The sequence below is a fragment of the Phlebotomus papatasi genome, chromosome 1, assembly GCF_024763615.1.
Source record: "Phlebotomus papatasi isolate M1 chromosome 1, Ppap_2.1, whole genome shotgun sequence".
NCBI lineage: Eukaryota > Metazoa > Arthropoda > Insecta > Diptera > Psychodidae > Phlebotomus > Phlebotomus papatasi.
Genome location: NC_077222.1, coordinates 101,419,046 through 101,563,224, shown reverse-complemented (window position 1 = coordinate 101,563,224; position 144,179 = coordinate 101,419,046). Strand labels below are relative to the sequence as shown.

Here is a 144,179-nt window from a genome sequence, read left to right as displayed (position 1 = left end):
TTATTAGTTTTAAAATCACTTTTATGTAATTTTTCTAAGCCATGTTTTTATGACATTAGGGCGCTAGCGAAAACCATTTTTTCACTTTGAGTCTATGAAAATGTCATTCTGCAACCTTAAAATTCAGGCAACAGGGTTGAAGATTATGTCAATTGTCGATAAAATTGGCGGATTGCAATATGTGTAATTATGAAATAATCACATCTAATGATATAGTTGCCACATTAAAATTATCATTCATGGACCCTTCTTAAAATACAGGATGGATACAGGTAGAATTTATGAATTTGTTACCACCCACAAAAACAGTGTCCACCAAGTAAAAATATTTTTACATAAATATTAGTTTTGATGACCCCTCTATGTGCCTATGATAGTAGTTTTCGTGAACAGCGACATTAATTAAGAAATACTTATGAAATATTTTGTATTCAAATTACAGTTTTGGACCTATTTTTGATTTTTGCTTCCTGAAACTAGGAAAAAAGAGCTAGGATTCTAATTTTTTTAGGAAATGTGAGGCTTAGCACCAGCTATTGAAATATATTGCGATGAGTCATAACTATTGATTAACATAGGAAAAAAATAGTTATTATCAAGCTTGGATCGTATCAAGCATGGTCACTTTCCCCTAATTATTTTCTTTTTCTTCATATGCGATAAAAATAATCAGTGTTACATTTTGTTCATTTGCCTACTCAGAGTTAAGAATGTAATTCAAATCTTCGTCTTTACACTCTGGGTAGAAATTGATGGTGTGAGTTTTTTGCCACAATCAACACTTTTCCCATTGTGAAATATTTTCTTGCATCAATGAAGAAAAGACGCAATGCCCTTCTCTCTGAATATGACGTCAGCGATCATATGGAGCATTCAAAACATATGAAGGGATTGAGTTGTAATCACATACACGTACATGTGATCAATTGTAGCTCTGCTCGATATGACATTGTGTGAGTAAGTAAAGAACATATACTAGTAAATTCATAAACCAGATCAATTGTAGTTTTGTTCGATATAACACTGTGTAGGTAATTGTTGAATCTATGCTAACAAATTGATAGAATGTACTGATTGTAGGTCTGCTCGATATGATAATGTGTGAGTAATTGTTGAATCTATACTAACAAATTGATAGAATGCAGTGATTGTAGCTCTACTCAATATGGCAATGTGTAAGTAATTGTTGAATGCATATTAGTAAATTGATAGAATATACTTATTGTAGGTCTGCTCGATATGATAATGTGTGAGTAGTTGATCTTGCTATTATTTGTACCTCTATTCACTAACATCATATTTCATCTGTGTGTGTGTATGTGTGTGTGTGTGTGTGAGTAACTCACGCATACTATGACACACACTTATTGTATAGATGCTAGATCTACACTACTCCTACCATTGGGAGTCAATTTGCGAAATCATTTTTGAAATACGCCTGAATGTACATAGGGGAAAGTCGTCTGCCTTCAAACGAAAAATGGAGTTCCAAATTTAAGATTTTTTCTGAAGAATCCACAAAATGGATTTTATTTTCTACTACACCAAAAAATTCTCTTGTTCATTCGGCGTATATGATTACCTCATTTAGCACTCGCAAGTCCTCAGTTTTTCCTTCTGAGGAAATTAAAAAAGTGATGTCGATTTGTATGAAGGCAGCTGGCATAGTCTGCCTTCAAACGCGAGGCAGCTGCCTTTAAATGTTTTTTTTTCACTGAGAATATTGAATCAATAAAACTAAATGGGCTATAAATGATTAGGTTGAAGCCTAACGCACTCACTAAAATCATCACTGCAGTCAAAAGACATTAAACAATAACTTTTCTTCACATTTTTCTGAAGCACTGTTTTGCACATGAAAATTTGGAAGAAAAAGCCATTGAAGTTGAAAATTGTCAACTTGAAACATCCCGGCCGGAGCAAGATAGCAGGTTATAAGTATTTGTATGACGTTCGTCAGAGAAAAGTAGGAGTTCGATTTCACATGTTTTGATATATGGAAAGATAGGATTTAAAGGCACACGACATTAGCATTTAAAGGCTGCTGCAGGGTGATATTTGCAAATTTTTGCCACCCACAAAAATTGTGTCATCTGAACCAAAATGTATTAACAGAAATATTAAGCCTGATTAACCTTCTAAGTGTCACAATGGAAGATTTATTTGTAAAATGATTTTTACTATGAAAAGTCGCATGATTTGTGGAACATCAAAATTACAGTTTAGAGCTCATTTTCATTTTTTTTATCTACCATCTAGGAAATAGGAGCTAGGCTCTCCATTTTTTGATGATTTGTGAGGATGATGGATAGCTACCCAATAGTTAATAGAATATAATTTATGCTTTTGAGAACAACGAAAAAATCGCAACATTTGAAGGCTACTGCATTTAAAGGCAGACGACTTTCCCCTATTCTATTTTTACCGCGGGAAATTTGAAGACACTGCTTATTTTTCAGAATAAAACTTTAAATTCTTTTATTAAAGTATTTTTTGAAAATAGTCGAGACAGCAATCTACTCAAAGTCGATAATGCAGGAGCACTTAGGAACAGTAAAGTGCTAAAAAAACATATCCAATAGAGTGCTATTCCAATGAAAACTCAGAGAACGTAAGTTTTCTCCTGAACATTTTTTTTAGTTACTTTACTGTTTTCAAATGCTTCTGCATTATCAACTTTTTTTTGTATTGGTTCCTGTCTCGACTGTTTGGTGATTTTTGAACAGGATGAGGACTGGCAAAACAGTCGAAACAGGAACTTATACAAAGAAAAGTCGATAATGCATAAGCACTTGAGAATAGTCTTTTCCTAAATATAATATTTCTTTTTTTTTTTTTTTGGTTATTTAAGTAGCACCATAAATCCTATTTTTATTATATTTTAATGATTTTAAGTAGTTCAGATAGCTGATAAACTTTTAACTGAGATTATCTACAATCTTTCATTATTTTTTTAAAGATTAAATTAATTGAGTTTTTGCTTAGGGAACAAAAGTGTCTTCAATTTTTCTTTCAAATTTCTTTTGGAAGTGTTTGAAGATTTCTATTTTAATTTTACCATAAATCAATTTTTATTATAGATGTTTATTGTCTTAATTTTTTTTTTTGTAAACACTTTGTCACACATTTTTGTCCACAAAAATTCTATAATAATAAATATTTCCAAAAGGCCTTTTAGGTTAAAATTCTTGTAAAGAAATATGTTCTTTTATGTGTTTCATTCATTTTTTTTCATTTTCAACCGCTTATCCCTATTGGGGTCGCGGTTTATGTGTTTAAATATCTAATTTAAACCCAGTATTGATAAACCAAGTGGATTTCGTAAGCTATACGTTTGCTCAATCAAATTTTTTTTTCCTGTCTGCTCAAAGCTCGATCAAAGCTAGACCGATTTTAATTATTTTGGATTAGATTTCTTTGAGAAAAGTTGATCAAAAGTTTCCCCAAAGTCCTTCCAAAAATTCATTTTGATTTTTTTTAATATTTGATTGTGTGCAATATAAAAAAATCATTATAAATATGTTTTTATGCAATTTATCATTTCGTTTCTTTTTTTTTGGGAAGTTCATAAGATAAGTAATTTTGGAACTTTTTCGGCGCTCTTTGAAAGGTATTCTTTTTAGTGGACAGAGAACGTTTTTTTAATTTTTAATTTTTTTTTTGAACAATCCATAGCCTCTCCTAGGATAAGGCTTTGAGGTTTCACATATGTTTTTGTCACAATAGGTCACATTCATTAAAAAGGAATATGGATAAAATAAAGTTTGAATCCAGAGTGTGTTCGAAACCTGAAAACCTTCCCCTACTCAATAAAAAAATCTTTCGAATGAATGGGATTGTTAATGGATTTAAACTTGTCAGGAATTTTGAGATTTTTCAACCAATTCAAACTTGTCTAATTTGCTTGAGGAGTATGATCTCTTCTAGAGAGTTTTTCTAATTATTCTACTTGAAAATCCGTAGAGAGGGACCTTAGAAAGAAAAAATCGCCGGTGAATCCGGATAAAACTAAAAAAAAATGTTTCTCTTTTGGAAGAAAAAAATCTTTGAGAAGGGGCATTAATTTTTCCCAAAAATCGCTGGAAATGTTATTGAAGTATCCTTAGCTTAGTCTTATCTTTGGCGAGAGATAATTGAAATTCTTTTAATTAGACCAATTTTAAATCAATTTAAGAAAGTTCATTAAAAAATGTTCAAAAAGTTCAAATAAAACATTTTCACATTGAAAATTTCAGAAGCCCCTGCTTCAACATTTATTTGTAATTTTCGCGAGGGCAGACATTTTATTTAATAAGTCTTTTCTTCGCGTTTTTTGAAGTAGAATGTCTTATCAGACTCAAAGAAAGATCTACGGACGATTCGAGAAGATAAACGAAAAAATGAAGAATGTTGGAAAATTGGAATCTTTCAATTCATGCAGTAATTTGAGTTCCTGGAGCTCCAAAGATTGGGAGAGATCTTGCTACTTGAGGGACATTCTGCAGACTCCTGGCGATGGCAGAAATACAGGAATAATCCAGTCTCTAACTGCGAGATTTGCTGAATCGATCAGAGAAATTGAATTGGATGTTTCGGCTTCAATTGAAGAAGAGACTCCGCCCGAAGGATGTGAGTTTTCTTTTTTTTTAAATACTTTTTTTATGTTTCGCATGCTATATTGATAACTTGAATTGGTGAACAGTTGATCAAATAACTTGCCGGAGTGGAAGAATGAGTTACAATTCATCTCTCAGTAGTGAAATCCGAGAACAACGACAATTCACAGAAATCGGATTGAATACCGATGATTATTTCGAGACATATAACGAGGAATTTGCCCTGGAGATCTTTGTAAGTCCACTAATTAAAAATTCTGACAAGGAAAAGATTGAACATAAAATTAATATATTTTTCATTTTAGAAATTGCAAAAAGAAAATCAAGATTTGAAAGAGAAATTAGACTTTGCAGAGTCGGCTATTCATGATTACTCAAACAGTCTTATCGAATATGAGGTAAAACCGGTAAAACCATCCAAATCTTGTAGAATATTTGATGAATTTAAGTTAATTCAAGAGTTCTTAGTCTGAAAATTTATAAGTTCCCAGTAATCAAACTTGTTCTTATTGATTGGATTTAATATGGTAGGATTTAATAGGGTAAGATGAGGTGTTTTAAGATTTTCTCTCTGTTTGAGATGGTCAAAGACAAAAAGAAAACCACGAAGATGAACAAGGACTTTACATTTGAGAATATTTTCTTCGTTGTTTTTTTCTTTTGTCATCTAAAACTGTTAAGATATCTCAAAGTTCCCAATTAGCATTCCAAATTAGCCTATATTACCCTAGTGGCTTTCGTGTTGGTTCGCGAATTGCTTCTGTTCTGAAAAATTGTTTACTTTTTAAAATCTTTTCCATTTTCTTTTTGAGGAATAACAATAGACTTGACAATAGATCAGTAGAATCGGAATTATGATCACTTAAATACCTAAAAATTATCAAAATCGTTTCGCATAGATTACAAACGCAAACCAAATCCCTATAGCAAAGTGATAATCATTTTCGCTCCTTGGAAATTACAAGGGGTCAACTCACTTTTTTGCGATTTTCAGATTCTAATGCACTTAGAAAGACAATTTAATAAATTTTCAGATGATATAAGTCATTAAATTTCATTATTAGAAAAGTTTTTCTAAATTTTAATCTTTTTGATTACTTGCATAATTTTGTTTGAAGTAAAGGGGCACAAAATATATTCATCATTAAAATTTTTGTGAAACAAGGGACTAACGGCGTTATCACACTTGCACATTAAAATTTTAATGTGATTCACATTAATTGTCGCTTGTGAGCGTTCAAATATGTTATTTGTGTCTTTGAGTCACTTAATATTTAGGGTTTTTCTATTTATTGATAAAGAAGTGGACTTGGCCTGCAAAAATAAGTTTAAATTTACCTAAAGCATAAATATTTTTCACATTAAAAAATTAAAGAGAAAATCGCATTAATTTTTCGCATTAATGCTATAAATCAATTTATATCACACTTTGCGGGCCAAGTCTACCTTTTTATCAACAAATAGATCAAATTTTGAATATAAAATGATTCAAACACACAAATGACACATTTGGACTCTCACCAGCGACAATTAATGTGAATCATATTAAAATTTTAATGTGCAAGTGTGATAACACAGTAACTCAAGCAAGTTGATCCCTTGTCATTCTAATTTCAGCAAAATTTGCACATCATTTAGAATGACAAGGACCTAACTCATTAAAAAACATATTTTGAAAGGTAAAAATATAAAAGTTTCGATGTTTATATTAGTGCTCATACAAATACAAAAGAAATAAGTTGTTTTTGTTCAGTCATTAAATTGAGATACTTATTTACACAAAGTTGAATCTTTCATGCTGTCTCCTGAAAAATGGCCCAAAATTAGTTGGCCCCTTGTAACTTCCAAGGAGCGATTTTAATAAATAGAATGTAATCTAAAATATTAATTTCTGTAAAAGAAATGATTTCAATTCCGTTCTCTGATTGGATAAAATGCGAAGTGACTAAAATGTTTTAAGAATAAGAATTTTTAGACAGTAAATAAAGTAAAGTTGATCAGAAATCACTCTTTGTCTTTACTAAGAACATTTTATTATTTTTCTGTGTTATTAAAATATTACTTACAGTTTTAAATTTGATACTTTTCATTAATGATCTTTACTTTACTCGCTCTGATTTCAGAGAAATGTTTAATATTATTAGGAATTTTGAGATTAATGTTTTATTGTGCTTTCCATTGAAGAATTAACATATTTTTTAGCACTTTACTGTTCTCAACTGTTTCTACATTATCGACTTCTCTTTGTGTTGATTTCTGTCTCGACTATTTTCCACAGTCCTCGTCGTGTTCAAAAATCACCAAACAATGCAGACAGGAACCAACATAAAGGAAATTTGATGGGGGAAAGTGCCCATGCTTTGAACGGTCCTAGGCGTTCCAAGCTTTACAATGACTAAATTTTTCCTATGTTTCTGAATAAATGCGGCTCCGTGATATAATTTTAAACATAAGACACTTTCCCATAGTTTTTAACCCATTCCTTACCATGGTATTATACATCATACGCAAATTGAGTTATTTTAGATGATTTATTTCTGGGCAATTGATATTAAAATTGCTGTCGGGAATGGATTTTTAATTACTTTAGTCCTTCAATTACTTAGGAAAAATAGTCCGACAGAGATGGGAATACATTTTGTTGTTCTTTTCTCGCTTCGCGGAAAGTCATGGAAAATTTTTGCTCAAAATGGCGGATGGATAATACGACATCCCGTCGAATTTGTTAAAATTGGCCTTCATCCTCTTCCCTGATTTGAATTCTGATTACCAATTTGTTTTATTGGATAGTTACTCTACCTAAATCAATAGACTTTTTAATGAATTAATGCACAGAATTTAAATTCAGTGACCGTTAAGACGTGTGTTTGACAGAGGCTCCCCGCGCCCCCATAATAGGTAAAAATTTAATCTTTTCAAAAAATTCATCTATTAATCTGTAAGAAACTAATCCCAAAATTTGAACATTCTATTTGAAGTATTTCTGGTACATTGACTTAATGGGTTAAAAAATGGATGAGATGAGTCGCAACATCAAAAACATATCAAAAATTTAGTCATTGTACAAGCTAATACACAAGCTGTTCTCAAGTGCTAAAAAAAATTTTCAGGAAAAAGATTTCCCATCTTCATTTTTCATTAGAATAATATTGCACCATTATGGTGAATGAAAAGCGAAGATTTTCTTTAGCCCTTTACTGTTCTCAAGATCTTCTACATAATCGACCTTTGTTTGTGTTCCTCGCCGTGTTCTAAAACAACCAAACAGTCGTGACAGGAACCAATATTATGTAGAAGCACTTGAGAACAGTAAAGTGCTGAAGAAAATCTGCATTTTTGAAAGAAATTGTCTGCAGTGCTCTTGGTATAGTCAAAATTCTGTCAAAAATGCAATTTTTAATTTATTTCTAATTCATTTTTAATTGGAATAGCACCCCATTAACCAGTAGATTAAAAATAAGAACCTTTTACAAAATAAATTCAAAATCTCGTAGTTAATTTCAAAATTTTGAAAAATCCTTAGACCCAAAACTACGAACTTCGAAGATGTTTAACTGAAAAAGACAATGAACTGGATGAATTTAGGGAAATGCAGAAGAAATTGAAGTTCTTAGAGAAACTCATTGAAGATACGCGAAAAAGTGAGAGAGAACTTGAAAAGAAGTTCGATAAGAACTGCCAGCAAATGCATCTCGATAAGATTGTCAATTCAACTTGCTCGGCAATCGATGAGATTAAGAAGATCATGTGTCCATGCGAGGATCAGGACTATGAGGGAGACATTGAAGATTCCGACGAGGAAGTCGCTAAAGTAAATGATGCTCCTTCTGTTGAGTACCTCAATAAATTGCTGTGTGAACTTCAAGAGATTTCCCTCCTGGCCAGAGAATCTAAATACTATTGCGATCAACTGAAGAATAATCTTGAAGAACGAGTAAATGAAATTTTGAGCATAAAACTTAGTACAGGATGTATTGAGCCTGAAAGAGTTGACCAAGGGATGCAAACTGATAAGTTTTTCAATGAGGATTTCAAATCAAGATCAGTAAAGAAGGAAAAGTCCTCATCATTAGAAGGCAAATTTGCCCAAGAAGATCATTTCAGCTTGATGAGCAGTGTTCAAGAAGATCTCACGAGCTTCCAAGACAGAGATTCCTGGGTCCTTGAGAAAAAGAAGTTTGAAGATAAATCTATTTCAGTGAAGATTCCGGATACTCCCAAAGAAACTTCTGATAAATCTACAGAAACTGTTCTTCTGGAACATCAATCCGTGGAATGTCAAGCTGATCTTGATGAATCCCAAGCGGAAATGCTCTCTCAAGTTGTTCAACAAACTTTGGATGAGACTCTGACAAATATCGCTTCACAGAGCATAACATCAATTTCCCAAGAAGAATCAAAGAATATGGAAATGATCAAGAAACAAGAAAATCTGATTGATGAGCTTAATAGAGAATTAATAATAAAAGATAGTGAATTGTATGAATTGCAGATACAATTTGCAGATATTAAGAAGATCAATAATCAAAGCAAAGAAACATTGTCCAAGGTGGAGAAGGAAAATGTAGCACTGAAGAGTAAGATTAAAGAACTGAATGAGAAAATTAAAAATGACAATTTAAGGACTGAGGAGGAAAATGAAGTGTTAAAGATGAACATCAAGGAACTAAATGAGAAGATTCATAATGATAGCCTCAAGTTTGAAGAAGAAACCGAAGCTTTAAAGCTCCAAATCAAGGAATTAAGTGAAAAAATTAAGAAAGAGGAACTGAAAAAGATAAAGAAATCCCCTCTAAAACAGTTTAAATCACAAGGCATTGATGTTCAGTCTTTGCCGTATCCGGAACTCAAAATAAAGAGCGCAGAACACCCTGAAGATCCACAAAGCTCCCTCTCGAAAGCTACCAAAATAAAGTATCACAGCACTGAAGACTCCCTGAGCCTTTCAATTTCTCAAAACTTCTCTGCCAACTCCATCAATTCAGCGAATGTCCAAGAAGATGGACAGAGCTCACAGAAAACTCTTCCTGCAAAAAAGAAGTCCAATTCGATCATCAGTCGCAGATCTTCAGAGAACAGTGCTAAAAATTCACTGGCATCGAGGGAGAGTAGCATGGGAGTCAGGCCCAAGGTCCAGAAAAACAAAGGGAAGAACTCCGTATCTACAAAGAAACTTGCAGAATCAAGAAAAGTTGCTTCTTCTGATAAAATTGTGTCAAACCCAGGAATTGATCAAGGAAATGATCGGGAAATAGGGAAGGATCATGCAAGTCTTCTGGCTGAAATTGATTCAATGGCTGATGATGTTGAGAATCCCAATTTGAAGATGATTGCATGGAAAATCATCAATACTGGATTTAAGGTAAGACGAGTGGTGCTAGGTAAAGCGGTACTGTCTGATGAAGACCTATCAAGATTGAAGCCGCCCTGTTTAATGGAGTTTATCCGAAAAACGGGCTGGCTTGAATCATCTTGCCCTTAACAGGGATTAATTAACAGGGATAACAGGGATGCATAATGGGCCCAAAACGAGGCCTGAGTGCAGCGGTTCCGCGAGGAACCGCCCCCATTGTAATCTAATCTAATCTAAAAAGCTAAGATTTATTTGACCGTTTTTTTTTTAACTCTTTCATCTCCTTTGGGACTCTGGGTACCCATGGAAAAAATAACTTTTTAGACTATTTAGAATCGATAAAATTCCGATTCTTGTGGATGATTACAAACTATAAGGATGTTCAAATCTAGGATAATTTTTGCAGGATCCCAATTAACTCCTGAGCTTAGATATTTTTGGTCAAAAATCGTGAATTTTCGATTTTCTGCTTCCTTGCAGATATTGTGACTTTTTTGATATTTTTAGACCAGAATAAGGAAAAATCTCTTGGGGCCAATAAGTGTGTTAACTAACAATTACAGATTGCATAAATAAGAAAAACTATTTTTTCTTAAATTTTCAAAAAACTTGTTCAAACTAAAGAGATCCCAAAGCGTTCAAGCTTTATCGAGTGCTCGAACTGACGAGATGGAGCTTTCCGAAAATTGTATTTTTCGTATAATTTTGTGTTCATGGCGAATGAAGATCGATTTAAACTGGTTCATAAATTAACAGAAAACCATCTCAGAATTTACAAGTTTTAAAAAATTGCAAACTTTTAAGAATTTAATCTTTAAAGTTTAATCCACAATTCTTCTGAAATAAATGTTTGAGTACTGAAACATTTAATCATTTCGGAGATTCGATTTTGTAAATTTTTTCGGTTATAGATAAGTATGGACGAAATATTCACCTGGTCTGTCTCAGCTACTCCCAAAACATCCGAAAACAAAAAAAATGTAGGAGCTGTTTTCGAAATAAACCAATAAACATGGTTTTGGAGGATCAGGAGGGTTATAGGCTCTAGTCTAGGGTCAAGGGGAAAAACGTCTTAAAAGTCTCAAGATAATATCGACTTGTGAAGGGTCACCGAAGACCAGAAATTGATCACTTATCGTTTGACCTCTATCCCGGTAACAAACTTTTGGACGAATAAAAATAAAATAACAGAAAGATAAATCTATTACGAGTATTTTACCGATAAATTACCGATTAGGACTATAATTTATCCAGATTGGAAATTTCAAGACCTTTCAAAAGAATCCTAATTTAAGCAAATCGGTTGAAAAATGGTGTCTCCAGAACAGTTAAACTTTGACCTTCGGAAATTGATGCCAAAATTTTTTTCGATCATAGGTATAGATGAATTTTTCACTTTTGGGCTACTCCTAAAATATCCGAAATGAAAATAACCTTATGCTTCCGACCCTTCCGACACATCTTTTTGATCAGAAAAACTTCGTGAATATAAAAATTCGCGTCCCTTTCTGTCTTAAAAGATTTTCATAATGTTTATCCTACTCTTTCAAACTCTTAATATATTCTTCTTTTGAAATCACACCAAATTAAATTTAGTTCAGTTCAATTTTAAGTCCGAAAGAGTTAGATAGACTTATGCAAATCTTTTGAAAAAGAAAGGGAGATGGAGATAATGTCCAAAAATTTCTGCAAGAAATTAAATTAGAATTATTTCATCGAAAATAACACATTATGAATGATGTAAAATTGCTTTTATGGCCTCTACATACTGGGAGCGATTTCGTCAAAAATTGCTTTCTTGAAGGAAAACGTCTGCACTACTGTAGGTGCAAACGTCAAAATTCTGTCAAAAATGCAATTTTTGAAGAAAATGTTCCCAATGTGTAGAGGCATTTAATCATACCTAAATCTAAGCTGTTGCAAACATTTTTCATACATTATAATACATTATCTTTTTATCAATCAATTTTTGCTCATATTATTGTAAGAAGGTAATCCGCACTTTTTCATTGTTGCAGCAGAATGGGCAGAATTTTGATAAGATTGTGTAGCAATAAATTCTAATTTGTTCAGTAAAATATTGATATTTGATCAGTTGTGGCTTTAGCACACATTTTAAGATCAGGAAAATTTCATGAAATCGAAATTCACATCGTTCTTTTCTCAAACATTTTGCATATGTTTCTCTTACTCTTATAAACTTAAAATTAAGTTCAACTAAATTAAATTTCTTGTTGTGTTGAAAAGAATAAGAAGAGTGCGAAAGAGTGAGATAGATATATACAAAACGTCGAAGAAAGAAGTGGATGTGAATTTCGATTTCATGAAATATTCCTGATCTAAAAGGTGTTTTTATGAAATGTGATCAATAAGAAATCCAAATTTGATTTCATGAAATGTTAATAATCGTATCGGTGGTGGTATTAACCTCGATATTTACTGACCAATAAATAAAAAAAAATTACTGACTATTGAATTTTCACTGAATTAGTGTTTTCAACAATTTTTCCTGCCCAAAATTGACCTTTCTACTGCCAAAATCGACTTTTGCATTGAGTAAACTTCCCATTTAACGGCTCTAGCTACATCTTTTAGATCGGGGAAATTTCATGAAATGAAAATTCACATCCTTTTCTTTTTCAAACATTTTGCATGCATTTTGCATTTTGCAACATTTTCCAATCTCATTCTTTTGCATTCTAAATTCATTTGAGCTAAATTGAATTTGTTGTGATATTCAGAATAAGAAGAAAAGTGCGAAAGAGTGAGATGAACATATCTTTGAGATAGAAAGTGATGCGAATTTCGACTTCATGAAATTTTTTTTTGATCTAAAAACTAGGCCGGAGCCGTTCGAAAGAAGAAGAATGCGGAAGAGTGGGATAGACATGTTTAAAAGTTTTGAAAATGAAAAGGGTAAGAATTTTGACTTCGTGAAGCTTTCCTGATTTAAAAGCTCTATGCCAGAAGCGATCAAATCAAATTTTTACTGACTAAATAGGATTTTTTCTTATTGCTCAGGCTCAGGCACGCCTCTTAGATCAGGAAAATTTCATAAAGTCAAAATTCACATCCCTTTCTTTCTCGAAAGGTTTTGCATATGTCTATCCTACTCATTCGCACTCTCCTTCTTTTTTTAACCAATTTTGAGTCCAAAGGAGTACAGTAGACTCTTCGATATCCAGAACTTCGATATCCGGGTGACAGCTGCCAAACACTGGCGGTTGATATATTCAAAATTATTTTCACTAAACATGAAGTTTGTCCAGAGTGAATTAAAGTATTATTAACATTGTATCGAAGTTTTTAATACATAATTGTGATAAAAAATGAAACATAAGTACACCATGAAGAAAATTCTCTTTTTCTTTGTCAGACAGAAAATAAATTCACACTGCACAAAATAGAAAAACCGTTGATCATTCAAAAAACCTAAATGTCATTTTGTCCCCCAGTCAGCCGGATATCGAAGACGTCTACTGTAATATAGATTTAGGCGAACTTTTTGAGAAATACAGGGACGTTAATTTTGATTTCATAAAATTTTGCCGATCTAAAAGGTGTGCCTGAAGTATTACCGACATTTTTATGACCAAAAGTTTTTTTTTATTTTATTTTTACCCATTCTTCCGCCTTATTATGTTAATAATAATAATTTTAATCCAAAATTTCTAAATTTTGCTTGGAATTTTGTTACAAGATTGGTGTCAAAAAGCAAATGACGGGCATTGGCGGGATAACCTTACATTTGACCTCTAGATTTTTGGGGACGAGAGTACCCATAAAGTTTGAACAAGTTTTTTTGAAAATTCAAGAAATAATTGTTTTTCGAATTTATGCAATCTGTAATTGTTAGTTATCATACTTATTGGCCCCGAGAGGTTTTTCCTTATTCGGGTCTAGAAATATCAAAAAAAGTCACAATATCTGCAAGGAAACAGAAAATCGAAAATTCACGATTTTTGAACAAGAATATCTAAGCTCAGGAGTTAATTGGGATCCTGCAAAAAATATCCTAGATTTGAACATCCTTATAGTTTGTAATCATCCACAAGAATCGGATTTTTATCGATTCTAGTTAATCTAAAAAATAGTTGTTTCCATGGGTATACCCAAAGTCGCAAAGGAGACGAAAAGTTAACCCTTTAAGGACGATTGGGTCACCCGTGACTCATAGAGAAAATAATTTTTCCTGACTACCTGAAATTATTTCTTTCGTATAATACCATGGTAAGGAATGGGATTTTATTCTGCAAAAGAAGCACATTGTGTTTTCAAATTTCCCGCGTCACAAAATAGTATACATATTCAGGCGTATTTCAAAAATGATTTCATAAATTGACTCCCAAAAGTAGGCAAATTTTCATAATTGTATATGCATAATTCCGACAGGTGTATATGTGTATAATCCCGAAGGACTTAATACCGGGACTGAGTGTACCAAACAAAATAATCAAATTTTAGGTTTCATTTTTTATTTGCTGTATGGACATGCTTTCCTGCTTTTTCCTAATCTTCGCAGTGAAATATTTTCTGTCAGATGGCGCAAATGGCAAAAGTCTCTGAGAAGAGGGGAAGGAGGAAGGATAGTCGCTATGCCGATGTATGATTTGGGATTTCCCCTTTTTCGCGCTCTCTTCGCGATCTATTTCACAATCTTATTCTGTTCTTGAATCTTAAAGTGTTCGGACGTGTTTTTTCCTAGTTGGAATATTACTTTGATCCAATTCGAACGTGCGCATAAAAAAATCAGGATGTCTATGGTAAGATTTTCAGCCATAATTGCGCTTCAATAAAATCATTAAAATTGTGCAATTTCGTTTTTCCAGGGAAATGATGGATACGTGAATTGCTGGACGGATGGCTGCTGCCTCGGCAATGGGCTTTTCGCAGGAAGGGGAGTCTTCTTCGGTGACAACCATCAATGGAATGTCTGGGAGAAGGCTTCTGGGGCCCCCACAAATAACATCGCAGAGATCCAGGCGGCTCGTCGTGCCATTGAGATCGCAAAGAGGAACGGAGTGAGGAAGCTGAGGATCCATTGTGACTCCCTTCAGGTCATTCAGGCTGTTCAGGAGTGGATTCCCAATTGGAAGAGGAATGGTTGGAGGACTACAGATGGTCGTGAGGTTACTAACAAGAGGGATTATATGGATCTGGACCAAGCGCTGGATCGCACCATTCATGTGGAATGGGTAAGATATTCTCTATTCTACTTTGTCTTTATTCCAATCATCATAGAAAATTTTCCTCTCAGAAACATGTGGCAGCCCACAGTGGAGATTATGGGAATAACCAGGCGGATCGCTTGGCTAGGAAAGGAGCCGAATTGCGCTAAAATTCTGCTTAAATGCCCACGTCGACTGCATGCTTTTTAGCTTCCTTTCAGTGAATTTAATTTTCCTTTGGCTAAATCCGTGGGCTGTTTTTTAATAATTTCACTTGCAGTGTATTGAATTACAAAATAAAGTTCTTCAAAATTTAATTTACAATTGTATTTTTTCTTTATTTTTCCAGGAAATTGATTAAAAAAAAAAGATTGCATCATGTCTGCATTTAATGATTCATTTTTTTAATCAATTTCTTGGTAAAAAAAAAGTGCGAAAAGGAAGTGGTTTCTAGTGCTCGTTGTTCATGTTCACATTCACAGCTATTGAAATTGAAATATAGTAAGAGAGTAAGGACGGACAGGTGATTTACTTTTAAACGATATTAGGTTCAGTCACATTAAGTGCAATAAAATAAATAAAAAAAAAAAATTGAGCCTCAAAATTTCCAAGATATCTCTTTCGTCTCCTTTGGGACTCTGGGTACCCATGGAAAAAATATTTTTTTTAGACTAATTAGAATAGATAAAAAACCAATTCTTGTGGATGATTACAAACTATAAGGATGTCCAAATCTAGGATATTTTTTGCAGGATCCCAATTAACTCCTGAGCTAAGATATTTTTGGTCAAAAATCATGAATTTTCGATTTTCTGCTTCCTTGCAGATATTGTGACTTTTTTGATATTTCTAGACCAGAATAAGGAAAAACCTCTCGGGGCCAATAAGTATGATAACTAACAATTACAGATTGCATAAATTCGAAAAATATTTCTTTCTTAAATTTTCAAAAAACTTGTTCAAACTTTGTGGGAACTCTCATACGCATAAATCTAGACTAGAGGAAGGCTATACTCTGGTTTCGAACACTTCATATTTTCCATATTCCTTTAATTTAATGAATCTGACCTATTTTTTTTTTTCAGGAAATGTGCGACTTAAGACTGGTCATTATATTGCCAGTAGGTCAGATTCATTAAAGGAATATGGAAAAAATATAGTGTTCGAAACCGGAAAGTATACAAACCTGACGGCTTTCCCCTACATTTCCATCAATTTTCTCTAAGGCGTCTGTCAGCTAGGGGAGGGTGGGGCAGTTTAACGACGGCGCAGTTTCAATTTTTGCATATTCTTCTTATACTTTTGAAAGGAATGGGATTAAAATCTTTATGTTATTGAAGAGATAACTGAGACCCATGTTCATAAAAATAATTAATTTCTTGACGCTTCTCGTTTGAATTCTGTAATTGGTTTTATAAAACTGCATCAAAATGAAACATTTTGTAATGTTTTATTTTGAACAATTTCTGAACTATTGCACTTATCTATCGAAGTAACATAATTGTATTAAATTACTAGTGGTTTTATGTTTATTATAAGGCATTTAGCGTTGAATGAAATCTAAGACGTCTAAGACGGTTCTGACAATTTTGATTTGAGTTTCGAAACTTCACGAGGGGCAGTTTCATGCTAGCACACGGAGAAGTTTCCAGTATCTAACAATTTACTTTTTTAATCAAAATTAACTTAAAATGATCATTGAAAACGTTTTGTAGCTGTTTTTGTCGATAAAGTTCGGAATTATGGATAATAGTATTTCCTAAAAGTTCATTAAAAAAATGTAAGAAATACTCTTTCAGTGTTTTTTAAGTGCTTGAAAATGATAAATTTAATTGTTATAATATCTTTTCAGAATGTTTTCAGCAAGATATTGTAAATTTTTTTTAGTATTATAAAAATTCAAGACTTTAAAATACTATTATAAAACTGTTATACTAAAAAAGGACATGTTCTAAGGCGATATAATGATCCAACAATGTACGTACGGAATTGGCTTAGCACTACAAAAGACATTTCTTTCGTATAAAAATTCAAAGAAAATTGCTCAATTAATGAGAAATAGGCTTGAAAATCTTTGGCGATATTTTATTTTCTCTGTATGATTAATTAGTGTTCAAATTCTGTTATAAAGTTCTTGTTCGATTATATTTTTAGGTTTTAAAGCCTTAGAAGACTTCAAAATAGTAATTTTAATCAATTCTGGTATCGCAAGTTTGCTATAAACACGTTTTATATTTCTCAAAAATTGCCTCATTATTTATCTTGAAATTGCCCCACAACGGGGGACTTTCACGGCTTTCACGTATTCTGCCATTCAAGTAAAATCATCTTCTCCACAATAGACCAATGAAATAAAAAGATTATTATTATTATTTTTATTAACCCCAAACCCAAATGTAATTCACAGAATATACAAAGTTTTACTTCTGTTTATCATCTTTTTGCAAAATGGTCTCAAAATCCATTTTGCAATTTAGGGGTGAACTGCCCCACCCTCCCCTAATATTTTAGCCAGTGTCTGTAATCGCTAGCTACCTTTCTATTTCATTCCTGAGTTTAATTTGGTGAAAACCCTTTCAGTCCCTCGGAAGCGAAGACCTCAATTTGCTGCACTGCCAGATTGTCATGGCTGAATTCCGGAAGAAACCCAAGACGAAAGTCACAACAATTCACTTCAAATCCACAGAAGTCTCCTGCAATTCCGTGACACGGAACAGCCTTTCACGAAGTAAACCCATTCCCTCAATAAACCCATCAACAAAAAATACAAGTTCGATTCTTTTCAGTTGGTCCCCTCCTTGAACGACTCCACGTCTGCAAGCTCAGAGCGAAGGACTTTCAGGAGAAATTGCTGTACAGAACTCTGGAAAAAATTCTCACGTGCGAATAATAAAACTCTTTTTGTTCTTGGAGATTTTTTATTTATTTTCAACCTTTCTCTCCAAAATGTTGAGGGGCCGCGGCTTAATAAAAAGAATGGGAATAATTACTTCTTGGCAGCCGCCTGTTTGGCAGCCTTCTTAGCAGCCACCTTGGCCTTCTTGGCTGCCCATGTCTTCTGCAACTGTTGCTTGCGGAGTTCATCGCGACGGAGAGTCCTCACGATGTAATTCTTCTTGCTCAGTGGCTTCTTCCTCAACTTAGACGCCTCCAGTTTCTTCTGCAGCCTCAGCTTTTCAGCTCCCAGGATCGCACGACGCTTCACTACCTCGGCATACGGGTTCAATTTAACCAGAGCACGAGCATTCTTGAGAGGATTAAGTCGGCGAACGTGACGCTTAACTTGCTTCCTGAAAACCACACAAATCCCATTGAAAGCCAATTCGAGAGAACTTTTCCTGGAAAGGTGAAAAAAAAGAAAAAGAAAAGAACTTACTTGGGACGACGCAGCACCCGGCGGATCTCCTCGGACTTGAGCAGACGCGACAGATCGGTGTTGGCCATCTTGGGCTGGGGCAGATTGTATCCCTTCTTCTGCGTCGATGGCTTCTCCCAGGATCCGAAGATGTTGTTGAGGCGCTTGAAGGCCGATTCGGTCCAGATGACAAAGCGACCAACGTGACCGCCCGGAGCCAGCTTCAGCAAGTTCATCTTGGCCACATTCATGGTATCGATGCCAGGGATGTTGCGGAAGGCCTTCTTGATGCCGTCGTTCTTGGCGTAGACAATCAACGGACCACGGCGGTGGATGCGACGGCGATTGCGCATCTTACCGCGACCAGCACGGAAACGCTGGCTCCTGTACACCTGATAAGGACAAACGAAGGGATTTCTTCATGATTTCCTATTCATCTTTAAATCGGCTTTTCAACCTGATTCGCATTTTACAATAAACCGCGTGACTTCTGAGATAATGTTTAAATATTTAAATAGAATATTTACTGTCAAAATGAAAAAAAATGAAATTGTAAAGCCAGTGACGCTTCATAACATTACCGACATTACCAGTCCAGTAGATTTACGTAAACCGTTCGAAGACGAGAGATGTAAATTTCGATTTCATGAAACTTTCTTAAATTTAAGGAATGTACCGGGAACATTTACACATTTTTTAACGTCAAACTTTAAGCGAAACTTTATCAATTAATTGAATTTTGATATAGTAAGATGAGGTTAGCGGATCGTTTTCCGAAGAGTGCTACTTAAACGCTTGTTTTTTGACTGATGAAATTATTTTTTAATTCTTGTAAATCCATAGAATTATTCACTGTTTCATTCAGAAACATAATATTAAAAAAAATTATCAAAAATATTAAAGAAAAATTATAAAATAATGATAATACTGAAATAAGTCAGCATGCACTAACTGGGTCGCCTTTTCGCCAATTCACTTTTAATTAAACTTTTGGATTTAAAATACTTTTTTCACATGGAAAAAATCACAAGCGAAAACATCACTGCTAGAAAATTTTTAGTGAAGAATCCAGCCGGCACAAGATTGAAATAAGTCGATTACACTCACTTATTTAATGGATAAAAATATTATTTTTGCTTTTTCTCAAACTTGAATAGTTATTTTATGTTACTTTAGTGACTGTATTACGGAAATAAAAATAAAAATATTATTTTAAGTGGATTAGTCATAAACGATCCAGATAGCGAAGCGCCCTGATTAGCACACTTGACTATATACGGTAAAATTGATAATTTAGAACAATTTCGAATTTGGAAAATTTAAGATTTCCTCACTGTCTTAAAATGGCAAAGAGAAAAAGAAACCCACAAAGAAGTTCAAGTTCGGTCTCAAATTTTAGTATATTTTAAGTGGGCCTAAGAGCATTCTATTAAGGGACCCCCGACCTTCCTGAGCCAAGCTTATAGTAAATTTGTTGTTCTAGAGCCTGGGAAAACCTGATTTTCCACATCCTAGTCCCAGAACATGGAGCTTGATGCTCTTCTCTTCCACGGCTTTCTTAGAAATAGTGTGCAGGCGGGAGATTCAAAACTCCGACTAAATAATAACGCTTTCCGTTTGGCGAATATCACCGACTACTACAAACACTACAAATTTCATTATATAATAACCATATCGTCAGTTGGATTAGCAATTGTCGTAACTTCCTTATCACCTCATTGGCAGTTCTTGTATAGTATGTCTATTTCCATATTATTAGAAGAAGTGCTGATGAGGTGATGAGGAAGTTATGACAATTGTTGATTCAATTGACGATATCTCCAGTTCTAATTCTCAAAATTTGATTACCTTGGATGAATTAGAATGCTACATCTACTTCTGATCGCAAGTCCGATTATTCCAAAAATTAGTTTTCAAAAATTCGATGCTAAATATCACGGAAGTTCCATTTTCAATTTTGACGAAATTTTAGTATTGAGTAGCTGAAGTCGAGACCTTTCTGACGTTAGGTCGTATTCGACTTTTAGTCCACCCCTATCTACCCCGACCTCTGCTTTATTGAAACTGACCGGATCCTATATCCAATATTTAATAAATCGCTTTGAATGAAACTTTTAACTGTTCGAACTCAAATCCGTTACATAATCTGCGTTTTTCAATTGGTCACCGGACTGGAGCACAACCGGTAAGAGATACCGTCATTCGGTCATCGGTGCCCATCCTCCATAAATGAATAGTGAACATTATCTTAAGTTGTTTTCTTCCTTTCCCCTCATTCCCTCCGTCTACATCATTTTTTTTTATTTCGAAAACGGATCCTAAAATTTTTTTCAGTTTTGAATATAATTAGGAGGCAGTCAAAGTGAATATTTCGCCCATATTCATCTGTAACCGAAAGACATTTCAATATCGAATTTTCGAAGATCAAAGTCAAACCTCACCTCATTATAGGGTTGCGTCAATTCCTACGACCTGCCTATACTTAGAGCCTACTAGCTCAATCCCTAATTTTTTGTTGAAAAATTATTGTGATGAACCACAAAATTAAGAATATTTTTGATGTATTTATAATGATATCTCGTCAAAACCTTGTGGTTTTTCGAAAACATTTTTAGACAAAAAGGTATTGGAATTTCCAACAAAACTCAACTGGTTCCATCCTGTTCATAACCGATAACTAATTTTTATTCGAAATTAAATTGTGTTAATCTTAAATGATTTTAGGCAATGTTTTGAGTTATTTATAAATCCGTTCAAATCGGTTGTGAACCGGTAATAAACTGATTATGAACTGATAAGTCATTTTTGTCCGAAAATCAATTTTATTACTTTTAAAATTACTTTGTGGGATTTTTTCGAGTGATTTACAAATCGGTTTAAATCAGTTGAGAACGGGTAAACGGTAAATATGACGCGTAAGTACTTTTGAGGGATAGCATCTAAGACACGAGTTCGAACACTTCGCAAAGCCTGGGATGCTTTGCCAACCCCTTTTTGAAAGGTTTTGAAATTTCCAGACGAGTGGCATATTTGTTTCAATCGGAAACGAATCGATATGTAAACTTAAATGATGCATCTTACTCAAATTTATTCTAGCTTAGATTCTTTAAAATCTCCAGATAAAATTGGCTCGACACTCGACACGATTCTTTACCCCCAAAATTCAACTCAAAATTTTGGAAGTCCTCTGTAAAGAATACCAGCCTTTCTGGGCTTAAAACTGTTTTTTTTTTTGTCTTTTGCCCATCTAAAGCAGTGAGAAAATCCCAAAATTCCAAATTAGAAATCATTTTTACCCTATTTATTTGTTTAGGTAAAAAGAGAACGTATTTGAATGTTTAGAAAAGAAAATATTAACCTCTTAACTTACAATATTAAAAGATATTTTTTTACATGTTTTTATAATAAAATTGCGAGTAAAATTGAATATTCCAAATTTATAAGTGAAAAAAAAAGTTAAATAGTAATCAAATTGAGAAATTTGGTCAATGGCTTACAATGCTTAAAAGCAAATTCCAATTTCTTTTTTTGTTATTTTTTTTAAAATTATTTTTAGTTGTAGAAAATCAGTTGATTTTTTTTTTTAAATTTTATTTATGAGAATTTATAAAAAAAAAAAATATGAAAAACCTGTCTCAAATGGTCTCAAACTTTACAACGAAGTATAAAAAAAATCAAAGAAAAAAATAAATCATTTTGGAATCACCAAGAAGTGTAAAAATTTAATAAAAAGAAACATTTTCTAAGCTTTACTATTTTTTTTAGAAATCTTGTTTGCAAATTTTTGAATTTGGCTGATTCAAAGCTTATTATCATTAAAAAAAATTAATAACCGTATTACTTTTAAGAAATTCAGAAATATTTTGTTGTTTTTATTGTTTGGAAGGCTAAATTTTGGCCAGGAAAAATAAAATTTTGTAAAATATAAATTTTAGTTCTAGAAAAATAGATAAATATTCTTAAAATTGCAATTTACTGAATGAATTTGAGGAATAATTTAGTGTAAAAATTAAGATTTTAGTATGATGCATATGCATGATGCATAAGTTGAACGTGCAAGAAATCGACTTTTCCGGAAAAACTTGAATAATAAAGAAGACTTACCTTCTGAATGTCTCCCCAAATCTTCATGCGACGCAAGAAGATCACCGCCTGCTTGGTCTTGGTGACCTCCTGGAGTTTGTCCGACACCACGAGCGGAAACTCAGAAACGCCATCGATGACATGGCCCTTGGACTGAACCAGAGCCGGGACTCCGGAAGCCGCAATGGCCGACACAATAGCGTAGCGACGCTGATTGACATTGATCTTGCGGTGCCAGCGGCGCCAGGTCTTCGTGGGGGCGAACATGCGTCCACCACGGCACATGTTGCCGAAGGCTCCCTGGCCAGAACGGTGGGTGCCACCACCGCGGACACGCGGAATACGAGCGACAGCACGACCAGTGCCCCAGGATTCAGCTGAGGTCTGGTGGCCGGCCTCCTCGCTCACGGCGTACGGCTGCCGACGATTGCGGCGCATCAATTGGTGGATCTCATTGACGATGTCCGGCCGGATGGGTGCCTTAAAGATGGCCGGCAGGGGCACTGCATGATCCTTCACCGGTTCATTTTTGTCAGTATAGACACTGACCACAGGACGAGCTGCGGATAAACTCTGGGAAATTCCCAGGAGAAAAGTGAGGTTAGGTGTGCAAATTTCACAAAATCTTGCAATTTTCTAGCCAAATCTCCAGTAAACAAGACTGTTGAGCAACTATCAAGCTGCCTTTGGTACTATCCTGGCCAAATAACTCGGAAAAACCGGGATTTTCCACGAATTTGACAACAAACTTCGACGTAAACACGTGGAATAGAAAATGCAGAAAAACAGAGAAAATAGCACGTATCCGGCCAGGATTTCAGTATTTTCTTGTTGACTGGAGGTCAGACTATCATATTTCAATGAGAAATTACCATTCTTCACTCTCGTAGGAGCACTAAATTGTTATTTTTCCTCCACAAACGAAAACTACTCCGCCATGAGAAACGGAACAGCGAAAAGAAAGACTCATCGAATGCTTCCGGAAGTCTTGGTGACATTCATCGAAAATTGAACGAATGTCACTGAAATCGATGAAGTGAGGAATGAAAATTTCATGAAACTTTGAAAATCTGGGATGATTCACTGAAACCAGCGTCCAGGAAGCTCTTCAATGAGCTGGAAATAATGATTAACCTAAAAAAGTTTTAATTCCTTCCGTATTTCGTGGAAAAATATATACTTTTTTTTACAATGTTTTACATTTTCAATTTTGATGAAATGTTTCATGAAATTTTCACACCCGAGACAGCAACCAAAATTCATCGATTGTTTATAGTGAAACATCGTGAGAATCTTCTGGCTCCGATTTTCATCAATTTTCTCAAATATTTTCCACTTTTAAACCCAAAAAATGGGAGAAGTCGACGCACTGCCCTACATTGATCAGGGTTATGACAGTACCGGAGTCCGGGAAGCGGTAAGAACCCTTTAAAATCACCCAACCAAGTTTCTGTTTACATTCAGGGAAACTTTCCAGGCTGTCGCGATGGTTGAGGAAGAATGCCGGCGGTACCGACCGACAAAGAACTACCTAGAAGCCCTTCCTCCCCTGGACAACTCTTCTTTTGAGACTCCTGCCATGGCACATGAATTCGAGCGCCTGCAAAATCGTCTCCCGATGGAAACGCTCAGCATGAAGAGGTACGAACTGCCTCCTCCGCCTCCTGGGAAACTCTCTGAACTCAATGCCTGGAATGACAGCATTTCCAATTCCATGGCTCAGTTGGAGCATCAATCAGTGCGGACAATCAACCTGGAGCTGATGCTGGAGTATGGCTGTGAATCCTGGAAGGCCTACTTGGACATTCTCACGTACATGCAGGCGAGATCCCAGGCTCGGCTGCAGGAACTGCAGAAGGAGATTCAGGAGGTGAACTGGAACAGGAAGTCGAAGCAAATGCAGGCTGGAGAGAAGCTGAGGGCTCTTGAGGCTCAGTGGGTGATGCTAGTGTCAAAGAATTACGAGATTGAGCAAGTTTGTGCGAAGCTGGAGGAGAAGATCATGGCTCAGAAGGAACTTATGGACAAGGCAGATGATTAAACAAATTATTTTTATTATTTTAATATAATTTCAAATAAATTAAGGTTTTTGAAGGATTATTTGGTTCTTTTATTTTAAAAGACTTTTAATTTAAAAAAAAAATGCTGAAAAAATGAAATTTGAAATTTCGAAATATCGGACACTGTTGGATATTGTGAAAATTCGGACAAATCCAAGGGGGAGTTACAGTAGACTCTCGCTTATCCGTGGAACGGGACCGAAATGTCACACGGATTTTGAGAGTGATACACATCAAATTGTTTGAAATCTAACGATTTTTTTGTTTACATTGCAAATTTATGGAGTGAATTCTGATCTGACTGAATCGACATTCTCTCTAAACATGCGTACTGTCCAAAAAAGTTACAATGAGAAAGAATTAATAGTAGATAGAGCACATTTGCTTTAACAAAAAAAACCAAAACGGGGAAAATATATGTCAACAAAATTTTTAAAATTCAACTGTCTCACGGATTTTTTTATGTCACCCGGAAAAAGAGTCCACGGATAAGCGAGAGTCTACTGTATTAGGGTTGGAAGTGGTGTACAGGTGAAAATGAAGTGCTTGGAAGTCTTTGGAAGTGGGAGTGCTCAAATATAAATTTTTTTTTGTCCAAATACGTATTTTTCAGACTACGTTACTTTAAAAGTTAAGATTTTTAATTCGGGCAGCAAAGTGAAAAGGTTTGTTGAAAATTTTTAACTCTTTCCGGACCACAACATATCCAGCGAACGAATTTCAGTAAAACTCACTTTATTGTAAGTCTTACTGGTCAAATATGATACTTTTGTAGAGAAAGAATTTTTTCCTCCTCTGGGAAATTGGAAAACTCAAGGGTACTCTGGTCCCCAAAAGAACGAAAAGGAGACAAACTTCAATTTTCCAAAAGCCAATAATATCAATTTTGGAAATTATTTTTGCGTGTCAAATGACTCCTTTACAAGGTTGATCGTTAAAACAAAAAGAATTATTACCAGTATCTTCTGGGATGTCCAGGAAGTGGTCAAAGGAGACACCAAAATCCTGCTTGCCAACAGATTCTTCAAAATATTTCACACAAAAACACTTTAAAACACATTTCTTTCAACAGGATGTTATTGCAGACACTCAAGAGCCAAAAAAATACTTCCGACAATCACAATTCATTAAAATCAGGGAAAACTTCCCTAAAAACAATCTCCCTCGCTGCCAAATGTGAAAATTATCGGCCATATTGGCAAAAATTTCGCTCCCGCTTGGAATTTTCTTACAAGGTTGGTGTCAAAAAGCAAATGGCGGGCATTGGCGGGATAACCTTACATTTGACCTCTAGATTTTTGCGGACGAGAATTCCCATGATTCCCATAAAGTTTGAACAAGTTTTTTGAAAATGTATGAAAAAATTGTTTTTCGAATTTGCAATCTCTAATTGTTAGTTATCATACTTATTGGGCCCGAAAGGTTTTTCCTTATTCGGGTCTAGAAATAGATAGAAATAGGGTCTAGAAAAAGTCACAATATCTGCAAGGAAGCAGAAAATCGAAAATTCACGATTTTTGACCAAGAATATCTTAGCTCAGAAGTTAATTGGGATCCTGCAAAAAATATCCTAGATTTGGACATCCTTATAATTTGTAATTATCCAGAAGAATCGGATTTTTATCGATTCTAGATAGTCTAAAAAAATTGTTGTTTCCATGGGTACCCAGAGTCCCAAAGGAGACGAAAGAGATAAAATAATTGTTATTTAGGATTTTGAGACCTTCGAGAATTGGGCTAAATCTCTACTCTACACACAGAAAAATTTCGACTCTAAATTTAAGAATACAGTGCTCGCTTTATAATCCGGATGATTGGGAGACAATATGACAGATGTCCGCTTCGTAATCCGGATGGATTTTTTGAATTTGTTCAACGTCTCAAAATATAATATAAGATTTTTTTGTAGAATTAAAATGAAAGTTTTAAAGATTAAAAATACATAATTAGAGAATTCTATGCTATTATACTTCATTTATTAAACAAAAACTTCACAGAATAATTCATTTTCATTGCTGAACAGACATGCATACATGACCTCAAAATTATTTTCAATGTAACCGTCGATAACTCGTTCGGATTACGCCGATCCGGATTAAAGAGCGGGCACTGTGTATAAAAAACTCCGGGAACTTAAATTGGACGTCAATCACCGAGGCGTTTAAATTCAGAAGCTCTTTGCCAATGAAATGGGCTAGAATCCCGATCACTTTGACTTTAAGAGATCGGGAGTTGAAGTCCAGTATTAGCTGAAAAATGAAAAATGTCTTGAGATGTGCAAATTACAATTAAAACTAAATGATCAAGGATTTAGGATTAGGGCAATGCTACTCATTGGATGAGATTTTAAATTAAATTCCTGGGTGTTTCTGTTTAAGAATTTTCCATTTTTCTGTGTGTAGTTTGAAGACCGTTTTAAACAGTTCTTCATGAGTCGGGCAAGATATATCATCTTCACAGTGGACGCTATCATAGTCACTACACTTGGCTGCTTCAAAAGAACAATTTTTTTTTATGGGACCCACTGCACTTCACACAGCGGGACGGCATGCGACAGTTTCCATATCAGAAAAGTAGACAGTTTTCACAAATTGAAAGAAATGGTGTATTGTATGAGATAAATTGGTACTGACCTTTAGTGCTTTGACGTTTAGTGCTGTAAGGGTGAAGAAGTTCTGAATGCCTGTTTCGCGGCGATAAATTCTTTTTGTTTTTTTTTTTTGCAATTTTAAGGATTTTTTAATCTAACTTCTTTTTTTATAAATCAAGGAAAAATGTTTGAAACATTCATCTCGATCTCCAAGAAATTAAAAAAAAAAACGCCGTACACCCAATCATTCACAATAATATTTTTGATTTAGCTTGAGAATTAGGCTGAAGCACATGAGATGCAGAAAAATGTTTGTCCGAAATTCCAATTTTTTTACTTAAAAAAAATGTGCTTAACCAGAGGAACCACCACTAAAGGAAAAAGTCATTTTCTCATTCGAATCTGGCAGCACTAAAAAAAAGTGGCTGATGTTGCATTTAATTTTTAATGTTTTTAAGAATTTTAATTATTATTGAGGAATTTTTCTTGCCTAATTTTGTTGCAAGAGGTCTAATAAATATAAAAAATGCGATAATTGTGATAAATTTGTAAAACTTGCGTGTTTTTTTGAGACCAAAAGAAAATGGGTTAACGAACACTAATACAAAATTGGAAAATTTTAATGTTTCTTATAATATTTTTATTCTTTTTTTCCTTTACATAGAAAGAGAAACTATTCTAGAATCCTTACAATGTAAGGGATGTGAGATTTATCCATTTTCTAGAAGGATAAAAAGGATTTTTTCGAGTCAATGACACTTATGGTGGTCTAATGGAATGAATTTCGGTGTCCGGAGGGCTTCAAAACAGCACACGGATTGTCTGGGAGGCTACCTAGTACTTCTAGGGCCCCCTCCAGAGAAGTTAGAATGCCAGGATGATTAAGAAAACCCCCCAAGAGCTCCAACACAAATGAAAAATGAAGCTTGCATGCTCTTTTTGCAGGGCAATTTTCACACTAAAAATACACAAGAAAAAACAGGAAAAATCAGAGAATTTTCTCACAAATCTCTTCACTGGCCAATTCTTTAATAATTTGCAATGAACTTACTGCGGAAATTCACTTATTTCCGTACAAAATTACTTGAAAAACATCAAGAGAAATGTCCTAAAGGGAGGTCCGCCATCTTCTGTTTGACAATTGAACCGTCTTGGTGCATTTCTTCGAGCAAAGCAAGCACTTTTTCAAGACATTTTCCTGAGGATTTTCCATGAACAATATAAAAAATAAATAGTCACAAATGCTTCCAAAACTCTCCAATTTTCTTTTCTAATTCATAAATCACCGATTTTCCACGTCATTTTCATAATTTTCCACGAATTATGAAATGTTGCAAAAGTCGCTGGGTGACCCATATTTAGCCAATTTTTACTATCAAACCACGCCTTTTAACCATTTCTATGTCACTAAACTAATCCTAAAAAGTATTTTCTTTATGTTAACACCAATTTTCATTGAAACTTCATTAATTCAACTTCACAAACTGGCTTTAAAAAGCAATATCTTGGCGACGTTTTTTTCAAATGCTGGCGACTACCACTACAAAAGCAGAAAAACGACTTTTTCCTTTAATGTTGGTTCCTCTGGCTTAACGTTCGTAATTATTTTCGCAATCTGAGATACAAACCAATTTTCGTCAACATTCAGAGATAGCTTCGGGAAGGTTCATGAATTGAATATGTCAATTAGTTTGATCTCAGCTAGGGCAACGAGAGGATTACGACACCCTTATCAATTCGAAAATAAAATAAATTTTCTTTATAAATTTTATTTTTTTCTGAAGGTAATTAAGAACAATAGAGAATAAAGCAATAGGGTCACTGCTTGAACCAGACGAACTAAACCATATCTTATTCGAAGAACCCAGGCGGACATTTCGTCGTTAGATGAAAATACCATTAAATGATTCCTAATAACGGTTTTTCAAGGTCAAAGATTAAAAATACACTAGAGAGCGCATTTATCAAGCGAATGAGGTCATATTTGGGTTCGTTGGAAAGGTCTTGGAATTTCCGACAAAACTGAACCGGTTCCAATCGGTTTTGAATCGGTTCATAACCGATAAATAATTTTTATACAAAATTCAATTAAATTACTCTTGAGGTGTATTTTGGGAAATATTTTGAGTGATTTATAAGTCGGTTCAAATCGGTTGTGAACCTATAATAAACCGGTTATTTACCGATAAGTAATTTTTGTTCGAATATAATTTTTATTACTCTTTAAATTATTTTGTGGAATCTAATTGATTTATGAATCGATTCAAATCGGTTGAGTACCGGTAAACGGTAAATGATGCGAAAGTACTTTTGAGGTATAGCATCTAATTCACGAGTTTGAGCATTTTGCAAAGCCTGGGACGGTTTGCCACCCTTTTTTAAATAGATAATGCATTTTCTTATCCTTTTCGATCGAAAACATTTTATAAAATCAGAATTGGCGTCTCTTTCCTTCTCAAGATATTTGCCTAAGTGTGTCACATTCTTTCGGACTCAAAATTGGGGTGAACTTAATTTGGTGTGATGTTTAAGAGAAGAAGAGTGCAAAAAAGCAGGATGGACATATGCAAAGATTTTATGAAAGAAAGAGATGTGAATTTTGACTTTATGAAATTTGTCTGATCTAAAAGGTGTGCGCCGGCTGGAACCATTAAGGAAATTTTGTTCTACGTATTTTAGCCAAGACACTTTCAGGGTTTTTTCGGTAACCAAAATACGGCTACCAAAAAACGTCAACGAGGTAAAATAAAACTCCACAAAATAATGCAATAAATTTATATATTGTTCAAATTGTGTCAGTAAAACTATATTAATTTAACTCTTAGCATTTATTGTAGGTCTCAAATAATTTATATGGCAATTTATTGACTTGCATCACAAAAGCTATTTTTTTTTACTAAATAACATTTTATCAGTTGCTTGTGAGTTTTTTTTTTACTTTTGTCATTGATAGATTTTCATCTTAATCTCGCACAGTGCAAGCTTTAAATGCAAAAATTAGTTTTTATATTTTTTATTTTTCTTTATCTGAAAGCCTATGCATGCGAAAAGGTTCTACAAATGCATTTTTTATTTTAATTTCTTTTTTTTTCGACATGATAGGAACTAGCCGTTATTCTGATACAATTTCTTCTTCCTTTTTCTCATCTTTTTTTTGTGAGGGATATAATACTGGGTTTTGTCTGTGGAACCATTTTTTTTTCTCCTTAAATATCAAGTCTTACAATTGCAACAGAAATGCACTTTCTATGATATTTTTTCTTTTTTTTTGTAATATACAGATATAGTTTTTTTTTCTTAGATTTCCTTTCATTTCCAATTGTGTGAGATGCTGCAGAATCGAGGGAAGTTATTTTGATGATTTCTTGCCCTCGGACTTCATTGCTGTGGTCACACTTTCCACCAGTCTCTGCAGTCTCATCTTGAGCCGCGATTCTCGCGCAAAGGCCTGCACCAATTCCCTCTCCATGTTCTCCACGTATTCAGAATCCGAGCACGCCAGCTTTTCGCTGTTTGACTTGGACACGAGGGCTTCGTTGTGAGTGAATTGGGCCTGAAGCTGCGTCAGTGCCTTCTGCACTGTCATCAGACTCTCCTCGGCACATCGTTTCTCCCTTTCGCACATCTCAGCGCGGAACTTGAACTCTGTCATGTCCTCACGCATATTCATGAGTTCCTGCATCAGCACCGCCACTTCCATGTTCATCCTCTTGTCCTCGTGGCTGGCCTTTGGCGTACCTTTTGATGCACTTGGCGTCAGCATCGCAGCCGAATACTCTCCCGTCTCTTCGCAGTAGTACGGAGACTGGAGGACTACCGTGGTATTCTGGACACGGGCGCGGTTGCCCTTGAGCTTGGAAATGTGCTCACGCAGTCGAAAGTCATCCTCTTTGGACCAAGGGGTCAAGTTGTCGTTGCTGCAAGAACCAGACATGCCATTCACATTCGCAATCAATTGCCAATTGAATTTGTAGATTCATTGAATTCAAGGGCAAGACAATTCATTGCGAAAATGTACAAACAGCCACATTGCAAAATTTTCATTTTACAAATTTTTGAAATCCCTATTTTCGATTTTGACCTCAAATCGAAAAATCGGTATTCGAAATTTCGAAGTCGAATATCCGAAAATCACTTTTTCGATTTCGATTAAATTTCAAAATGTTTCAGATGTGAAGTACAGATCTTTCAAATGAGAGATCTGATCCTGCTTCTGACCTTATTTGATATGAAGTATCTCAGATTAAGAAAATATTGTAAAAAACGGTTATTAATGGCCTAAATGGCGTAAAGCAGAGGTGAGCAAGAACCGTTTTAAACCGAACAAACGTCAAATGAAAATTGTACGTGTAGACTCCATTACACTCGGATTAACTTTTAACAAAACGCCATCGAATTCGAATATCTCGAAGTCCCAATTTTTGATTTCAATGAGAATTCAGTATAAGTCTAACTAGCTTTCCAACCGTAACTCACACATTAGCCTTAAACCTGTTTCGGTCCTCATGGTGTCTACACACTAGAAGTAATTTTCGTCAAAAATTGCCTTTTTTAACACATTAAAACCCGAAGTGGCATTTTACTCCAATTTTAAGTTTGGAGCTTCATAGAAGAAATTCTATTCAATATTATGCTAAAGTGTTAACACAAATGTATAGAGAATTTAATTGGCTTTCATTTTGTAGAAAAAAATAGTTGATAACTTTTTTATTATTTAAAAAATTGGGAAAAAACCAAAAAATGGGCGTAGAAAATCAAATTGGCGTAAAATGCCACCTTTTTTAATATGGACTTGGCATCCGAAATGGACATTTGAATGGCTTATACTACATAACCTAAAAAATGTTAATATTTTTTGAGTCTTGCCACGATTCGAAAAAATCGTAAAAAATACGTGAAAATGTTAAAATAATTATATTAAAAATTAAGTAATATAAAACCTAGAATTGTGGTAGAATGGTAGTGTAAAAAAAATAAGGTGAAAATTCGCTTTACGCCTTGTTTTTCTTTTTCGAATTTCTGTTGGAATTTCACATAAATTTTTTTTAAACAAAAGCTCAAACTATATAAAGAGAATTTGAAAATTTTACAGGAAAATATATAGATATGAGTTCTAAGATTCTTGCCAAATTGCTAGGAAAAAGGAAATTTAATAGAAATTGCCTTTTTGCTACGAAAATCTGTAAAAATTCACTTTTGCATTTGTTGTCAATTTTCACAAAATTTATATAAAAATGACAAGAAAAATCGGAAAATATTTATTGAAAAAATAATTTATGAGTTCTAAAACTGCTGTAGAAGTCTTACGGAACGAAAAACTATTGAAAAATTGCTTTATTGTGGAGAATATCTGCACTGGCATTTTATGCCAGTTTGGTATTTTACGTGATTTTTTGGCTCAGGTTTTAAAGTGTTAAAAAATTCTGACGTTTCTGCCTACAAGGATAGGCGAAATTTTCTATAAAAAGGCATTTTTTTTAAAGAAATTTCTCCTAGTGTATAGAGGTCGTAAGATATTAATGCTTGATAGGACAAAATCTTCGGCAATTTCAGTGTTCGTTAAGATCAATAAATATTTTTCACACTTTTCAATACTTAAACTATGGAAAATAAACAAATAAATCTATGATATATTTCCAGATTAGCCTATTGCACCCCTTTCAACCAATATGAATTTCATATACCCTTAAGACTGTGGTTCTGTAACTAAGATCTTAGTAAGAGGGGCCAAATTGAAGGATTATGGGCTCAAAGAAACGTTTTTCAGAAACAAAGAACAGAAGTTTTCCCGAAAAATCACAAAAAAATCCATTTTAATCCAATCTTTATGAGTTTGTATTAATTGAAAAACAATAAAATCCTTTACTAGGGCCTTTACGAAGAAATTAACTTAGAAAGTGTTCTTCAAGGAAATTGTGCATTTTTATACCATTTCAGCACGGGTTTTAACGATTTTGATGGATTTAGATAAAATGTTCCAAAATGTTCTTAGACTAAAAAGTCCAAATCCTGAAAAGTCAAAATTCCGACAGTCAAAATTCTGAGAGGATCGAAATTCTACAGAGGATAATCTGTAGAATAATTTCATAAAATACAGAAAAGTTCTCTTTGCATCCAGTAAGCGCGGGGCAATCGTGGAAGTAGCCGTGACTCTTTTACGAATTCGGAATTTTAGCTTTCGAGATTTTGTAATTCTGGACTTTGGTTTTCGGAATTTTGGATTTCGAAATTTTAAGTTCAGGATTTTGGTTTAACCCTCTAACGGGTAAGACCGCCTCCAGGCAGTCTTCTCAAAAATTACATTTACAGCGACAATAAAGGTTTTATTTATTTAAAAGTGCTATAGTGTCCTCGGTAATAGTCTTATAAACATCTCTTGAAAGTTTGAACTCATTTTGACTCTTCGTTTTGTTGCTATTCCCAGTTTTGTGTGACAGGTCAGAGAAAAAGCAACAAAAAATATTTGGGCAAAAAAACTCATTTTCAATTTCCCTAAAAATACCGATTTAAAGTTACCTGACTAAAATAAATTTATTCTTTACTGAAGGATATGTCATTCTACTTTGTATATTTTATTTAAAAAAATTGAAAAAACTAAAAATGTGAATTTTAGAAGCAAAAAGAGTTTCAAAAAATTTTTATATTTTCTCACCTAGCGCCTAAACTAAAAGAGATAATGAAGAATGGATGGTTTTTTTGACTTTATTGGATCATAATTATCCTAGAAAACATTGTTCCAGAACTTTTTTTCGCATATTAAAGAAAACACCGTTAGAGGGTTAAGGAATTTTGAAGTTCTGGTCTTTGGATTTAGGAATTTTGGCTTTCGGCTTTTCGGTATTTTTACTTTCGGGATTTTGGTTTCTCGGTATTTTGGATATTCAGGATTTCGGTTTTTGGGATTTTAGTTTTCGGGATTTCGACTTTTCCAGATTTTGGCTTTTCGGGATTTTGGTTTTTTTTAGAGATTTCGGATTTTTCGGATTTTGGCTTTCGGGATTTTGGTTTTCGAGATTTTGGTTTTTCGAGATTTTGGCTTTCGGGATTTTGGTTTCTCGGTATCTTGGATATTCGAGATTTTGGTTTTTGGGATTTTAGTTTTCGAGATTTCAACTTTTCCAGATTTTGGCTTTTCGGGATTTTAACTTCCAGGATTTTGGCTATTATGGTGCCTACACATTAGAAGCAGTTTTCGGCTTTCCGGGATTTTGGCTTCTCGGGATTGTGGCATTCGGGATATCGGCCCATTTGGGATTTTGTTTTTTTTTTTTGGGATTTTGGCTTTTCGGGATTTTGGCTTTCGGGATTTTAATTTTCGGAATTTTAGTGTTTAGGATTTTGGCTTTCAGGATTTTGACTTTCATGATTTTGACCGAAGCCCATCAAAAGGAAGCTTGGATTTTCCTTTGAAACTTGATTGGGAAGATATTTCTACAATTTTTTTTTAATTTAAAATTTATCATAAATCAGTTTTTATGATCTCAAATTTTTTCTAAAAATGAGAATAATTTCATCCAAAATTCCCGTTAAACATTTTCAAATGGACTTTCTTTTGATGGAAATTACAGTAGACTCTCTCAAATTCGGGCATATGGGACCGAAATGTCAGCTGATTTGGACAGAAATTCTGGCGATAAAGTTTTTGAAATGCAACGATTTTTTATTCATGTGCATATAGATATTGAGTTTACACACTCATATAGGGGAGACTGGGGCACATGTAACCATTTTCGATACATGCGAATTTGAGGTGATTTTCCAAGGACACCGTGATTTTTTGGAAAATATTTCTTAGCTCATGTTTTACCCTTGGGTATAGGCAATTCGTCGAGGGTAATGCGGATGCTGGAAAACAATTGAGTTTTCCATAAAAACAAAATTTGTGTCCCTGTGCATTTTTCTCTTTTGACAAAATACCTGGGGTAGAAGTAACCACTTTCTGGGGAGGATGTAAACACCTTTTTTCCCAGCCTTGAAATTAACTTTGCACCACCTTCAATTATTTTAATTACTTAAGAGATATATAAAGACTGTATATTTTTCAAAAAATCACGACACTTTTTACAAAGAATAATTAAAATAGCAAAAAAACTAAAAGCATGCATATCAAAGACATTTTTCAATAGATTTTCCCCATATTTTGACATCATGTGACTTTTTATTGAACACAGCGCCACCAATTTTTTCGTAATCTATGAATTATAGATATTTCGCATGAAGGTCAATTTCCCGCTCTTTTACCTACTCATTTTGTGAAATTAAAATTGCCTGTTTACATCTACCCCAAATGCTGTTTTCTGACCAATTATTAATTATTTTAAAGTAATGAGTATCTCAATTTCTCTAGTAAATCCATAAATATAATCCTAAAAGATGTAGGAAAGAACTGGTATTGCTACATTTCGATTATTTTACACAATTTTTAATTTCCAGGTGGAAATCCAAATGATCAAAATAATCGAAATATCAACATTTTCAGGAAAATGATTTTTATTTTTAATGTATATTAGGATTTTATTGACCAATTTATCTGTGGATATACATCCCCATGGTATCTATGAATGCTTATGGGTTTTATCCTCTGGAGTCTTAAAATTAATGAAAAAAATCACAGTGTTTACAACTACCCCAGATTACTACTGCCCCAGTTCCCCCTATAACATAAATTGCATGAAAATCCCTCAATAATGCAAAATCACATCAAAACTAAGACAAACCATGCTAAATTTGAGCATATTTGATTCATTTGATAATCATAATCAAACTTGAAAAATGACAACAAACTTTTTTCAAATGTAACCGCTGCCCGAATTAAAAAGTAGCCCGATCTTAAAAGAGCCGAATTTGCGAGAGTCTACTGTAATTGGTTTTTTTAAATTTATTTTAAACCCAATCTTGATGAACCTTGTCAATTTTATGAGTTAGAAGCTTGCTAAAAAAAAGTAGACCTTTTCCCGGAATTTTTTTCCGAGTGCATTCCCTTCTGAAACCCAAGAATAATTTCTTTTGAAAAATTTTCATGTACAGTAGAGTCTCTCAAATCTGAATCTCTCAAATTCGAACGACGTTTGGATTCAAAATGTCAATTGTAGGGTTATGTTAAAAAAAATCGTGTTTTGAATGAATGAAAAACATATTTATGAGCTTCTTCCTGAATGTTTACATACATTGTAGTCGTATACAATGAAAAGAAAGTATATTACCACTAAGTCTTGTGAGAAAATACAGGAATTTGATTCAAAGTACAATTTAATCTCACATAAATTTCGTTAGTTTTGAAAAAATCGTTCGAATTTGGGAGGTGAGAAATTTCAAAAATACCCCCCGAGCGTTCGAATTTAGAAGACTCTACTGTACACCATTTTGCTGAATTATTCATGCCTTGATTTTTCTTTTCCCCGTGCTCAAACACAAAGTAAAAGCATTAAAGAAAAGTGTGGGATGATTTGTAGGGCATTAGATGACTCAATAATTAACTGCAGTCTCTGATGGTTCTGAAAGTCGTTATTGAATATTCAAGTATGGAAAATTGACAGAAAAATACTCTGACTTTTTGTGTTTGACTCTGATCTAAAAATACTTCCCTCCGGAGGAGCCCCAGTTTGAGAAAGTTGATTTACCTGGATGAATAGATGAGAGAAGCATCTTGCCAGGGTCCTAGACTGTGATCTGGCAGATTTTTCTCGCTCTCCAGGTGACTCAGCAAATGCCTGGCGACATTTTCTGCATCCTGACGATTTTTCTCTCCAGTCGGCTTGCATTCGAGCACATCGAGGCGACTCTCGAACAGGGCCAGCATCACGTCGTACGCCTCGATGGTGCGATCACTGAAATTGAGCGCCTGCTGCAGCGCTATGGCATTGGACTCGTATTTGCCGCAGAGGAGATACAGCTGATCACAGTGAGACTTGCTCTCGTTCAGCGTAAGTGATAGCAGGGAATTCTGAGCTTTGAGATGTTCTATACAATTGTGGAGGCGTTCAATCTCCAGGATATTGGAGATGTCTAGCTCTCCGGGTTCGCCCTTGGGCAGAAGATCTGCCATAAGGTGCTCTGCCATGACAGCCGGAAAGTCCTCACTGAGGACTTCTGGGGTATTGGCTCCGCTCTGCTCAGCAGTTTTGCGGAGCTTCACCCTTTCAGCCACTTTGGCAATTGGAGGGCCATTGCTGAATTCCAGCAGCTTCTGGCTCTTCATTGAATTGTACGTCCCGAAATTGGGCGATTTTTTGGCCATGTCATGTGGAAACTTCATTTGCCTTTGGTTTGTGGCGGATTCATCGGGTTCGATGGTCTCACCATGTCCAGCTTCATTGGACAACTCCCGTGTGAGACTCCGGAGATTACTGGTGGATGCCAGATGAGATTGCAAGAGGGCTACTTGAGCCCTGAGATGCAGAATCTCCTCCTGGAGCATCTCCAGTTGCGAACTGGGCCCCTGTGAAGGGATCTGTCCCAAATCATCTAAATTTGTCAGCCTCTCCTGCTGCTCTGACTTCACATCGAGCTGATCTGTCGGCTCATAATCCCCCCCAAGCTGCCCATCCAATTCCGAATTGTACACTGAACCTTCCTGAAAACTCAATTCTGACACTGAAACCAAAAAAAAATTCCCCCTAAATAAGTTTTCTTCCCTGTTTCCCTGTGACCAGGAAATTCCTCACCACTCTCTTCGGGTTCCTGTTCCTCAATTATCGACCTCTCCTCGTATCGCTTCAGCTTCTTGCTGAGCTCAACAATAACACAGTGCATCTCAGTCAAGCGACTCTCATGAGCTGCACTTATCACTTCCAAACGCCTCCGGGAACGATCTTTCTCCTCCAAGGCTTCCGCGAGCTCCTTCTCGAGAGTCTCGCGATCTTTAACTGCCCCCTTGAGTTTCTCTGTGAGGTCCACAACCTCCGTTTTAAGGGCTGACATAGCCGATGCGTGAAACTACAAAATAAACCCGGATCTCATCGATATTCCTCAATTATTCCCACTCCCCCGGACATCCTCACCTTATTGGCCAGGTCCACAATTGAGCAGTTGGCCACTTCGTTCTCTGTTATTTGACTCCCAGCTTCGCTGGATGTTGGTGCTCTCAAGACTTCCGGGGAGAGATCTCTAGCACCAGAATCTCTACCCCAAGATTCCTGACCGTTGGACACACTTTTTCCTACACCTCCCCCAAGAACAAACACCATGAAAACATCCCCCTACATCCTCGTCATCCTCGGCATCACCCAATCCCCTCAATCCCCATCCAATCTTCCCCAAATCCCCCCGAGACTTACCTTTGACACTGTGTTTGGCATGCTTCAGGGTGCTCTCGGGCTCAGCTCTCGCCTTTAAATCCCACTGTGGCGTATGGTACTTTACCAGATTTGCCCTCTGGCACAGATTCACGAGATCATCATCGGAGAATTTAGTGTGATACTGTTTCTGGGGCGAAAAGTCCTCCTCGTCCATGTTAGGCGCACTTTTTTCCGGAATAAACAAGGAGACGGTGGACGATTTGCACCGCACCCACGAAAACAAAATAAAAAAATTGAGAGACGGGAGAACTTTTGGCAAAGAGATTCACATCACCATGAGGCACATTTGGGATAATTGGGAGACAGAGAAAATTACCAGATAGGGATTGTTTTTCATAAATAAAAATAACATTTAATAGACGAAGAAAAAACACAGAGCAAAAATTTATGTCCCTGCTGTCAGTGAAAATTTACACACAACTAGCGCCTCTGGGGGCGTTGAGGTGCATTCAAATAATTTGTACTAAATTTTTGTACTAAAATTCAAATTCAATTCAAATTGGGTTCTTATTAACGGCTAATTGCTCTTATTATTTGAGAAATTTGCAGAAAGAAAATCGTCAGTTAAATCAGCATTTGTCGTAACTTCATCTTTGCGATTTTGAGATATATAGGGGAGACCGGGGAGATTTGGGACAGGAAGAGTGTGGGACGAGGCGAATTTTTCATAATATTTTTTTATAGATGGGATTTAACCACTACTCAATCGTAGACAATATTGAGATGTATCTTGACTAAAAGAATGGTTGTCCTCAGTTTTATTGTTTAAATTCTATGAACACTCTTTTAAAAATTGATAAAAATTGTATATTTTGATGTCTCAGTTTTCCTCTGTGTATTATATATCAGCGATATAATCAAAACTTTTTTATCTCATTAGGTAGCAGTGTAATCTTGGAACATATTTTTATAAAAGTTTTAGAGATTATACGCTCTTGTATTTCACATAAAGGTTTTAAATACCAAAACTACCCGCGGGGATGTTTGGAACATTTGAAAGGGGATGAATGGGACGTTGATTTTCGACAAGATTGTAGGTGGCATGCAATTGTTTATTGTCAAAATGAAGAGTAATGCCCGGTTTCTACGGGAAATCTCCCTCTTGTGCAAAGTTTATCAATGGAGCAGATTTCTCTAACTAACAGGGACAATTAAACCATCATTGTCTTGGGAATCAATAATTTATTCTCAGAGGATATTTGATCTTTGCCCAATCTTGTTAAAAACTATTTTTTTTCGAAAATTTCTCGAACAAGTTCTCCAGAAAAGGCAAGGCGAGAGCTAATTTAGAGAAATAATGAGAAAACAGGTACAATGCAGTTGTCGTAAAATCAAACAGGAATCAGATAATGAGTTCAAAACTAAGAGTTGCAAAAAAATCTACTCGCCTGAGGAATTTGATAATCATGATTTCAATATTTAGAATAAAAAAAGAAAAGAAAGGTAGATGGAAAATTAGAAGAAAATACTTTAAATAATTGATTGACAATAAATGACTTTACTGTACAAATAAAATTGATATTAATTTCTAAGTGTAAATAAAAGATGAAACATTTTTATTTCTATCAGAAATATTTTTAATCTGGTACTTAAAATTAAATAACATGTTCCAGTAATGCAAATTATGGGAGAAAAAATGCGTCCCAAACATCCCCTATTGCGTCCCATACTGCCCCATATCGGGGAGGTTTGGGACAAAGCGTCAAGTTAAATGTTTTATCTTCTTCAAGAAAACTCGTTTGTTTTCCAAGTTATATCGAGCACTTTTTATAAAGTCAATACCCATAGGTATCTTATAGACCGCATAAAATTGTGATACACTATCGTGATTTTTTTGGAATACTGTCTCAAAGTCAAAACATGAAAAAGTGTCCCAAACCTCCCAGGTCTCCCCTACATATTTAGAATTGGTGTAATTTTGTTTATTAAATGCACGTGAGAAAAAGAAACTTTTACAAATCCAATAAAAATTATTTTAAACAAAAATTATCGTAAGTAGCCTTAATTAATAAAAAAATTATCAGAATTTGTCGTAACTTTCATTTTTTGGGAAGATACGACAAATTTCCATATAAAATTTTCTCTGATAAGCATGTGGCGTAAATTTTTTTGTTCGTTTGCGTGGCTTGTAATTTGCAGCAAAAATGTAATATTTCTCATTAAACTGTTCACAAACTCTTCTAAATATCCAAAGACAGTGCGAATAATGCAATATTAAATAATTTTAATTCAATATTTGTAAGAAAAAAAAGTGAGAAAAAATCCCAGCTCATCTGTCATTAATTCAAATCAAAATTAGTGACATGGAGCACAAAATTTATTCAATAAAATTTATGAAATAAAAGCTTTTAGGGAAAGGGATAAGGGTTTAATTGACTAATTTAGACAAATAAAGGCGCTTATTATGACTAGAGTAAATTGAATTTAATATAATGAATTTTTGAAAATTGTCGTAACTTCCGAGATTTCCATACATTGGAATTTACGGCTTTATAAACAATGGAAGTTACAACAAAATATTATTGTGTTTCTTCTAACATGTATCTCAATATCTCAGCTTTTAAAACATTTTATAAAAATGTTCTCGAGTTAACTTACAGTTTATTAGTGCCTCTTTTATTATATTCAGTCAAAAGTATCGCATTCGGGGCTTATTTTTAAGAAAAATAAAGCTGAACTGAAAATATCGTCTCCTGAAAAGTTGTTAAAAGAAAGTTACGACAAATGCTGATTTAATTAACAAATTATAAAAAAGAAAAAATCGTTTTACCACGATTTGTTCAATAATCATAATTAAAACTATATTATTCTTTTAAAAAAATTGTTTTAAAATTATAATACAGTTAGTCTGAACTGAAACATTAAAATATTTTTTTTTAAGATCGTGAGAAAATATAAATTCTAACCATTACAAGCACGATATTCTCTGAAATGCGTACAAATTCGATTATTTCTTTAATCGCATCAAGCCAATTTTATTCAATTTGTTCATAATTAAACCATGCAATTAAACCATTTTTATTTCTTGAAATTAGATTTGCTGCTAAATCATTTTTGATTTCCAATTCCTCTGGTATGGCATTCAAATTAGAAAACTTTAATGAAATATGAAATCAAAATTTACATTCTTTACATTTTAAACATTCTGCCTATGTTTATTTCATTAAATTCTTTTGCCGTCTTCTTCTCCTTTTGAACATCACGCCAAATTCGATTTAGTTCAATTCATTTTTGAGTGTCAAACAGTGGGATGAGTGGGATAGATCTGCAAAATATTTGAGAAGGGGATGGAAATTTTGATTTAATGAAATTTTTCTGATCTAAATGTAGTGCTGGAGGCGTAACTAATTAATATGGTTTAGATTTTATATTAAAATCGAAATATGTTTTATCTGCTTTATCAAATGCGAAATTAGCATTTTTTATTAAAACATTATTTTCAGATTTTGTCCATTTTTCTTCTATTGCCTTCGTCCTAATTTTATGCATCATTTCAATTCTGAATGAATTTCGATTTAGATTAAAATTGAAATAAACGTACATATGCAGTCAGCAAAGAAAAAAATAATACCTAAAATTTATATCAAGCTTAATTATACCGATCGAAATGGTCTTCTCTTTTACTTCTTAATTGTACTGTAAAATTTTTCACACTCTATTTGAGATCTTAATTAACGTTTATCATCAGACAAATTCAATTTAGATTTGATTGCTAAAGAATGGGATAGAAATTTCAATTTCAGTAAATTTACCCGATCTAATAGGATGTGATCATGGCATAACGATCGGAGATCAAAATCACTATAGCGTAATTGAACAAGATTTTGGCTAGTTTTTGTTTATTTTGAAATACATAATTTAATCAAAAGAATAAGAGCATTTTTTGAGGAAATAGTAAAATCAAGGAATACAAACGAAATCGAGTGTTCTGAAATCATAGATTATTCCATTTGTTCAATGTGTATTCTGTGTATTCTAAAGTGCTAGGAAAAATTGTAAATGGCAGAGTACTTTAGCTCAGGAGCTGCAGGAATAGTGTTCTTTGATGAAGTGCAAATGGCTGTTCGAGTAATTCCCACCTTGGTCAAGAAAGGATTAAATCAGAGAGCTTGCACAGGTGAGTACCTCTTGAACATTCTTTTGTGATATCCCTTTGCTGCAGGGTTATCAATGAAAAATGGTTCTCACATGAAAGGAAGACAATATAATCATCTATCATTGTGGTATTTTTAATATTGAATTTACAATAAGAAAAGGTATGAAGTGATTAGTCATCAGTTCGGTGCACACTCATTGTATATGTCTATTAGAAAAAAAATTACACTTAATTGTAGTATTTTAATGAAAAATGAAATGAAATGTTCTCCTGAACATTTTTTTAGTACATTACTGTTCTCAAGTGCTTCTGCATAATCGACTTTTCTTTGTGTGAGGCTCGTTGGAAATGTTTTGGAATTTCCGATAAAATTGAACCAGTTCCAATCTGTTCTGAACCGGTAATGAACCGGTCCATAACCGATTGGGTCGTGTTTGGGCTCGCTGGAAAGGACTTGGAATTTTTGATAAGTCTAATCAGGTCCTAATTAATTAAATATTTATAGGTTATTAACAGATTATGAACCGATAACTACTTTTTATCCGAAAATTAATTTTATTGCCCCTAAGCCATTTTGGACGATCTTTTGAGTGAATTGTTTGAAATCGGTTGTGAATCGGTAAACAGTAAATGATTCGAACGATTCGAAAGTAATTTTGAGGTATATCGTATCACGAGTTCGAGCATTTCACAAAATTTTCACTAAGTCTGGGACGCTTTGTCATCTCTTTCATACATAAATCTCAATTCACATACGATTTTGAAAAATGTTTGAAGCATTTAATTAACAATTAAATTTATTATATGTTTTGAAATTTATGGTTGAACCGAAATAGGATATATAAATTTTTTAATTGATGAAATTTCAGCAATTCAAAATAAATAAATTATATAAGTATTAATGTTATTTAGGGTTAAGCCTCGTCTCTGAAACATGCATTGCAATTATTTTAATTATTAATTATTTTGGGCAAACAACAAGAAGAAAATTACATAAAGTAATGGAGAGGAAATGGATCACATTAAACTGGTTTATTATATTAGGCTTTACAAATTTCAGCAAATTAAATTTTAGTGATAAATTTTCAATTAAAAATTGAAACTTTCGAGATATTTTCCATATTTCACGGAATTTAGAAGACGAAAAGATAAACAGTCCCATTAAGATCAGAAAGCTGTGTTTTTTAGTCAAAAAGTAATACATGAGGGTCCGCTTTGAAGGACATTGACAGGACCGATTTTTTTGGCGCCAATTTTTCAATCTAGGGAGAAGTGGAGCACTTTTGATTTGAGGTATTTTTGAAATTACACTAACGGCCAAAACATTAAATACACCCTTCGTAAGCTTAAATACACGTGATTTGGACCGGGAAAACTCTGTAATATCCAGTTCTATTGACTGAAATAGTTTCATATATAAACCTAAAAAAAGTTTTAAACAAGATTTGTGAATATACATGAACTACAAAATTTATAATTTGAGGATCAGTCAAAAATTAGCTTTTTGGAAAAAAATGCAAAAGTAGCCCCACATTCTAAAACTGATATAATCTTTTAATAATCATTTAATATAAGCTAAATACTATTAGTAAATATTATTAAGAGTCAGAAAAACTGAAAATAATACCAAGGGAATATTTTTGGTACGGATTGTGGTCGGTTTCCGGTGTGATGTGTTCTGAAAGGGGTTTCTTCTTTGAATATTGAAATTTTCAGCCCAAATTCTACTTTTTCATATATTTTTTATTATTTTTCAAATTTCTTCTTATTATTGTTGCAATTTCATTTCTTTCACTTCATTATTTTATTTAAAAAAACATGAATAAAATCATCAAATTTAGTTTTCCTCGAAGAATCCTCCTTCAACTTTGATAAGCGCCTCACATATTCCAGGAATCCTGTTCATCAATTTCTACAAAATGTATGAAGGAACTTTGCCCACACATCCTGAAGTGTTTCCACCAAGATTGGAACTGATGTCGCGCCTAATCTCGAACCTTGTGGTCGAGAAAATCCAAAAGAATTGCAATGAGGCTACAAACGGGTGACTGGCGTGTCTAATGCATTCAGTTTATTGGGCGTGGGTTTTTTTTCAAGAGGATAACGATCCCAAGCATTCCTCAAAGCTTTGTAGAGGTTTCCTTCTTGAGAAAGAGAAACGCAGGGTCCTAAACTACAGGCATTAGCCACCCCAATCACCCAATTGTAACCACATCGAAATTTTCTGGAATTCTCTAGACCAGATGATTCGAGAGAAGGCGCCGACATCAGTTCCAATCTTGGTGGAAACACTTCAGGATGTGTGGGAAAAATTCCTTCAGACATTTTGTAGAAATTGATGAACAGGATGCCTCGAATATGTGAGGCGCTTATCAAAGTTAAAGGAGGATTCTTCGAGGAAAACTAAATTTGATGATTTTATTCATGCTTATTTAAATAAAATAATGAAGTAAAAGTAATGAAATTGCAACAATAATAAGAAGAAATTTGAAAAATAATAAAAAATATATGTAAAAGTAGAATTTGGGCTGAAAATTTCAATATTCAAAGAAGAAACCCCTTTCAGAACACATCACACCGGAAACCGACCACAATCCGTACCAAAAATATTCCCTCGGTATTATTTTCAGTTTTTCTGACTCTTAATAATCTTTACTAATAGTATTTAGCTTATATTAAATGATTATTAAAAGATTAGATCAGTTTTAGAATGTGGGGCTACTTTTGCATTTTTTTCCAAAAAGCTAATTTTTGACTGATCCTCAAATTATAAATTTTGTAGTTCATGTATTTTCTCAAATCTTGTTTAAAACTATTCTTAGGTTTATATATGAAACTATTTCAGTCAATAGAACTGGATATTACAGCGTTTTCCCGGTCCAAATCACGTGTATTTAAGCTTACGAAGGATGTATTTAATGTTTTGGCCGTTAGTGTATGTATTATTACCTATTTTTATATGGAACTGGACTTTAACATAATGTAATTTAGATACACAGAAAAAAAGTATTTTGTAAAATTGTTCGTAAATGTTTGTGAATTCCTACTGGGGACTGGGGACTTGCGAAATGCTCGTAAATCGTGTAATCCACAAGCAAGTTTGTAAAAGTTTGTACTTTTTTCACAAACATTGTGCGTTACATGATAACTTGACGAGCAGTCTTTGTACTTTTGAAAACATTTATTTGTAAATATTCCTAAACACACAGAAAATGTTCGTAAAATTATGTAATTTCTTGGTAAATTTTTGCCAAACGAAGAAATGACAAAACTTTACGAAATTTTTTTGTGTCTTCAAAAAATGCTTGTTAAGTGGTTACGAACAATATTTGTGAAAAGTACAAACTTTTACGAATTTGTTTGTGGGTTGTACCATTTACGAGCATTTTGTAAGTTCCCAGTAGGAATTCACAAACATTTACAAACAGTTTTACAAAATATTTTTTGCTTTGTAGACAAAGCAACTGTAAGGCCAAATTGCACTATGATAAGCCTCAATCCCTTTTGAAAATAGGAGAAAAAAGCACAATTTCAAAGGTACCCCAATTCAAATGTGTCCAACTTCCCTTTAATTTCAACTCTGACTGTTTCAATCCACTGTCACTCAAAGCGAACCCCCTTGTAGAAGCCTACGTCTTTGATATGTAAGGTTTATTTATTTGAAAATTTTATCATGTACAAGATGAACATTCTTAATCCTGAAAAGTATAGCAAGAAGGATATTTCCGATTGGTTTTGTGGTAATTATTATCCACTATGAACCGATTATTGATTATTTTGAGGTATTTGCTTGATAATTTGCACTTTACACTTTTCGTTTTTTCGTAACTGGTTCATCAGATGCTGAATCACTATTTTGATTATTTTGATCGATGAATTGTTTGAGCTTTTCCAATTTTGGGGAATACGCCCAAGAAATTAGCGTTAGATGCTCTTTCGTGGGCGATCCATCGCTGTTGAACAGAGATAATTTTTTCTCTTGAATGGTCTTCTGTAACTTCTGGAGATTCTTGTTCCTAACAATATCCCATGACTCTGAGTCATCTTCTTCCGGGAAGAGTGTCCTCAGTTTCTTGTAGTTCCCTCCAGCTGTCTTTGTGTAAGTGGTCAGGAATTCCGAGACCAGTTTTTCAGTTGGTTTTGAGAAGTTTTGGATGATGTCTACTGAGAGATACTTCATGTTGGGCTGATTGAGAGTATCGAGACTATCGAGGTATTCTGTAAGCATCTCTACGGCTTCTTTAATGTCTGAGATCTTCTGCTTATCTTTTGTGCGGGAAACTACGCTCTTAGAGCTGGTGATAAGACTTTTCAGGACTAGCTTCTGATAATCTGCATCTCGATTGTCGAGGATTCTGGATGAAAAAAAATGGTTTGGAATTTTTCATTAAAATTTCATGAAGTTCGTGAAGCATAATGTGTTAAAATATGCTGGGTGAAAAAATTAAAATTTATAGCTCTAGCTTACTTGAGTGTCTTTTCGGCTGCTTCTTTGTCTTTGAAGCCCAATCCAGGCACTTTATCAATTTTCTCATCGGTATCCCCTGCAGATTTAGCTTTGCTCTTGGTCGATGTACTCTTGTTTTCCTCTAGCCACTTCTCAAATACCTCAATGGCATCTTTAATATTATTCCGCTTTTCTTCAGCTTTTGTCACTGCCAAAATTAGATTGATATTACATCATCGATTTATTGGGAGTTAGTATGGGCATTTGGCATTCTTACATGTTAGAACCCTCTTGGCTCTTCCCAGCAATCCCCGTATGGTCAGGAGTCTGTACTGGCTATCCTGGTTCTCCAGCAATTTCAGCGTGTCCAGAGCCTTTTGCTTATCCTTGAATCCAAATCCCTCACTTTCAGTAGACATTTTAATTTTCTATTTTGACCACTTCTCTATAAATTCACCAGAAAAGACTCTTCTCTTCCCAAAGCTCAGCGACAAACTGATGTGACCAAGATTTTTGAGATGGAACCCCAAAAAAATACATTAATACAAAAACAGAAAATTGCGTCATCGTTTCCAAATACACGCGAAAGTGTTAAATGGTTTCGCGGATTGTGTATATATTTATTTAATACCGGTCTCTAATACATAAAAATTCCAATGTCGCACATATTTCCTCGTAGCTTTTGGTATATAGTATATAGTAAAAGAATTTGATGAAATGAGATTGAAAGTGAAGAAAAGAATAATCTTTCGCTGTTTTCTTTTTTGTTAAGACCATTAAAATTGAAACACAACTCTTGTTGATAACAACTTTTTAAATATTCCCATTTTGTAAGCCACATTGCGCAAGGTTTGTTTCTCTTCATAAAATATTCATTGACCTTTCATTATTCTTCGGTCAAAAATTTACGTGAAGAACAAAACAATATTTTGGAATGTTACTGCTATCTCTCCTGAGGTGAATTATTATTTTGATTGCGAATTTATTGCAATAATTCGTCACAAAATTTAGCCTTGGGTATATGGGCATTGTAAAACAAAAATAAAGTCACACCATTTTCGGGTAATAAATCTCAATTTTATTGCTTCTCAGGGTGTTCTTAACAAATTATTTGAATACATTTCATTGGATGGATCTTTGGAAATGTGATGATAGGGATAGGAGTAGTATGAAGAATTGGAGCGATTTTGTACAAAAGTGGTAGTATCTGTAGTCGTTGATAGTCCATTGGGTAACTGGGTAGTATCGTTGCGAGGTGGTAGAGCCAGAGAATTGTTCGGAGGTTCCACATTCCCGCCGGAACTTGAGCCATATGCCATGTTGAACAGGGCTTCAGGATCACAGACAAACTTATAAACGTACCTTTCACCTGAGAACATAAGAAGGAAAATGCAAAAATAAGACTAAATCGAGTTAGAAATAAAATTAAGTAAAAGAATAAAAATGCGGTATTTAATTCTGAGAAATTAGATTTACATTTCTTTATATAAAAAAAAACAATTTTTTTTTACAAAAAACGAGTCTAAAATTCACACAATTAAAATCTATAATGGTCTTCAGACTAGAGGCTTAAGCGTTCTTCAGACTAGAAGTTTAGTCTAGTTCCCAAAGGTCTCAAAATCCTAAATAGCGTGCAATTTTATTGCTTTTTGAGAACCTAATAGGTTACTTATCTTTAATCCAATCCAAAATTAAATTTTTCTAAAAAATCGTAATTTATAGAAAATTAGAGCAGTTAAGCCATATGACAAAGCCTTAGGTCTGAAGCCCGTATTAGCCCAGTTTTCGAAAGTCTCAAAATCCTAAACGGTAACCAATTTTATTGATTTTTTTCAGAATCTGATAGGTCAATAATAGCATCCAATTCTAACTTAGAATTTCTAAAAAAAATTGATTGATAAGAAATTATAAAAGTTGAGCCATATGGCTAAACTTTAGGTTTGAAGTCTGTATAAGACAATTAGGGAGAGAAGTGGGGCAGTTTCAGGTAATTGAAGTTCTTTTTTTAAATACAGTGTCCGCTTCGTTATCCGGATAATTGGGAGACAATATGACAGATGTTCGCTTCGTAATCCGGATGGATTTTTTGAATTTGTTCAACGTCTTGAAAATATAATACAAGTTTTTTTTCTAGAATTAGAATAAAAGTTCTAAACAAGCCTAAAAAGACATAAATAGAGAATTCTATGCTATTATTACTTCATTTATTAAACAAAAACATCACAGGATAATTCATTTTCATTGCTGAACACACATGCTTACATGAACTCAAAATGATTTTGAATGTAACCGTCGATAACTCGTCCGGATCACCGCGATCCAGATTAGAGAGCGGGCACTGTATAATGCTAAATAAATAAATTTATGGAAAAATTCTAGTTGATTTTCGTTGAAGATTGGCTTATTTCCCATATATTGAATTATTATTCCGGAATTTTAAATTTTGTAAACATCAACATCATTTGTACCGCTACAGTCCATCCGGGACCTTGCCTTTATTTACCACGTGTTTCAATTGTGATCTGTCCTCAGCCAACCTTTTAAGTTCAAATAATTATTTCTCTTTTGTTTGCCGTGTTGTTTCCGAGAATTCAGACGGATTTGAGGCATTTGTGGATATTTTGTAACAAGAGTTTTGTCCGGAGACAAATTGTTAGCCTGCCGTCCAACCGCTTCTAGGAGGATTAGAGAACTCATGGATTTAGCATAATCCAGGAACTGTCGCGAGGAGGCATCATGAGCACTTGGCAGGTTACCAAGAAGGTTTCAACAATGCTGAGCAAAGCCTGTACCCTGTTGGCCCTTACCCTGATCCCATGTGTTCCTAGATTTGCCCCGTCTCCTGTACGAAAACGGAATACTTTTTATTTCATTTTTCTTAAATTTATATGAAAATTTCGCTGCCCTTAAAATTCTAAATTGAGTTAATCAACACGGACTAATTAACAATAACAATTAAACTGGTGAACATAATCAATGATAAGTCTTACATCTAAATTTGGAAAGTCCAACAGAGTCTAATTCGGTGTATTTTGCGCCTCTATGGACGATAGGGACAAAAATAGCCCAAAAATTTAAATAATTTTTCTGACGTTTCTGACAGTAGAATAGAATAGAATAGAATAGAATATTTATTTGGTTAATGCCCCGGTTCAATGCAACAAGTTGGGACTATACAATACCAATACAATACAATATCAATGAATAATAATTTTCGCTTTAATAAAAAAATATTACGTATGAGTATTCTAGTTTTTATTGCCAAAGGGAATTTCCTTGAAAAATTGAAAGTATAAAAAATAAATAAAATTAATTATAAATTTGAGAATTTAAAAAATCACCATTTTTGAGCTTAAATATTTACTATATAGCAAATAGCTGAAGATTTGCAAAAATTATTCTAGATTCTTTCAACATTCTACTTTGAAATTACGTACAAACATAAAAAAAAATACTTTAGGTAGTCAGGAAAAATTATTTTCCTTATCAGACACCGGTGTTCCAATCGTTCTTAAAGGGTTAACTAAGCAAACTCAAGTGAATAAATATAGCAATATCCTTTTAAACAAAAAAAAAACATTTTTTCAGAATGGAAAACCTACTTTTTTTACGAAATTGAGATTTTAATTTATACAATTAGGATCTTTGATAAATAGATTAGGGTAGGCTATTCGGATAATAGCAGTTCTTTTTAATAGAGGAAAATGGTTTTTGAACATGATGGCCTTTGAGTATTTTGATTTTTTTCTTATTTCTCAGAGTACTCGTAAGTAATTAACTTTATCAATTGAAATTAATAGAAAAGACTTAATAGTAATAACCGTAGTTTATGGAATAGAATTTCTGCTTTGTTCCATAAAAGAAAAGTTGAAATATTTAAAGTTTCAAATTACTAATTTACTAATACTAGTTTACTAATTATTCTAAAATAAGATAGTTTCTTTTCTGAAATGAAAAGTTCATCAAATTCCCTTGATTTCTTATTCCCTAATTTTTATTTTCGAAAATCATACTTATCTGAAAGTGCCCACCTTCCCCTATACGGACAGCAAAGCGGTCTACAGACTTGAGGTTTAGCCCCGTTCCCAAAGGCCTTCACTTTTTTTTATACTAATTTTATTGGTTTTTCAGAATCTAATAGAACATTTGCTCTTAATAATTCAATCCTAAATTAAATTTTTGCAAAAAACTGTTGACTGATAAGAAATTATAGAAGTTAAGCCATATGGCTAGGTCTGAAGTCCATAGAACTCTATGCTTCAATAGATTGACCTATCAGAATTCCTTAGGGTGTCTCTAAAAATTAAAATGGATTTCCCGGGTTTCCTCTGCGGGTGCTCCGGTCAGTTGGCCTGTTCACCGATATGAATAACCCCTTAATTTTACTTATATTCGAATGCAAGTCTGAATCGGTTTCAATATTGATAATGAATGATAGAACCGGTGAGATTACAATTGAATCGGAAGTTCAATTTGAAAATGTATATTTTACAATTTAGAAGCTCTGGAGATAATTTACAATTCTGTTAAGTCTACTAAACGTACGATTAGAAATAGTTTCAGAATACTATTATTTCATAATGAATTTTATTAAAGTAAGAATTAAAATTTCTTCTAATTTATTAATAGGGTAATTCTGTTCAGTCTTCCCTACCTAGAAGCAAACTAAATAATTTTTTTAGACTAACCTGCTACTTTCTGCATGATTCCCTTCTCGTAGTAATACCTCAGACTCCTCGACAATTTGTCATAATTCATGGCTGGACGATTTTTCTGAATACCCCATCTCCGCGCCACTTCTTCCGGTTCCACCAATTTGAACTCCATACCCCTCCCAGTCCAGGCTATGCATCCTGCACTCGCGGTGGGTTCATCCAGGAGCGCCACAAGAAATTGCCAGAGTTGTAGGGATCCCCGTCTCTGGTGCATGGCTGCACTGGTCTGGTGAATGGCAGATATTGCTGAAGAGTTATTGCTGGATCCTCCACATGATGAGATGTAGTCGGGTTCAGTGGATGTAACAGCAGCTGACGTATCAGCCGTTGAGCGTATGCTGTAGTTTTGCTGGTAACTGTGTTGAGGGGATTCCGTCAGGTGATGATGGTGACTCCCAGTGGACACAATAGGGGAATGGTTAATGTGTGATGTCGAATCGGGGTATATCGAGGGGTGACTTGAGGAAATTCCTTGAGATCCACATACAGTCTGTGTCACAACTGATTTCATATTACTGTAAATCTGATCCGTAAAGAGGCGATCCGGATATGAGGGGTGCCATCCTGAGAAAAAAAGGTGAAAATGCAGAGAGAAATCTGGGTTAAGCAGCAAAAACATTATATTGGATTTTTTTGGGGATGAAGCACATTATCATTAAAAATTTACAAAGGTTAAGTAGTGTAATACATCATGGTTTTATTTTCCGCTCTCATTTTTCTCTGAATAATTTATGAACTAATACAGTGTTCTCAATACTTTTAGGGGATTCGATTCAATATTAATGTGATAATTAAGTGTGTATTATACTTTTGTAAAAACCAATCGGGAATATGATAAACTCTTGATAGAAGCAATGTTATGTGTAATATTCTTATTTAAATGTTGTTTTTTTGAAGAAAATTGAAAAAATACGAGGCATATGCTTCTTCTTTTTCTTTATTAACCGTAACCATATTTATCTGTATAAAATGTATTTTACATCTTATTTCTTATTAAAAAAATAATAAATTTAGTATATTTTTTCCGAACTACGCAAACGGTAAGTCGGGACGTGGCGGTAATGGGGGCCACATGTTTCATAGTACATATTTTGTTCAGTAAAATATTCTATTTTGATCACTAAAAAACATAAAATATTTCACTATTAAATGTACTAAAGAACAATTTTTAACATTTAAAAATTAATATTTACTGTTTATTTTTACTAATCTACTACCCAATTTACTGTAGTCTTTATTTTACTGTTCGAACTCAAAGAGAGAGCAGTTATAATCCATTCTTTTTTCAACATGTAACACGGATAGAGGCCAAACGGTAAGAGATATCGCTTTCCGGTCTTTGAAAACCTCCCCCATAAGTCTATAATTTCTAGGAAAGTCTGTTTTCCTTCCTCTCACCTCTCTCCTTCCCCTCCAAAATCATGTTTTTTTTTAGTTCATTTCAAAAACGGTTAAGGTAAAGTACCTTTACTCGACCGGGTTCCTCTATTCGACCGGTGGGTCAATTTTTGAATATTTGATGGTGAATTTCATCAATTTCTATGAATTTGTCACTGATTCGTATTATTTAAAGAATAATTGACCTATTAATGTTAGATCATACACAAAATATTATAGTAAATATAATTAAATTGAATAAATAAATCTACCGGTCGAATAGAGGAACCGGTCGAATAAAGGGTACTTTACCTTATAGAGATTTCTTTTATTTTCGGATATGTTTTATAGGTAGTTAAGGTGAATATTTTGTCCAAACGTACGAGGTGTGTTCAAAAAGTAAGGTGAATTGTCTTAATTTCTCGGGCTACATACATTCGATTCTTGATTTTTATTTCTTATCTTGGTGGACATATACCCAATATATTAGCAAGATCAGCCCTATCAAGATAAAGACCCCATCGCCGGAAGAGTTCCAAGCTATATCAAAAGTGCATATCAGAAGGATTTCGAGGATTAGAAAAAGCTTAAGCACAAGTGAATTATATCTGATAGATATTACTTTAAAGGCAACAAAATAGATTTTAATGAGTAAATACTTATTTTTCGAAAAAAATTGCTTTACTTTTTGAACACACGTCGTACCCATATCCGAAAAACATTTAGATATTGAATCTTCGAAGGTAAAAGTTTAACCATTAACTCTAGAGAATCATTTTTCAACTGAAAAATCTTGAAATTTCCACTCTGGCTGTATTGAACTTAATCGGTAATGAATTGATATAGTATCCGTAAATGATGTATGCCATTTTAGATTTTACTTTCTCATTTGTCCGTATGCTTGTTAGTTATGCTAAAATATTCTAAAATGTTTTTTTTTAATCTGTGAATCATTTTAATCGGTTGTAAACCTATATACACAAAAAACATGCAAAAATATAATACACCGATAGCCCGATAGTTCTTTCTCGTGAGTTCGAACACTCCGCAAAGGTGGGACGCTTTTTTAGGTTCGTTAGAAAGGTTTTGGAATTTCCGCTAAAATTCAGCCAGTTCCAATCTGTTCTTAACCCGTAATGAACCGGTTCATAACCGATAACTAATTTTTATTCGAAATTCATTTATTATATATTAGTCTTAAGTTAATTTTGGCAATGTTTTGAGTCATTTATAAATCCGTTCAAATCGGTTGTGAGCCGGTAATGAATTGGTTATGAACCGATAAGTCATTTTTGTCCGGAAATCAATTTTATTACTCTTAAAATTTTTTGTGGAATCTTTCGAGTGATTTACAAATCGGTTTAAATCGGTTGAGAACCGGTGAAAGAGTGTACTCTTTCTAACACACGTGATATTCCATTTGAATTTTGAATACTATATACCTCTCTCTCCGGGTTTTCTTAATATTAATATTAATCTTATATGTGACACCGCGGTGAGGGATAGCATCTAAGTCACGAGTTCAAGTACTTCACAAAGCATGGGACGCCTTGCCACCCGTTTTTCAATGATTTTTGGATATGTTTTGGGGGTAGCCCAGACAAACTTTTCCTCCATGTACATCTATGATACGAAAATTCGCCATTCTGAATTATTGAAAGTCGAACTTATGTTAAACCATTTTGGAGGGCTCATTTTTGAACAAATTTGGCCAAATTTGGATTTTTTGGGAAAGTATTTAATTTTCGAACCCAGCTGCATCGGTCTTAATCAATAATGAATCTATTCAATACCGGTAATTGAGTAATTTTTTTTTCAAAAATTGCTTTTTAGTTTGAATTAAATGCCTTATGGCTCTGACACACCTTTTAGATCTGGAAAATTTCATGAAATCAAAATTCACATAACTTCCTTTCTCACACGTTTTGCATATGTTTGTCTCATACATTTGCACTCCAAATTCAATGAGCTAAATTCTTCTTCTTCTTTTAAACATCACACCAAATCCAATTTAGCTCAATCGAATTTGGTATGCAATAGAATGAGATAGTCATATGCAAAACATGTGAGAAAGAAAGGGACGTGAATTTTGACTTCATGATATTTTACCGATAAAATAAGAAGAAGAGTACGAGAGAGTGAGGTAGACATATGAAATAAGTTTGAGACAGTACGGGATGCGAATTTCGATTTCATGAAATTTTCCTGATCTAAAAGGTGTACTGAAGCCATAAATATTCAAGTAGTTTTTATCTTGTTCTGAATAAGGAAAATATGAAAATGTTATTAATGGGCTAATTCAGATTATTGAAGCTTTCTTTTCTAACATTTATTTTCAAACGTATTATAAATTATTTTCAAGCGATCCAAATCCGGCTATACTTTACTTGTTCCTTTCGGTATAGTTTATTTGAAAATATACAGAACATTTTCAGAAACATTAAGGTGGACTATTTCCTTTTAGTTAGAATATAGAATGTCAATTGCAGAACTATTTAAAATATTTTAAAAAATATTTCACTAGGGTAAAGTGATATAATTTGGAATTAGTGTTACATGTTAGACAATTCGCCGGTACAAGTCGGACATGGCTTTTTTCTTGATAAATACAGTACAAAATTTGTTTTTAAGCACAAGGTATCAAATTTTAAAACTAAAACATTAAAAATATACAAGTAAAAATGAAGTACTAAATTTATCAAGACAAAAAGTCCTGTCCAAATTGTACTACTGTCCAACTTGTATCACTTTACCCTATCTAAATTCCATCTTTTATTTTATTTATTGAAAATTATCGCCTACAATTTAGCCAAGATTTCAAATTTTTTAATATAATAAATAAACAAAAATATTTCATGAGTAATTTGTTAACTTTGTGAATCAATATTAAAAAGTGCAAATATTATTGTTTGTATCGTTGGTATTAAATCATTGTGTGTTAACTTCAGTAAATCATTTTTTATTAAATTTCGCCTGAATAAGAATTGTTATTGTTTGAAGCCTTGAGGCATTTGTTAGCGTACGTACTGTTTGAATGAAATATATCGGATTTATTAGATGTATTTATTGACAAAAAGGAAAACCAAACATAAGGACTATGCTCATCCGTTTATTTTTCAAGAGAAATAGCAGCGGAATTTTCACTATATAAAAGGCACAGATGAAAAGTATTGGCAATCAACGGTCTTTTCAGTTCCAGCATCATCAAATCTCGGAAATATTGTCACGTATTTGAAATATTATTTTGCATAATCCTACAAGGTGTAAGGATATTCTTGCCATTACCCCAAAGAAGTTGCACAGCGAGTGGTAAATAATTGAATTTGCTAGGTGTTATACGTGTCAGAAAGGAAGAATAAATTGCAAATCGATTTATTAAAGCATCTGAATATTGAAAACACATCCCACAGAGTAATGCAGTTTTTCTCTGAGGGTATCTTTTTTTTATATTGATAAAGAAAAGCACCGCCGAAGGCAGTCTTAAGAGATTATCAGTGAAATTCATAAAGTCTTCCTTGTGCCGAATATTAAAATGATGCAGAGTACAAAATATACAATTCATTAATATCAATTATTGAAGGGCTAATTATTAGCTACCCCATCTTCGGTCGAAGAGAAGGTGAGTGAAACCCTTTTTCCACTCCCTATTTAAACCCCATGTGGTTCTTGCATATTTACCAACCCCCAATCATTACCAAATAGCTTTGCTAAACAATGACGTGGTGATAGGATTTCACGTGTAGGCAATACACATGGGGGAATGTTAAAAATTATCCCATCATAGAAGGGTCATGATTAAGTAATGCTACCAGCGATATGGCTAGTGAAAATGGAAACAACACGAGCAAAAATTGAGCAACAATTGGAGACAAATTCTACAATATTTCCCACATAATTTATCCCGAAAATCTCACTGGAAAGCATTTTCTCCCTTCCCCTAAAATCAAACATAAATTGAAAGAACTCACCCTCGACTGGTTCCCTCTTGACGAGATGCGGAGTGGTGGAAAATCTGCAATCAATATTTATGCCAGTAAAATTTAATCCAGCATTATAAAGGGAAATGGTTAACTACCTGTAGCAGTACGGATGAGTTGAGGCTACGGGAATATCGAAGAATGACGACCTGTCGCTTAGAACGCCTTTGCCTGAAAAATTCCAAGAAAAAAAGAGGAATCCCCATTGAACCTCAATAACATTTTGACTTTAGCATCAAGCATCCCACAATGGAATCAATTCTCTTCTTGGTTAGACTACCTGCGGTGATACTAAAGTGGAGAAAAGACTCCTGTGACAAGCTACAAAGTGTATTTGACGAAAAATAATTTGATATCAAATATTTTCTGCAACCAAGAGATGTATCTCTCTTTTAAAATCAATTTGTCTGCATGTACAAGAAATCATACGTTACACCCCCTTAGTACGACATTTATATTCAATAACTTCAATTTATTTGGTATACTTAAAAATATTCAAGAAAAGACGAAGATAGACATCTTAAAATGAAATTTGTTTCAAAGTTAAACTAAAATTACTTTCTTTGGAAGTTAAACTAAAGTTGAATTTAAAATAAACAAAATATTTCCTTTTATGAATTAAAATGGAATTTTAGATAGATATTAGCATGAGGAAAGAACTAAAAGAACTATGCAGTAGGATATAAAATTTGGTCACTGATGCATCCGAAATAGCTTTTAGATCAGGGAAATTTCATGAAATCAAAATTCACGTTCCTTTCATTCTCAAACATTTTAAATGTCTCTTACATTCCTATGTATTTCTCTTCTTTTTTTAAATTATTACAATAAATTGAATTTAGTTCAATTGAATTTTAAGTGCGAGAGTGACAGACATATGCAAAACGTTAGAAAAAGAAAGAAATGTGAATTTTGATTTCATGAAATTTTCCTGATCTAAAAAGGAAATTGTCATCAAAATATTAAAAAAAAAATAGTAAAAATTTAAGTCTTTATGGCTCCGGCACACCTGTTAGATCAGGAAAATGTTACAAAGTCGAATTAATTAGCCTTTCTTAAAAGTTTTGTATATGTCTATCCTATTATTTCGCACTGTTCTTTTTTTTTAGAACATCACATTAAATTAAATTTAGGTTAGTCCAATTTTGATTCCTAAGGCTCCGGCACACCTTTTAGATCAGGAAAATTTCATGAAGCCGAAATTCGAATCCCTTTCTTTCTCACATGCTTAGCATATGTCTATCTCATTCTCTCGCACTCTTCTTCTTCTTTTAAACATCACACCAAATTCAATTTAGCTCAATCGAATTTGGTATGCGAAAGAATGAGATAGTCATATGCAAAACATGTGAGAAAGAAAGGGATGAGAATTTCGACTGCATGAAATTTTCCTGAACTAAAAGGTGTGCCGGAACCATAAAAGGTAGAATAGACTTGACATACGCAAATCTTATTAGAAAGAAAAGGACGCGAATTTTGACTTCATGAAATTTTACCGATCTAAAAGGTGAGACGGAGGTATTATAAAAACGATTGTTAAAACTGCTTTCTTTTGGAGTTCGAGCAGTTAAAAGAGTTTACGAAAATGAAAATTGTTGCAGGTTTAAGAAAACCTCCTTAATTTCCTTTTTTAAAACTTACATAAAAATTTCTCTGTCTGAGTACTGTTAAAATATGGCTTTTTGCTGATTAAATTTAATATTTCCTGCTTTTTTTCAGTGCCTGACAAAATTATTCCTTTATGGCTCTGGAAAACCTTTTAGATCAGGAAAATTTCATGAAGTGAAAATTCGAATCCCTTTCTTTCTCACATGCTTTGTATATGTCTATCTCATTATTTCGCACTCTTCTTCTTCTAAGTATCACAACAATTTCAATTTAGATCAGTCAAATTTAGAGTGCGAAAGATTTAGATAGACATTTGCAAGACGTCTGAGAGATTCCAATTTCAACTGAAATTTGAAATTTTCCTGATCTAAAAGATGTGCCGGAGCCATTAAAATTCGTTTTGAAAAAGTCATTCAAAATTGTACTGATCCCTCTGAGTTCGATGAGTACAAGTGAATATCAACGGCTCAGAATATAAAACCAATAAATCGCGAATGACCAACTTTTTTAGGGAAAGCGATCTCAAGTTGAGATTTTACATGCTTAGTATAGGCATTTAAAGCTTTGAAACAGGGAAGGTAGAGGGTATCAAAAAACTAAAAAGTAAAAACTAAAAAAACCCGAAAAGCTAAAAAAGAAATTATGCAAAAAATCGACTTATTCGACTTATATTTTGACAAGTCGATATTTCCTTGTAGAAAGAACTTAATGACTTTTAGATAGAGACTATTTCATTATATTTCGTCGAAATATTCTCAAATTTTTTTTTAATGAAAGTGATTTTTTCTCTGAAAATTGTGCCTTTTTTGCAAATTAAAAAAGAAATCAAATAAAAATTTCGCTGAGCGATACGTCCGACGATATGTAAAACTTTCATATTTCCCGAGGAATAGAAGAGGTGGGTCTAAATTGAAAACACTACTATTTCGCATATTTTTAATGAAAGCTGATCCTCTCCATAATGTGATATAGATACAAAATTGTTTTGTCTATCTAAATTACATTAAGTTAAACCCAGTTTCAATTAAAAATATGCGATAAAATTTACTCTTAAAATTTCTTTACATCTAGAACTTAAGGATATGGTCTTTACTGATCCGATTTACCATGTATGATTGATTGGTCACCCGCATCTACGGTATGGAAAGGTATTTTGCCCCCTTAATAGTCAGAAAAAATAGTTTTTGGAACACAGATGTCCCATTTGTCCTTAAATGGTTAAGCCCTAATAATCCAAAATTGTACACTTTAGATAGCGCATGCAGATTGAGTTCTATAATTGACTTTATAAAATTTCGATTACAAAACTTTTCAAGTTTTACAACTTTCATCCTATTTTGAATTATTGCAATCATCGAATGTATTACATAATTGCCATAGTTGTCTATTACTTTAATTGATCTCAATGTATCTAACACTTAATGATTATTAAGATATTTCAGAATTAGCCCCGGTCAAAATCCTGAAAGCCAAAATCCCGAAAAATCAAAATGCCGAAAAGCCAAAAATTCCGAAACTAAAAATTCCGTAAAGGTCAAAAAATTCACAAACAGATTGAGAAGCTTAATTACATTATGATATGGCTCAGTTCCAATTAAACACAGGAGAAAAATCCCTATTTCAAAGGTGCCCCACTTCCCCCTACATCGTAAAATCGACTTTAACTCTTTAAGATTGCGTTACTTTTTACGGACCAAAAATCAACAATAAAAATTAAACCGATAAACAAAATTTGTCAAACGTTTTACATGTAATCGGTGTATTTTTTTGCCTCTGTGAACGATAGAGACAAAAATAGCCCAAAAATTTGAATAATTTTTCTGAAAATACCAATTAATGATAATTTTCGGTTATTTATTGTCTTGTATTGTAGTTTCCAGTGCCAAAAAAGTTTTGCATTCCTCGCTTTTGAGCTTAAATATTTATTACATAGCAAATAGTTGGAGGTTTGAAAAAAAATCTACATTTCTACATCCTTCTATTTTACGATTACGCACAAATATTACAAAGAAATAAATTGAGGTGGTCAGGAATTTTTTCTCTATGGGTTACGGGTGACCTAGTCATCCTTAAAGGATTAAATTTCAAAAAAAAAACGCTCATAAAATTGGTATGGCTCATTTTGGTATTCAAAGTTCCAAATTAAATAATTCCAGCTTAAAATTGTCTAGCAATAAGTAAATTTCAACATCTTTCTATTTTGATTAAATCGTCTTTTTCAATTCACTATATCATTTTTTTAAAGTTTTATTAGTTCTCAGCCCATTGAATCGATTTATTCCCAAAAAAATGAATCAAAAATTACTTAGACTAATACAATATTATATTTTGAATTAAAATTCTAAATTTATTAATGGTTTTTTTACCAGTTGAAATGGATTCAGATCTGCCCGAAATTTTAAGATATTTTTCAATTAATTCATACATTATTTAAGCCATAGGCTTTATAATAGACTATTAGATGGCTTAAACCGATAATTTTGTAGTTTAATTAACTTATTGGTCGCTTCAATAATTAAGTTGATTTTTAATAAAAGTAAAAATCAAGAGAGGCATCAGACCTAAATTCATTTAAATCTAGCAGAAGTACTAAGTTTTTAGCTCTTTACTTTTTACAATAAAAACATATTTGAAATTAAAAAAAAACATTTAAAGAATACTAAAAACTCGACAGTTTAAATAAAAGAATTTTGTTTTTTTATTTTCAAAATTTGCATATTAACAGACTGTTGGGAATTTGACCGCTATCCTCTGATATTAAAAATAAAAAAAAATTGAACTAAACTGATTAATATTTATTTTTATAAGCGGTATATCTTTTTTTTTAATATATTAGAAGAAGTAAAGTGCAACTCACAAGTGTGCCTCAAATCCTCGCCCGAGGATACATCATTGGCCCAAATATTCCGATTAGTCGTAGGGCGGAACTCTATTTGTGGATTAGGTTGATCAATAAATTAGGAGTACATACGAAAGTCAATGCTGTTATACTCTTTCGCATCGCAATCTCACCATTTTCCTGCTGAGGTAGGGGTGAGTGAATGCTTTGATGTCCCAGATGTACCTGCGATGATATTACCGGCAGAGGCATTGACGACAGTGAAGATACTGCGGATGATGGAGATGCTGAGGGTTGAGAGATGAGTGAAGATGCTGGCAATATAGGAGATGATGACGAAACTGTTGATGATGGGGCTCCTGAAGTATTTTTCTTATTGTTTGAAAGAAAAGAGACATGACTCAGCGGGGATGCACTGTGTCCCAGTGAATCAGTCAGATTCTATAAAAGGAATGAAGAAGATCCAGCTGTGAGAATTGAATTTTCCTCATGCCTCAACCACCTATTTAGCCCAATTTCTAATTTAATTTCTTAATGGATTCTTGCTTCTATCGTTACATTTTCCCAAAAATCATTCCTTCAAATATTTTTTTTTTATTTAATTGTTTATAGTGCAAACCCGTGAGGTATTCTTTGTACCCAGGACTTCCTTTGGCTTTCTACCTCCCTCAATAACAAGCACATCGGGCTTTTGTTGGTATTTGATTGTCAATTGCTCCATCATCTCGTGTACATTAGCTATTGTTGAAAGGTGTAATGCATTGTTTGTGGTCACCCCAACTAATATTCCCAATAGACTGTAATTCAATTCATGTTGCTATATATTTTGTTACAACCCCCGACCTTCATACACCTCCACACCTTTCTCCCATGACACGACAAATATCGGTGGGATCTCAATTACACTTTCTGTGGAGAATTTGTCAAGTGGGGTTAGTGTGAAAATCAACAAATAATACATAATGATAGTTTGAACACCTGTAACACCATCAGCCAGATAGAGCTTTCTTATTAATTAAATGGCAATTTGGGAGGCAAAATTGAATTTGTGGATAGTATTTTATGAAATTTGCAAGACTCTTCTCTCATCATGGGCAAATTGTTGAGGGAAAACAATCTCAGGCGCACTCAATAAGGAAATCACATTTTGACTTTACCCACAGTATAATATTTTCCCGCGAATTTCCGACATATGATTTCCGGTCCAGGATTGTTTCATTTCCACCTCAAATGAACATTGCGAAGGAAAATTTCTTAACGTTCATCACCCAGAATAAGGGGATTCTTCAGGATTGGCAATTGATTTTCAGATAAACGCTTCTTTTATGGGTTATCTTTCGATTTTAAACAGTTGGAGAAATTGTATTTGATTGGTAAACACCCTTATGCAATGGGCAAAAATAAAGTAATACATGTATATCAATTAAATTGATTTCAAACTGTTTTTTGAACAAAAATGTGGGAAAAATCCAAGAATAGGGGACAGTGGCGCAGTTTAACTCATGGATTACTTTGGAAAATGAGATCGGGAATTTTTGTTTTTTCCATTTTGATTTTTACACTTTAGTTTTTCCCAGTTTGTCTTTTAAATCTTTGTCTCCGGTAATCATTGTTTTTCTGGAAACTTTGTTTTTGGAAATCTTGTTTTCATACATTTTGTACAAGTATATTTTATAACTTCCCAAAAATTTCCCCTTCCTCATAAAATTTCTCTTTGCCCCAACGGGCGATACTGATAACTTCCCAAAACAAAAAATTTTCCTTTTCCCCAAAGGTCGAAACTGAAAACTTCCCAAAATACCGAAAACTTCCCTTTGCTCCGACAGGTGATACTGATAATTTCCCAAAACACAGGAAATTTCCCTTTACCCCGACAGGCGATATTGATAACTTCCCAAAACACAGGGAATTTCCCTTTGTTCAGACAGGCGATACTGATATTTTCCCAAAACACAGGAAATTTCCCTTTGTCCCAAAGGACGAAACTAAAAATTTCCCAAAACACAGAAAATTTCCCCTTGCCCCAAAGGACGAAACTAAAAACTTCCCGAAACACAGGAAATTTCCCTTCGCCCCGACAGGCGATACTGATAACTTCCCAAAATACAGGAAATTTCTCTTTGCCTCGACATAGGCGATAATGATATTTACCCAAAAACACGGGAAATTTCCCTTTGCCCCAAAGGACGAAACTAAAAATTTCCCAAAACACAGAAAATTTCCTTTTGCTCCGATAGGCGATACTGATAACTTCCCAAAATACAGGTTCTTTCCTTTTGCTCCGACAGGCGATACTGATATTTTCCTAAAATACAGGAAATATCCTTTTGCCCAAATGATGCAACTAAAAACTCCAAGAAACACCATTGTAATTTCATTAGGGGAAACTGGGGCACCACTAAACACGGGGTACCACCAAACACTGCGATTTTTTAATCGGATATTCGACTTCAGAGGATAAGACCTATAGGAATTTATAGGCACTATAGGGATGTCTGTCCACTGAAGCAATGGTGGAGATAGTCCAAGTAGCTTAGAAATAAATATTAGTGTTTGGTGGTACCCCGTGTTTGGTGGTACCCCAGTTTCCCCTATTTTATTTAATAAAATATACTTGTGTAAAATATGTGTAAGAGAAGATTTCCAAAGACAAAGTTTCCAAAAAAGAAAGATTACCGAAGACAAAGATTCCAAAGACAAACTGGGAAAAACAAAAGTGTAAAAATCAAAATGAAAAAAAACAAATGAAGATTATGCAAACCTTCGAAAATACTTTTTGGAATAATAAGAGATTATCTAGGAATTGTGTTATATATTTTTAGATAGTGAATACCCAAGAGAAAGTTACCCAAGTTCATATTTGTTTAGCCCGTTTAGCAAATGAATCTTGAAAAAAAGTTTAATTTCGCGAAAGTGCCCCACCCTTCCTCTATGCAAACTTTACGGAAGGCTAGATATTTACAATTTACAATTAGGTATTCGCTTTTATGTCGACTTATAGGGGGTCTCTTAAAACTCAATGCCGATATCTGAATCATTTAGTTATTAGACTGAAAACTGTCATTCTGCCAAAATGAAAAACTGATAGCGGAGGTTGATGCAGTTTAATGCAGGGACAGTCTCATTTTTTGCATATTTATCTTATTTCTTAAAAAAGGAACGAGATAAAAACTTAAAATTAATTATTATCAGAAGAAATGCCTATTTTTTGACTTGAGAGACCCATGTGACCCCTTAATTTTGTAAATTTAAAATTTAGCAGGATTAAGACTTATAAGCTTTGCCTTTACACCAATTAAGAATTGCAAAATATTTTTATAATTAAAGAGTTTACAGTTGTTGTATTATTAGGAATTGTTTATAACGAACGTGCCAGGCCAGAAGTGCACAGAAATTTTGTAACGCTTAATGTCCAATAAGGTAAAGTGCCCTCAAGTCGATCGGTTTCTTGACTCGACCGGTGGTCAATTTTTTAATGTTTTATTGTCAATTTCTATGAAATTGCGACGGATTCGTATTATTTATGGAATAATTGACCTATTAATGTTAGATCATACGCTAAATATTATACGAAGTATCAATAAATTTAATATATAACTCTATCGGGCGAGTTTTGGAACCGGTCGACATGAGGGCATTTTACCTTACGCGGTTAATGAAAATATCAAAAAAAAATCATATATCAAAGAAATTTTTAAAAGAAGTAACTGCCGCAGTAGTTTCTGAATTCGTACTACTATTATAATGGTCGTAACACGTTCTTTAGATGTTTAATGTTGTTTGAAAGTTTAAAATTTAAAATTATTTGTAATTATTAAAAACCGGTATTATTAAGTAGCAAGTAATAATTTCATTCTTAATATAAAGCAGTAACAATTTAAGAAAGATCTCTTAGTATCTAAAAGCAAAGTAATTGGTGATCATACAATTACAATCATGAGGTTGCTGGAATAATTACATATATATTTATTAAATTTATGATAAATTATTTATATTTGAATGTGCCTCATAAGAATATTAATAAACTTACTAATTTATTAAAATAGAAATATATTTCATTTAATAATAATGTTTCATTCCGTATTGATTTTTTGCACATTAAATTTTATTTTAAAACTATCATTATTAATTTTAAGTATTTTGTTTCCAGAATATTTGATTTTTGTTTTGCTTTTAAATATTTAAAGCTATATCAAATTGTTTTTTTTTTACTTTTTAACTACAATTAATTATTCCGACGGAGTATAATATTTTGTATAAATCGTGCAATTAAACATTAATGGTGTAAAACTATTTTTGGAAATGCATACAGTATTATTTTTTAATTGTAATAAAACTATTTATAATTCTTTTAAAAATAATTTTTATGAGAAATAAAATAGATACGTCTTATTGAAGTGATCAGGCAAGGCGGTTATCCAGTTTAATAATCACAATAAAAACTTTAAATGGAACTTTATCATAAAATAGTAATTATTATATTTCACATTTAAAATATTTATATCAAAATAACATAATTGTAAAGATTAAATAATAAAGAGCACAGATTAATCGTGAATGTTTTTTTTTATTTAGACCTACACATATTTTAGAATAAAATTATTATTAAATCGAACTTAGATTAGCTTTAAATTAAGACAGTAAAATTTTAGTTTTTTTCAAAATTTTTTAAGCGACTTCGAGGGCTAAAAATCAAAGCTTTAAATATTTTTTTCATCACTTGAAACTTACTATTTTAACAATTTCATCCGAAATGTTTAATTGTGGATCAATATTCATACTTATGCAATTTTAATTTTATTTTTTTAATTTTTTTATTGAAAACCACAGGATTTTTCTTTTGGAAAATCACTGGAAAACACTACACTTTGTCCCGGGCATACAATTCGCGAAAATGTCTGAGGATGAACTGACGAGCTATCGTCCTTCTTGGTAAATTGCCAGGAAAAGCAGGAAAGTGGAATTCAGGCAGCGACAGAGGGAGGAGCAATGTGCTTGGAAAATTCTTCAGCCGCGATGATTGCGCAAGTTGGTTTGGTAACGCCGCCCCCTGAAGAGTTGTTATGGTAATTTAACATATAAATTTATAATAATAATCACTAAATAGATAATATGGCGTCGCATATTTTTGTTTTCTTTGTTTACTCTTCATGTATGATTTTCAAAGAATAACATTATCAGGATAAAGCTCACAGGAAGCATGAATCCGTATGACAAACTTTCTATTATATGGGCAAATATTAATTTTCGTTTCAAGGAATGATCCAATTTGTTGAATTTATGTATGTACAGTAGTTGGAGCTTAATCAGTAGCTTCCATACAATACCCAGAATTGTAGCAATATGTTTTAATTAAGTTGCATTAAAGTCATCATCCATGATTTGCAATTTTAGTGTAATACTTTAATTAATTTTCCCTTGGAATTTTCTATTTAATTTACTAATTTGAGTGCAATGATGTACAATATTTTGTAGAATATCTAATGGATGAATTATTTTGTTGGTCATACATTAATTAAATCAATTTTAATATGAACATAAATTGTTGAAAGTAATTGTGAAATTATAAATTATAATCTCAAAAAATCATGGAAATATTAATTATTTCGTTGATTTTATTAATAAACAATTCTGATAAGCTTTTAGGGTCCAATATAAAATTCCAGAGTTCCTGCAACTTAGAAGGTTTACTAATAAAACAAATGAAACTTTAAAAATAAAAAAAATATGACGTAGAAAAATTTGATCCATGTCTTCTAAACCGGATAAAAACAAATTGTTTTAGTTTGATGCCCAGTGTTTAATTAATGATAATTTAATATTTTTAATGACTTTAATTTATCTAAATATTTTTTTACAAGGTATAATATTTCTATAATCTGAGACTCTTGAATTTTGTTATGTATAGATGGCTTCTGTAAGTTGAAATTTTGTTAAAACCCGATAAAATATTGTTAACTTGTAAAGAATATTCATGAGCCGTCTAAGAGTATCTTCTTTATATTGAGAGATTCCAAATGAAAGATTCTAAAGTTTTAAGGTCTGATTTTGGAAAAGACGGTTGAAGTAAATTCAGAATCCCAATAACGGGAGAATATCGGAACAACTTCTTGAAATAGGGGAAGTATCGACAGGCAGTAAAGAATGACCTGGTGGATTTGATCCTAAGTCTGAACCCCAACCCACTCCTGTCAATGGCAATTAAATTAAATTTAATTGAATTTTAGTAGTTTTTCAAAATCTAATATTCTTTTGCTTTTTAATATCAAGTCTCAAATTCAAATTTTCGTAAAATTTTGCCTGGTAAGAATTTAGATAAGTTAAGTCATATGGCTAAACATTATGCCTAAAGCCAGTATTACAGAGCCTCTAACAGAAAAAAATCACCTTTTTTCAATCATTTCAATTTTTCGCAAATGGACTATCAGTTTATAATTCAGAGATATTGAGTACCAAATAACTGATATTTTGACTTCTTTTTACTTAGATCGAAATTCCTTCTGTAGAATAAACTACGAAAATTTTTCATATAAAAAAATAAGTGAATAAAAGTTTCTAAATAATCATCAAAAAGATGAAATCTTCATCAAAGGGCGTTGCGAAAGGGAACAGAGAGAGCCAGGGAGGATAATTTGTGCTCCTACACGATATTTAAAAAAAAAAATAAAAAAGGATGAATTCAAGAATAATTCAAGAATATTAAGTTTTAGCTCACCCTAAGAACATTTTCACCCAAGTTTAGACTTTAAGTTTCCCGTCTTATGCCCTAAACGCACTTACGACTTAAGCCGAGAGACGGCTGAACGTAATTATAATCAAAATGATGATCAGATTACATTTCCATATCAGTTTCAGAGTAATCCGTCTCTCGGTTTAAGTCGACTGTATTGGTTTAGTCAATCGTACGATCTCAGTGAGTACGGACATGAGCTCGTATCGAGTTGTACAAGCGGTAAGACGAAGTACGGAGAGCAGCGACAGTATGGTGCCCACACCAGTCGATTGCATAAGCAGGTCACCTCCTAAGTTTCTCTATAATTAAGAGTAAATATTGCTTGCCCCCTATTGAATTGAATTGAATTGAATTGTTTTATTTATTCATGCCCATATACACAAGGTACATCTTAGGACTATACATATTTTTTACTAGATTGAAAAAAAAAAGTTTTCTGAACATTTAAAAGTATCAAAAACAAAAATCACAATATGGGAACCAGACGAACAAGCAACAAGCAATAGTGTCATTATTGTAATTTAATTACTGAAATAATACGTTTTTTAAACAAATATAGATCTTTACAATCATTTTCTGACAGGTGTGGCAATATTTTATTGTATTGAGTAACTGCAGAATATTTAACTGATTTAATTCCATGCTTTGTTGTATTTGGTTTAGTGATTTGTAATTTTTTAAATTGCCTAGTATTTTTAGGATTCTGTTGTGTTTGTAATGTTTGATTAGTGTGAATAATTTTATTATGTATTTTATAAATGTGAATGAGTTGCTGAGATTTCAATGTCTGTTCTATATTATTTATTTATAATTTTGAATAGAGGACCTCTGAGCTCGTGAAACTATTTAACCGGAAAACTGCCTTAACGACTTTATTCTGTGCTCTTTGTAGCTTATTTAAGAGATCCTTGCTTGCACAGACTCCCCATACGGATATACAAGGTGCTTTTGCTGTCTTGATATGTGTTTTGTTGAATCTTATAAACCTTAAATAAAACCAAATAAATCATTTTGGATTAAAAATCGGTTATGATGATTTGTTTTAAAGCGTTTCACAAAGTTCAATTTTAAAAATTTTCAAATAGGCTTTGGAGAAAATTTTGAAGAAGTTTTTGATAAGACTTTTCAAAGTTATACAATGTCGTCTTAGAAGGCTTAGTGAATCTCTAGAGCTATCGATATCTGGCTTCAAAATAATCTAAATATGGTTAGCAATAATTTTCTGAAAGAAAATTTCAATATGTTTTTTTTTTGTGAATTGTAAAGAGTATTTTCTATTAAACTTTTGATCAATTTTTCCGCTAATTTATTTATTTATTTTATCTACATTTATTTTCCCAATGAAGAGCCATGGTTACATCTGCCGCCGTCTTACCATAACCGGTCTTACTAGGTAAACCAGGTAAAGTCTTCTTAGTGGTTTTAGCAAGCTTTCAGCTTACAAAATCCGCTTGAAAGCTTAGATTCAAATTAATTTCTTTTTAAATCATATAAACGAACATTTTTCTTTATCGGAATTTCCATTCAGAAAAACTCATGAGATTTAAGTGAATATTTCAAGTCTGAAGAGTCTAATGGCTTTAAAACACTAAAAGCAATTTTCGTCAATAATTTGTCTTTTTAAAACCTTTTGTCGTTTCTGCCTATGTTACGGAAAATTTTCTTTAAAAAGCATTTTGTTTTTGATTGCTCCTAGTATATGTAGAGGCAATAATAAACTTTTTGGTCTATGAACATTTTTTAGGACATTATTCTCGAGTTTAAAATGCAATTTCCTCCGATAAAATATTCAGATCTGTGAGAACGCTTTTGTATCCCTCTGTCTAAATCCATCAAAATCGTTAAAATCGATGAAGAAGTGGATTAAAAACAGAATTTCCGCGAGAAAACAGTTTTTAGGTGATTTTTTCCTAAAAGCCTCAGTAAGGATTTTATTGATTTTTTACATAAACTCAAATTAAAACCAATTGGTTTTTTTTTTTTAGAGATTTTGGAGAAAATTCTCGTTCTTTTTTGTTCAAGGACCGTTTTCTTTTGGGAAGAATCTTCCAATTTGGCCCCCCTCTTACAAAGGTTACGTCCTTATCTTCGTCTCCTATAAAAGCCTCTACACATTAGGAGCATTTGTTTTAAATGTTTTTTTTAAAGAAAATTTCCCCAATTATTGTGGACAGTAACGTCAATTTTTTAAAAGGCATTTTTTTTGACGAAAATTGCTTCTAGTGTGAGAACGACATAAGAGATGCAAAGGTAGAGGAAAATACTCTCCCTTCGAACGTTCATGCCTTCGAATAATGTGAATTTTCTTTTGTTTTCCTAAGAGATTTTCACATAATTTGTAATTATGAATAATTGATGATAAGCTAACTAATATTTAATAGAAATGTGTAAGTCTCTTAGGAAAAACAAAAGAAAATTCACACTATTCGAAGGCATGAACGTTCGAAGGGAGAGTACTTTCCCCTACTGTTTCTAATTAGACCTCTATAGTTTTCCTTAAATTTATTCTAAATTTGTGTGCCAGTTCTTAGTCCATTTTTAATTTCTTGTGTATTCAGACTTTGACATCATTATTTATTTTTTTCTAGAAGATATTATAGGATATTTCTTGGAAGTGTTTGCAAATTTTACAAAGATATCTGAGCAAATTTAATTAATTACGGTCCAAATATTTTTTTCTAACCAATTGCTTTTGATAGTAAATTACTGTATGATAGAGCATTCCGCGAAGTTTTTTTTTACTTCGCGGAACTTTACTTTTTTTTTACTTCTTTTTTACCCTTTTCTATGCATTTTTATGCTATCTTATTCATTTTAGTTTATTTTATTATTTATAATTTTTGAAATAAACTGCCACAAATTTGTAAAAGGTTACCACCCTATTTTTATTTCAAATACTTAACCCTTTAACGACAAGTGGGCACAGGTGTCCCAAAAACAGAAACACTTTTTTAGTGAATAAGGTCAGTGTAGCAAAAGAATTCATGTGTTCACGTCTCTCGGTAACTTACTGTATGCTTTTTGAACATTTGACAGGCTTTCTACTTGTCTGTTAAAGAGTTTTTTATAGGGGAAAGTAGAGTACTTTCTTTTATCTTTTTAGTTCACTTTATGAGGTAAATGAAATAAAAGAATTACAAAATGAAAATAATTTTTATATTCAATTTTTAATTAAAAAATGTTCTGAGAATGTTAATAATTTAATTTAAGATAATTTTTTTATTTTTTATATGATGATTTCACAAAATTATATGATATTTAAATAAAAATCGCTTCAAACCCAGAACGATCTAATACATTTCTTTTAATATTTAATTTTAAAGACAATAAGATTATACTCAATATTGAGTACATTTTTGGAATGATCAAACAAAAGTTAAGGCAATGTATTCAATTTGGCCTCAGTCTCCTCTATTGGGAGAAATGTCAATTTGACGAAAGAAAAAGTGTTTTACAGATAAGTTTTTACACAGTTTCTATGTAAAAATATTATAAGGACACACCGATTATACCCTTCAGTACTACTATGAATAGTAGAAGATATCTTTCTGTGTCAGTTTCCACCTTATTGTAGACCATAAAATGTGTTAAAGTGCAAAAAAATGTTTCACAACGCGCATTGCATTATGTAAGCAAGATATGGTGAGGGAAAAAATTGGCAGGAAAAGTGTTTATTTGTCCTCTGATTTCATTGATTTTTGCGTCTTTTGCAGATTCTTAGAATATTGTTTAGAGTGTCCTGTGAGAAATGGCCAGAACGGATGTAGCAGGAAGTGGCAGTGATTTTATCCATTTGGCCAAGAACAATGATTTGATGTTCTCATAGAATTGATGAAATCGTGCAAAAAGGTGACGAAAGAATTTATTATTGTGCATAAATGAGATATTATGCATCTGAAAATACTTACTAATTTTAGATTAAATTGTAATTTTATTTTTGCAGATTATCTTAGAATAGCGGATTGTTATTAGTTAAATTGTTGTAGTCAGAAGGATATGCATTACCATGTCTACTCCAGGTGAGCCTGAGTCTTCGAAATTTCTCAAGACTATCGAGTGGGAGATGATGGACAAGGCCAGGTTCTTTCCATTGAGCATGCTGAGTTCCTTCACGGTGCGTTGTTGCCTCTATCCTCTCACTGTGATCAAGACGCAGCTTCAGGTGCAATTCCGGAACGACGTCTATTCGGGCATGCTGGATGCTGGTTCAAAGATTTACAAATCCGATGGGATTTCTGGACTCTATCGGGGTTTCTGGATATCTTCTGTGCAGCTGGTTTCGGGTGTTTTCTACATCAGCACTTATGAGAGTGTACGCCATGTGTTGGGCCAGTATGGGGCTGGGCAACGGGTCAAGGCCCTTGTGGCTGGTGGATGTGCTTCAGTTATCGGGCAAACGCTTATTGTGCCCTTCGACGTCATCTCGCAGCATATGATGGTGCTAGGGATGCCAGCTACAGACAAAGCAGGTCTCAATCCATTGGGCATCAAGCCACAGAAGGGACGTTTTCGGCTGGCAGCCGGTATTACCAAAGAGATCTACAGGAGAGATGGTTTTGCTGGTTTCTATCGTGGATATACGGCCAGTTTGATGGCCTATGTTCCGAATTCCGCGCTCTGGTGGGCCTTCTATCATCTCTATCAAGGTAAGTTCACTACTTTGGCACCCAGACATTTATTTTACCTAATTTTATTTATAAACTTGCTTCTTATCGCAAATTTACTTGTGCTCACAGAATTATCACTATCTGTAATTTTCAATGATTTCAGAGGCATCACCAGAAACTTAATTATCTTTTTAATGTGTTGAGATAAATATTTTTTAGTATTTTTCGGGGAAGGTAGGGTCGTTACACGAATGCATTACGTACGAAAATAAAGATTTTTAGGTCGAAAAATAATTATTTTTGAATTGTCCTGTATATTCTAAGATAGTCAATATTCTTGAGTAAGTCACGGAACATAGTTTACGGTAAAGTGATATAAGTTTGACATAGTGTTACAAGTTGGACAATTCGCCGGTACAAGTTGGACATGGCTTTTTTCTTGATAAATACAGTACAAAATTTGTTTTTAAGCACAAGGAACCAAATTATAAAACTAAAGCATTAAAAATATACAAATAAAAATGAAGTACTAAATTTATCAAGAAAAAAGCCCTGTCCAATTTGTACCATTGTCCAATTTGTACCACTTTATCCTATTTGAAAATGATTCAGATTCGTTTTGCAAATGATCTCTGAATAGAAAATCAGCTGTGTGAACTGCACCACTCTCCCCTATACATAAAAAACTATATTCATCTATTTTTCATTTTTAATGCTTTTTGAAACAAGAAAATTACTACACAAAAATTTTGTAAAAATCTGTACTCTTTTGACAAACATTGTTTGTTATATGACCACTTGATAAGCATTGTTTGTTTTTTACCAACATTTGATAAGTACAAACTTTTACGAACCTTTTTTTGTAGGTTATACGATTTATAAGCATTTTGTAAGTTCCCAGTAGGAATTCACAACAACTTAAGGAAATATTTTTTATGTAGTTTAATTGCAAAAAAGTTGGTTGATTCTACTGATGTTTTTTGTAATTTGCGTAACTTTAAAGCAAAGATAAAAATTAAAAAAAAAATGATTTTCGCAAATAAACAATTTGGCAAAAGTATTTTATAAAATTTTGGGATTATTAAATTAAAAATAAAAAATAAAATTAAAATTAAATATTTGAAAATGAATTTGGTTAAAATTGACATTTCCTGAAAGGCCAATATTTAGTAATGTAAATATTTTTTTTTATATCTTATTCAGATTTTAAAAGTATTGCTTTTGAACTCTAGGTAGATTCATAAGGCCTACTTATGGCAAAAATTTGAAGTCTCGATCTCCTCTATCTTGGTTTTAATTTTGAAATTTTTGATTTGCTACATTTTGCCCCAGCTTCCCCTATTAAGAAGAATTCTTTTTTTCGTGACTTTGGAAATTAAGTAACTTTTGAAAGTATATTTAAATATCATTTAAACTTGCTTATAACTTTATTTAAGAATCCGTTCTACTATTTGCTATAAATCTGATAAGAACAAAAAATAAATAAAACTGAAAATTGAAGGGCATGTCAATGTTGATTATTTTTCATAAAGTGCCGCAAAATTGGAGAATTTTCCATAAATGATAAATTGATTGGAGCTGTTGAGATAATCGTTTATAGCACTAACCGATAAAATTCGATTATTATATTATATAATTGATTTTTTCATCATTTGTAATATTGTTTAAAGATTTATTGCTGCTACAATAACTGAGATTCGTTATCTTCATTTTGTGCAGTAAAATATGCGTTTACACTTCATATAAAAGCATTATTACCTTTTTCATAACCTTTAATTATATCTATAGAGGGAGGTGGGTCTAATTTGAGCTGTGGGCAAGCCCCCTCGTAAACAAGAATAAAATGGAACATTTTTTGATATCGCTGTCTCCCAAACAAACCGATTTCGGACGTACTTGGGAGAAATAAAATAAGCCAATCACAGCGCGAGTTCTCTGTCCACATTCACCTAATTTGACCCTGGAGTTATAATTCTCTCAGAGAGACCCCCGACTCGAATGAGTTATAATAAAACTTACTGTTTTCCGAAATAACACCTCAACCATATTTTCACTAATGCTAAAACTAATTAGTAACTATCACCTAATACACTGTTTATGGAAAATAATTTGTCCGAACACATTGAAAATCGACTGAGAATTGGAGCTCTCTCTTTCGAGAAAATTCTTTTTGAGAGAGAGCCCTATAAATAATGTCACTTGACATGTCGGAAAAACATCCTCGGACAAATCCTTCGTCTTACCAGACTTTTGCTATATTTTCGTGGGAATTAAATATTTAATACTAATATGAAAATGGCACTATTTTGGGCAACTTACAATTTGGAGCACTGACAAGGGAGATTCTCACTCGATATCGAGTTCATTCATGAAACTTTGCATATTACCTAATTTGGGCATGCCAAATTCAATGGTGATAGTCAAAAACTTCGTTAGGCCTCGATACCCCCGCTACAGGGGGTGGGGTTGGGGTACAAAATTCATAATTTTGGCTCTAGCCGCCAGAGGGTTGGAAATAGCGACTTCGGGTCTTCGGGTGACCCCCCCATAAGTTGTCCTTGGGAATCTAAATATGACCTTCATTTTCCCCCCATCCCTCCCCTTCTCTTAAAAACGTGTTTTTTTGGGATATTTCGAAAACTAATGATCCGATAGTTTTCATTGTCGGATATGTTTTAGATGTTGTCCAGATGGATATTTCGTCCATACATACCAATGACCTTGAAACATTCCTTCATATCATTTTTCAAGGTCAAATATATTACGCTTTAAATATTCATTTTTTTTCAATCAGTTTTATCAAAGTATGATTTTTTATTAACGCTTATTTATTTAATAATGAATATAAACCCATTTAAACCGCTTTAATGCCATTGACATGTTTTTGACATTTATATGTACTTCAATTACAAATATCATTTTAAAAATACTCCATGTCTACCAAATTCTAATATTGGGCATTGACTTTTTTCCTAAATTAAGACATTAAGGTAATGAAATTTTCATGAAATTTGTGAAATTTATGAAATTTATGAAATTTTATAAAAGTTATGAACATTTTCTGGATTACGTTTTAACGATTGCTGATTATTAATTTAAAATTTATATTAAGGATTATAATATGTGAATGAAATGAAATGGCACATATCATCCAATACGACAATAATGTATTGAATTTCAAGTATATAAAGACCTACATGCAATCATTAACACAAAATGCTATTTTCTGATAGGCTTAACTTTTAAAAATAAGTATTTTGAACTCATACTAGACATCTTAAGAAAATCTACACAGATCAATCACAAAACCGGGAAAAAGTATATTTAAAACATGTACAGTTCAAGCATAAAACGACTAACCCCGTCCTACAAATAGATAAAGTATAAAATTAAACGGTAAGTGTACTTAAAATCATGCACAGCTGAATCATAAAACGGTTAATTGTGCGCCTAAATTCACGCACAGATTATTCATTAAACGGTAAATGCGCTTAAAATCACACACAGTTCAATTTAAAAACGATTAACCCTTTAAGGCCGATTGGAACACCGTTTTCCCATAAAGAAAATAATTTTTTCTGACCACCTAAAGTTATTTTTCCTTATGTTTGTACGTAATTGCAAAGTAGAAGGTTAAGGAATCTAGGATATTTTTTAGAAGTCTCCAGGTATTTCCTACATATGAAATTTTTAAGCTAAAAATTGACGAATTTTTATACTTCCAATTTTTTTTAAACAAAACCGTTCTGGGAAAAAAAACTACAAGACTCAAACATAATATTTTTCATTAAATTGAAAATTTTATCATTCATTAGTATTGACAGAAAAAATACTTGAATTTTTTGGCTATTTATGTCCCTATCGTTCGTAAAGGCAATAAATTAATCAAATCACACTCTGTTGGCATTTCGAAGTCAAGATATAAGACCTTTTACTGCATTTGGTCGATGGTTTTATTCATATTGCAGATTTTCGGTCCGCGCAAACTGTCTCGTCGTTAAAGAGTTAAGATTGCGCTTAAAATCACGCACAGATGAATCATAAAACGAAAAATCCGCTTAAAAACACGCACAGTGTGACGATAAAACGATTAACAATTCAATCATAAAACGGTAAGAACGCTTAAAATCACGCACTTTCCAGTCATAAAACGGAAAATGTGACTAAAATCACGCACAGATGAATCATAAAACGGAAAATGCGCTTAAAATCACGCACAGCTGAATCATAAAAAGGTAAATGTTGCTAAAATCACGCACAGTTCAAGCATTAAACTGCAAATGCGCTTAAAATCACGCACAGCTGAATCATAAAACCATTAAGAATCCGCTTAAAACCACGCACAATTCAATCATAAAACGATAAATGTGCTTAAAATCACGCACATCTGAATCATAAAACGGTAAATGCGCTTAAAATTACGCACAGCTGAATCATAAAACGGTATATGCGCTTAAAATCACGGACAATTCAATCATAAAACGGTAAATGCGCTTAAAATCACGCACAGTTTAATGATAAAACGATTAAGATATCGCTTAAATTCACGCACAATTCAATCATAAAACGACAAGTATACTCACAATCACGCACAGCTGAATCATAAAACGGCCAATGCGCTTAAAATCACGCACAGCTGAATCATAAAACGGTATATGCGCTTAAATTCACGCACAATTCAATCATAAAACGACAAGTATACTTACAATCACGCACAGATGAATCATAAAACGGTAAATGCGCTTAAAATCACGCACAGTTCAATCATAAAACGGTAAATGCGCTTAAAATTACGCACAGTTCAATCATAAAACGGCAAATGCGCTTAAAATCACGCACAGCTGAATCATAAAACGGTATATGCGCTTAAAATCACGCACAATTCAATCAGAAGACGGTAAATGCGCATAAAATCATTCACAGGTGAATCATAAAACAGTAAATGCAGTCCTAAGCGTTTTATGATTCAGCTGTGCGTGATTTTAAGCACATTTACCGTTTTATGATTCAGCTGTGCGTGATTTTAAGCGCATTTACCGATTTATGATTTATCTGTGCGTGATTTTAAGCGCATTTTCCGTTTTATGATTCATCTGTGCGTGATTTTAGTCACATTTAACGTTTTATGACTGGAAAGTGCGTGATTTTAAGCGTTCTTACCGTTTTATGATTGAATTGTTAATCGTTTTATCATCACACTTTGCGTGTTTTTAAGCGGATTTTCCGTTTTATGATTCATCTGTGCGTTATTTTAAGCGCAATCTTAACCCTTTAACGACAAGACAGTTTGCGCGGACCGAAAATCAGCAATATAAATAAAACCATCGACCAAAGGCAGTAAAAGGTCTTATATCTTGACTTCGAAATGCCAACAGAGTGTGATTTGATTAATTTATTGCCTTTACGAACGATAGGGACATAAATAGCCAAAAAATTCAAGTATTTTTTCTGTCAATACTAATGAATGATAAAATTTTCAATTTAATGAAAAATATTATGTTTGAGTCTTGTAGTTTTTTTTTCCCCAGAACGGTTTTGTTTAAAAAAAATTGGAAGTATAAAAATTCGTCAATTTTTAGCTTAAAAATTTCATATGTAGGAAATACCTGGAGACTTCTAAAAAATATCCTAGATTCCTTAACCTTCTACTTTGCAATTACGTACAAATATAAGGAAAAATAACTTTAGGTGGTCAGAAAAAAATATTTTCTTTATGGGAAAACGGTATTACAATCGTCCTTAAAGGGTTAATCGTTTTTAAATTGAACTGTGTGTGATTTTAAGCGCATTTACCGTTTAATGAATGATCTGTGCGTGAATTTAGGCGCACAATTAACCGTTTTATGATTCAGCTGTGCATGATTTTAAGTACACTTACCGTTTAATTTTATATTTTATCTATTTGTAGGACGGGGTTAGTCGTTTTATGCTTGAACTGTACATGTTTGAAATATACTTTTTTCCCGGCTTTGTGATTGATCTGTGTAGATTTTCTTAAGATGTCTAGTATGAGTTCAAAATACTTATTTTTAAAAGTTAAGCCTATCAGAAAATAGCATTTTGTGTTAATGATTGCATGTAGGTCTTTATATACTTGAAATTCAATACATTATTGTCGTATTGGATGATATGTGCCATTTCATTTCATTCACATATTATAATCCTTAATATAAATTTTAAATTAATAATCAGCAACCGTTAAAACGTAATCCAGAAAATGTTCATAACTTTCATAAAATTTCATAAATTTCACAAATTTCATGAAAATTTCATTACCTTAATGTCTTAATTTAGGAAAAAAGTCAATGCCCAATATTAGAATTTGGTAGATATGGAGTATTTTTAAAATGATATTTGTAATTGAAGTACATATAAATGTCAAAAACATGTCAATGGCATTAAAGCGGTTTAAATGGGTTTATATTCATTATTAAATAAATAAGCGTTAATAAAAAATCATACTTTGATAAAACTGATTGAAAAAAAATGAATATTTAAAGCGTAATACATTTGACCTTGAAAAATGATATGAAGGAATGTTTCAAGGTCATTGGTATGTATGGACGAAATATCCATCTGGACAACATCTAAAACATATCCGACAATGAAAACTATCGGATCATTAGTTTTCGAAATATCACAAAAAACACGTTTTTTAAGAGAAGGGGAGGGATGGGGGGAAAATGAAGGTCATATTTAGATTCCCAAGGATAACTTATGGGGGGGTCACCCGAAGACCCGAAATCGCTATTTCCAACCCTCTGACGGCTAGAGCCAAAATTATGAATTTTGTACCCCAACCCCACCCCCTGTAGCGGGGGTATCGAGGCCTATCGAAGTTTTTGACTATCACCATTGAATTTGGCATGCCCAAATTAGGTAATATGCAAAGTTTCATGAATGAACTCGATATCGAGTCCGAGAACCTCCCTTGTGAGTTTATCCATTTTTATCTCGCCTTACTTCTTCATATTGCTGTTTATTTTATTCAACAATATTATATCATTTAGTTCTTTTTAGTTTTTAGACACTTTTCACAAAATAATTTGGTATTTCAATAGATTTTATAACGTGTTGGATGCGAATAAGACATGTCTTTAAAATTCAGTGGACATGTCCTATGAAAATCCTAACTGCAGAACTGTTGTTATGGGGGAGTCAAATTGAGAAAATTGAGAGATTCGCGAGAGAATTTTTGCACTCTCTTTGATTTTTTAATTTATTTTAAGAAATAACACCTCAACCAAATTAACACAATAGATCTAAAATTTCATTAACTTGGACCTGAGTTTATTTTCCAGTAATAATTTTGAGCGAATCACATATTTCCCGTGAAGGTCTCTCCCCCACCCACTTTCTCTCTTTCGACTCTCTTGAAATGTCATTTCGGGCATTATTTACAGATTGGTTTTTTCGTTTTTACACGATTATCTTTCTTTTCTCATCATATCTTTTCAATGAAATATGATCTTTACCCTATTTAAACAAAAGTTGCCCGAGTACATTTGATTTTAAGTTGCATTAGAGTCCGAAAATCAAGATTCTTTCTTCCATCGAAAATTGCTATTGTTTGTCTCACTCCCTCATTTGCTATTCTTTTCCAAACAAATGAGTGAGAGGTATATAGAAAATTGAGGTTCCATTTCTAAAGCATTGGAAGTATAGGAAACCGACCCCCCCTGGCTGTGGGGCTAAATTGATATACGATTTTTCTCGTACTTCTAAAAGGAATCTGCTAATTAATTTTAAATATATAATTGCAAGGCCCTGCCTTCTTTAGAAATATGCGAAAAAATTGTTTATCAATTTAGCCCCATAGCTCAAAATAGCCCCACCTCCCCCTAAAATTTAAATTGATTTAACATTTAACTTATTTCTTCTCTCAGTGAAGATGAGAATCTTCTCAAATGCATTTTCTGCCCTTTGACATGTTACAGACCAACTGTACAAAATCCTACCGTATTGGTCATCTCATTTATTGGTGCAGTGCATCGCTGGTAGTTTTGGTGGCTTCACCACAACTCTCATTACCAATCCTCTGGACATTCTGCGAGCGAGGCTTCAGGTGCAGCGCCTAGGCTCCATCCGGGTGGCCTTCAATGAGCTGTGGGCCGAAGAGAAGATGCACATGTTCTTCAAGGGACTGTCAGCACGTCTGGTACAGAGTGCAGCATTCTCATTTAGCATTATCCTAGGCTATGAAACAATTAAAAGGATATCTGTGAAGGAACAATACAAACACTTAGTAAAATGGTGAAAGCACTTTTTACAGTGTACAATTAATTGTAACTGGTCTTTTTGTAATAGGCAAATTGAAGTCTAAAAAAAATATTATTTTTTTTCTTTTACGCATAATAACTTATACACAAGATTGTTTTACGGCTTTGTTACTATTCTCAGGAAGAAAAAAAATTGATGAAAAGTGTAATATAATTGTGTAGACAAGATGAATTATGTTTTTCTATTTACTGAGTGTCTCTGTGTAGTTGGGCATATTTTATCTCTTGGTTGCTCGGTGACAGAGTTGAAGGAAAATTGATTAGGGAATGTCTGGAGCAGGGTTCTTCATAAAATTTGCAATCGATCTTCCTAAGCAACAGCTTATCTCAATTAGTTATCAGATGTGTCATGAAAAGCGTCTGGGATTAGGGGATGTTACATAACCACTGTAAGTGAGTCAGAAATAAAGCAAGGCCTGAAGATTCATTCCAAAGGTTCCAAAAGGTTAGCCTTGTCAACTAAGGAGGTATTGTTCGAAAAGTATTCATTGTACTATGCACCGGGCGCGCCTTGAAAAATCTCCCTTAATGGTTGGCTCCTGAGGTAAAATTACTCCGCTGTCTGTTATAATCCACCCAAGTGTGTCTCGGCTTAAATAGAAAGTAAAGCAACACTGCACTGGTAAATTAGTAAGTTCAAAGTTTAAATTAGTAAGTTCAAAGTTTATTAGTAAATATCACTTTTTTTTAAATTAAATAATAAATGAATGATATTAATAAAAAGTCATCTATATTGTTCACTATGATAAGAGAAATATTTTGTGAGTAATAAGTTTAGGATTAAACATGTTCTATTATAATAAATGTTAATTCAAAGTTTTAAATTTGAACCATCCTTTGCAAAATGATCAAATTTGAATCAATTTGATCCTTATTTACCAGTGAATTCATTTCAATTTAATTCAATTCATATATTTCTTCTCAAAATGCATAGTTGCGTCTGCCGCTAATTTACCACGACCGATCTCATCAGTTAAACGGCAGAAAGGGCAACAGGAGCAAAGCATATTGAGGGATTAGTGTCAGCTAGACTAAAAAGGCACGTGTTGCTAACACTGGGATTCATTACAGGGAGTGGAAGACAGAGAATTTTACTCTGAGGACCTAGATAGAGGTTTTGTTTTTTTTGGATGTGGATATTTAAGGAGTTATAGGTAATTCCCAAAAATCAGGTTTTACATTTTATTTCGAATATTTCGAAATTTCGAAAGACTAATTCTAGGGAAACATAGCTTATTAAAAAAATTAAATAAAAACCGATATATATGGCGTTGAAAATTTAAAAAGAGGGGAATATTCTGGTACTTATTATTTGTATGAGTCCTGGCCGTTCCGGTTCACTGAACCATTATGCATTTTCGTTTTTATTAATTTGGAAAAATGTGACAGATTTTTTAACATATTTTTTGTTTCAATTATTACTATGTAGTATGAATATTCGGAAAAACTTAGTTTTTCGAAAATGAAGCTTCACAGAAAAGATGTTATGTGCCAGAAGATGTTTGATCTATGGGAAGCTCAATAGGGGTTTCTTATTTCGAAAGGGACATTTCGAAATAAAATAATCACAATTAAATGACCCTTTTTCGGTCCTTTTTCGTTTTACATGGCATGGGGTACAGTTTATCAAAAGATACTAAGAGTTATTATTATTTAGTGGTCTGAATGGGGAGGTAATGCGATACATAGCCTCTTCTCCTTCCTCGGTACACTCAGGTGAGTAACCAACACCAGTGGGAAATCATGAGGCTAACGAATAATTGATCTTGTCCTTCTAGAGAGGATTGGGTGAAGGGCTGATAACCCCTCCCTGGTAAAAGCAAAATTGTTACAAAAACTCGCAAGGAGCCTTCGATAGGACGGACTTTTCGACAGCGACCTATGCTGTGTACGAGCTGTCGGAGAGTCGTCAGATCTGGAGGAAGTCAGTGCGAGAGGCCTGGTCGGCCTGGTCCCTTAAAGAGACATTGCAGCAACCTAAGTAATAAACTAAGGAAGAATTAAGGTGGTTCCACTGCAGGTCCAGTCACTGCTCTAAGAAAAGTGTTTTGTTAAACGAACAAATGGATTTTGTTGAAATTTTGTCAAAAGGATGTTATTCACCAATTTGACAAAACTTTTTCTTGCGTTTTATATGGAAAAACACCCTTTTGACAAATTTTTAACAAGATTCAGTTGGCCGCCGATTTGACAAAACTTTTTCATATTCTGTATGGAAGAACATCGTTTTTACAAACTTGTTTTGTTAATTTGACAAAACATTTTTTCAGAGTGCGAATGGTCAGTTCAGTGTATTGTACCCATCTTATTTATTTTTTAGAGCCTTTATTTTGATGTCCTTAATAGAGAACAGTAAAGTACCAGGTTGAGACCATTTCATAAAAGAGGTAGGGCAGTAGTGTTGCTCAGAAATATCCTCCGCTGTATCTCAAATGCTAGACAGTAGTACAGGACGTGAATATTGTCCTCTTCGTCCTCTAAACAATATGCGCAAATCTAATTTGTGTTGATGCCTATTTCTTTTAAGTGGGGGCCAAGAGCACAATGTCCCGTAAGCAGGCCAACTAGCGCTGTTAACTGGAGTATCGTTGAGATTGTAGATCTAGTTTCTCAAATTGCCGTCTGGTTCCAGGATTAGCTTAGCGCAACGATGACCAGGGGGATAATTCTGTAATTTCTTTTTCGAAAATGCGATTCTGTAGCCGTGACATTGCCATTTCAGCTCACATGGCATTGTCAGAAGTCATATTTGAGATTTCTGGCAATTCAAGTGACAATGAATTTTGTTAAACAAATCAACCAAGACAGACTGTATTTTCATAAAATTATAAAGTAGAGGGTTTTTATTAAAAATCAATGAATTGCATTTTCGAACTCATATGATATGACCAAAACATGATCTATTATGGTAAATGTGCATTCAAAGTTCGAAAATTGATCCATCCTTTTTTACCGTGTATTGTACACATCCTCATTATTTCTTAGAGCCTTATTTTGATATCCTTAATAAAGAACAGTAAAGTTCCAGATTGGGACCATTTCATAAAAGGCGTAGGGCAAACAGTGTTGCTCAGAAATATACTCCCCTGTATCCCAGATGCTAGACAGTAGTACAGGATGTGAATATTGTCCTTTTCGTCCTCTAGACAATATTCGCAAATCTATTTTGTGTTGATGCCTATTTCTTTTAAGTGGAAGCTAAGAGCACAGTGTCCCATAAACAGGGCAACTAGCATTCTTAACTGGAGTATCGTTGAGATTTTAATCTAGTTTCTCAAATGCGGTCTGGTTCCAGTATTAGCTTAGCACAACGAAAACCAGGCCGTTTAGTCCAAGTGTGTGTTGTGGTCATAGGCCGCCTTCCTGTTCTTGATGCAGCTCCCAGAATAGCCGCAAATAGGCATTGGACCAATGATTGTCTAAGCTTCTTGATTAGCTTTTCCACGTATCACTCACAGCTTATCTCTGGTGATGGTTTTGAGTGTGATGTCTAGATTGTTCAATAAACCACTTAGTTCACTCTCTGCAGTGAAGGAGGTCTCGGAGAAGCCTCCAGAGATTGTGTTGCCTTCTCAAACAGGGATTTGTTTGGACGTGAAGCTGCACATTGCACAATCCATCCTGTTACGGAATTCTGTAACGATATGAGAATGTCATATGACAAATTTTCGTGATAAATTCTGAAGCAGGACGGGATAAATGCTCAATGAGCATTGAATGGCCATTGCAAGGAGCTTAATGAAGCTTTTAGTAACTGATATGGATCTGATTTCTTCATTTTTTTTTAATTTGTCATATGACTTTGTCATACTGTTACAGAATTCCTCTACTGGAAAGTTTTTATGGATGTAACTTCATACTTCGAGGAAATGATGCCGACCCAGCCTTCAATATAACGTTGGCGTTGGCTAGAATGTGAGCTCACTAGGCTTATTGATTTAAAGATCAGTGGTACGAACCGTACTGCAGAGTTCTGAATCAGGGCGAGACCGTAAATTGGTTGTAGGGCTTCCAAAAATTTATCCACTGAGAAAAAAGGGGGTGCGATTAACTTTTCTTCTTTGTAACTTTAACACTTTTTAGGTGTAAAAATATATCAACATTTTTAATGTTAATTTTACACCTTTTTAAGTGTAAAATTAACATGAAAAGGGGTAATTTTAACCCATAACACACCTAAAAAGCATAATATTTACACTGATTTCGGATCAATATTGCAGGGTAAAATTAACACTTCCGGAATGTTATTTTAACTTTTTCGGATTTCTCTCACATCGGGCACGAACTTGTGCAATTACTCATAACAATTCATTCATTTATTCATGTGTGTGCAACTGTTTATTCTTATCGGGGACGCGGGCCTATAGGACACTCAGGTTAGTAGCCCATGCCTGTCGATCCTCCGCCGCTTCAGGAAAGTGGTCGTGGTCGATCTCAAGGCCCCCAAGGCAAGATCTTGAATATTATTCAGCCACCTTGTCCTAGATCTGCCCCAACAATTTTCAGCCAAATGTCCGATATCTAAATAAAGGTAAGACATCGGAAATTTCCAATGAAACATTAAAGATTATTCTTTAAAAATGCTTTTATTATAAATTGCCAAAAAGAAATATATAAAATCCCAAGCCATTTATTCAACGATTTCTCGATAAATCATTCCCCAGAGGACAACAATAAGCAAGCGGTATATCCAAAAAAATCTTTCTGAGTAACTAACATTGCTTTTTTTTAACTATTTTTCTAACAACATATCAAAAAATATAACTTTTGAGTTCCGCACTAAACAGTATTGCTGTTTTTTTTGTTCCAAGAAATGAATATCCTTAATCCAGCATCTTCCGGATCATGTAGTTTAAGATTCCTCCATTCCGGTAATAAGTTAGATCGACTTCAGTGTCGAATCTCACGAGAACCTTGAATTTCTTTCCGCAATTTGTCTCCACTGTGATAATCTGCCCAGGCTTGCAGTCATCGGGAATGGCAATATTGAAGATTTCCTTCCCGGTGAGTCCGAGAGTGTCAGCATTCTCCCCTTCTAGGTACTGCAGAGGGACAATGCCCATTCCTACTAAATTCGACCTGTGAATCCTCTCGTAGGACTCTGCAATGACAGCTCTGATGCCGAGTAAGTAGGGTCCTTTGGCAGCCCAATCTCTGCTAGATCCACTGCCGTAGTCCTTGCCCACGAGCAGGATTAGGGGAGTCATTTCCTTCCCATACTGCTCAGCACAGTCAAAGACATCCATCTCTGTTCCTGTGGGAATGTGCAGAGTCTTAGGACCGGCATTTGACACTAATTTGTTCACCAGGCGAATGTTGGCGAAGGTTCCTCTGGCCATTATGGCGTCATTTCCTCTGCGTGAGCCGTAGGAGTTGAAATCACGTGGTGTTAGGTTCTTTGAGGCGAGGTATCTGGCTGCTGGACTGTTCCTGGCAATGGATCCTGCTGGTGAGATATGGTCAGTGGTAACAGAGTCACCCAAGAAGAGCAGGACTCTTGCTCCGACGATTGGGCGATTGGGTGGAAGTTCTCGGGTCATTGTCTCAAAGAATGGTGGATGCTTGATGTACGTTGATTTCTCATCCCATGGATAGAGCTTTCCTGTGGGAGCCTGCAAAGCTTGCCATGCCGGAGATCCCATCTCAATTTTCCCATAGACTTCCTGGAACATCGCCGGGATGACATATTTCTGCTCGACAGCCTGAAAATTGAGATTGATTATGTATTTTCTGGTGGAAATAAATGATAAAGATGAGAAGTCTTACATGAATCTCCTGCCTTGTTGGCCAAATATCCCGCAGGAAGACTTTGGAGCCATCAGGCCTGGTTCCAAGAGGATCCTTCTCGAAATCAATGTCCACTGTTCCAGCAATGGCATAGGCGATCACGAGAAGCGGACTAGCCAAGTAGTTGGCTCTTGTGTTGGGATGAATGCGTCCCTCGAAGTTTCTGTTGCCGGACAAAACTCCAGCACACACCAGACCATTCTTCTCGATGACATTCACCAGATTATCCTCCAAAGGACCAGAATTTCCAATGCAGGTCATACAACCGTAGCCCACTACATCGAATCCGAGAGTTTCCAGAGCAGGAATCACTCCAGATTCCCTGTTAAAACCAAAAGCCAGTGATAAGCCTAGATCAGCTTATAGAGGTGCGATTCCTTCATTGCAAATTTGGATTGTGGCAAAACCGAACGATATTTATACATAAATAATGCAAATTTCGTTTAATAATTCTTAAAGTGTATGAAGCATATTATGGTTATTAATGAGGAAAATTGAATGAGAAATGCATAAAAGTGTCTGAAAATCTTTAAAATCGATTATCTCGGAAACTATGAGAGATAGAGGCCTCAACTTTACATCTGTTTAGAACCTCTGTCACCGACCCGTGAGAATCCGCGAAGTTATTCATTACCCACGAAAAATACGAGCCCAGGGAAAATCCGCGCTAAAATATGCGACCCGCGAACATCCGCGAAAAAATACACGACCCGCGAAAACCCGCGAAAAATTCGAGCTCCGCGAAAATCCGCGAAAAAATATACGCTCCACAAAAATCCGTGAAAAAATTCGCGACCCGCGAAAATCCGTAAGAAATTCGCGCCCCGCGAAAATCCGCGAGAAAATACGCACCGCATGTAAATCCGTGAAAAAATTCGCGTCCCGCGAAAGTCCGCGAAAAAATACGCGCCTCGCGAAAATCCGCGAAAAAATTCGCGCCCCGCAAAATTCTGCAAAAAATTCGCGCCCCACAAAAATTCGCGAAAAAATACACGCCCCACGAAAACACGCGAAAAAATTCGTGCTCTGCGAAAATCCGCGAAAAAATACGCGCCCCGCAAAAATCCGCAAAAAATTTCGCGTCATGCGAAAATCCGCGAAAAAAATCTCGGATCACGAATGGTATATGTAACCTTACAAGTCTTCGAATATAGACTCACTATGTAGAGAGAGGGAGATAGGGAGAGAGAGAGAGAGAGAGAGAGAGAGAGTGAGAGAGAGAAAGGGGGAGTGAGAGACCCTATAGCCAACGGCTGTAGCGATTCCACTGGATTTCCAGCAGCCTTTTCTGCCATGTCCGCTGATTTTACCGCTAAAAATCCGCGTGGAATTCCCTGGATTTTACCGCTCAAAATCCGCGTAAGCTTCTGAGATGGAATTTGACGCTAAATTTCTTCCTAGCGTTCCATGGACGTTTTCGGAACTCTGTATAGGACCGTCTAATAAGAAATGTCCGCGAGTTTCCATGGACTTTTCTCTGACGAATATTTCCACGGCTTTTCCTATGGATTATTAGCGTATAATCGGCAGTCAGCCCTTTAAAAATTTGGAAAAATCCTCTTTATTTCCACGAAATTCTCCGTGGAAATTTCCATGCAACTGCCTTAGAGGCTTCCGTGGTTTAATATTACGGAATTCCACGACTTTTCCAATGAATTTTTTAAATATATTTTTCTTGAAAATAATTTCAAAAATTGATTAAAAATTTTGTGGGACTTTCATAGAGAATTTCCAGAAAAAAAACATCTACAAATATGGACGATCAGTGCCAATTGGCAGCTTAGAACTTGGAGAGTGTTCATCTATCAGACGAACACTTAAGTGTTCTACTTTTGAATTGAAAATATTGCTACCATATCGTTCATTTGAGTATGTCTAGCTCGCAAGAATTATAGCTTTAGGGCGAAAAATAATTGCAGAATTTTCGCGCTTACTTCCATGGAGTCTTGGTCGGAAAGATATCAGAAAATATACTCGGAATATTCAAAGGAGATTTTGAATCAATTTCCAGCGAATGCTCTCAGATATGTTGCAAGAAAATTCCTCGGACTTTTTTCCAGGAAATCCACGCGAAATAAAGCTGATAACTCCGCAGAATTTCAAGCGGAATATTAGCGTTTATTTCCACGGAAACTCTCGCGGAAAAATAGAAGATAAATTCCAGGGAATTTTCTGTTACTGTGAAACTTTGCGGCCGATCGGCTACAGGGGAGTGCTATATATATGAAAAAGCTTGTCCGACGCCACTTCTCCCGCTTTTTTCCTGCCTTGCGCTATTAGCAAATTTTCTTAAAATTGAAATTTTTGAAGTGAAATATCTCGAGAACTGTTCGACGAATGTCTTAATTTTTTTCTTTTAAATTGGTCTAAATTTTCTGGGCTACAAAATAAATATAAAATTTTCAAAATCGCATGCTTAGATTTCGAGATAAACTACAAAACGTGATTTTTAACCGGTTTAGAACCGGTTTTTCAAAAAACTAATAGCACAGAAATCGTCGTACGCGCGAGTAGATATATTTAGAAGAAAATTTATGAAGATGTCTCTTTCCAAACCAGAGATATTGCGTACTACGGACGGCCGGACGGACGGTCGGCCGGACCCGAAATTGCCAGCTTATGATTTTCGACATCAGGGATGTTCAAAACATATACCCTGTGAATTTAAGCTTGATCGGAGCACTTTGAGAAATTCCGAGGATTACAATAGCTGTGATTAGAAGGAATCGCACCTAAAAATATCAATAAATCCTCAATAAAAAGCCACAATATAATCCCGTGAATTACTTCAAATAGTAGGTAACGACTCCAGATCCAGGTGAGAGAGATGTCTTGATGTACGGTGCCACCTTGAGGTTTTCATTTACGGCCTTCTGGGCCAACAAACCCGCTCCTAGCATTACGGAAGGATTGCTGGTGTTGGTACATGATGTGATTGCAGCAATCACCACTGAACCATGCTTCAGGCTATAGGTTTTTCCATCGGACCAGGTAAAATCTCCACTGGCTGACAGTGAATCCGGATTGAGTTCGAAGCCCTTGAAGCCAATCTATGCGCAAGAAAATTTTACACATTTGAATTTTGGCGACAAACTGGAAATTATTGCAGAAGAAGAAGCTTCTCCAGGGCATAGGGAACATATAAAAGACAGCAGAATATGAGGGAATATTTCAGTCTCAGCAAAACATTCCCATCGAATTCCTGTGCAAAAAATTGGTGATAGTGCATAAATTTAATTGAAAATTGATATCAAAGACATTGAGCAACCACACTGTCTTGCAATAAATTCACTGCAACTTTTGAGCGATTGGCGATCTAGTCGTTAAATCAATTTAGTAGTGACTAGAACGAACACTCGCGCTCAATAATTGCAGATCATCTTCTCCAGAAAGTGATAAAAATTTTAACTAAAAAATTTATAAATAAATTTCTGTTGAATTTGTATTAAAGGAACTCCTGCTGTGATGTTGACTATTTGAAACATATCACAGTAGTTGTACTTTAATGCCGTTTCAATGAAATCAGCAATTTCCCATGACCATGGTGATTTTAATTTGTCTTTGATTTATTGAGTGATCATCTGGATTTGAGAGACAATTATGCGATTAACTCGGTCCTGTGGGTGTTACAGCGATTCGAAATTCATCACTGGGCTTAGTTTATCGCATAATCAATAAGATATCACACAGGAAGTTAATCTAATCGTAAATACGAGCGTAAGTAGTGCACTTTTCTTTATCTTGCAGTAAGCCTATCTACATTAACAGAATTATTGTTATTTTATGATTTGCGAAAGATAAGCAAAATAAGTATTTAATAAATACCGTAAATAGAGTTTGCAACTTTGAATAATTTAGTAAAATTATGGCCAGTAGGGGAAAGTAGGCATGGTTCGAACACAGTGAACCTTCGAACGATGCAAGTTTTCTCTTTGTTTGTTAAGAACTAATTTGTCATTTCTTAGCCATAAGAAAGATAATTAGGGTAAGTGTGCCTAATTCCGGCCAGCTTGCAATTTCGGCCACATTTTTTGTTCCTCGAATTTCATTGAACTTTTAGTTTTTGCATACTCTAGAAATAATACAATGAAGAAAATAACAAAAAATGTCGTTTCGACGAGCAAGATGATCTGAAAAAGGCATTGGAAGAATTTCTGAAGGGCAAGGAACTATGAGAATGAAGGTGGCCGAAATAGGGTACCAAAGCTATGTCTATATTTTTATTCATTTTAAAATGTATTAAGAATGATTTTAGAGTAAATAAAGACGGTAAACTGTTTACAAGGTTCCATGCAACACTCTTACAGAAGAAAGAATAAAAAAAATCAATTTGTATTTAAAATATTACATTTCAAACTTAAGACTTTGACGCTTGCATGCAACTATGCCGAAATTTTGCACACTTACCCTAATAACTTTATGAAACGAGATGAGAAATGATAAACTAACTCTTAGCAAACAAAGAGAAAATTCGCATCGTTTGAAGGTTCACTGTGTGCGAATCATGCCTACTTTCCCCTAAATAATGCTTTTTGTTTACTAGGAAAATAGGTTTGACCAGTAAAAATTTTAGGACGGTAAGTAAAATTGTAATTTTGGTCATTAACAAATTCAATTTGGCTTGAAAAGGAATCTAATTTTGTATGTAATATCTCCGGATCATTTTTTTATAAAGTAAATTTCATGAAATCTAAAAGTTCATACATGTTCTTTAATTTTGCTGATTACCTATCCCATTCTTTTACAATCAGAATTGAATTGAACTAAATTGAATATATCTTTGGCCTAGTGGTTAAAAAGAAAACGAAGAGTGTGAAAGAGTGAAGTAGGTATATGACAGACGTTTGAGAAAGAAAGGAATGTGAATTTAGATTTCACAAAATTTTCCTGATCTAACCTAAATGTTTTGAGACATAAAAAACCAAATTCGATCAGAAAAAAAAAACAAAAAACAAAAATAGCATTTTTTTCAGAACAAAAGTAAAATTTTGTCAACAAAAAAGTAGATTTTGATCGGTAAATAAACCAAATTTGGGCAGTGAAAAATCGATTTTGATCTCTATAAAAATAAATTTATTTCAGTAAGCAAATGAAATTTGATCAGTTGATATCAAACTTGGGCAGTAGTGCCCCCGGTACACCTCTTAAATCGGTAAAATTCCGTGAAATCAACATTTGCGTCTCTGGGATAAATCTATCCCACTTTTGGACTCAAAATTGTACTGAACTTAATTTAATTTGGTGTTATGTTCCAAAGAAGAGGAGTGTAAAACAGTAGGATAGACATACGTAATACTTTTAAAAAAGAGAGTGATGCAAATTTTCACTTCATGAAATTTTCCTGAACTGAAGTGTACCCAAAAATCAATTTCGTCCGTAAATAAATCAAATTCGGTCAGTCAAAAATTGATTTCCATCACTATAAAATAACTTTAATTCAATAAACTTGTGGAATTTGAACAGTTGAAATTGAACTTGGACAATAAAAAATGGATTTTGGATAATAATGGCTCTGACACTCTTTTAGACCACAAAAATTTCATAAAATCAGAATTTACATCCTTTTTGTCACTCTTCCTCTTCTTTTGAACAGCACACGAAATTAAATTTAGTTCAGAACAATTTTGAGACAGAAAGAGTTGGATAGACATATTCAAAAATTTTGGAAAAGAAAAGAACGTGAATTTTGATTTAATTAAATTTTACCCGTCTAAAAGGTATGCTGGAGGCACAAATAATTCAAACATGGTTAGTAAAAAATTGATTTTGATCATTAAAAACTGTTGCTTCAGTAAGGAAATGGTATTTGATCAAGAGAAATAAAACTTGGACAGAAAAAAGTCAATTTTGATCAGTTAAGAAGTGAAATTTGATCAGTAAAAAATGATTTAGAACACCAAAAAGGATTTATTTTACATCAGTGAATAAGGAAAAAATTTAACAGTAGAAATCAAAATTGGGCAGTAAAAATTCAATTTTGATCAGTAAATAAATCAAATTTCTTTAGTGGAAAATCGATTTTTCCACTAAAGCAATCGAATTTCATTAGTAAAAATCATTTAAAATTAGTATAAAATTGATTCAAATCTGTAAGTAAATAAATTTAGTCGGAAAAATCGATTTCAATGACTAACAAAAATTTCACATCAATAAACAAGTTACATTTGACTAGCAAGAAATCGAACTTAGTAATAGCTCTGGTACACCTTTTAGATCAGGAAAATTTCATAAAATCAAAATTCACATCCCTTTCTTTATTAAAAGTTTTGCATATGTCTATCCTACTCTTTCGTACTCTTCTTCTTCTTTTGCACATCACACCAAATTAAATTTTGTTAAGCTCAATTTTGAGACTGAAAGAATGGGATAAATCTATGCAAAACTTTTGAGAAAGGAAGGGATGTGAATTTTGTTTTCATGAAATTTTACCGATCGAAAAGGTATGCCGGAGGCTTAAAATATCAATTTTGGTCAGCAGATGAATCAAATTTGGTCAGCGAAAAGCCGATTGTGATCCAGTAAAGAAATAATTTTGCTCAGCAAATTAGTAAAATTTGACCAGTAAGACGATCGGACCAATAAGACGTCGGTAAAAAGAATTGATTTAGGTTAGCAAAAAATCGATTTAGATAATTAAAAATACAATTTGAATTTGATCAATAAAATATCTGTTGTTTTGGTTTGTAAAATGTCTAAATCTGTATAAAAAATCTAATTTAAGCACTTAGCAGTCAATTTAGATCAAGTCCTCTTTATATCGGATTTTCCAAAACCTGAATCTAAATTTAAATTATTTCAGAGAGTTGTAACAGAATGAGCAGTATTTTAGCAAAAATGATCAAGATTTGGTAATTACTATATCGATGGGGTCAGTAAAAATCCAATACTGTTGTCAAAAGTCAAAATAGATTTTGGTAACTAAAAAAACATGAATTTTTGATCAGTAAAAAATCGAATTTTGTTAGTAATGGCTCCGGCACATCTCATTCTTTTGCTCTTCAAATTCCATTGAGCTATATTGAATTTGGTGTGACGTTTAAAAGAAGAAGAAGAGTACGAGAGAATGAGATAGACATATGCAAAGCGTGTGCGAAAGAAAGGGAGTCGAATTTTGACTTCATGAAATTTTCCTGATCTAAAAGGTGTGCCGGAGCCATAATAACTCAGGCACACCTTTTAGATCAGGAAAATTTTTTGATATTAAGATTTGCATCCTTTTCGTCCTCAAACATTTTGAATAAGTCTATGACATTCTTCCGCACCTCAATTTAGATTGACCTAAATTGAATTTGGTGTGATGTTTAAAAAAAGAAGAAGAGTGCGAAAGAGTGGTATGAACATATGCAAAGCAAATACATTTGGAAAGAAAAAGACGTGAATTTTCGTTTCTTGAAATTGTCCTGATCTAAAAGGTGTGTCAGAGATTAAAAATTGATTTTGAAAATTACAAATTTGATCAGAATTTAATTGAGATTTTTTAAAGCGGTGAAATGTTGTGTAAGTTTCTGTTAAGGAAACATAAAGATGATTCATTTCTAAAAATCCAATCTCGTAAGCAAGGGGAAGTGCACCTTTGAATTGGGGCACCTTTGGATTTTGACTTTTTTCCCATTATAACCCTTTAAGGACGAGAGGGTCAAAAATCGGAAGTCAGAAAAAATCACTTTTCTAACTTTTTAGAGCAAAACACAACTTTAGTTGATAAAGGAAGGAAAAATTTGATTTTTGGGTCACCGGTGACCCAATCGTCCTTAAAAGGTTAAATGAAACTGGTTTAAAAACTTGTGAAGTCAAAATGCCTCATGATAAAGCTAAATTTCACTTAAAAATTGGAGAAAAAAGCTCAATTTCAAAGCTGCGCCAGTTCAAAGGTACCCCAATTTCTTCTATTCGGCAGTTTAGAAACTTACCTTGTTGGTCAGGCACGATCTAAAATCAAGTTGCATCTCACTAACGGCAACGCGGTCATGGGGACGTTTTGGTCCTGACACAGACGTAACCACTGTGGCCAAATCCAGAGTGACAATTTTTGTGAAATGAGGATCTTGAGCAGCATTGTTGTAATCCCTGAGTTGTTTAGTGGCCTCCAAGTACTTGAAGATCACGTTGATTTTGTCATCTGATCTATCTGCAAAGCATAATCTCTTGAGTAAACTACCGCAAAATTGAGCTTTTCTCGTCCAAAAACTAACTTGTTTGCTTGAGATAAGACAGGGAATTCTTGTCAACGGGGAAGAATCCAACAGTTGCTCCATATTCTGGACACATGTTACTGATTGTAGCTCTATCAGCAATGCTCAATTCTTCAACTCCAGGTCCGAAGAATTCCACAAATTTGCCAACAACTCCGATTTGACGTAAATGCTTCGTGATGGTAAGGACCAAATCCGTGGAAGTGGCCAAAGAACTGAGTTTTCCCACCAATTTGTACCCAATCACTTCTGGCAGAAGCATGGAAATTGCTTGGCCAAGCATTACAGCTTCAGCTTCAATTCCTCCAACACCCCAGCCCAAAACACCCAGCCCATTGATCATGGTTGTGTGGGAATCCGTGCCTACAACGCTGTCGGGGTAGAGGACCTTAGCTCCATTGACAGGATCCTCGAAGACCACGCGCGCCAAGTACTCAAGATTCACCTGATGGACAATTCCCGATCCAGGAGGCACGATTAGCATGTTGTTGAAGGCATTGGCGCCCCATTTGAGGAATGTGAATCTCTCCTTGTTCCGCTCAAATTCCAAGTCCTGATTCTTGGCCAGAGCATCTGGTGTTCGGGCAAAGTCCACCTGAACTGAATGGTCAATCACCAAGTCCGAGGGGCAAATGGGGTTGATTTTGTTGGGATCTCCATTTAGCCGGAGGACAGCATCGCGCATCGCTGCAAAGTCCACCACAGCTGGGACTCCTGTAAAGTCCTGCAGGATCACACGAGCTGGTTTAAATGCAACTTCAACCTCCTTCTCTGTAGATTCACCCTTGATCTCCTTCCAACTCAAGATGCTCTGCACATCCTTTTCAGTGACCTGGAAGTTATCGCAGTTCCGGACGGCAGATTCCAGGAGGACACGAATTGAGTATGGAAGGTTGTCTGATGATTAATAAATAATGAGATTAGTTCCTTTTCCAAAAGGATAAAATGAATTATTTGTTTAATTAATAAATTAGGAAACTTACCGAATCCTTGGCCCAATGAAGCAATATCGTAGAACAAATAATCCTCATTGTTGATGGAAATCTTCCGTTCTAAATGCTTGAATGGGTTGGGCTCTGGAACAGCAAATATAAACAATTTAATTAATTTAGTATTCCCCTTCGTTACAAAATCCACATCATCAAGTCAAATTGCCAGTGGACTAGATGACCACGAAAAACTATGTAAAGTTGACACGATACTATTGCTCTAACTCTTAAGAGACTGCTATATATACAATTAATTAATTTTTCGACATCTATAGGGGAATGTTGGCATGGTTGGCATGGTTCGCAGAGAGTGAACCTTCAAACAATGAAAATTTTCTCTTTGTTTGCAAAGAGTTATTTCGTCATTTCTTAGCCATAAGATAGATAATTTTTAACGCCAATAGAATAATTGACGAAGAGTAAGTATTACGCAATAGGGAGATGACCTCCTTCCGGGTGCGTCAGGGATGCTGATCCTTTCAGAGACCAAACAACAATGTTTTTTCGCCAAAGCTTTCGACCTTACAGTGCGCCTTCTTCAGTGGTCAAAACCGTGATTTCTAAAATTTGTCTTCTACACTCATCTACTCCTACTCAGGAACAACAGGGAAATTTAAGGATTTTGTTTGTTAGAATTAGTTTGTGTTGAATGTGCAAGTCCAAAGTGCTCACAAAGAAAATCCTAAAAAACCCTGCTGTTCCTCAGTAGAAGTAGATGAGTGTAGAAAGACAAATTTTAGTCGACTGTAGCGTCGAAAGCTTTGGCGAAAAACATTGTTGTTTGGTCTCTGAAAGGATCAGTATCCCTGACGCACCCGGAAAGAGGCCATCTCCCTATTGCGTAATAATTTTTAACATCATGAGATCAAATGACAAATGGTAAACCAGCTCTTTGTAAACAACGAGAAAGTTCGCATCGTTTGAAGGTTCACTCTGTGCGAACCATGCCTACATTCCCCTACCAAGTTCTGTTCGCCGATCCCATGATATCGTAATTAAGTCATCATTTTTCCAAAGGGGTATCGTACAAAGAAAAAAATTGAAAAATTGTTTGTAAATGTTTGTGAATTCCCACTGGAGACATGCGACATGTTCGAAAAGCATATAATCCACTAAAAAGTTCGTAAAAGTTAGTACCTTTTCACAAACTCTGTTCGTAAAATGACCTAACGAGCATTTTTTGTTCTTTTCCAAACATTTGTTCTACATTTTTGCTAATCTGGCTACTTTACAAACAAATGCCAAAATTTAACAAACTTTTTTCTATGTGTTTACGAACATTTACAAACAAATGCTTATAAAGGAACAAGAGTGCTCGTAAAGTGATCATGTTACAAATATTGTTTGTGAAAAAAGTACAAACTTTTACGAACTTTTAAAAGGGTTATACGATTTACGAGAATTTGGTAAGGACCCAGTAGAAATTCACAAACATTTACGAACAATTTGCCACTCTGTCAAACCACTAGATAAATCTCCGGAGAAGGAAGGACTCAATCTGTGGAAGGAAGTCTTTCCACCAGATTTTGTCGAATTAAGGGAAGGCCTTCCTCCTGGTGGTGACCAAGACTGGAATATCTGGAAGTCTCTCAATCATTTGAGGAGCGGCGTAACGCGTTCGAGAGACAACATATGCCGATGAGGATTCTCCGAATGTGACATCCTATGTGATTGTGGGGTGATCCAAACTACCCCGCACTTTTGTGTTTATCCGTTATCCCTGCTTCATGCGGAACAGGGGATTTGATGTCGGCAAGTCCGCTTGCCATTGACGTGGCCCGTTTTTGGGCAAAACAAACTTAATTTTATGTCTCAACACTATTAATAATAATAACGAACAATTTCACGAATTTGTCCGCCCATCTAGTTACTTGTGTGTTATTAAAATTAGAGACCAAACGGTAAGAGATTTCCTTAAGGTTTTCATTTCAATAATGCCCTAGACAGACTTACAACTTAAGGCCTCTACACGTTGGGAGTAAGTTTTATCAAAAATTGCTTTTTTAAGGAAATTGTGTGCAGTGTTGTAGGAAGATACGACAAATTTTTGTCAAAAATGCATTTTTGATGAAAATTGGTCTCAATGTGTAAAGGTCTCTAAGCAGAAAGATGGTTTATAGAAATTATAATCAAAATAATGATTTGTTTTAATTTTCAACTGTTTTCCAAGCAGCACATCTTGGTTATTTAACTGTTGGATAACGTTTTTATAACTTGTTTGGTTGAAATAACCGTATTTTAACGTTGGCAGAACGATAATTTCTGGTTAAGTTATTTTGTGCTACTTTGTGCAATTGCCACTAAATAAGCTGTTTCACGTCTTAACTCGAGAGGCGGATTAGTTAGAACCTGATGGAAATGTGATCTGTTCATTATATTGATTATAATTACATTAATCCGTCTCTCGACTTAAATAGTAAGTGTGTCTAGGGCGTCTAGGGCATAATATTCGAAGAATTTCATTAGTAAATGCTTAGTCACGGTCGCCGTCGACTTACCACGATCGATTTTGTCAGGAAAACGATTTCGTCATACATCATAATGTAATATATTTTCAAGGAATTTCAAAATTAATCGATTCTGGGATCGTCCCTAATTAAAAAAAAACATTTAAAACAATAGAGGGAAGTGTAAAATTTGCAATTCCGGACAAGCGGGATTCTAGATAAATCAATTTTGAAGTTCGCACTTTAGTAATCTAGTAATAAAATAGACATTATACAATTTTATACTACTTTAACAATTTACTATAATCAGGCACGAATTTTGAGAAAATTCGTGCCTGATTACTAAGGATTCGATATTAAGGAAACATTGTCCATTAGACTTTGAAAAATCTATAAAATTGTTTGTTATTTAGATTTTTGAGGCATTCGGGAACTGGACTAAGCCTCCAGTCTGAAGCCTGTATAAGAGAGTAATGAATAATCTAATTGGCTTGTCACTTCTCGAATAAACTACTGGACTTGCTGATTGAACTACTGGTTACCCGGTGGTACTGGCCGTGAATTCTTCTTTAAAGCGGTTTTTCAAGGACAAAGGGTTAAATTGCTCAAAAAACCGTATTAATCAACCGATTTGAACAAGTTTGAATTTATTTGAAAGGTCTTGGAATCCTCTTCTTAGAAACTTAATAAAAGATACAAAACTGAAAATTACTTTACTGAATTAGTAAATTAATCAAATATCTCAACCATCTTAAGAAATCTTCCAGAGACCCCCACATTAATGAGGCTGCCGGAATTCATCAGAAAATGGGATCTTTTAAGGGTACTCATCCACTTTTTCCAAAGCTTCCGTTTAAAGCCTCTAAAACTGTTTATACACTAGTAGCAATTTAAAAAAAAAATGTTTTTTAAAGAAAATTTCTCCTATCATTGTAAGCATAAATGTTAAATTTTTTTAGAAGGGTAATTTTTGAGGAAGATTACTTCTAGTGTATTAGACGCCATAAGGCTCCAAGCCATTATCAGAATCAATCAGTTGGAAGTCTGTGCCGAAAGCTCTGAAATATGATGAGCTTTCTTTGAGAGATCCCATTTCCATACAATTTCGGTAACTCCATCAATACAATCATCTTCACATGGACGTAGGTTGTTCTTCACGAACAAAAACCCTCAGTTCGAGCATTTTACAAAGTCTTATTCACCTTTTTACCTTCTATACATAATAAACACTTTCGTTCAAAGTCAATATCAACCAATTCTCCATTTGGGGTCTTTTCCACTGCCGTTAATTCCCAAAAATAGTGAGTATTTGTCTCTTATAAATTGCATAATCGCAGATTTGCTTTATCAGGCAATTGAACTCGTTTTTAGGTCATTTTGCGGAGTAATAAATTAAATTAAAATGGGATGATCTTACGATGTGAAAAATTATCAATTAAAAAATGTTTATCATCTAACTGTGCTATATATAATAAAACCGTTTCCTTTCAAAATGTAAACTGAAATAAATTTAGGTGACTAAACCACATTGCAAAAGTTATTTGCCAATATTTTTGTCTGAACCACAATGAGAAAGTATTTCCGGGACTTTTATCAGACATGTACAACATTAAAAATTTCTTGGTTAAATTGCCCATTGCCCCATAAACATTTTCTCTTGAAAACTTTCCTCAAAATTATAATTAAAATAAATAAAAACGTATATTCATTGTTGAAATTCTCATAAGAATTTCAAATGTCTATTTGAATTAATTAAGTTGGTTGCGTAATGATTTTTTTTGTTTCAAAGTTAGAAGTTTGTTGGATATTCAGGAGGGCACATTGTAAGCATAATTGGTCAAATATCTCTTAAATTATGCAATTTACTATTGAACTTAAACTCTTTTACTATCAAAAATCCCATTCATGATTGCAATACTGACCAAATACGAATGATCATCTGTAACATATAAGCAAGGTCCCTATCTGTATTTGTGCAAATTGATGCGACAAGTTATTCAACCTTCAACCTCTCTTCAAAATAAAGACAAATACACGGTGAATAGATTAAAAATAATTGCACTTTTAGAATTTAAAGAATATGGGATAAGGCAGATTTCAAGGGAAACCGGGGAAAATTCTCGATAAGATATTTTTTAATGAATGAAATAAGTCACTTGGACTAGCCTCCATTTGCACTCAATAGGCTCAAAATACTGCAATACCCATTATAACACCTAATAAAAAGGATAGAGTAACTGATAATGCAGCACTTACTTGCCATTGCAGGGATATTTGCGCGCAATATTTCCCAAAATTGTGAAAAACTCAGAAAGTCACGTATTTACGTGTGGTTTAAATAGAAAGGTGTCAAAAACTGTGAAGCACAGTATCGACAACTTTCCAGCAACCAACATTTCGAGTTGGTTTTAGTACAAAAGAGAATATCGTGTTTGAAAATAAAGTCGGTTGTGTGTGTTTCATCTATGTATCAGTCTTATATATATATATATCAACATATGTAAACATAAATGAAATAGCGATGAAACATATTGCTCAGAGTTGAGAGGGTTCTTGAATAACGCTTACGATATTTTCATATCTTAGAGGAGAGTGGGGCAAATATGCAAGCATGAAATACATTATATCTTTTAACAGCAAATAATCAAGAGAAATTAATTAAGTTTAGTTAGCTTGATTATTCATGAATTTTTGATAAAGTATTAGAAAAAACAACTTTAGGTGATTGAAACTGCCCCACCCTTCTCTATATCAATAGCAAATAAAAACTTGTGAGAAAAGACTTTTGGAGATTTAAAAACTCATTAAAATTTTATGAATAATAATAAGATGTCAATGAATAAAAATATTATTAAAATTAAATTTTGAAAAAAGTCGATCAAAAATATCGCCAGAAATTTTCTTAAAAAGCAATTTTAAAAATTTAAAAAATTATATTTATAACTAATCTTTTAACATATTTCATGGAATTTTGTATTTTTTTAGATTTTTAGTTCAAGTTAATTGATTTTGTGTTTTTGGAGCGCTCATAAGATCCAACAAAAGACGTTTAAAAATAGTAAAACCACCTTGGTTGAAAATGTCCTAAATGTGAGCTAAATCTCAATATTCTCGAATTATTTTAGATTTTATACTTTTTTATTTTTTTAGTGTAGGAGGGGTAATGCACTACTTGTAATATTAAAGGAGCTGATTGGATATTATTAAGTATTTTATGTGCTAAAGAAATTATATACCTACCAATTAAAAAGAGCTGTTCAGGGGGCCCCGTCAGCATTGCATCTTTGCTACAAAGGGCCCCCAACTAGAAAATTAGCTGCCTTATAGAACCAAATATTTTAAATGATCTCATAATGATCTAGGCAGCGTTTCATATGAAACTCTTTTTGTAAGATAATATTTCTCAAGAAAATATGTCCTATAATATTTAATTTACATCATGCTCAAAGTATGTGTTAATAAGAATAAAATCCTTAAAAACTATTTTCTTATAACCCTACTTTCAAGGCGTACTGCAAGTCCTTCTTATAGACTTTTTTCAATACACGTGAAAATATCGAATATTTTTTTAAGGAAGATCACAGTAGTCCTATTTTATCGATTTGCTCAATATTTTCTAGAGCTTTTGCGAATAAAACCGAAAAGTAGATTAATTACGCTGTGACTTCTCTATTAAGATAGAAGAGCGCAATAAGTGCAATATGGGGGAATGCTAAAAACTGCTATAAGATTCTACTATCTGCTCTGCAAACACTCTTATAGAAGAATTTTAGATTTTCAGTACACTAACACTTCTTTCCACGTGAAAAATATTATGATTTCCTCAAACAAAATCAAATTAATCCACTTTTATCAGTTTGCATCACTATTTTTTGTCTCTTTTGTCTCTTATTTTTTTGTCTTTTAGTAGGACTTGCACTTTTTAGGTCCTTAAAAAATACCATGGGAGAGTCCAAGAAGTACTGACAAAGAATATGAGGCATTCTTTGAGAAGATGCTGTAAAACTTAGTAATTCCTACTTTTCTTGATTCAATAGGCGTTACCACTATAGTACAGCACACTTTTTACCTTAAAACATTAGCTCAATACAGCAAATCTACTCTTATTAAGTGAATTTGTCTGAAAAATACTTTGCAATCCAAACTCTGCACGCAAAATGTCAACACCTTCCCCTGATTACCCCTTAAATTTGACTTGGATCTATTGAAGCTATTTAAGACTTGAAGCATGCTCATATCAGTCTTAAAAATTTACAAATAAGCATAAAATTCAGTCGAGACGAAGTTTGAAGGCATTTCTTCATACACCGATTGGATATATTAATAAGGGGAAAGAAGACGCGTTCAACAGATTATTTACAGGAACAATATGGATTTTCGTGAGTTCGCGGCACAGCTACAGCGAGCATCTTTGTATCTCTGGAATGGCGGTAATGCTGAACTAATAAATTCCTAAACATGATAAATTACATAAAAAATTATAATTACATAAAATGGAATAACATAAATATGTATAAAAGCGAAATAAGTGTGATTAGAAGGAATCACACCTAAAAGAAATTTGTTATTCTTTTAATTATTCTGATTATGGTCTTATAACAGGTTCATATCCGTTTATAATATTAAATTCAGACTATTGTATAAGCATTCTCTCAAAAAATATATAGACGTTTTATAAGATTGTCTCATAGAACTCTTGAGTTTCTCTTCACAGTAATGCTTATAGAGTCATTTAAGCCTCTTAATGGTGCGCCACTTTTATATATATATATATATATATATATATATATAAAGATCTCAACGACTATTTAAGGTATTCTATACAAGTGTTAATTAAGCAAATCGTATTTTGAGACTTTCTTATAAGCCGTGATTCGGGAATTCTAAGACTATATTGAAAAAAAAATTGTTTCTTGGGCCAGCTTTTTTCCATTGGTACCACTTTTAATATTTTGCTGAGATCTAGTGATACCGTTTACCATGCTTATCATGCTTTTGTCTCTGAACGACATCGAAGCGGTAGTGCAAGAAGTACATTTTAAAGACATGTGTACATCTACTTCTTGAAATTATAAAAGTATTTCTTCAACAAGTTCTTTGGCATTTTCTGATCTTTCGGTTAGATAGATAGATAGATATATTAGCATCGAACAGACTAGGCCATTGCTCTTTTAATCGATTTTCAAAGAAGCAATGAGAAATGAATATGACACCTTCATTGATTTCGATTAGGTAACTCACTGAGAACAGCGCCATCCAGCGTAAGTAAAATGTCCAAGGCGGGAAATATTTTCAGTTGTTCAAAACAATGTAGCTCACATTACTCACATGTATTTTATACTAAACTTCAATTTCACTAATGCCTAGACTCATTTAAATACATTTCAAAAGTTTTCACAAGAGTTTTATGAGTAAAATTTCCTTTGTTTTGATTTTTCTTGGCATCAGCTGATTTCGATGGTGGTCGATGAAATTTCGAACAGTGAATTCAAATAGAGAATGTTAACGGACTATGTGATATGGAATTGTCAAGAAAAAGCAATTGACCGGGCAATTGCTTTTTGCTTTTTGTTCAAGGTATTAAATTTGGCTAATTTTACTAAAATATCATTTTCTTTTTACAGAATATTGTCTTAGAGAACGGAAAAAGATCAAATTGATCCAAAAATTGCTTTGATGCCGCAATTTTTTGAATATTTTTTCCACGTGTAAAAAAGCAATGAAGGAGTAAAAAAGCAATGACCATGTAAAAAAGCCCAGTCTGTTCGATGTGATTATGTCTCATCTCAGTGTACAATGGTTCAATCCCTGGAATGAGAAGTGCCACCGAGGGTAAGGATACCGAGCCAAAAATGGCTGTTTGGTTCCATTGCAATTGCAAGATACACGTAACGCGCAACAGAGAGTTATAACAGTGTCAATATAGGTTTCTAAGTAATTGTGAATAACTTTTCTATTGCATTTCCATGCAGTTCCTGTTTTGGCGAACTGCGTATCTTTTTCAAGTTTTAGGATATCGGGTCCATTGAAAATTCCTTCGTTTATTATCCATCCTTGTTTTGTATACTGATTGCCTTGGTATCGAGAATCCCACTAGCATAAGTAACACATTGTCGCGTCGCAGTTGGTTGGATCAGTAACTGCGCTAACTGCATGTACTTTGTGTCTGCATTCGTTGAAAATAACGCACCGCTTAGTGGCATTTGCAACGATTGCAACGAATGCACAAGATATAAAGTAAATGCAGTTAACACAGTTGCTGATCCACCAGACGACATATACATGTATCCTGTTTGAATGCCACATATTAGAACAACAACTATTAAATCTCCAGAAATTCGCCACGGGTGTTCACCTGAGTTGGTTCAGCGATCTCATTAAATTTGATAGGAAGTGTCTTCGGTATTTTCCAGTGAAAAAGTGGTTATTATCATAGGAAAATACTTTTTTGGTTTCAAAGGATGACCACTTTTTCACTAGCGGACACAGGAGACACTTCCTATACATAAAATTGCACTGCCAGTTTCCGTTGTTAGATTTTTTTTTAAACTGTTATGTCATAAGATTGTTTTGTGTCGGTGCTTATAGCGATAGAAATTACACTTTTTGAATTATCCGCGACTAAAATTGCTGCCTCTAGAGAAATTTATGTTCATATTGAATTCCCTATGCTCGTATAGGAAAAACTCTTCAATATGGACATAAATTTCTCTACAGACTCCTAAGGTGTATTTTGGGATATATTTTGAGTGATTTATAAATCGGTTCAAATTGGTTGTGAACCGGTAATGAACCGGTTATTTACCAATAAGTAATTTTTGTTCGAATATTATTTTTATTACTCGTTAAACTATTTTGTGGAAATATTGAATGATTTATGAATCGATTTAAATCGGTTGTGTACCGGTAAACGGTAAATGATGCGAAAGTACTTTTTAGGTATAGCATTTAAGTCACGAGTTCGAGCATTTCGCAAAGCTTGCGACACTTTGCCACCCCTTTTAGATGTAAAAGTAAGGAGACTTCTTTAGTGTTTTAGCAATGCTCCAACGTTTAGTAATATTCAAATTTCCTTTCAGACTTGCAATCATTCTAAATTTAGCTTTCGAACTCTCCCCCATGATTTTCTATGCGCATGCTCTTGAAAATCATAGAATCTCTCAGAGAATGTGTATTCTTGTGTTCTTGTCAAAAAAAATTCTGTGTTTCTGAAATTTTAGAGTTTTAATATTGAGAATATATGTCCATTTGCAATTGTTCTAAATGGTGATTTTCCCTTGAGACTCTGCAACACTGCGGATTTGCCTCTTTTCCAACAAATTCTCATGCACTGAGATCAATGGTAATCCATCCAATTTGTTGTGAATATTTACCTATATGTACTTTCATGTCTATCAATATTGATTGAAAGGAATTCTGAGAAATATACTTTTCCAGAAAATAGATCTTTATTAGGCACATCCTGAGAGAATTGCATGATTGTGTTGGAGTTTTATCATTTTAAAATTTCAATTTTCTGTTTGAGGAAATGATGGATATTTTGTGGGGAAATGCAATAATACAAAAGGGTGTTAGGGATTCCAATATTTCAAATGGTAATTTGAAAATTAGGTTCTCCTTGGGACATTTCCCGTTTGTGATGAATGGGGGAGCAATTGGTCGAATTTTGCATTTAGGACAGGAAATTAAGGACTTAATGAGGAATTTTGTATAGTGTATTGGGTTTTGCAAACAACAAATGATAAATAAGTCCAGCAAGGCTATAATTAAAAGCACTTCTTCTTCGGGCAGAGATTCAACCCCTATGAGGGGCGGTTGGTATATAGCTATATGCAAATATAAAAGCGGTATATAGGAGTGATTACACAGGTGAATGAATTTATAAGTCGATACTGTTTGTGCTCTGAACAGCCCTTTTTGTTTCTCTATTCTTCCTCATATTATTACACCGGATTAATCAATTTCCTCTACATCATCAGCGTCAGATATTATTCACTATAAATTATATAAATGTACACTATTTGCCACGATTTATTTCTTCCTTTTGTACCTTGTTTCTTTTGTTCGGTGTCACGAAAGTTTTTCCAATAACCTATGGAAAAGCAAAATCACTTTGAGTTGTATCTGCGGTTTAGTATAATTTTTTTTTGTTGGCTAATTGGGTCACACTGAAATTCCTCCAGTGCTATGTGCCCAGAGCCAAAAATATCTCTGAATAAAATTATAGGAGTTTTGCATATTTCAAAAGCTTCGAATTTAATTTAATTTTGCATATCGATGGTGGTTAACTCTGACATCACTGCTGCACAAACAATTCCGGATATATCCCTTGGGTTATCGGAGAAACACTAAGACAAACTATTTTATTTTCTGCATTCGGAATTGACTTTATTGAATGGATGAAGCCATAGACAGAGCATAATTCAATTTAACACGAATATTTCCATTTTATGCAAATTCTCTCTATGTTTTTTCAAGCCATACCATTCGTGAATATATAATTTTATATATTTCAATCATATAAAAAAGTTATTCTGAATATTCTAGGAAGGGGACTTATTGATTTTATTGGCCTGAAAGTCAGAAACATTCAACTTTCTCTAATAAGAAAAGTTTTAATGCATGAGAACTTTAATCATTATAATATTGTAATATGAGTCTAATTGATGTTAAAGTTCATAAACTAATATCAAAATTAAAAAAAAATCTGCAAACACTGCACCTTATTGCTTAATCCAAATTTCAAATTCTCTTATTGCCCCAAAAGGATAGACAATCAGGAAAAGTACCATATTAAATTTGAAAATATTTATGCTATGTATGTCAAAAGAACGTTCACATTGCCGTAACATGTCACTTGACTAAATGACTGCGCAAAATGTGCAAGAAAGTTTCATGATTGATCATTGTATATTATCAAGTTGCTGTGTGTTTAACTTTTTCTATCGCACTATCAAACTTCCTATTCTCACCACGAAGACTTCTACCATATATTTAAGGAGTTGAAAAAAAGGAAATGGGACTAATGGTGTATACTTCTCAAGATACTATTGCTACCCACCCTAATTTATAGTTCATAATTACTTTTTAATAATAGCTTATTGTGGTGACAATATCGACTAAATATTTCCTGACAGTCTCTATTTTCTCCTCGAATTTTCAATTTTCAGCTCTCTGTGGTTAGTATTATAATTTTTTATGAAAGCAGCACAAATTGACTGTCAGTTCGGAAAATAATTTGCTTATCAAACAAAACGTTTTTTGGTTGAACGGAAATACGAAGCTTTCAGGAAAAATTGCACAGGATTTTTGTGCATTTCACGTATGCGACGTATATGCTATTCAAACATATAAATATTGAGGTAGCTTTTTTCTCTCTAACGGTGTTTTCATAGCATAAGTAGAATATTTCCTGCAACACGTTGTCCATTCAATGGCTGACCAAGAATTTAATTATGAGCCCCAGAAAGTCAAATATTTGATAGTCAAACACCATTAATTTTGTGCTCTTTTGAAGCACTCAAGTTTTAGTTCAAATACTCCTAGTATGTTAGGAGGACATTATGAAAAAGAATTTCAAATTACTTCTGGCGAAAGGAGTATGGGGGCAGTTCTATTGAACCAAATCCTCCCGGATATATAAACATAATCCAGTAAGATGTGGCTAACATATACTGTTAAGACTGTTAACAAAATATCTTTGCAGTTTATGGGACTGAGAGGGAAATTCTTCCTTTAAATCATAGAGGAGACCGAGATAAGCTGAATCTGGGGTAGAATTAGACAGAGGAACGTTTTCGTTTTCCCTCGAAGGAATATTGAGCAAACTACTATTCATTCAGAGAAACACCTCCCTTGCAATTCATTGAAATATTTATTAGCTTTTTAATTTTATAAGCAAAGAAGAGTTTAATTTGATGGCTAATTGTGCCCCGGTTTCCCCTATTAGGCTAAAATTCCAACAGAAAGTATTTTATTAACTTGCTAGTTATCTAGCTTGCTAGTTATTTTAATAACTAGCATATAGTTCATAAATTTTGAAAATTACTAAGTCTAACCCTTTACCGGCTAGAAACTGCCCACACTCCCCTATAAATGATTTTTCTGCCAGAAATCACGTTATAACTTCTTTCTTCTACGTATAATTTAAATAGGTGCACAATTTGCAAGTGTTATGCCCCTATTTGATCGAAAATTCTTTATGTCTCAAAAATTGTGAAAGAAAATTGAGGAGCTCAGAGCAAAAAAACGCTGTTTTAATAGGGAAATGCATACGACTTAGAGTTTTTTTTGCTCTGAGCGCCTCAATTATTCTCAAAGGATCGTAATATCGTAGTATAGTGCAAAGATATTGAAGATTTTGCATTTTGCATATAATGTAAATTGTGGAAGTTGAAGTGATGAACACATTATTTCTATAATGCATCCCCATAGATTTTCTTTCTTCGAAAGAAGTGCCAAAGTCATATAAGAAACGCGAATTCTGAATATAAATATTTCGAATGATATTTAGTTTTAGTTGATAACATGATCTGAATATTTAGATTTTTTTGTTTTTTAAACTACAATTAAATCTCAGTTATTTAATATTTCTAAAATATCTAGAATACTAAGGAGATGTGGATTTTGTCGTTTGATTGACTTATTTTACGTATTTAAAATTCATGAATATTTAAGAAACTTTATCTTAATCTAATTGATCTTACACCCTTGTAATCTAATTCAAAATCAAAATTTATCAAGAAATCTTGACTAATAAAGAATTCAAAGAAGCTAAGCCATATTGGAAAGTGCGCCATCTTCGAACGATTCAAGTTACGGACAACTTTTCTTTCTATGCTCTTGGACTTGACCCGTGACTGTTTCAAAAAATTTTAGCATTGCACTAGCTATTGAAATATAATACTCCTAAATCTACCAAATCTGTCAAATTAATTAAAAACATAAAAATGAGTTGTGCGAAGCTTGAGTCGTTCGAAGGTAGCGCACCTTCCCTTACGGCGTTATCAGACTTGCACATTAAAATTTTAATGTGATTCACATTAATTGTCGCTTGTGAGCGTCCAAATATGTTATTTATGCCTTTGAGTCACTTAATATTTGGGGTTTTTCTATTTATTGATAAAGAAGTGGACTTGGCCTGCAAAAATAAGTTTAAATTTACTTAAAGCATAAATATTTGTCACATTAAAAAATTAAAGAGAAAATCGCATTAATTTTTCGCATTAATGCTAAAAAATCAATTTATATCAAATTTTGCGGGCCAAGTCTACCTTTTTATCAACAAATAGATCAAATTTTAAATATAAAATGATTCAAACACACAAATTACATATTTAAACTCTCACCAGCGACAATTAATGTGAATCATATTAAAATTTTAATGTGCAAGTGTGATAACACAGTTACAGCTTAGCCTTAGATCTGAAGCTCGAGTATTATCAATGAGAATTATCATTGAGAAATAATCGGATAAAATAAAGTGCCCCTTAACTCTGTATGAAATTACCCCTCACACACTTTTAAAAAGGCATTGTATAAATGAGTAAAAAGTTAAATTTGACCAGTAGCAAAAGAATTGAAACAGTAATATTATCGACCAAATTTTGACAAAGAGAAAATAAAGGGCTTTTCATTCTATCTGCAACAATTTTAAATGTTAAATATATGAATTATACCCATTTTTGTAAAGATTAAAGTTTTTTACTGACGATAATTAGATATTTTACTGCTTATTTTTAATTTCTTACTGCCCATTTTGAATTCTTTTACTGCTCGTTTGTTTTTTGCTTTTCAAATATTGCGACAGTGTTGTCAGATCCATCGTAGAAATGATTCAATGGTTATTGTTGTAAAACCATAACAAAATAGCTAAAATATTCCAATAAAGCTGGTTCAGAAGTACTTTCGCATCATTCGCCTAATTAATAAAGTTCTTTAATGGTCCAATTTATGAGATAAGGCGAGGTTCTCACGTTTATGATTTCGTAAAGGTTTCCACAATGTAATGTTCTTTTTTAAGTTGACCGGTTAACTATCGATTTGAACTTATTTATAACCGATTATAGTGGAATTTATTATAATCGATTTACTTATGGATCAATTTTTAGAGGTTAGGGCATCCCCCGAAGGTCCCAATTCTTAGTATCTAATCGTTAATCTTTAGAACTATCGACAATTGGCCATGACCAGTTTCGGATCAAAACTAGTTCATTATTGGTTTATAACCGATTGAAACTGGTTTAGACTTTATACAAATTCAAAAATCTTTGCAACGTGCCTAAACGTGACCTCATTCGATTAAGCAATACGCTCTCTCTAGAGTCTTCTATTAACCTTTTTGAACATACGGACAGCCACCATAAATTAGATGGACATACGAATTAACAGCGTAACTGTGTTATCACACTTGCACATTAAAATTTTAATTTGATTCACATTAATTGTCGCTGGTGAGAGTCCAAATGTGTAATTTGTGTGTTTGTATCATTTTATATTCAAAATTTGATCTATTTGTTGATAAAAAGGTAGACTTGGCCCGCAAAATTTGATATAAATTGATTTATAGCATTAATGCGAAAAATTAATGCGATTTTCTCTTTAATTTTTTAATATGAAAAATATTTATGCTTTAGGTAAATTTAAACTTATTTTTGCAGGCCAAGTCCACTTCTTTATAAATAAATATAAAAAACCCCAAATATTAAGTGACTCAAAGACACAAATAACATATTTGGACGCTCACAAGCGACAATTAATGTGAATCACATTAAAATTTTAATGTGCAAGTGTGATAACGCCGTAAGATAAACTCTCATGACCATGTCACATATAAGATTAATATTAAGATTAATACTTTCTGAACTGCGAGAATGCCCAAAAAAGACAGTAAGTGAATCACAGTTGGAACGCATGGAAAATTGCTCAAATTTCCTATAATACGATACAGAAAGCAATTAATACGAACAGTAATATCTTACTCATCGTATTACTCCACTAGAGTGTACTCTTTCTAACACACGTGATTTTCCATTTGAAATTTTGGATATTATATACCTTTCTTTCCGGCTTTCTGTTTAATATTAATATTAATCTTATATGTGGCTCCACGGTTAGACAGCGTCTGAAACGTCAGATATGCTGATAAAAGTAGTTGTATTAGTACGGGAGCGGTTACGTTAAAATTTTGTGGTAGCAGGTCATTTAATAAATCCGTACACTGAGAGAAATCCGAAAAAGGTTAAATAACTTTCCGGAAATGTTAATTTCCGGAACGGTGTAAATATTACCCTTTTTAGGTGCATTATGGGTTAAAGTTACCCCTCTTTCATGTTGATTTTAACCTTAAAAGGTGTAAAATTAACATTAAAAAATGTTGATATATTTTTACACCTAAAAAGTGTTAAAGTTATGACGGAAAAAAGTTAATCCCAGCCTCTTTTTTCTCAGTGTAGGATGGGAGAAGATTTTTAGGTAAATTTGGTTTTATTTATCAAAAGAACCCCGATAAAAGTCGATATAGAGTTTTCAACGATTATCCAGTCTTTTGTCCCATCAAAAAATCTATTTTTCAAAAAATCTTGAAAAGAGGTTATAATTTTAGATATGAATTCATTATTTCAGTAAAATCGTTTGTCGGCGAAACATCTCCTTGGGTAAAAGCCTCTAAAGTCCTGAGGGGTAATTCACAAAACCAGTTAAGTTGTTGACTGGTTACTGGTTCTTCAGTTTCTTCCGGTTTTAGAGGATTGTCTTCTTCTCAACCAAATCAAAGCCTTCCAAAGCTTTGGAGAAAAATTTAGTCTTTTTGGTTTGAGAAGAAGACAATCCTCTGACAAACACCGGAAGAAACTGAAGAGACACACAGAGAAATTTTAGTGGCATAACAACTCCAAATGGTGTTGTCGGACACACCAACCTCAACCCCAAAATCAACTAACCCCAATTCGGTGTTCAGAATACACCAAGTGGTGCCACAAAGTAACTAACACCGGCTTTGGGTTTCTGATTACACCAATTTTACACCAATTATTAACACCAAATTTAGCGTTGTTGGAACACCATTGTGGATTTTGTATCACACCATCTCAAGAAAATATAGGTGTTCCTTTTACACCAATAAATGAAAAATGTCTACAGATTTGCAACTAAAACTAAATGATCAAAGGATTTAGAATTAGGGCATTGGCATTCATTGGATGGGATTTGAAATTAAATTCCTGGGTGTTTCTATTTAAGAATTTTCCATTTTTTCTGTGTGATTTTTATTAATCTTTGACCATTGTTTGAGGGCTTGGGGCCCTCCCTGGATGATATTCTCTGTATTTCAAAGCCATTTGGTGCGTGAAAATCTTTTTCCAACATTTAAGCCTGCGCCGAGATTTGAACACGCGACCTTTGTGATGACAGTCGAGCATCTTCCAGCTGCGCCACGAACTCCTATAATGTATTCAAAGCATATCGGGAACCGTTGCATCGGCACACACGATATTCCAAAATTAGAGATTACAATTAGAATTACAGATTTGCAACTAAAACTAAATGATCAAGGATTTAGAATTAGGGCATTGGCATTCATTGGATGGGATTTGAAATTAAATTCCTGGGTGTTTCTGTTTAAGAATTTTTCATTTTTCTGTGTGTGTGGTCGATGATGAGTGACGAACACCGTTTGGCGTTGCAACAGCACTGTTTAGAAAATTGATGGTGTTACTTTTGCACCATTTCAGAGATTTCTGTGGCGGAGTTAATACAACACCGCCAAAGCATTTCATAGAACACCATTGATTCAAAACTAGGTGTTAATTTGGTGTGAATGCTACTACGTTTGGTGTTCAAGCAACACCAACACCAAATTCAACCCCAAATTCAACACCGCTTTCTCAAAATCACTTCTCTGTGTGAGAATATACAACTATGTCAGATAAAGTATTCGGAGGTTACTGGTTAATACATTTTATAATGATAATTTTGCCTCACTGCTTAAAAGAAAGGAAAGTGTCTCGGAGCAATACAAAGTGGAGTGCTGTACGAGATAATTGGTTTTGGCTACGGCTAAATTTCCTATTAGCCAGTCAATCGATAAATGAAATAGACAGTAATCAGTAACCATTTGTGACTGGTTACGTTCAAGAATTTGACCTCTGGTCTTGCGGATGATGCCTGAAGGGCAAATTAAAATTCCATTTCATGCAATTTTCGTTCGTTTTTATTTTCGGTTTTAGTCGAAAATGAGCATTCGCGACAGCTATCGTGCTAAGAGTTTTTTTCATACCTGAAATTCAATGTATAAAATTGCTACAAAATAAATTTAAAAAAAAATAATAAAGTAGTAATAAGAAACTTCCCCACAGTCCCCTATTTCTTTGTGTTCTCTCTGAGGATGGCTTAACAAAGACAGTGTATTAATTAATGCAATATACTCAATTTCCACAATCTAAGATAAAGGAATCAATTGCATATAATCTTCATTTTATCAGATATTTGTTCAATTAATTGATGACACCTTCGGGAGGATATGAACCAAACAACAAATGCAACAGTTTAAGACGCTTTTCACTCAAACAGCTATAAAATATTCAAAAGAGTGGAGCACATTTGGCACATTAAATAAATAAATCAGTAGGAAGTGGAAGAAAATATAAGATTGCCCCCGAAAATGGTGACAATGACATCGGAAGCTACGGACAAAGGAACAACATCCAATGAGTCCAACACTTCAATCGTCCCGAAGAAATATGTTACGATGGCGGGCGGAGAAGATGCTCCAAATATATTGGTGTATAAAAAGGTATGTTTCCCCCCGACCCAATGTACCAATGAATAATTTAGCTTGAAGTAGGTTTTACACAGCCTGATTCACCAAGCTTGAATACTTTATTGGTGTGATTTTGACCATTTAAATTTAATCCAGATGGAGTCTATCATTGAACGGATGCAGAGTGAGTCCGGTGGTGTTGCTGTTCGGACCATTAAGGCATTTATGAGCAAAGTGCCATCTGTCTTCACTGGGGCTGACTTAATAGCCTGGATTATGAAGAATTTGGATGTTGAAGATTTAAATGAGGCACTTCATTTAGCCCATCTTCTAGCTTCTCATGGATATTTATTTCCCATCGACGATCATATTTTAACCGTAAAGAACGACGGTACCTTCTATCGTTTTCAGACACCGTACTTTTGGCCCTCAAATTGCTGGGAGCCCGAAAACACTGACTACGCCGTTTATCTCTGCAAGAGAACAATGCAAAACAAGACACGTTTGGAACTGGCTGATTATGAAGCAGAAAATCTAGCCAGACTACAGAAAATGTTCTCCAGGAAATGGGAGTTTATCTTTATGCAGGTTAGTTATACATAGGTCATAGAAATATTTCAAATATTCATATCGCGTACGAGCTTGAACTAGCAAGGATCCTACGAAAAGTAGAGAATATACCTATATACTTCCATATATAAATCCAACAGGTTCGAACGTGGTCTGCATTCATGGGACCTAATTTAAATATATACTCAAGAGTGTTTGGTTGGTTATGCCATTGTAAGCTCTTAGGATTTAGTTTAGGCTCTACTTACCGGAATTTATATTTCAACAAGTATTGCAAAGAAGGACGTTGATTTAATTAATATTAGATGTCATTTAAGACAAGGTTAAGCAATCTTTTGAATAAATTAAAACATTTAGAAAGTTGGGATATTGTTTCAGCATTAGCAACTAGTAACACGTAGATGAGAGTAGGGCTACATTGGCCGCGTATTTTAAATTCAACTTTAAACGATTTACGGAGAAAAAAATATATATAAGAAATCAAAAAATGTCTAGTCTGAGAGGAAAGTTTGCTATTTTTTTTGTTAAAAGTTTGTCAAGAAGATGTCATCCATTTTTTGACAACAGAAAAAGTGTTTTGTTGAATTGGATTAGGGGAAAGTGCGGTACCTTCGGACAGATGAAGATAAAAAAAATCATTTTTTTCATATGGTCATTAGTAAGGCTTACTAATGGCAGTAAATTTTAATAACTAGTCCTATGCGTCAATGAAGAGATCCATGGGGCAAATTTATTAAGAATATAGAAAAGAAATTGAGTTGTACGAAGGTACCGGACTACCCTCCATGGCTTTTGAACTCATTTGAACTCCTCGACACTGAAAAAAAATGTTTAGATTTCGATTAATCGGGTTTTGTTAAAAGTTTGTCAAAAATAGAGTATTTAGCTAAAACTCGGACAGTTCCGAAAGCCGGACGGTTCTTAAAGTCGGACACATCGAAATGTGGACTATGGAAGTCGGCTGCAGAATACAAATCCATATAAACTTGAGCTCTTTATTAAGTGTCCCCTTTTCAAAATTTTACCTTATGTTCGTTTGCAATTTGACAAACTTTTTTAATTTTTTTTTTCCTGATGTAAGCCCTGATGGGGCTCACTTTAAAAAATATATAAAAGTTTTAAATAGTAAAGCAAGAAGTGAACGTGCCACTAATTTATAAAGGATTAGAATTAGTGGATTCTGTCGCCGACAAGACCGTACGTTCTAAATAGGAGGACTATACTTTTCACCAACTTTTAACAAACAAATGATAAAATTAATTCTGTCGTTGACTGGACCGTATGTTCTCTATAGGAAGATTATCCTTTTCACAAACTTTTGACAAACAAATAACAAAATTAATTCTGTCGTCGACTGGACCGTACGTTCTTTATAGGAGAACTATTCTTCTCACAAACTTTTAACAAAAAAATGACAAAATTAATTCTGTTGTCGACTGGACCGTACGTTTTCTATAGAAGGACTATCCTTTTTGCAAACTTTTAACAAACAAATGACAACATTAGTTCTGTTGGCGCCTGGACCGTATGTTCTCTGTTGGACGATTATCCTTTTTACAAACTTTTTAACAAACAAATGACAATCTATTCTGTTGTCGACTGGACCGTACGTTCTCTATAGGAAGATTATCCTTTCCACAAATTTGTAACAAATAAATGACAAAATTAATTCTGTCGTCGATTGGACCGTACATTCTCTTTAGGAAGACTATCCTTTCTACAAAATTTTAACAAACAAATGACAAAATTTGTCATTTGTCGACTGGACCGTACGTTCTCTATAGGAAGACTATTCTTTCCACAAATTTGTAACAAACAAATGACAAAATTTGTCATTTGTCGACTGGACCGTACGTTCTTTATAGGAAAACTATCCTTTTCACAAACTTTTAACAAACAAATGACAAAATTAATTCTGTCGTCTACTGGATTGTACGTTCTCTATAGGAGATCTACCCTTTTTGCAAACTTTTAACTTTTAACAAACAAATGACAAAATTTGTCATTTGCTGACTGGACCGTGCGTTTTCTATAGGAGGACTATCCTTTTTACAAACTTAACAAACAAATGACAAAATTAATTTTGTCGTCGACTGGACCGTACGTTCTCTGTAGGACGATTATCCTATTCACAAACTTTTAACAAACAAATGACAAAATTAATTCTGTCGTCGAATGAACCGTAATTCTCTATAGGAAGACTATTTTTTTTAGAAAGTTTCAACAAACAAATGGCAAAATTAATTCTGTCGTCGACTGGACCGTGCGTTCTCTATAGGAGCACTATCTTTTTCACAAACTTTTACAAAGAAATGACAAAATTTGTCACTTGTTTGTTAAAAATTTGTCAAAAAATAGTTCTCCTATAGAGAACGTACGAGTCGATGATAGAATTCATTAATCCCAGCCCTTTATAAATTAGTGATACTTTCACTTCTTTCTTTAATCTTAAGAGATTTTAAAATCTTAAAAGAATCTTAAAAGACGTTAAAAATCAAATATTTAACGTTTAGACGAATTAATTTTTTATTTAACAAAATGCCAGCAAATTCCTGGAACAAAATATTTTTTTAGAGTAGATATTGCCTTTTAATTGACTCTCTATGAATGAAAATTCCGAAAACCGTGTTTAGGTATTCAATCCAGCCTTGTTCTTCCCTACCTTCACAAGCATTAGAGGAGAAATTTGTGATTTTCAAGCTTTTCACTCCAGTGCTCGCGGCTATTCATCAATTTGAAAAGCCCAGCTTGAAATAAAGACATGTCGCTAATGTGAACTAATTGCATTTCAGGCTGAAGCCCAGAGCAAAGTGGACAAGAAGCGTGATAAATTGGAACGAAAAGTTTTGGACTCGCAGGAACGTGCATTCTGGGATGTACATCGCCCAATGCCGGGTTGTGTTAATACCACCGAAATGGATATTAAGAAGGCGTACCGTCGTGGTGGATCCAGTAGTTTAGGTTCTGGGTCTGCTGGGGCATTGAGCAATAATCCTGTTGAACAGATGACCCGTACAATAGGATTACTGAAACAGAGAATGGAAAGGCGTACAATTAAAATATCTAAAATAGCTGAGAGCTATATATCGTACTTTGAGCAATATAACGACTATGATTTTTTCCTAACAACCCCCGAACTTCCTAATCCATGGCAGAGCGATAACACAGAGTTGTGGGAACAAGATAAATCAGCCAAGGAGGTGCCACTAAGGCGTGTTAAACGCTGGAGTTTCAGCTTACGAGAACTTCTAAATGACCCAGTTGGGAATGAGCAATTTGCAAAATTTTTGGAGAAGGAATACAGCAGTGAAAATTTAAAGTAAAATCCCCTGTATAACCATTTGCAATTCACATAAATATTGATTGGGATTTTGTGTTTTCAACAGATTCTGGGAAGCTGTGCAGAATATGAAGACTCTACCGCAATCTGAGGTTAAGGAAGCAGCCCTAAATATCTGGAAGGAGTACATGGCTCCTGATGCACCGTGTCCCGTCAACGTTGACTCCCGGTCTGTAGAATTGGCTCGTGAAGCCGTTATGTCTTCGGGTCCCATCAATCGATGGTGCTTCGATGTTGCTGCCGCTCATGTCTACCACCTCATGAAGAGTGATTCATACTCAAGATACTTGCGATCTGATATGTATAAGGAAATTCTCAATGGATCGAAGAAGAAGGTAAAATCCATTCCCAACCTCTTCGGTGTTAAGCGTTAATTGATGGATTGGGGATGAATTGAAAATTAAACTCACTATATGGATTACATTGTAGTTGTTACGTTCACACAGTCATCGTGTTGATGTGTAAATGATTACATGTAGAAGTCAGGGTACAAAGTTACATTTTTCAGTATTTTGTTTTAATATTTTTCAATTTTTCACACATCGCTAACACCTTCTATTCATAGATTTTACGTAGAAAATTCGACAGAACAGAAAGATTTGTCGGCAGAACTACGGAAAGTCCTAATTAACTGCGGAGAGTTTGTTTTGAACTTTTTTGAAAGATTCCGCCCAAAAAAAGTAGTCACGCCCCTTTAGAAGTTGTGGAGTCAATTGGATCAGATTCGTCAGATTTCGCTAGATTCAGAATTGCATCGATTCGTAATGGAAGCCTATAACACCGTCCAAGTAAAATATCGGTAAGGTTTCTTTCGGTTATTCAAGGACCGAATTGAACTTTTCAACGAGGAGGCTGCCAATGAGCACAAGACCCACTTGGGCTAAATGGTCTGGTCTTCGACATGTTAGCTAATCTTGCACTAGGCCTATTGACTAGGGTTGTCAATCCCATGCCCTGTGGAATCAAGAGCAGTGAAGCTCACTGTATGCAATTCGAACACCTTTAACGTCTGAAAAATTCCTGGTGACAGGGGTTCGAACCCGGGACACTTGCATCATAGAGCGAGTGCACTATCACTTGACCCATTGAGTGTCCTAAAGCAAATAGGGAAAAGGGATTCTACATCTTAACAAAACACACTTAAGACCGCTAGTTGACCTGCTTACGGAACACTATCTTTGGGATCCCACTTAAAATGACTAGGCATTAGCGCAAATTATGTTTATCGATCTTGTGTGGAGGATGATAAGGACAATATTCGCATTTTGTGCTACTGTTCAGCATTTAGGAAATAAAGGGGTATTTCTTTGGGCGACATTGTTTGCCCTGCCTCTGTCACTAAAACTAAAATAAAGAAAATAAGTACAACAGTATAACCAGTTGCGGTACCCAGGCTGGGTTTTGGAATCGCCTTGACATTGACACATGTAAAATAAATTAATGATCCCAGGGTAGATTTATGGGGGGTCCTCCAAAAGTCCCAGGTTTTTATCTCTAACCGTTTGGGCTCTAGGCGAGGTAACGGCCGGGCAGACAAACGCAGATAGAAAGAGGGACAAACAGCGTGACATCATTTATCAAAAATCGTCTGAAACGTGAAGATATGTTGAAAAGAACTGATTTTGCTGGTGATGGAGTGTAAAAATTTTGGGGACTGACATAAAAAAGTAAGGTTCATTAAGGGCGTCTACACATTGTGAAAAATTTTCGTCAAAAATTGCTCTTTTGAAGGAAAACGGCCACACTGCTTTATGACCTCTACACACAAGAAGCAATTTCTTCAAAAAATGTCTTTTTAAAGAAAATTTCTTTTATCCTAAGAAAGAGAAAATTGAAAGAGGAAATGTTTGACGAAAAGTGCTTCTAGTGTGTACACACCATTCGATGGAAACGTCAAAATTCAAATTTTGACGAAAATGTTTCCCAATGTGTCAAGGCCCTAATACGACAGCTCAAAAATCTGCAGCTGCTTAGGCCTTCTTCAGACTAGAGGTTTAGTCCAGTTCCAGAAGGTCTCAAAATCTTAAAGAACAACCAGTTAATATGTTACTTAGAATACAACAGGTTATTTGGGTTTTATAAAGGAATTTCAAATCAAAATTTTATGAAAAATCTTAATTGATAAGAAGTTAGAGAAGTTAAGTCATAGGGCTAAGCCCTAGGTCTGAAGTCCGTATTAGACTTGAACCGAAGATCTCATACTCGTAGATACACTACTCTAACCACTGATACACTGAGGTCCCTGAGGACCTCTACACACTGGGAGTACTTTTCGTCAAAAAATACATTTTTGACAGAATTTTGACGTTTCCACCTAAACCCGTGAGGCCAATTTCCTACAAAAGAGCAATTTTTGACGAAAAGCTCACAATGTGTAGACGCCCAGTGAATGAATGAAAGAGTAATTCCAATGCATTGATAATGAACCACATAAACAGAGAAGTTGGTACAGAAATGAGTTTCGATTCGATATGCAAAGTTCAGTCGAATAAAAACACATTCACTGCCGAGACATACAATACGAGGCTTGTGTACCGTGATATAAAGCAGTACTGTAGGGGAAACTGGGGTACCATCAAACACGAGGTAGCACCAAACACTATTTTGTATTTCTAAACTACTTGGACTATCTCGACCAAATCTTCAGTGGACAAGTATCCCTATAACGCCTATAAATTTCTATAATTCAAGCTGCTCTAGGTTCAAGCTGCTCTAGGTTCAAGCTGCCGAGATGAGGTACTTCCGGAATCAATCGTAGAGTTATCCGTAACCGTTCATGCGGAACGAATACGGGATTCAGACCCAAGACTTAGCCATGTTGCTTAACTTCTCTAATTTCTTACAAGTCAGGTTTTTTTGGGAAAGTCTCCCTTAGTATTTCATACTAAGGGTTAGTAATCTATTACATTTAGTTTTTTGTTATTTAGGATTTTAGGACCTTTGGGGACTGGGCTGAGCTTGTGGTTTGAAGATCCAGATAAAGGTCCCGCGCTCCTTAAGCTTCTAAGAGGCCTGTTAGGTCTCGGGTTCAAAGCTGAGCATCAGAAGAAAAATGTTTCTCATGCCATATCGGCTTTGAATTTTTAATACATCCAGTGAATAAATGAGTAGTAATGCCAGTGGTAGAAGATCCAGATAAAGGTCCCGCGCTCCTTAAGCTTCTAAGAGGCCTGTTAGGTCTCGGGTTCAAAGCTGAGCATCAGAAGAAAAATGTTTCTCATGCCATATCGGCTTTGAATTTTTAATACATCCAGTGAATAAATGAGTAGTAATGCCAGTGGTACACATGGTGGTGGTGGTACACGGTGGTTCACATTAGCAAAAATGTGAACCGCCTAGGCCAAAGAGCAAAGAGGCTGGTATGAGAACGAATTTCGACATGAAAGTGGTACTTCAATAGAGACAAATATTCACTGTCACTGATCCAAACACATACCGAGATGGGCTGTGATATAGTAGCGGCACTGGGTGCATACCCGTATCGGTGGGGGATAAGGAGTGGGAAAGCATAGGGGCCAAATTGTGGCCTCGGTGCATCGGTAATTCGAAATGGAGAACCGATCCCTGTTAAAATCTTATTTAAGATTTTGAGACCTTAGGGAATAGGGCTAAGCCTGTAGTCTGAAGACCCAGTTAGAGAAGGGGGACTGCTTAGTGGGCTAAGATAGAACAGAAGAATGGGGGGTTCATAATGGACCTAAATAAGTGACTTGGGTGTAGCGATTCCGAAAGAAATATAACCACCTCAAGGCAAATCTTAATATCCGTTTTAGAGTAGGGTTCGAAAGATTCCGTTCATTAAAATATGGACCACGCCTACAAAAACAATTGACAGAAAGGAAATGCTGATACAAATATTTTCATATTCTGCATTTCCTAGTACCTTGAACTTTATTATAAGGGAATGCAAGAATTGTGACATTTGGTTGGGAGCAGTACACAAAGTGGGCGTGTTGCAAGATTCCATTTATCGAAAAATAGACCACGCCCAGAAAAAAAAACTTTTGTGTAAATCATAAAACATTGGCAAAAAGGAAATGCTGATAGAACTATTTATATTCTGAATTTCCTAGTACCTTTAACTGTCTTATAAGAGAATACCTAAGCCTAAAACTATGAGATTTGGATCAAGGTAGTGCACAAAGTGGGCGTGGTTTCTGATAAGGCATGGCTTGACCATTTCTCCCAATTGACTTCACATATAACTAAGTTATCTTTTTCTTTAATTGAGCTGTTTTAAAAAATATTTTTCTTAAAATACATTTCTTTTAATACAAGCCCTGTAGGAGGTGTGGCCTATTTTTTTTAATATTAAGGGCAGAATCACATTGACAGTAAAATGCTCACCGTCACCGTCAAAGCCCACACCGTATTTCGTTGATTTACGCATTTTCATTGCAATTCTTGCGTAAATTTTCCATTACAATAGTACCTTGTCTCATACTCGGTGGCACTAGGTAAAAATAGTATAAGAAAATTGTATAAATAAAGCGAAAATGCGATAAACGGTAAGCAAAACAAAAAACTGTAGGATTTTTTGCTACAGTTTTTCGTACAGTTTTTTTGCTCACCGTTTATCGCATTTTCGTTTTATTTCTTAAATTTTCTTATATTATTTTCACCTAGTACCACCGAGTATGAGATAATGTAACACGGTAATTGAGAATTTGCGTAAAAATTACAATGAAAATGCGTAAATCAATGAAATACGGTGAGCGCTTTGACGGTGACGGTGAACATTTTACTGTCAATGTGATTCTGCCCTAAACCTATCGACCGTTTTTAGTGTGTTTTTTCCTAGTGCGCTCAGTCAAAAGGTAGACCACGGTAGGTAGGATACTTAACAATTTTTACTTCGAAGTGATGAAAAAATTAAATTTTTTAACACAGAATAATATATTACATGCCAATTTTAAGAAATTAAATATGATTAAATATATGTTATTTTTAAAAAGTTTTTAAATCGGTCAATTTGACCGGTCTTGTTAGGTTTAGTCGGTTTAGTATTCAAGAAAGTTACGATTCTTACGCCAAAAAAATAATAAACGAGAGAATTTAGTGTCTCCAGTGCTATCGCTCCTGTTAAAGATTTTATTCTAAAAACTTCTATTGTAATAAATATAACATAATTCCTAAAGAAGGCGTGACCTAATGGGCGGGTCTTACACATTAAGTTGAATACAACATCCCTGTAACCTGCAGGCCAAGAAAAGTTAAGCTTTCCGTATTATCTGAATTTGCCATTTAAAGAATTTAATCTTTCAACAATGCAAATCACTGTGATTCTTTACAACACAGAGTTTTCGGTAATTTAAAAAAATACATATATAAAAATTAAAATAACTTAAAGTATCACAGTGACTACTGCTTATACTATGTATTGCCATCTTTTAAAATTTCTTGAAATAGGAGAGAAGCAAGTTGGAAGTCAAGAGAGAACTTTCTAAGTTACAGAAACTATTTTTGGTGCAGAAGCTTTGCGAGAATACTCATTTGTATAAAGTTTAAATTCGACTTCTTTTTTCCAAATAGAACTTGACAAGTTTAAGCCCTATTCCACCCTTTTCCCACCGATATAATACCACCATCAATTAGAGAGAAATTTATTTGTTCAAATTTACGATATCGTTAAACTTTATTTTTAGTAGTTAATGGTGTAGTTGAAATCAATGAACTAGACATTTTAATCGGTAATTAAATCACATATGATTGCAATTTGAAATTAGTAGTACTTGGTTACAATTAGTCAATTAAATTTCACATTTACATAAAATTTGTATTCCAGGGTAATAAATTTCTGAGTTATGTTTTTAACATGATATTCCTGACTTGCTTCTCATTTAAATTCAAGAAATAGTTATTGGAATAATAAAAAAAGAAAACATTGAAATAAACATTTTTCCTTCATCGTCAAAATACATTGAGATTGTTCAAGTGAAGTCGATATTGACACAAATTAAAAGAGATTACTTTTTATTGGAATAATAGTTAAAAAAAATAAATTAGAAATTGAATTCTATATTAGTAATTCGTTAATAATTGGAGAAGAATATTTTTAAAATTGTATTTTCATCTATGAAATATTCGGATACATATTTCAAAATCTTGTATCCAGTCATATAGAATTTAAAGTCATTGAGAAGTTATCTATAAATAAATAAAATAATACAATTAAATAAATTTTATATGTCTCAACAGTTGTATCGGATGTCAATGAGTTATATTACTTGTTCCAATTGGTAGGGGAGACTGGGGCAAAAAGTCACAAAACGGATATTTTATTTTTTTAAGAGCTATCCGAGAGCCCTAGAAATTCCTAATTAGCACACTTTTGCAGGAAATTTACTGCTCTACAACTTTGTGAAAGTCATTTCTTTATTTTGTAAGGAACTACATTTATCGAGCCGTTTTCTAATAGGTAATTTTGTAATCATTTAAAAAAAATACTGGGGTAAATAGTATCAGACATGGGGTAAAATTATCACGTTTTGATCCGCTTTATTTATTCTGCTACACTTTCTTAGAACAGTGTTTTCTTAATCTTAACGAGAAAAGCGCTTTTCAAGTTATTTTCCAATTTTTTTTTGAGAAGAAAATTCTATTGAACAGTACTGAAAAGGCGAAAATGGCGAATTGTACGAGATGAATTTAACGAAATTTGCCGAAGAGTTGCCGAGTAAATGTCACTTAAGTGCAGAATAATATAAAACAAAAACATAATGAAAAGAAGTGTTATTTGTTCTTTTTAAACTAAATGTCTTAGATTCAGTAAAACTCGGCAGAATTTTCATCCTTCAGAGCTGCGGTGTGCAAGAACCATTTGAAAATGAATAAACGTCAAAATAAGTTTGTTCAGGTAGCGTTTCGACCATTGAGGTACGCGTTTCATCTGTCGTTTGTTCGGTTTCAAACGGTTCTTGCGCACCTCTGCTCCAGAGTGTACATTGGCTCGCCTGTATTACTTATTTATTTCGGCTCTTCATGACCATCACTGTGTACAACAACAAGCGGCGACACATAGCAATGACGTTTCTTTTCGCCGTAAGACATCATAAATTGCTTAGGATTTTGTTACTTTTTGCCCCATACCTTTTCTTTTTTACTATTTTCGACTCTTCATCGCCATCACTGTTTACAACAACAAGCGGCGGCACATAGCAGTGACGTTTCTTTTCGCCGTAAGACATCAGAAATTGCTTAGGTTTTTGTTACTTTTTGCCCCATACCTTTTCTTTTTTACTATTTTCGACTCTTCATCGCCATCACTGTTTACAACAACAAGCGGCGGCACATAGCAGTGACGTTTCTTTTCGCCGTAAGACATCAGAAATTGCTTAGGTTTTTGTTACTTTTTGCCCCATACCAATTTATTTTTTGAAAAATAAATTGGTAAAAATTGTTATCTGCTGTAAAGGAACATACTTCAAAGCAGGGCTAAAAATTTCAATAATATTTATTTTATAAATTCCTTTTTCGAATTCTAAGAAACTTACAACATTGAAGAAGGTCTCTGAAGGCTATCTAAGGAAACAATTTTAAGTCATTATTTTTTTATCTTGGAAGAAATTGAATTTTGAAATTTTCAATTTGTGACTTTTTGCCCCAGTCTCCTTTACAATTTTTAGTGAAATCATATGCCTTTTTTTTAAATAAATTCCCACGCCAATTGAACAATCCATCATATGTTTGTTCCAAAAATTGGGGGTTTGCGAAAGGCGTTACTCCCCAAATATTATAAAAATAAATACATTTAAAATTGGAATTTATTGAACGGATATCACGGGTTTCCATTTAACTCTATAATGTGTATAACAAATTTTTGCCATTAAATGAACAATAAATTGGAAATTAATGTACGTGAAAAATGTCCATTTTGATAGGTTAAAAATTTCTGAAATTAAATTGAAACATTCAACAATAAAACAATTGCTATAAAGTGTTCGATAAAGTATTATTTATATATTTTTTTGTTAACAAGTAGCACACCAAAGATTTTTCGATATTTTCACCAAAATCAGGTAAATAAAATTTTTGTTCATAACAATTTTTAGTTACACGCATTTTAGGTCAATTTTGCATTTTGCTATCGATATAATAACAATGTATAAAATTAGAAAGAGATATTTTGTGATTTTTTTTTCCTTTATACCAAAATATTGTAATTCCCCAAAAATAATTTAATCAATTTGTTAAGGAAAAGCAAAAGAAATTATTTTCGATGAAATGTTTCATTTATTATGGAGAGAAAAATGTTGATATTCATTAAATCAATATAAAAATGAAGAATAAATGGTATAATTTAGCCTTATTGAGACCCTTTTTGAAATATTACCACCCATTTCCTCTCCATGCACCATCCCTTAAGACAGATGAAAGACTCATAAATCTAACCCAATGTGGATAACTAAGGGTTCTTATTCTTTGCCAAAATCCATACTTGTTGCAATACCATGCCATATATAAGCATATGAGTATACCACTTCAACATTTTTATCCTTACCACAAAAATTCTTTACACATTGCATTTTCTTTTCTACCCCCATCCCCCATCCCCCCGAAAAAAAAGCTCCAAATCGATTTTTTACAGTGTCTCCTTTCCACACATTCTCCTCGTTCATAAACCTCTCCGCAAAATATATTCATCTTTTTTCTCTGTTCAACCTTTAGTGCAAAAATATGCTTTTCTATTTTCCACTCTCAAAATTTTAGAGCAACCCCTGGGGGTTTTAGAGGCAAAATTCCACAACTGCTAGTGTGAAAAATTATAGTGAGGGTGCTCAAAAAGCTCTTTACATACGCCTCTCGTACATACAACTTGTGTAATTGAGTTAAGTTTGTAAGATGAACCATCAGGAGAATAGCAACTTTCTTTGCCACATCATTTATTATTCACACATTTTCATGTTGGTATTATTTTTAGTTACTACTGTGGCTATAGCTTGATGGTGAATTTTCGTCCAAAGTATTCCCTCTCATGAGGATTACTTGCAATCAAGTGTTACTCAATTCTACAAGATGCTAAAGCGTTTATTTATGCATAAATTCAGAACTCTTGGGTTTATTTATTTTTATGCATCTCTCTCTCTGAATGGCAAGTCAGAAAAAAATTGTGGTTCATTTTGATGTTTTTGTTTATTAAGTCAGGCTCCGCATATAGACATTAAAGTCTAAAAAAAGAATATCACCAGTTTTTTAACCTTCTAATACCATCATGTATACATGAACAAAAACCTAATGAACTTCCACCTAAAATGTTTTTTTTTTTTTGAAATGGCAAGTACTGGTTTAGTCTCCGAAATTTTTTGCCATTATGCCTTCGAAAAGGGAGGCAGTGACAAAGTAAACCAGCTTAGCAAAATGCTCGACTTTGTCTTGACTGAAAAAAAAGAGGGTGCGATTAACTTTTTTTCCTCATAACTTTAACACTTTTTAGGTGTAAAAATATATCAACATTTTTTGATGTTAATTTTACACCTTTTTAAAGATAAAATTAATAAGAAAAAGGGTAACTTTAACCCCTAATACACCTAAAAAGGGTAATATTTACACCGATTTTGGATCAATACTGCAGGGTAAAATTAACATTTCTGGAATGTTATTTTAACTTTTTCGGATTTCTCTCAGTGTTGTAACACAGCTTTTACTACTACACTGATTGAGAGAAATCCGAAAAAGTTAAAATAACATTCCGGAAATGTTAATTTTTCCCTGCAGTATTGATCCTAAATCGGTGTAAATATTATGCTTTTTAGGTGTATTAGGGGTTAAAGGTACCCATTTTCATGTTAATTTTACCCTTAAAAAGGTGTAAAATTAACATTAAAAAATGTTGATATATTTTTACACCTAAAAAGTGTTAAAGTTATGAGGAAAAAAAGTTAATCGCATCCCCGTTTTTTCTGAGTGTATGTTTATCGGTTTATAACACTATAAAACTAACTAAAACTTGTCAAGGATTCTAAGGCCTTTCCAACGAGCCTAAACTTACGCAAATCGGTTAATAAATATGCTCTGTACTGCCATTTCAACTTTCAGTTTTGAAAAACAAATTTTAGCAATTACTTAATAGGGAATGGTACCGGGAAAAACATTACCCTACATTCCCTATTAAAAAATTTAAAATTAAAATTAATGTTTAGAAAATTAGTACAGGGTGTCTCGGGATTATGCATATTTTTGGGATCGAAGAAAATCGCGCACAATGGCTGTACGCATACAGAAAATTTGCATATCCCCAGGAGATTTCTTGGAATAAGTTACAGAAACGCCATAAAATATGCAAAATATATTTGGCGTCAATTTATCGGGCTATTTTCAGCGCCAACGGTTCATAAGAAGTTGATTACAAATTTTTTGCCTTTAAAAAAATTGCATGCATTTAGGAGTATTTCAGAAATGATTTCACAAATTAGCTCCTAGTGAAAGGCAAAGATGCTTAGATATGCTTGCATAATCGCATTTAAGCATAATCCCGGAACCCCTGTATTTAAAAATTACAATAAATTAATCATATTGAAATTTAAGATAATGTTTGAAACTAAATCATTATGAGGCTCTGGAAGATCGGGAGAGGTACCCCACGAGGCGAGAGCAAATTAAGATAAACTGTCAGAACAGACTGCGGAGCGGCGCCTCAAACTCGACAACACCAAGCGTCCATAACTATAGCAGCCAGATCACCTCAAGGCTCTACTCCCCAAATTACAGGTCCGCCTTGTACATTAGCCTTACTAAATTGGAGAAGAAGCCCCAGTTAAGTCAGTGAAGTGAAGCCAGTGAAATGAAGCCCAAGGAATGGCTATGACACTTTTGATTTTTCGGAATATTGACCAACTCGGAATTTTGGTCCATTTGGGTTTTTGATCCATTTGGGATGTTGGATATTCGGGATTTTAAAATATTTGGAATTTTAGCTTTTCGGGATTTTGATCCATTTAGGATCTTGGCTATACGGGATTTTGACCCATTTGGAATTTTGGGCCTTTCGGGATTTTGGTTTTTCGAGATTTGGACCTACTCTGGATTTTTAGATCTCTCGAGATTATGGCGTTCAGGATTTTGACCTATTTGGAATTTTGATCCATTAAGGATTTCGACTCATTAGGGATTTTAACTTAACGAGACTTAAGTATTCGGGATTTTGGACCATTTGGGATTTTGGCTTTTCAGGATTTCGACCAATTCGGGATTTGAATTTTTAGGGATTTCGACCCATTCGGGATTTTGACCCATTTGGGATTTTGGCTATTCCTGGTTTTGACCTATTCGAGATCTTGGCTCACTTGAGATTTTGAGTTTTCGGGATCTTGACCTATTCGGGACCTTGTCTTTAGGGATTTTGACGTTTGGGATTTTGCCATTTGGCATTTTAACTGTTCTTGATTTTGACCCATTCTGGATTTTGGCTTTCGGGATTTGGACGCATTCAGGATTTTTGTTATTCGGGATTTGCCGCTTGGGATTTTGACTGTTCTTGATTTTGACCCTTTCGGGATTTCGGCTTCTGGGATTTTTCCTTTAAGGGATTTTGACTCGTTCAAGATTTTTACTTTTCGGTATTTTGGCGTTCGAGATTTTGGCTTTTCGGGATGTGGACCCAGTCGGGATTATTGCGGACGGGATTTTTACCCATTTGGGATTTTGATCTATTCAGAATTTCGACTCATTAGGGATTTTACCAACTTAACGAAATTTTAACCATTCGGGATTTCAGCTTTTCGGGTTTTTCTGGATTTTGATCTATTCAAGGATTTCGAATTTCGACCCATTTGGGATTTTGCCTATTCAGGCTTTTGACCGGGATTCGTAAGGGAAAGGTATCACAAATCATTAACTATGCGTAAGCCCCAAACTCTATTTGGTATTTTCGTACATGCGATGTATTGGTTTATCAGTTACCCATTTAACTATTTGTCAATATTTGAATTTTTAATGTTTATAGAGATAATAAAAAATAAGGGTAATTGGTAACATGCACTCTGTTTTTTGGATCGCCGCAATGAATAATTGATTTTTATATAATAAATATAAATTAACGAAATGTATTCCTGCATCAAATTTAGTTCGACATAGGGAGAACATTCAGGTGATTCAAGGAACACCGCTGACTGCTGGTGTCCTTTCCTTATTTTTGTATACAGATATAATGTACCGTAGATGTGGGTGACTTTCTACCTCTGCTTTTCGTTAGCTTTACTTTAATTCTAAAGAAGAATTCTAAAGATCATCCTTAAGTGCTAGGATTAAATAAAAGCTTACGAAAATTTGGAATACAAACGGTACTCCCTGTGCCCAAACTCACCCACATCATACGGTACACTTTGTTTTATTTCTGAAAATTGATACCACTAATTAAAATTATCACGTTGCGATTTTTTATTTTATAAATTCAAATTAGTTTTTCATAATTGTTGTTCCGCTTCGTTATTTTGCGGTAAAAATCTGATAAATAGGTAACATGCGCTAATTAAGTGATATAAACTAATATTTGGTCCACAAAAATGCATTTAAATATGTTAAAATAACATAAATGTGGTTGGTCAAATTAGTTTGTATTCAGTAGATTAATAGCATGTTAAAATTACTCAACAATTTTATTTTATTTTTGCAGTCAAACACGTAGCTATTTGAACGAAATTGTTCTCATTAAAATTATTTGCTCGTAGTTAGTGAAAAAAAAATAGAATAAATTTTGTGTGGTTGGGGTACTTATCGGTCATCGGGTACGTCCTACATGATGGATAGGAAATGGCTGTAGTTGGTTCTAGAACCCGGTATAGTTTATTTAGAAATAACTATAGGCATGTATCGCCATCTTTTCGTCTACGAAAATTTCTTAGTGAATACTAAACCGCTTATCGCCCAAAAACTGGATAAGAGCCTTATAGACTTAGGCTGATTCTCGCAATTGGCCTTAGGGAGCTTTCTCTAGTTCATAATTTTACTGATTTTTGAATTTAAAAACAGAAAACAAAATCCTCAACCTTGCAATCTTGAAAACCAAATCTAGAATCAGTATTTTTAAGATTTTAAGACGTCAAATTTCTTGTTTACTTAAAATAATTCCAAGAACCACACGAACTTGGAACTTGCAGGATATTAACAATTAGGAAAGTTTCACGCAAAATTTACGAAAAAATCGTATATCAATATATCTCCATAGTTCAAAATAGCCCCACCTTCCCCTAATCCTAAATGCGGTTCTGTATTGCTAATTTTTCTATTTTCTTTAGAAGAAATTGCAACAAATTCATCAGAAAGATAAAGATATTTGTCAGAAGTGGCTTTTCGTGTGCAAAATCTTGATATCATTGTACCTAGCAAAATTATTTTAAGTTCCATAAATGCTTCGTGTTAGAATATGAAATCTTAATCTTGGAAATATTTGACAGCTTGAAATTTTGATCTTGATCTTGGTTTCAGAATAAACTGATTATACCGATTATACCGATTATACGTCATAAAGTTAACTTTTGTTTTTAGAAAATGTTTTCGAAATTGCCTATGAGAGTGGAAGAGATGACTAGAAGTAGTTTTCACTCATTCTCAATGAAACGTTAAGTAATTGTTAACAAAAGTCATTATTAATTTTCGAAAATATTTTCAGTCAGGTTTATTCGATTCATTGAGTATTTATTTGACAAAAGACAAATTGGTGAAAAGCAGTGAAGAATACAGGGAGAATGGCCCAGTATCCCCTACATCCGCCACTGACTGTTGAAAAGTCACGCAAAAGTTATTTAAATCTATGTTTTATTTTTTAATACAAAAGTTTTCCATTTAGTTCGTTCGTTTCTGAGCATATTGAACGGGAGTAAAGGTATTACAATTAATTTCTGCGGAAAAAAGATTTGTACGAAGCCCATTATGTCAATCTATAATTCTTTCTGTGAATTCTCTATAGAGTACTGGGTTTGTACCGGGGTAGAAAATTAACCACCGTATAAAATTTTTCCTTGTTTAATTTATAAAAAAGGTATTTGAATCAGACTGATAAACATTTCAATGAATAGGGAGGTAGATGTATACTCTGAATAAAGAGTAATTTGTTCGATAAGGGGAAGTGGGGCACCTTTGAATTGAGGCGGCTTTAAAATTGGTCTTTTTCACCTCTTTTGCTGCTCGAACTCACGGAGAGAGCAGTTATATAAGCGACTCTTTGCAACTTGTCACCACGCTGGAGCTTATAGTAAGGTGCGGTAACTGGATCGTTTCCCGTAGAGTGCTACTTAAACGCTTGTTTTTAGATCTTCCTTAGACTAAGGTTTGTTCTTAGGATTCTTTTCTTTTGTTCCCTTCGGCATCTGAAATTGTAAAGCAGTGTTGAACAATGCAATTCCCGGGAAAAAAATATAGGTCTACGAAGGGCCCGTTTTAGAGCAAAATGTAAACAGCCACAAATTCACTCATTTCTTTATAAAATATTATTATTTCATGAAAATCTATTTACTCACCTTGTAGGGGAATGATTGCACTTCACTTTTAATTAAACTTATGGATGTAAAATTTTTTTTCCACAGGGAAAAAAAAACAATAAATGCTTTGAATCAATAAACTGTCATTAGCGAAAATATCTCTGAAAGAAAGTTTTTAGTACAGAATCCAGCTGGCACAAGTTTGAAATAAGTCAGTTACACAAACTTATTTAATGGATAAAAATATAATTTTTGCTTTTTCTCAAAGTCGAATAGTTATATTATGTTACTGTAGTGAATATATTACGGAAATAAAAATAGAAATATTATTTTAAGTGGATTTTATCTAGTTAGCGTAGTTATAAGGATCCACATAGCGAAGCGCCAGAATTAGCGCACTTGACAGTAAACGGTAAAAGATATCAACATCCGGTCTTCGGTGACTCCTAATTAAAAAAAAAAACAATATCTCCAGACGTGTTTTTTATCTTTTTTATCCCACCCCAAAACGAAAACCATTTCCAAAACCATGTTTTTTTTTTGAATTTTCACAAAATTGGCCTAAGCTTTTCTATATAAAATTGAGCCTTACCATACAGACTTGTCGGAATATAAGCCGAATAAGTCTATTATTTTTGCAAAATTTCGGTTTTATCTTGTTTCGGTTACTTTTTAACATCATCTATCTTCCTTCTGAATATTATACCGGAAAGATAATTTTACCCAAAGTTATAGGGCTTTCAAATCTTAAAAATCATACAGGGTGGAGTAACCACTTATCGCCATGTTTAGGAAAAACGGGAATTAATTTTATTATAACTTTTGAACTTGAACCCTTATTACAAGATAACTCAAATTTGACACAAAGTTACTTAGATGTATTGGCTGCAGATTCGTGAAAGCAATAGTCGTCTAATTTAACCCTGGACTACTTAAAAAACTGATTTTTATTAACAATGCAAAAATAATCACTTCGTCGCCACTTTTCACCACTTTTCGACAGTTCTGTAACCACTTCTCGCCACCCACGTGGAGTTGGAAAGGTTCAAACTCAATTATTTTGGCCAATATTATGCAAAGAATATATTCAGTATTTTCCTTTCCTTATGTTCACCCTATTATTACTCACTTTAAATGATTTTTCTTCGCTTTTATTTGAGAAATAAAACTATTGGACTATTGCATAAAGTAAACAATCCAGATTTGGCAACTGAGAATCTACGAAGTGAAGTTAGCCTCGCCTTTTGAAAAGAGATGGCGACAGATGGTAAAATTATTCCAAAATTTTACCACTTTTCACCATGCCTAATTTTTATATAAATGTAATATAAAATGAAATATTAATTAACTAAATACAAATTTTATCTATTTCACAAATTCAATTAAATATTCAATAGACAAATTATTTATCCAAAAAGGTACATTTTGCTTGATGAGAATTTGATGACACTTAGTATATTGGGTAAGAAATATTGGATTCCATGGACTTGCTTAAAATATTGCTCTAAAAAATGCTCAAAGTCGTAAATTCAAAACGAATAATTACAGTTTTCGACTCTATACGTAGCAGCAGTATAAATACAAGTAACTTTGTGGCTCATTTATTTCATAAATCGCAAAAAATAGTGATTTCAATTTAAGTGGCGAAAAGTGGGGCACTGGCGAGAAGGGGTGATTCCACCCTACTCAGCATGTAAAATCTCAGCTTGAAATCGCTCTCATGTAAAGTTGGCTCTTTGTGACTTATTCGTTTTAATAATAATAATTGTAATAATAATAATAGTAATAATAGGTTTAAAGGTGCCCTAATTCAAAGGTGCCCCACTTCCCCCTATTTTAGTGCAAAACTATAAGGCATAATTGTTTTAAACCTACGTCTGGCTAATTCTGCCTCGGTTCCCTCAAATGTGAGCTAATTAGACGTTTTTCCAATGGTACGAGATACAACACAATCTCACAGAAACCTTTTTTAATCAATTTAAATCCCATTGAGTAAACTTTAAAGCCAACTCTTTAAAATTCTTTCTGATAAATTCATGTAATCCTTTGGGGTTAGAACTATTGTAGAATGGAGTTTCTTTCTAAGTAGTTTTCTACGCTCTTTCCTCTTTTGGTGTATCCCCACTGGAATATATTGTATGACTATTTTGGGAGATTCCTCCTGTATTTTTCCTAATTAAAGTTGAGGGTATCAACCCTTTTGCCGTACAATATAATTTTGTATTTATTTAAGGTGTGATACTCCCCAGAACATTGCCCTAAGTGTGACGAACATCCCAAATAATAGCGATGTTGGTGCAAAAATGGCAAAACTTTTCTACTCTCACTTTTCATCCTGCAACTCTTTTCTCCAAAAGAGAGAAAGCTTCACTTCTGGGATGGCTTAATACGTATACCACATGTGCTCTTTCCACTCCTAAAAATTTTCTTTGAGAGCTTTTTTGGCCAAAAATTTTTGGTATTATACCTTTAATGCTCTCATTCTCACTTCATTTCAATTATTTTTATGTCCAAAAATTGTATTAATTATTCAGCAGAAGGTGAATGTAAAGGGGGATAATAATTTGCATAATGCATGAAAGCGGGGGAGCTTTTTGAGTGAAAATTGGTAAATGGTGCTTTTTTTTATGTGGCGAGAGGATGTTGAAAAAAAGAGAAAATTACTTGTTGGAAAATCACTTTATAAGTTGAGCAAATATTTAACATTTGCTATAGTTTTTGGGAGAAAGCAAATTCCATTGAAGTTTGCCTCTGATGAGCATGAATAATATATTACACATAGTGAACAGGAGCAAGTTGTACTTCATTGAGAAATATTAGATTTTAATTTCCTTTTAATATATGATTTATGCTTCAACATGGTATTAAATGAATTATTAATATGGGTATTGTTTACTTTGTTGACAAAAGGAAGACGGAAAATTCAGTTGATATTTGTCTCGTATTTACTGGTCCCCTGTACATCAGCATTCCCAGCACAGCTATTGCGCAAGACCTCAGAATTATATACACTTACTGCAGATTTCAGGCTGCAATTTCTATATTGTTAAATATTGTATGTTCAAAATATGGAAATAATACAAGACATACATGGTTTATTTAACAATTTACAAAATTTCTGTCCTTCTGCACTTTTATGTTTTTTTGTTGTTGTTGTTGCATATCCTATAACAAGGATTCTCTTGTTTTCTGTATTTTCATATCATAAAATAATATCCTCTTAGGCTATGCCTGCCTCTGGGTAATTATTTTAATATGTATATAGTGGAAATTCATTCTCATGACTGATATTATTATAAACAACATGCCAAATTCACCATGGAAACCTATCTAGTCTTTAATAAATCAATTCCTTGAGCTTCAGGCCCCCGAGAAGGTGCCAATCAAGCGTTTATTTTTTCTAACATTTTCATGCGATTTTCTAATATCAGCCCGCTCCCTTCCCCCAATTTTGGGGCCAAAATATCACCTTTTTGCACCACGCATCGACATACAGCACCGAAATCCCTATAAATAAGGCCTACATTGCGAAGGTGAAAGGTGATTGAAGGACAGGCAATTGAGCTCATTAGCCCCAACTGTTTTTTTTTTCTTCCAATCCCATCCAAAATATCATGTTTGAAAAATCAGTGAACCATACATTAACCGAATAATGAACTACCTCACTGTCTCCCCATAAGAATTCAACTTAAACCCAAAATTCCTTATTATACCAACCCACAAAGATAAACACAATTTCACCAAGGATTCTTAAACAAGAAAATTTTAATTGAAGATTTCTATCAACAAATCTCAACAATTTTTTCCCACCTTTTCCTCCTTCACTTTGATTTAATATTAAAGTGTCAGAAAAGGAAGTAAAACCACCACACAAAGATTCTCTTATGCTTGTCTAAACTTCATTTTCACAAAATGTTATTTTTCCACAAGATTTTCTCTTCTTTTTATTTAAAGAGATTCTTCCAAACTTTTTGGATCTACTGGTGCATATACAATTTCATGTATAGTGTTGTATTTATTTATAATCAAGATAGACTTTAGAAATATACTTGGTCAATAAAATAGTAATTTTTTTTTTGGTAAATATCGTAGAGTTGATAAGGAATTATTTAAAAGCATACCAGAAACTTTGAGAAGGTTGACAACTTCTTGGAATTTTATTTTTATTTACCCGGATATTTTTCTGAAAATAGATAGGGGAAAGCTTTCAGGCCTCAAACATACTCTGCTTTCGAAAAATTCATATTTTTCCCATATTTCTTTAATGAATCTGACCTATTTTTACAGGAAATAGGGTAAGTGTACCAAATTTCGGCATAGTTGCATATAAGCACCGAAGTTCTAAGTTTGAAATGCAATATTTTTAATTCATAGCGATATTTTTTGTTACTTCCTTTTCGGGAAGGTTGAGTGGAACCTTGAAAACTAGTTTATCATCTTTATTTTCTTTAAATCACTTCCTGAAATATTGAAAAATTAATAATAATAATATGGACATTGCATTGGGTAGTATTCCGGCCACTTTCAGTGAAATACCGCCCACCTTTTTTTCTGACCACCTTTTGTGACGGAAGGGATAGAAAATTTCAAAACGTCAAACGGAACGAGTTTAATATTTAGTTTAATACGTTTATATGACCCAGAAGCCCTGAGATCTTCCGTGTAATTTGTCCTGAAGACCTGAAGAGTAGCATCTCAAATTTACGCGCAGATTCCCGTAGCAATTTGCCCTTCCTGAACTCTTCCAATATCATCTTTTTCATAGAAGCGATGATTTTTTTTCTCTGGACATTGTAGAACTCAGAAATTAAAAGAAAAACAAAAAAAAAAAATGAATAAGAAATTTAGGAAAGCAAAAGATATTGCCGGAATAGGCAACACTACCTCACCGGAGAGACGCTCACAAAGTATATATTTTTTTACGCGAAATACAGGATCCAGCTGGGAAATTTTACCCGAAATTGAAAGATTGATTCATTATTAATATAAACAGAAACAATCTTTAATGAAAACTAATCAATTTTCATGAAAACACCGAAGGAAAACCTTTTGCTTTTCACCACAAATCAGAAGACTGCTAGAAACACAATCGATCTGTCACATTTTTTGTAACACTCTTTCCACACTGAGTTTTTACAACACAATTTAAATTCAAATTATACCTAAAATTCAACGGTCCTTGTGTTAATACATTCTAAAATGAATAAATATTTAAAAGCAAAATGAATTCATTGACTATTCGAAGATTACATACATAATTTTAATTAATTTATTTGGATTGGCGAAATTACACTCAAAGTGGCCGAAATTAGAAGCTGGCCGAAATTTGGCACATTTCCCCTGATACTGGCTATGAAAATTAGGAAGAAATATGTGTCTGCGAAGCCTGAAAGCCTTCCCCTATTACTCTTTTTGCATTAATTCCATTATTTAAATAATCAATTTTTATCACTAGATAATCAAAATTCTCCGTAGAGCATTATAAATGATAATTCATAATTTTAAAATTTACTTATTCTCCTTATATTTTATTTAAAAATTCTTAATTGATTAAATTTAAAATACTTACACAAATACCACCAAATTTTTTGCAGTTCAATGCCAAATTATTTTCGTCTGCTAATAGTATTAGAAAGTTTAAAAGTGAAATTAAAGAATTATCCACATGTAATTAAAAATTTAATTGCGTTCTGTGATTGGCTTCAAAGTATTCTAAGCTCTCAAAGTTTTAGTTTGTTTTGCTAAAAGGTAAATAAAGAGTTTTTCGGTATTCTTACAATCATCTTACATCTTAAATATTTAATTCAGACCCAGTTTTCTAAAGATTCAGTCTTCTAACTGGCCAAAATGTAATATTTTATGCTGCAAACAAACCATTTGGAATGTCTAAAATTGGATTTGACACTAAATAATTTGAGCTGATAACAATATCATTTGAAACCGCTGAATTGCGTAACTGTCACTTCTTTGGGTTAATTTAACTAAGCTTTCAAAAGATGAGAAATTTGTTCTTTGTTCGAGTTTTGGCTCTCGATAACCGGCTTCCTGAACCAGAATTCTCTCTTAATTAAGGTACGTGTTTGTTTTGCAAAGTTCTGGTATTTTTTGTCGACTCTTGGATGACAGAGGATTTTCTCCACAGTTCTGTTGTGTTCTTTTATTACTTCACTGAGAAAAAAAGAGAGTGCGATTAACTTTTTTCCTCAAAACTTTAACCCTTTTTAGGTGTAAAAATATATCAACATTTTTTAATGTTAATTTTACACCTTTTAAGGGTAAAATTAACATGAAAAGGGTAACTTTAACCTCTATTATACCTAAAAGGCATATTATTTACACTTATTTCGTATCAATACTGCAGGGTAAAATAAACATTTCCGGAATGTTATTTTAACTTTTTCGGATTTCCCTCAGTGTTCCTCTAATCTCCTTGCATTTATCATTTATACCTCAAATTTTCAAAAAAAAACAAGGTTAACTTTCACAGGATAGTTTATTTTATGAGTCCTCGAAGTCGCGAAGGTCAATAACTACAATAATATGTACGAAAGAGTCCACGAAAAATCTCTAAAGTTCCGTTTTGTCAACAGAGAGCGATTCCAAAAAATGTTTAAGTGAACCTGTTGAGGGAGGTAGAGGGCACAGAGAATCGACGATTTTAATATACTGATTGTCAATCACTTCTTCCTTGGGAATCCCTCCAATCCTTCCATTGTCCATCATTTGTGAGCTTTCCAGCTGGGCGGAAGCGTTGAGAAAGGTATGCTCCTGGCTACTGTAGGGGAATGTTGGCATGGTTCGCACAGAGTGAACCTTCAAACATCGCAAATTTTCTCTTTGTTTGCAAAGAGCTAGTTCGTCATTTCTTAGTCATAACATAGATCTTTATTAAGCTCATGAAACGAGATGAGAAATGGTAGGTCAGCTCTTTGCAAACAAAGAGAAAATTCGCATCGTTTGAAGGTTCATTCTGTGCGAACCATACCTACATTCCCCTACTGATGTTAATGAATCTTTCAAAAAAGTCCAAATTTTCGTGGCTTTAATTCTTCTGAAATTAAAAAATTGCTTTAATAAATTCATTAAACTCCTTTGTGGCTCTCAAAACTAAAAAGTGTGTTGTTTGACTCACTTGCTGTAGCCAATTCTGAGATAATCACTTGCCATTTCCGATCGTGCCCGTCTTTAATTGCGGTTCTTTTTACATTTCTTATGCAATTGTAACACTAAAACCACTGAAACAATCAGTTTTTCACTAAAACTATTAGTAAATTTAATTTTTAGTGCTCATTTTTTATGTGAAAAACGTTTTTAGTAAATAAATTAGCAAACCTGGTAAGTATTAAATAAAACTTATTTGTTAAGTAATGCGTGCGGCATTCAGGTCAGATTTCATAAAATCAAAATTCGCGTCAACTGGATAAATATATTCAACTTTTGCGCCCAAAATTGTGCTGAACTAAATTTAATTTGATGTGATGTTCGAAACAAGAAGAAGAGTGAGAAAGAGCAGGATAGACGTATGCAAAACTTTTGAGAAAGAATAGGATGTGAATTTTGACTACACAGAAAAAAATATTTTGTAAAAATGTTCGCAAATCTTTGTGAAATCCTATGGGGGAATTACGAAATGCTTGTGAATCGTATAACCCATAAACATGTTCGTAAAAGTTTGTAATTTTTCACAAACATTGTTCGTAACATGATCACTTGACGAGCATTTTTTGTACTTTTACAAACATTTGTTCGTAAATGTTCGTAAACACACAAAAAAAGTTCGTAAAATTTTGTCATATATTCGTAAATGTTTGTTTCCCTGTTGAACATTTTATGAACATTTACGAACAAATGACAAAATTTTATGAACATAAATTTTAGTCGATGATGGATGAGTATCCTGACGCATTTTGAGAGGAAAAAAATAATGTACGTTGCCATAACAATTGCGAAGTGCTCGAACGGCTTGAACTCATGACTTAGATGCTAGGGGGAAGTGGGGCACATTTGAATGTAAGATTGCTGTGAAATTGGGTGGGTCAATGATATTTAAAAATTGGAGGACAATACCAATTTCAAAGGTACCTCAATTTCGAAGGTGCCCTACTTCCCCATATTTTCGCATCATTATCAATATTATTAAAGCTAAAACGGGAAAAATGAGGGCTTATCAATAGTTCAAAAGTCGACTTATAGAGGGTCCCCCGAATGACTTAAGTCTCTATTCCCAACCGCTTGGCCTCAAGGCGTGGTAACATACATCAAAATCCGAAGGTTATGTAGGGGAAAGTGGTCTGCCTTTGAATGTTTCAATTTTTCTCTTATTTCCAAAAGCCAAAATTACATTTTTAGAACTATACCTAGTTAATATTATTAACTATTTTCTTTTAATTTCGATTAACAAAATGGAATTTTGGCTTTTGGAAATAAGAGAAAAAATGAAGTATTCTGAGGCTTCCGCATTCAAAGGTAAGCCACTTTCCCCTATACTACTCTCTGTGAAGTTTGAGCAGTCATATTGGAAAAAAAACCAGTATCCCACAGAAACTATCTAGACGTAGATTAAATATACTTTAAAAGCTATCGGCAAAAAATTTTGAATGTCTTGAAACTACCCCAACTTTCCCTATTTCAAGGCTATTTGAACTTTAATTGAAAATTTAATGAATGGTTGAGATAAATAGTTAATGATTTTGTGGAAATAAAACTGATTTTGCAAATAGAATTTTTAATTTATTGCTCATAATATCAAATTGTACAATTTATTATCTGATTAATAAATAGCAATATCATAAAACTTGTATTCACTTTGAAAGTTTTGCATTCAGAAGTGCAACAGAAACAGAATGCCTTTAGGTAGTACAAAAATTGTATGTATATAGTCTCAACAGGAAGGAAGTTTCTTTGGCACCAACTTTCTCTATGGCATAATATCTAAAACCATTCTGAGTCTGAAATTGTCCTCATACCACTGAACTATATTTTAGTGAGTAGCAAATAGTAAATATTTAGATTCTTTATATAAGTGCTTCCTTCAAATTAATTTTTAATAATTGCAATATTTGAAAAATTATCGATTTTGGCATTAAGTATTCTCAATATGTGGAATCGTACCATTTTTTGAACAAAACCGGAAGGAACTTAAAGCTCCAGAATCAAGACCATATTTAACTACACTATAGTACATATTTAATCTCCTGACCTTTTCTTTATTTATTAACCATCCAAGCAATTTCTCTGGGATTTTGTACGCCCTGGTTTTTGGATGCTGCAATACTTGACTATATGGCATCCATCTGGAGGGGATATTTATTTAGGAGCTAATGCCGTTAAATCACTTTCTACGCCTAATTAGTATTGTTTCCTAATATTTGATCAGTACCGATGAATAGGGGGATTTTACTACGATGCTACCCTTCACATGCCATATTCCAATAACGTATTCGACTTCTTCAGTAGCGTGCTCGTAACCAAAATTGCTCTCAATTGTTTTATTAAGCTGACAAAAAAAAAGTTAATACTGAAATAAATCCCATAAACAAAAGGGCGTTTTGTTGTAGTAAATCAGATTGCACTTAAATGTGTTATAATGGAGAAATTAAAAGCTCATGTAAATTACCATGTAATCTTATGAGGGATGTAAAAGGAAATGATTCACCCGTAGGTTGTATGGGGAGGAGCTTAATATAATTATGAGGTGTATAATTATCGGGATAATTTGCTTGATGGTGTTACTCTCTGTGAATGTGTCTCTTTAAAAAGATTTTAATTGAATTTTCTATATAATTTAACACAGTTCCTTGCTGAAAGCAACATTAAGCTGTGAATGAATCTAGATGCTTCAAGTGAGAGACGATTATACAAAAAAAAAAGTCATATGACTCTATAGAAAAACTTTCGGATACGGAGAATTATTTTCAATTTGTGACTAATTTTGAATCAATTTAACGACAACATGAAAAACGTTTTTGTGAATATTGGGTGACATGACATGTTGTATATCTTGCACCAGTATAACTTTGCAAATGAAAAAATATATTAAATAAGTATCTATAAATTGGAATTTGAATTTAAATTGTTAGAAAGGTCATGAAAATTAATGTTGTATCATGTACAACAAAGTGTTTTTTTAATAAAAAAGTTTTTTTTTGTAATTTGACTTACAACATTTCTTTATAAAAATATCTCAATTCGTAGATGAAAACGTGATTCAATGCATGAAGACTAAAATGTAAATAACGTATGATCGAAAATCACATTCATAATTGTAATTTTCACAGGATGAAACATTATCCACATGAAATTAAATATTATTGCTCGAACTCCATGGAGAGAGTAATGAATATAATCCCTCTGTGTTGCTACCACTCGAAAATTTCCACAGCCAACCCCACAGACCTAGAATTTTGATTATTATTACTCAGGGATCAGGTTATTTATAAAAAATTAAGTGACACTGTACGTCCGTCCAGATGTCATCCCGAACTAGGGCCAAACGGTTAAGGATAGAGGTTTTTCCCATTAATTTGTCCTCCACAAATACATCATGCGATTTTTTAAATTTTCTAATATCTCTTTAAATATTTCTATTAATAATTTTTCAAGGTCAGAGCTTAAAAAGCTTCAAGAGAACGTATTTTTCAACCGATTAGAGCTACTTCGGGATCTTTTAAAAGGTCTTTGAATCCCTGACAAGAAAGACTTTTTTGGTAATGTTTCGTTTACAGATTTATGTATTTAGCTAGGCAAATATTGTGATAGGGGAGACCGGGGCAGATCGATTAGTAAGTGAAATTTTCCTTACTGTTTTACTACTAGGTGGCTGCAACGTACTTTTAAGAGACCGGGCTTCTCGTTATAATCTCTACCAGTCTTGGCGACTCTACGCTATCTCCATCCCGGACCTCAGCACCTCCAACGCCTCCAACTGTTTAAGGACTTTGTCCACTACTTCTTTCTTCAGGCTCACTGTTTAGTAGTTTATAAGGCATTCTTTCAGCTGGCATTTGTTGAATGTGCCCCACCCCCCAGCTGATTTGACATGTTCTGTTGGTGGCCTTAATGTTTGGCTCCTCATAAAGGAGTTCCTGCTTGTGGTTCGTCCAGATACGGTACTTTCCACTAACTGCTTTCTTCACTGGGCTAAAGATCCGTCTAAGAATTCGCCTCTCGAAGATGAATTGCGATTCCTTCTCAGCTTGGGTGGTACTACCTCTAAACTATAAGTGACAATGGACCTCATTATGGTCTCTTATATTATGATAGTCGATGGCCGACAGACATTTTGAGAACGAAATATTGATGATAGAGCAGGGGAGCATCTATTCCCTGCTGCAATTCGCTCATTGCTCTCCATCTTCACACTGGTGTTAGAGCTTACCGTGAATCTGAGGTATTTGAAGCTTTGACAAATTCAAAGTTCCACGAATCGACCACGTAAGGTTTTGATGGTATCTTGACGCTGCGGGATCGGTTACCAAGTACTTCGTCTTCCCTTGTTGACACTG

The 144,179-nt window shown here is 33.8% G+C and overlaps 10 protein-coding genes across 13 annotated transcripts; 5 read left to right on the top strand and 5 right to left on the bottom strand.

Moving 5' to 3' along the window:
• The first annotated feature begins 8,128 nt into the window (after nucleotides 1-8,128).
• On the top strand, nucleotides 8,129-18,028 carry LOC129810114 (early endosome antigen 1-like). Its single transcript, XM_055860399.1, has 3 exons — nucleotides 8,129-9,957; nucleotides 17,697-17,844; nucleotides 17,903-18,028. Exons 1-3 carry the CDS (start codon nucleotides 8,185-8,187, stop codon nucleotides 18,004-18,006), a joined length of 2,025 nt encoding a protein of 674 aa, XP_055716374.1. The 5' UTR covers nucleotides 8,129-8,184; the 3' UTR covers nucleotides 18,007-18,028.
• LOC129810159 (ribonuclease H1-like) lies at nucleotides 14,543-15,433 on the top strand. Its single transcript, XM_055860465.1, has 3 exons — nucleotides 14,543-14,711; nucleotides 14,778-15,143; nucleotides 15,206-15,433. Exons 1-3 carry the CDS (start codon nucleotides 14,703-14,705, stop codon nucleotides 15,284-15,286), a joined length of 456 nt encoding a protein of 151 aa, XP_055716440.1. The 5' UTR covers nucleotides 14,543-14,702; the 3' UTR covers nucleotides 15,287-15,433.
• On the bottom strand, nucleotides 18,013-23,573 carry LOC129810132 (60S ribosomal protein L4). Its single transcript, XM_055860425.1, has 4 exons — nucleotides 23,427-23,573; nucleotides 22,576-23,127; nucleotides 18,493-18,863; nucleotides 18,013-18,406 (listed from the first exon to the last, which is right to left on the bottom strand). The coding sequence occupies exons 1-4, from the start codon at nucleotides 23,427-23,429 to the stop codon at nucleotides 18,103-18,105; spliced, it is 1,230 nt and encodes a 409-aa protein (XP_055716400.1). The 5' UTR covers nucleotides 23,430-23,573; the 3' UTR covers nucleotides 18,013-18,102.
• Nucleotides 23,574-23,822: 249 nt separating this feature from the next.
• On the top strand, nucleotides 23,823-24,652 carry LOC129810155 (pre-mRNA-splicing factor SPF27). Its single transcript, XM_055860458.1, has 2 exons — nucleotides 23,823-23,971; nucleotides 24,032-24,652. The coding sequence occupies exons 1-2, from the start codon at nucleotides 23,906-23,908 to the stop codon at nucleotides 24,593-24,595; spliced, it is 630 nt and encodes a 209-aa protein (XP_055716433.1). The 5' UTR covers nucleotides 23,823-23,905; the 3' UTR covers nucleotides 24,596-24,652.
• Nucleotides 24,653-29,965: 5,313 nt separating this feature from the next.
• On the bottom strand, nucleotides 29,966-38,923 carry LOC129810110 (colorectal mutant cancer protein). Of its 2 annotated transcripts, none has more exons than XM_055860388.1 (5): nucleotides 38,481-38,923; nucleotides 38,205-38,368; nucleotides 37,869-38,139; nucleotides 36,825-37,797; nucleotides 29,966-31,121 (listed from the first exon to the last, which is right to left on the bottom strand). In XM_055860388.1, exons 1-5 carry the CDS (start codon nucleotides 38,653-38,655, stop codon nucleotides 30,554-30,556), a joined length of 2,151 nt encoding a protein of 716 aa, XP_055716363.1. In that variant the 5' UTR covers nucleotides 38,656-38,923; the 3' UTR covers nucleotides 29,966-30,553. The 2 variants fall into 2 exon arrangements, with proteins under 2 accessions (XP_055716363.1, XP_055716364.1); XM_055860389.1 differs by having other exon boundaries at nucleotides 38,205-38,362.
• Nucleotides 38,924-46,230: 7,307 nt separating this feature from the next.
• On the bottom strand, nucleotides 46,231-47,653 carry LOC129810150 (uncharacterized). Its single transcript, XM_055860453.1, has 3 exons — nucleotides 47,322-47,653; nucleotides 47,066-47,252; nucleotides 46,231-46,952 (listed from the first exon to the last, which is right to left on the bottom strand). The coding sequence occupies exons 1-3, from the start codon at nucleotides 47,461-47,463 to the stop codon at nucleotides 46,403-46,405; spliced, it is 879 nt and encodes a 292-aa protein (XP_055716428.1). The 5' UTR covers nucleotides 47,464-47,653; the 3' UTR covers nucleotides 46,231-46,402.
• A 456-nt stretch (nucleotides 47,654-48,109) lies between these two features.
• LOC129810128 (ETS translocation variant 4) lies at nucleotides 48,110-66,370 on the bottom strand. Its single transcript, XM_055860422.1, has 7 exons — nucleotides 66,292-66,370; nucleotides 61,734-62,001; nucleotides 61,579-61,650; nucleotides 57,212-57,284; nucleotides 57,105-57,148; nucleotides 51,733-52,323; nucleotides 48,110-48,413 (listed from the first exon to the last, which is right to left on the bottom strand). Exons 1-7 carry the CDS (start codon nucleotides 66,337-66,339, stop codon nucleotides 48,133-48,135), a joined length of 1,377 nt encoding a protein of 458 aa, XP_055716397.1. The 5' UTR covers nucleotides 66,340-66,370; the 3' UTR covers nucleotides 48,110-48,132.
• A 5,327-nt stretch (nucleotides 66,371-71,697) lies between these two features.
• On the top strand, nucleotides 71,698-81,351 carry LOC129810146 (solute carrier family 25 member 44). 2 transcript variants are annotated; one of them, XM_055860448.1, is made up of 4 exons: nucleotides 71,698-71,921; nucleotides 72,007-72,142; nucleotides 72,237-72,939; nucleotides 80,838-81,351. In XM_055860448.1, exons 3-4 carry the CDS (start codon nucleotides 72,300-72,302, stop codon nucleotides 81,155-81,157), a joined length of 960 nt encoding a protein of 319 aa, XP_055716423.1. In that variant the 5' UTR covers nucleotides 71,698-71,921; nucleotides 72,007-72,142; nucleotides 72,237-72,299; the 3' UTR covers nucleotides 81,158-81,351. The 2 variants fall into 2 exon arrangements, with proteins under 2 accessions (XP_055716423.1, XP_055716422.1); XM_055860447.1 differs by having other exon boundaries at nucleotides 71,698-71,935.
• A 4,395-nt stretch (nucleotides 81,352-85,746) lies between these two features.
• LOC129810106 (cytoplasmic aconitate hydratase-like) lies at nucleotides 85,747-100,980 on the bottom strand. Its single transcript, XM_055860382.1, has 7 exons — nucleotides 100,851-100,980; nucleotides 96,142-96,234; nucleotides 95,159-96,055; nucleotides 94,877-95,094; nucleotides 89,754-90,016; nucleotides 86,946-87,288; nucleotides 85,747-86,881 (listed from the first exon to the last, which is right to left on the bottom strand). The coding sequence occupies exons 1-7, from the start codon at nucleotides 100,855-100,857 to the stop codon at nucleotides 86,003-86,005; spliced, it is 2,700 nt and encodes an 899-aa protein (XP_055716357.1). The 5' UTR covers nucleotides 100,858-100,980; the 3' UTR covers nucleotides 85,747-86,002.
• On the top strand, nucleotides 99,819-118,682 carry LOC129810125 (regulator of G-protein signaling 7). 2 transcript variants are annotated; one of them, XM_055860419.1, is made up of 5 exons: nucleotides 99,819-99,895; nucleotides 114,074-114,384; nucleotides 114,508-114,939; nucleotides 117,714-118,240; nucleotides 118,308-118,682. In XM_055860419.1, exons 2-5 carry the CDS (start codon nucleotides 114,253-114,255, stop codon nucleotides 118,633-118,635), a joined length of 1,419 nt encoding a protein of 472 aa, XP_055716394.1. In that variant the 5' UTR covers nucleotides 99,819-99,895; nucleotides 114,074-114,252; the 3' UTR covers nucleotides 118,636-118,682. The 2 variants fall into 2 exon arrangements, with proteins under 2 accessions (XP_055716394.1, XP_055716393.1); XM_055860418.1 differs by lacking the exon at nucleotides 99,819-99,895 and adding an exon at nucleotides 105,747-105,936.
• The last annotated feature ends 25,497 nt before the right edge of the window (nucleotides 118,683-144,179 follow it).

Excerpts from the sequence above, each read along its gene's own strand:
- LOC129810159 (XM_055860465.1), top strand. Across the intron at positions 15,144-15,205 it reads GCACCATTCATGTGGAATGG|AAACATGTGGCAGCCCACAG; the intron begins GTAAGATATTCT and ends TTTTCCTCTCAG.
- LOC129810132 (XM_055860425.1), bottom strand. Across the intron at positions 18,864-22,575 it reads TTTGGGGAGACATTCAGAAG|GTGTACAGGAGCCAGCGTTT; the intron begins GTAAGTCTTCTT and ends TGTCCTTATCAG. Across the intron at positions 18,407-18,492 it reads CGGGTGCTGCGTCGTCCCAA|GAAGCAAGTTAAGCGTCACG; the intron begins GTAAGTTCTTTT and ends TGTGGTTTTCAG.
- LOC129810150 (XM_055860453.1), bottom strand. The coding sequence starts at position 47,463 with ATGTCTACTGAAAGTGAGGGATTTGGATTCAAGGATAAGCAAAAGGCT. Across the intron at positions 47,253-47,321 it reads AGCCAAGAGGGTTCTAACAT|TGACAAAAGCTGAAGAAAAG; the intron begins GTAAGAATGCCA and ends TAATTTTGGCAG. Across the intron at positions 46,953-47,065 it reads GCAGCCGAAAAGACACTCAA|AATCCTCGACAATCGAGATG; the intron begins GTAAGCTAGAGC and ends TTTTTCATCCAG.
- LOC129810110 (XM_055860388.1), bottom strand. The coding sequence starts at position 38,655 with ATGGACGAGGAGGACTTTTCGCCCCAGAAACAGTATCACACTAAATTC. Across the intron at positions 38,140-38,204 it reads TTGTGGACCTGGCCAATAAG|TTTCACGCATCGGCTATGTC; the intron begins GTGAGGATGTCC and ends TTTATTTTGTAG. Across the intron at positions 37,798-37,868 it reads ACAGGAACCCGAAGAGAGTG|TGTCAGAATTGAGTTTTCAG; the intron begins GTGAGGAATTTC and ends TTTTGGTTTCAG.
- LOC129810155 (XM_055860458.1), top strand. The coding sequence starts at position 23,906 with ATGGGAGAAGTCGACGCACTGCCCTACATTGATCAGGGTTATGACAGT. Across the intron at positions 23,972-24,031 it reads GTACCGGAGTCCGGGAAGCG|GCTGTCGCGATGGTTGAGGA; the intron begins GTAAGAACCCTT and ends GAAACTTTCCAG.
- LOC129810128 (XM_055860422.1), bottom strand. The coding sequence starts at position 66,339 with ATGAATATTGATCCACAATTAAACATTTCGGATGAAATTGTTAAAATA. Across the intron at positions 57,285-61,578 it reads CGAGGATTTGAGGCACACTT|GCAAAGGCGTTCTAAGCGAC; the intron begins GTGAGTTGCACT and ends GGAATTTTTCAG. Across the intron at positions 52,324-57,104 it reads CAAGAGGGAACCAGTCGAGG|GATGGCACCCCTCATATCCG; the intron begins GTGAGTTCTTTC and ends TTTTTTTCTCAG.
- LOC129810146 (XM_055860448.1), top strand. The coding sequence starts at position 72,300 with ATGTCTACTCCAGGTGAGCCTGAGTCTTCGAAATTTCTCAAGACTATC. Across the intron at positions 72,940-80,837 it reads CTTCTATCATCTCTATCAAG|ACCAACTGTACAAAATCCTA; the intron begins GTAAGTTCACTA and ends GACATGTTACAG.
- LOC129810125 (XM_055860419.1), top strand. The coding sequence starts at position 114,253 with ATGGTGACAATGACATCGGAAGCTACGGACAAAGGAACAACATCCAAT. Across the intron at positions 114,385-114,507 it reads ATATATTGGTGTATAAAAAG|ATGGAGTCTATCATTGAACG; the intron begins GTATGTTTCCCC and ends AATTTAATCCAG. Across the intron at positions 118,241-118,307 it reads TACAGCAGTGAAAATTTAAA|ATTCTGGGAAGCTGTGCAGA; the intron begins GTAAAATCCCCT and ends TGTTTTCAACAG.
- LOC129810106 (XM_055860382.1), bottom strand. Across the intron at positions 95,095-95,158 it reads GTCTTATCTCAAGCAAACAA|ATAGATCAGATGACAAAATC; the intron begins GTTAGTTTTTGG and ends TATGCTTTGCAG. Across the intron at positions 90,017-94,876 it reads GATCGTGCCTGACCAACAAG|ATTGGCTTCAAGGGCTTCGA; the intron begins GTAAGTTTCTAA and ends TCTTGCGCATAG.
- LOC129810114 (XM_055860399.1), top strand. The coding sequence starts at position 8,185 with ATGCAGAAGAAATTGAAGTTCTTAGAGAAACTCATTGAAGATACGCGA. Across the intron at positions 9,958-17,696 it reads TCATCAATACTGGATTTAAG|TCCCTCGGAAGCGAAGACCT; the intron begins GTAAGACGAGTG and ends AAACCCTTTCAG. Across the intron at positions 17,845-17,902 it reads ACGGAACAGCCTTTCACGAA|TTGGTCCCCTCCTTGAACGA; the intron begins GTAAACCCATTC and ends GATTCTTTTCAG.